Raw genomic sequence first — 121,896 nt, forward strand, 5'->3', positions numbered from 1 at the left:
GGCCACAAGACAAAAAGGACTATCCCTACGCCCAGGGCCTACAGCTCAAGATCTTCTGGCACCAAAGTCAGATTACTTATTAGTAATCTTATTAGATTACTCTGACTTCTTGGTGAATGATGGCAAATGCTGGGGCAAGGGAAGTAGGAGAGGTAATGAAAGGAAAAAATGAGGCTGTGCAACATAGAGAGAGGGTTTGGAAAAATGTACTCCAGTGTGTGGAATGTGATATCCACAGAAACAACTATCGCATGCACAGGTTTTATTCAACTTTAAAAAGCTATTCCAAGAGAGACCCTGATTGAGATAGGTTGAGGTTGGGTGAGATATATATTCTGAAATGAATGTGATGTTAGAAAAAGTATACACGAAAAAAGTTGGTTTTTGTTGTTGTTATTGTTTTTTAATGAGGGTTTGAGAAGGCAAGCTGCTAGGTCATAAAGCAAATCTGTAGCAAATGAGACTAAGAATGAAATGAAAGAATGGAAAATAGCGGAGGGAATAAGAGTCAAGAGACTTAGGCTCAAATCCAAGCTCTATTACAAACTTGCTAGAACCTTGACCTCTTAAACTTTTAATTTTCTCATTTGAAAAAGGGAGACTGAATCCTGTAAATTCCTTCCTTTAGCACTTAGGACAAGTAATGCATAGATATGGCTGATGCGGATATAATCAAAGTACTAAAAAGAAAACCAATTTAATCAATGTAACCACATGAGCTCAGTATGTAAAAACAATAAGACTAAGTTGGCTAAGAGGGCTGAGTATGATGATAAAAGCCTAATATCAGGACTGAGGGAGATGTTAGTAATACTGCATCTGACTTGGTCAGATTCCAATAATATTTCTAGTTCCATATAACATTAATAAGAATGGTTTCAGAGCAGACTGACTAGGATGATATAAGGTCTCAGAACCATGTCATATAAGAATTTACCGAAGAAACTAGATATGTTTTTCCTAAAAATGAAAAGTCATTAGGAGTAAGATTGTGTCTTTCAGTGTTTTCAGAAGAAAAACAACATGCATTATGGCTCTAGAAGACAGACCTTGCCCAAATGGGGGAAGTTACAAGGAGATTTCAGAACCACAAAGATTTTCTATCCCAAATGAGAATATATTGCCAAACAAGAGTATAAGTTCCAATTTGGAACTAAGCTCAAAGGACTATAAAATTGGGCATACCCTTTGATCAGCAGTGTCTTTATTGGGTCCATATCCCAACGAGATCATTTAAAAAAGGCAAAATGACCCATATGTACAAAAATGTTTGTAGCAACTCTTTTTGAAACCGCAAGTACCTGGAAATTGAGTGGATGCCCACCAGTTGGAGAATGGCTAAATAAGCTAATGGTATATGAATATAATGGATTACTGTTCTATAAGAAATAATGAGCAGGCTGATTTCAGAAAAGCCTAGAAAGACTTACATGAACTAATGAAGTAAGCAGAACCAAGAGAACATTGTACACTGTAACAAGAAGATTATGATGATCATCTGTAATGGAATTATCTCTTTTCAACAATGCAGTGATTCAAGGCAATTCCAGCAGACTTGAAAAGTGTCATCCACATCCAGACAGAAAACAGTGAAGACTGAATGTGAATCAAAGCATAGTATTTTACCCTTCTGTTGTTGCTGCTTTTTTTTTCCTTATCCTGTTTCCCCTCCACTTTTGATCTGATTTTTCTTGTGCAGCATGATGAATATAGAAAATTGTTAGAAGAATTAAAATTTGTAACCTATATGGGAAACTTAACCCAGCACCTTTGCTGCTCCTGCTATTTGTTTAACCTATAGCTGATTGCTTACTATCTAAGGAAGAGAGAAAGGGGAAGGGAAAGAGAAAAATTTGAAACACCAGGTTTTACAAAGGTGAATGTTAAAACTATCTCTGCATGTATTTGGAAAATGCATGTATATTTTAAAAAGAGTGTAAGTGGAGAAAAACAAATACTGTAGAGGGGACTTCTGAATCAAGGGGGAGGCTGTATTAGATAATTTCTGAGATTCTGTCAACTTGAAGACTCTATTCTGCATATCACAACTGAGTCAGCCAACTAAAAACTACACAATTTCTAAAATTCCTAAAGTGCTGATAACCTCTCCTTTTTAGTTCTTAAGACATATAGCAATAATTCAAATTTATACAGTGCTTTGCATTTTACAAAGCACTTTCCTCAAAATTATGAGGGCAATAATAAAAATATTAAACTAAAAAAATTGAGATAAAGAAATTAAAATACTTAGAGAAGATCAAGAAAACTTTGTCTAGATCACACAGTAAATAAGTGGGAGTGGATGGATTCCCAGGTTTTTGTGACTCCAAAACTAATGGTCTTTTCAATTCATCACAAAGCCTCTTCATACAGAAGTAAATGTTTCCATAACTAAGATACCAATTTCCCTTAAAGTTAGTATCCACCCACACTACCTGTGTATTCAAACTAGACAGTATATAAGGGGAAAGAACTATTTTTCTAGCTACAGTTCCAGAGAGAAAACACACCCCTTGCAACCCCCTTAGCCCCCGCAACCTTTCAAATGATGATTACATATAAGGCTACCCAAGAAATTAAGGGAATAAGTGAGAAATATGGTGGGATCCCATTTATCTGGCCAGATTCCTCTGACCTTCCATACCTGCTGCTGCCTAGCCAACGATTTCCGACCTGAGACCTCCGTTCTTAGTCCACCTGGCAGCCCAGTGGCTCCCTCTTTGCCACTACTGCTCATAACCAACTTCTTTAGCTCCTGGTTCTCTTCCCTGGACCACAGGCAAATAAAGAAATAAATTTTGTGAGGAAACCTTGCCATGACTCATTGTGGAAGGCTATTTGTAGTAGTGTTACTAACCTCTGCATTTAAAATTTGTAACCTATATGAGAAACAACCCAGCACCTCTGCTGCTCCCACTTGTCAAGGCAAATAAATGGCATACTTCTCCATGAATCTTTTGTCCCCAGAAAAGGCAATGCTATTAACTACTTAAGTGACTTTGGAAAGTCTCCTCTTCTTTATCACAATAATATTTATGTAATTTGTTACTTTTTCTTATTTATGTTTAATTTATATAATGTTGACATACTTTAACTTGATCCTCACAACATCCCTATGAGGTAGTTGTTAGAGGTATATGTATCTCCATTTATGGAAAAAGAAGGTTTAAAGAGGTTTCCCAAAAAACAGCTAGTGAGTGGCAGATTCAATTTTGAATTTCAAGTCTTCTGCCTTCAAATCCAAAGTTCCTATTACCACTACTTCTCTCTAAGGAAACATATGGTATCTCAGACTCCAAATTCTCCTAACTTAGAATGGATGATAAGGGGAAAGGGCTTTATTCTAAAATTGCAATTACAGAGAGTAAACTTCAGGGGATAGCAGCATCTAAGACTAATAATAACATAAGCAACGAGGATTTATAGACAGCTTTATTAAGATTTACAAAGCACTTCTATATATATCAAATCTTTTTCGTCTGCTTATCTGTAAAGTGTGTGAGGTTTGAACTAAATGTACTTTAAAGTTCTTTCAATTCTAAATTCCATGATACTAAATCATTTTCCAAAAATACAGAACTCAAATTCAAACTAATATCTCGCAATTCCTATACATTCCATAAGATCTATACATTTCACTTATCAAGTCCACAATCCATTTTACATCCTTCCTTCTGCAAAAAACAGCACTGTGGTCAGGACAAATGACCACTAGCCAAAGCCATATTGTATCTTACTCCCTATTCTGGCTTCTTAACATAGATTCTAACTAGAAGCAGAAAAATATGAGAGCAGATGGATTAGCAGCACTACTTGCCTATAATCCCTGATACTGGGGAAGCTACAATTGGTAAACTGTTTGAGTTCAGGAGATCTGAGATATCCTAGGGATAAAGTCTTATCAGGTGTCCCCATTACGTTCAGGTTCAATATGGGACCCCCGAGGGTTAGAAGAACATAAAGCTGCCTGAAGAGGAATAAACTGACCCAAGTTAGACATGGGGATTGTCTGTATCAATCAGCAATGGAATCATAGGTCTCAAGAGAGGGAGACTGAGTCTCGGAAAAAAAGAAAGAAGGAGGAAAGGAGGAAAAGAAAGGGGGAAGAGGGTGAAAGGAGGAGAAAAGGAGAAAAGAAGGAAGGAAGAAGAAAAGGAGGGAAGAAAGGGAAAGAGAGAAAGTAGATTACTATCATAATAAGGCTTTATATTTTATGGATTTGGAGACACAGTAGATACTCAATAAAATATTCCTTAGTTGAATTATTTGGGATTTTTTAGTGTCTAATAATTCTCAAAGTATCCAACCTGCCACACACAATACAATAGTGCCTGGATATAATACTGTTGGCTCTTCCTGACAGTATCATTTGGAAGGAACCTCTATATTTTAAAATGTTACTTGCATTGTAAGTCAATTTCTCATTTCACCAGAAGTCTTTGGCACCACAATACTTGGGGAAGTACTGCTTTTAACCTAGCTTCCTATTTCTGCAATACTATTTTTTTTTTCACTGAAGTCCTTTTACAGAAGATGAAGGGGTCTCTAAGTACTTAAAACCTATTCCAGGAAGATAGAACTTGTGGCAGGTTCTAACAAGTTGGAAAGCTCAAATATGAATTCATTGAGAAACTATGAGTTTGACAAAAAAGACCAGTTCGTTCACTAGAAGAATGGCCATCAAGAAATGATACTTTTGGGCATAGCAACACATAAAATCATCTAAAGAGTACAAAGGTTATGAGATTATTCAGCAGAAAGAATATTTCTATTGATGAAATGGCAAAGTATTTTAAAATAGGGCATTTTTATTATTAATGACATATGAATTATCATAAAATATGGAAAAAAATTTTTAAAGACAAAAACTTTAAAATTACTTAGTCTCTTTTTTTAAGTTCATGGCTAATGGATCCCACTATGGTCTCTATACAAGTCCCTTGTCCTACAACAAACAATAAATCCACTAACAGGCATTTTCCTAGGATGGAACCCTTGGACTTCAGAAAGCCTTCCCTAGAGGAACAAAGGGAAAAAAGAAAGGAAAAACTCAGTAGCTGTACAAAGGTCAGAAGCAAGAGACATATAGTCTCCTAGATCTATGATGTCAAACTCAAATAGAAAGGGATCCTTTGGCCACATATTGATATTTTCTATGTGACACTGTTTTTATTTTGTTAAACATTTGCCAATTCCCATTTTAATCTGATTCTGGCCAGCAATCCAAAGTTCTCACGGTCACCTGTGGCCCAAGCTATGAGTTTGACAGCTCTAAACTAGATAACCACTAAAGGCACTTCTAACTTGAACAGTTCAGGATTGTTTCCCCTTTGCATGGAAGCTGCCCAAGTAAAGCTGGAAAACAGGGAGCAGCAGGGGGCAGCAGAGCTCTGAGAATACTATATCCCCAGTGTCAGGGGAGTCAGTTCTAGACAAAACTGATCAATGACAACCATAATGTTTAGTTTTCTTACCTCCAAAAGGAAGCCAAAAGACTTTGGACTGGATTACCAAGAAGCGTCACATGTATTTTTCAGAATGTTTCTGATTATTATCAAACCTTAATCTGAGGAACTCTGGATATTTTAAAGATGGCTTTGCCATCTTTAATTTCAGAACATAAATTTACCCAACCTGCAGAAAGGGAAACTCAGAGATCCAAACTGGGAGATCCAGAAGGAAGAATCTGAAGGGTTCAGACATGAAGAGCCTCTATTATCTTCTGCGAATATGAAGCCTATAATGATTCCAGATATCTAGGTACCTCTGTCCCAAATCAAACCCTTTCCCCTTCTTCCTCCAAGACTTGGATTCTTACCGAAGCTTCTCTGTGGCTTGGTCTCTCTGCTCTAGGTCCTTTTCCAATTTGGCTTTTAGGGCCTCATTCTCATTCCGGAGTTGCTCACACAGTGTCTATGAGGTAGAGACAGGCAACAACACTGTTAACAGATGAGTAAAGAAGTGAAAAAAGAAGCCAGAGAGGCAAAGGAGGTTGTAACTCCATCAGCCCCAGACTCACTCTTAAATAAACCCATCCCAATAATACCCCATGCTTAAGAACCCTCTAGTCCCTGAAAAAAAAAATTTTTAAATCTCAAAAATGCAAGTTATCTTTACAGACTGTAAACTCCCTGAAGATAGGAATTGCTTCACCTTTGCATACTCAGCAGCTAGCCACTTAATAAATGCTGGTCCAAGTGAATGGATGATTCAAAACAGATCACCTAATTCAACTTCTATCTTCCACTCTAAAATATACTCAAAAAGTAGAAGACAAAAATAAAGTTCTTTCAGAAGGGCTCATTACTTCCTAAACTAGATCATTCTTTTTTTAATAGCTCTAAGTGTTTCCTTTTAATTAAGTGAAATCCAACCTGAAAGCCAAGAACAGTACAATCCCTCTACATGACAGTCCTTCAAATCCTGTAGCCAGATGCTGCTTCTCTGCCCCCATGCAAGTCTTTTTCTTCTTCTTTTCAGGTAAAGATTTTAACACTTGCCACAAAGTATTAAATGATGAACAGAAAGGAGCAAAGGGTGAAGAGAGCTTCTCTTGATCTTCAAATTTTGAAGATTTTCCTCTATTCTAGAAATCAGGAAGAAGCTAGTGGCAGCATACTGAGGCTACCCAATCTCTAATACAGATTTGGGATGTGAGAAGCACATGTGTGTTGTGTTAAGAATACTTTGACTTGGAATTAGTTCTGGATTCCTATCTTGGTTCTGACATTTACCAGAGGCAAGACCCTTCACTCCTTAGAGTTTCGATTATCTTACCATGTAAAATATAATGAACTCATTAGTTAGTAACTAGTAGTTACTAGTAGTTACAATGAAAAGCCAAGGGTCAAGAGCCACCTCTAAGACCCATTAATCACAGATCCAAACAAAAAAGAGTAAAAAGTATTATTTTGCCATTATTTGATATTTAAATATTATAAAATTTTAAAGTAACTTGAATACTACATAAAATCACTCAAATTTTTAAATATTACCTCAAATTTTTAAATTACTTTAAATTCTAGAGTCTAGGAATTTACAAGTGGCATTTTTCTCTTCTGCTGAGTGGGACTGCTGACTCCTTTACCTAACTTAGAACATCACAGATATAAGATGCTGTTGGGGATTGGTCAATGAGACAAGTCAGTGTCTACAAATCATTAAGCTGTCAAGTACATTTCAACCACTAAGTTTGCATGGATCTCATATTTGCTAATTTCCTTCCTTCTTCCTCTTCCTCTACTTCCCCTGTTCCTTGTATGGGAAGAACTCAAATTTCTGTCTGAAAGCACACATTCAGATTCCTAGCAAAACCACTCAGAAAAGTTAAGAATGAACTATATCTGATGGCAATTCTTTCTCATATAGGCTCACAATTCATCTTCTTTTAGACTCTCCACTGTCCAATTTCACTAAAAATAAGTAAGATTTTTTAACTCTGAAGAGACCTCCCAGATCATCTTCCCTAAAGTCTCTCATTTCAAAGAGAAGGAAACTAAGATCCATAAAAGTTAAACTCAGTCAATGTAACACAGAAGTAGCAAATAGCACAGCTGGAATTTTTTTTTTTTCTGAGCTCAAATTTGAACTCAGGTTCTCAGACTAATCTTCCCCCCCAAAAAAACAAACTTTCAAACAAGATCAATACATGCAACAAAAACAAGGCTTATTCTTTTGTATGAAATGAGTGTATGTAAAATATACTGGTATTGTACTGGTCTAAATACAGATTATATCCCAAAAATGATATCACTTTGACTAAGGGGGAAAAAAATCTCTCTACACTTTAAAACAATGCTAACTATAGGCTCTTTAGCTCCTATTAGGTCCACTGCCAAATTCCCTGTGTATCCACACTTACCACCCCAGCAGCCGAGCTGCTCCTCACCTGAAGAATGGAAGTTCTCTGCTCATTCTTGTGCACCTTAGAGGCTAGTCGGTTGAATTCTAAGGCCATGCGGCCCAGGTGGGAAAAGACCTGGGTATGATCAGGTTCCTCTGCACAGACACTTAAGGTGCTTTCTAACCGCTGCAAATGTAGCATCAGGTTGCTATCCTCTTTGGGCAAGGGGGCCAGATCCTAAAAAGAGAAGAAAGGCAGTTATTTACTTTGATTGGAGAGAGGATAGTAAATGGACACACTAAGGAACTAAGTGAGACCCCGAATAATAGGTAATATGGAACCTCCAGTATCTCCTCTCTAACCAGACTATGTCATGTGCCCTCTTCACTTTCCCAACAGTCACAATGGAGCAGCCTTCCTAGCAATGACAAATCACTCCAGGAAGCCAGCTTTTCCTTTCTTCCTTGTCTCAGTTTCCCACTTTGGCCCCCATTCAAAATTGGGGAAATTCCATGGTTGCATTAATTTCCTGTGAGCTACTGAGTCATGGGGCAGGAAGTTATAAGGAGAATATCTGCCTTAGCAGCAACCAAGGTAGCTAGCTACCTTTACTCTTTCCTTCCTGGACCATGAAATTTGAAGCCTAGAACTGGAAGAGACCTCTGAAGCCATCTAATCCAGTTTATTCCCTCTTCAGACAAGGAAACCTTGAGACCCAAGAGTTTTGAATGATAAGACCACACAACTAGTCAGCACCAGAAGAGGGTTCTTTCCCTGCTCCTTCACTGCTCCCAGTTGCTTCCTGGGCTACCAGGAAGAATGGTGAAAGTCAAAGAAGATGACATAGATATCACCAAAGAGCCTAATGATCAGTGCACATATTGTGATAATTTTATCTTACATTTATTTGTCACTTTTCTTCCTGAATTCAAAGCACTTTTCAGTCTTCTTATGCCAAAAGAAAGCAAAGAATAAATATTATTTAAAGTGGAGAAAATCATTTTGCAATCTTTCTTTTTGTAATCCAGGAGTTAACTTTCCTTTTCTAAACCCCAAGAGGATTTTCTTACAGTTGTTCCATAACACTTAACACACTTTTTTTTTGCATTATGGTTATTTGTGACCATCTTATCTTCCCAAAAGAATTCCTTGAGGGTCAGAACTAGGTCTTATAAATATTTGTTTCTTTTCCAACATCTTGCACACAGCAGGCTTCAATAAATGTTTAATGAGTAAAGGAAAACTATCACCCCCCTTCACCCACATACCAGGTTCAAGAACCCATGAGGTTCTCTAATGCTGATTATGTGAAGTCCAAAACACTTTTTCCTGGCTTTCCTTCCACAATCTGATCCCACCCTAAGCTCATTTCCTACACAGGCCAATTAGGCCCATCTCCTTACAATCCCACATACATAGAGCATATTTTTAGATACATACATATCATAGATACATATTCTATGTATTTCCTCATTCTTATCCCATCCCCCATAACCACTTCTTTAAATTCTAATTCTAAATGCTTCAAAGCATTCCTCAAAGTCTCCATTCCTCCAAGAAATCTTTCTTGTTGACTCCAGTCAACAGTGAACCACAAAATTTAGCACTTAATCCTATCAGGCCTGTATGCTAATATAACATCTCCAAGTAAAACTTTTTTACACACTGATTTTTTCCAGCATTGTTTTGTAAACTTCCTGAGCTAAGAAATCATCATCTAGATCACCCACAGTGTCTAGCATATGGCTTAGCAGAAAGCCATGTGCTTAATAAAGACTTGATCAATAATTACACAAACATAATTACATAAAGACTGCCAGCAGCTTCTCAGAGCATACAATAGTCAATCCCCCCTGCTTTAAACTCAGGGACTTCAAGCCACCCAGAAGGCTCTTAACTGGAATGACAGCCTAAAGCCAGTAGATGCATGATGGTGAACATGTATTAATGAGTAAGAGGGGGACAAAGCAACAGAGTTTAAATGAATGCCTGCCTACCCATTTGCTGTCTGACCTACAGGCAAGTTGTTGCCTACTTGGGAGGGCCAGGATGTAAGCATAAAAGGGTTAATCATAGGCTTTCATCATCCAGGACTTTCAGTGTCTTTTTTGCTAAAGCTGGGTGCGGAGACTTGGTGTCCCAAAGGGCTGACTCATGTGGCTTTTGGAGATACTCTGGTACCTTAGCAGCCCCACTGGCAGGATGCCGAGGCTTGCAAAATCACAATGCCCATAAAGCTAAAATAGGGAAGTCAATGAACTTTTTGCATATATGCCCATAGAACCTCATCTCTTCCCAAAGAGATAATTCTGATTCTCTCTGGGGTCCCTGAAAGGGTATAATACTTTTTACATTTCTCATAGGCCAGTGACTGAAATGGAAAAGGGAGAATAGCAGGGAAGGGAGAAAGCAACTGACCAGTCTCCCCACCCTATAGATCTTCTGGTCACCCTAGGGTTTTACCTCTTTAAACAACTTACCAACATGCAACTGTTACCACTGCCATCTGAAGGTGATTTCCGTTCCTCTGGGGAGACCACTTCAAACTCAGATGAGGTACCCTGGACAAAGAGAAAGGTCAAGGTTATGCTCAGGAAAGACCAAACAAGGAAAATCTCAAATAAGGAGGAAAAAAGTTCCAAGGGGAAAACTCTTTACTTGGGAGTCCATGAACACTCCAAGGAGTCTTATGGAAAGATTTCAGAGCAGGAATGTTAACTTGGGCCGGAAAAAAATTACATTATCTTCATCAACCTTTAGCTGACATTTAACATTTTCTTCAGTTATTTAAAAAACACTATTCTGAGAATGAGCCAGACAGCTAATAGGATAAAGGATACAAAAAAGCACAAGAATGCTAGATCTAAGGCCTCTATAAAGAGGTAGTAGTCTAAGTTCAGTACACACTATATGACTTGGAAAGCTCACAAAGACAACAGATATATTTCAAATAGTTTGCAAAACATTTTTTTAAAATATATAATTAATGAACTTCACAAAAGCTTAACACTTTCTATGGATACAATTAACTGTATAATTTTTTTTATTTAATGCCATGTTTTCCCACAAATAATTTTTTTATTCACAATAGCTTTTTATTTTAAAAACACAAAGACAGTTTTCAATATTCAAATCAAATCCTTGTGTTCCAAATTTTTCTCTCTCCTTTTCCCCCACTCCACTCTCCTAGACAGCAAATAATCCAATATATGTTAAACATGTGCAATTCTTCCATATGTATCTCTATATTTATAATGCTCTGCAACATGAAAAATCAGATAAAAAAAGCAAGCAAACAACAACAACAACAACAAAGGTAAAAATACTATGTTGTGAGCCACATTAAGTCCCATAGTCCTCTTTCTGGATGTAGATGGGTCTTTCCATCACAAGACTATTGGAATTTACCTGAATCACCTCATTAAAACTTTTTAATTAAAAAAAAAAAACAAAACCCTGCCTTTTCTACTCCCATCTTGCCTCCTCATCCCCAACACAGCTTTCCCTATTCCTACCCCCTCCACTTCTCATTAAAAAAGAAAAACACTACAAACACGTATAGTCAAACAACACAAATTCCTACATTGGTTATGTCCAAAACAAATTTTTCTCAATTTGCGCTCTCAGTTGATGTCCTCTCTATCAGAAGGTGAGTAATATGGTTCATAATGAGTACTCTACAATTGGTTACTGTGTTGATCCATTTTCCTGTCTTTCAAAGTTGTTTGTTTTAACAATAATGTTATCATAAAAAATTGTCCTCCTGGTTCTGCTCACTTCACTCTACATCAGTTCATACAAGTCTTTCCAGGTTATCTTCTTTATCATTTCTAACATCACAATATATAGCCTATCATATTCATGGAACAACTTATTCCCCAAATGATAAAGGCACCTCCTCAGTTTCCAATTCTTTGCCACTGCAAAAGAGCTATTATAAATATTTTTGCATATATGGATGTTTTTCTCTTTCTTTTATACTGCTGAGTCAAAAGGTATATTAAGTTTAATAGCTATTTATGTAGCATTTCAAATTATTTTTTTCCAGAATGGCTAGACCATTTCACAGCTCAGCCAATTGTATATATTTTTTTGGTCAACTTTGTCAATCTATTAAATATGAGATAGAACTTCAAAGTTGTTTTTAATTTGCATCTTTCCAATATTAGTGAATTAGAGCATTTTTTTTAATATGGCTATTCATAGTGTGGACTTCTTCCTATGAAAACTTCCTGTTCATATCCCTTGACTATCAATTGGAGAATGGCTCTTATTCTTATTCATTTGAATCATTTCCTTATATATTTTAGAAATGAGACTTTTATCAAAGAAACTTGCTGCAAAGTTTTCCCCCTATTTACTTCTATTCTATTCTTCTTTGGTAATGAATTTTTGTTCTATCCAAATTTCTGAAGACTTATTCATTTGTTCATGATGTTATCCTTGTGTCTAAATTATGGAGTAATTTAAAATCTAGTAAAATCTAGTACTTTCCCCTCACTCATAATAAATTAAGGATATGCTATGTCTATATATCCTGTTTCACATGGAACTCTTTAATGAACGTTATTACTACTCATTTACTAACTAGATGTATAACCTCAGATGGGCCTCCATATCTCCTTATCTGCAAAATAAAAGGGCTGAACAAAGGGTCTATTCAATATTTATATTTTGAGTAGTAGGCATTATTCCTCAGAAATTTTTCCTATATGTAGAAACTGAGAGGAATATTATTTTTACATGGTGACTTTTTTACATTAAACTTTTCTAAAAATGTATGACAATATGTTTTAGTTTTTATCATTTTCCTGTATTTTAGAGTTAACAGTCTGTTTCAATGATAGATCAGGAAGGAGCCACTGAAATTATAGACAGTGTCTCTCTTGGTGTTGGTTTAGCTTTAACTAGCTAATAATCTGATAATAAGTGCATATAGACATCTAATTTGGAAGTGATTAATATGATTATTAAGCATGAGGCTCAAGGAGGTCAAGAACAGAAAGCATCTACATATATATTTTTAGTAGTACCTTTTGTTTTATCAAAGAACTGAAAATAAAATAGATGTTCATTAATTAGGGAATAGCTAAACAAAGTGTGGTATATGAATATAATGGAATTTTATTGCAGGGTAAGAAATGAAAATGACAGATTAGGAGAATGTATAAAGATCTGTATGAACTAAAACAGAATTGAATGAACAGAATTAGAAGAACAAACCTATGATTAATAAGAGCATCAAAAAATCAATGATGAAATATACCTCCTACCTCTTGGCAGAAAGATGATGGTGTAGAGAGAAAATGAGGCACACATTCTCATACATGGCCAATGTGTTCATTTGTTTTTCTAGACTTTACATATTTGAATTGAGCATTTCTATTTGGAAGAGGAAGAGTAGTTTAGGGAGTAGTGATAGATATAAAAAAACAGAATCAAGAAATAATTTTTTCATGAATAGAAGAAAACAAAAAGAGCAAAAGAGCACCAGAAATGCTTTGTTAAACTTAATCTATATATATGTGTGTATATGTGTATCTATATGTACATATATACACACACATATATGGTATGTATACCTATATATTTTTTATTAAACTGTACAATGAAGTTCATTGTCGTATATAACTTTTTTGCTCTTTGTATCTTTGAAATATTGGTGTTTATTGATGCTTAAGTACACAAAAAGAAAATTTAAAAAACAAAAATAAAATTATTTTCATGGTAGGAATAAGTCATTTTCTGTTGAGATAAGATAGAGATAGATTTAGAGACAGAATTACCTATGATAAAGATTCTTTTTTTCTGATAGTTCAGGGCTCACTAATTCAAATGTCTTACAACTTTCTTTCTGAAAGTCTTCATAAAATACAAGTTACATGTAGTGGAAAATATGACCACAAAATTACATGAGATGAGTATTATGAATTTACCCTCAACCTGAGTCTCAATTTCCTCATGTGTAAAAGAAAGAGGCTGGACTACTTGACTTCCCAATATATGGAACTACCTGACCTCCTAATATATGATACTAAGTAGAGTCCAAATAGAAGAGAAATTCTCTGTAGGTTGCCCTGGGGAAGCTTTCTAAGTGCTCAACCACACATGATTTTGTAATGATAACTGCATCAAACCCCAAAATACTACAAGTCAATGATATTCGTGGCTAATCAGATACGATTAGCAATTAGCAATTAAAAAGGAAAACTATGAAAAATAGATACTTTCCAGAGTACTACATATATTTCAATGAATATGTTGGTCACCACTGTAAATGGACTTGGAAAACCACAAATTAAAATAAACTGTGTTATACTGTGTTAAAGATTTTGTTGAAAATTTCCTACATGTATTTTAATCAGGTCCCCTTTGATTTTAACATCTCTAATGTATACGACTAAAGAGGCAATGCCACACAGAGGACATAAGTAAGCTCTAGAGTATTATCAATAATAACATGCCAGCAAACGTGACCAAGGATATGTATGAATGGAAAAGGAGATCCAGTTGACCACAAAACAAGAGCAAACTGTAATGTAATAGATAAAACTGCCCTAGTGCTGCACTAGTAAACATGAAATATGAAAAAATACTAGAGGAAGGCTTTCAGTATAATGTAATTCCTTTATGAAGATTTGTGGAAAAATGTGGAGGTACACAATGAAATTATAGATCCATTAGATTCCCAAGAAATAAAATTACTTGCCCAAGATGACATAATAAATCAATGGCAAATAAGAATTGATTATATAAACAAGCAGGGTCTTCTGTCTTTGGATTGGCTACTTCTACAATCTGGGGGGTAGCTAATGTAAACAGCTTAAATATGGCTTTATTTATTTGTAGTGCTCTGTAATTCTGGAGATTGCACATGGACTCAGAAAACCACAAATTAAAATAATCTAAATTGTACTGCATATTTATTTACTTTTGTAAACATTTCCCAATTACATTTTAATCTAATTCAAGCCGACTTGGAAGTTTTGCTGCAGCTTTTGAGTCTGCCTCAAAGACTTAGACTAGACCTTAAGTTACTTATCACTCTATCCTCATTCCAAAATACCCAAAGACTAATGTTTAAAATAACTTGAGACTTAGAATCACAGTTGTCTGAGCTGGAGGAAACTTTAGAGAGCAAATCCATACCCTCATTTTACAGAAAAGGAAAAAGACACTTAGAAGTGATTTTTCTAAGATCACCAGGTCTTAGTTTACAGAGCTGAGATCACAACACTGGTCTCTGGATTTGCAGTCTTGGGGCCTTTCCACTATTCCATACAGCCAATTCTTGTTTCTAATGTGTCCAATTCTCATATCCATGAGGCTTATAGCTTAAAGAACCCTGGAATGTTTATTTTATTTATATTCCTCTTTTAAGAAATGTGACACACACACACACACACACACACACACACACACACACACACACACACACACAGTCAGGCACAGGGCTATATTCTAGTTATAAAAAGACAAAAACAAAATTGTCCCTCCCCTTTAGGAAATTACATTCTACTGGGTAGAAGCAACAACAAGTGCACAGAGAAATAAATACAAAGTAATTTCAGGATGGAAGAGGCACTAAAAATGAGGAGTTAGGAAAGATGTACTGAAGGTGATAGCATCTGAGCTAAACACTGAAAGAAACTAGAATTCTAAGAATTAGAAATGAAGAGAGAGTGTTTTCCAGGAACAAACTCAGAGATAAGAGATAATATATTTGGCTGGATCATAAATTGTACAAAAAGGAATAATATGAAATAAGTTTAGAGAAATAGTGGTGAACCAGAACATAAACAGCATATGAAACCATTTATTAATATGATCCCAATAACAAATATTGGTTGAATTTTTTGAATCTGCCCTTCTAATAATGGGATAGGATTCTTTGCTCTAAGATTCATTTGAAAATGGGAATATACTGTCCCAAAGAAAATATTCATAACAATACTTTAGGTGGTGCTAAAGAACTGGAAATAAACAGGTTCCAAATGATTGGGGAATGACTAAACGTGTTGGAATATTACAAGAAATAGTGTATTCAGAAAAGCATTATGAGCTGAGAGTGAAATAAGCAAAATCATGAAAAAAATATACAAAATTAAAGTATAAATGGAAAGAATTTTTTTAACTAACTGTTGTGACTGCACGTAAATAATCTATATCAAATCACTTATCTCAGAGGGAGGCAGAAAAAGAAAATCTGGAATTCAAAATTTTTTAAAAGTGAGTTTAAAATTATCTCTATATGTAATTATGAAAAAAGAAAATATTTTAAAAATAAAGAATGAAATCTGCACATGAAGGGTTTTCAAATGCATTTATTAAAAAGTGTAGAGGTTCTTTAAGCATTAAACTATAGCTGACATCATTAATTTATTTTCTATGTCAAAGAATCAACTCTTATGTGGAACTAAAATCTATTATAAATAATATATTTGAGTTTATTCACATTAGAAGCTTCCAGATGAATTGTATTCTGAAATATGAAAAACTGCTACAGATCCTATATTTAGCAGGCATGCAAAAAATGTAAACAGTATTTATAACAGAAGAGTGCATACTTGTCTCATTAAAAATACTGTAATAACTTGTACACATTTTTAAAGCTACAAGATCTACAAGTATATTTAAATATTATATAATGTAACATCAAATTTATATAAGCTGATGCATGAAAACTCAGAATTTTATATTACATAAGTACTGATTTATTATAGCTGTATAATCTTAATATAATAGCATAATCTTAACATAATCATCTATAATCTTATTTTATTGTAAGTCTAAAATGTTAATAAATTTCCAAAGAACAACAACAAAAAAATGAATACAGTTTTTAAAAATAAACCAAATCCTGTTTAATTAAAATGATCAAATTTGGTCCTGGATTAGATTTAGGAAAATATCTTTTTTTCCGTTTTGAAGAGGTATGGGTATACTTTGGGTATGGAATACTGCATAAACTTTAAGACATAGCTGATGTGTTAGTTTTGCTGAACCGGTATTTTCTTCTTTTTAAATCTATGCTTCAAGGGATGGTTCTTTCCTCTGGAGAGCACATATGAATTTGAAAATGAAGGTGATATAAAATTTAAAATATCAATATTTTATTTTAATTTAAAAGAAGTAAAATGAGGAAAGCCCATAAAAAATAAGTGTCTTGACCAAAGTTTTACAATAAATGAGTTAATAGGTTTCCTGAGTCACAATCCAACTTTCTTTTCATTAGACCAGGTGTTATCAGATTTTTTTTTTAAACCTAGAGAATCTGTACAAAATTAATCACAGATACTGACAGAACTTACACTGGATGGAGTCTTCTGCACTGTAGGTGCCTGCTCATGCCTGGAGCCAGTTGGATTGACTGGAGTCAACTCAAGGTTTGTATTATCTCCTAGAAAACAGAGAGAAAAGGAAGCCAAGTGAATAGACAGATTTCTGAATTTTTTTTTTTTTTCCTTCTACAGTAAGGGCCTTTCTTTATAAGCAGTACTCCCAGCAGGTTGATTGTAGTATTTTGTTTAAGGAAAAGGGTGGCTAGTTAAACCTCCTTAGGATTTCTTAGATAAAACCATTATCTTCTTTCCTTCCTGACTATGGGAAGCAAACATCTGGAAAGGATAGCATAAAACACCATCTCCCCAGAAAACTAGGAAAAATTCTTAGAAGCCAGGCTACTGTTCTTGCCTGATTTCTTCAAAATGCAAACTATGTAGATTATTCCAGCAATTATCATTAAAAAAAAAAAAAAACTCCACAAATGAGCAAGTCCCCTACAGTTCCTAAGCCTAGAACTGCCAAAAGCTAAACAGAATTGCTCCAAACTGTTCTAAATTATTTCTCCAGGATTTAATCAATCATCATGGAAATTCAGGCAAGCAGCCAGTGAGAGTTTCTAGATCAGAACTAACAAAGGAAAGAAGTCAAGACCAGATTATGTTAAGTAGAAAAATGAATTCCCTGTCATGGAGCCTCAGCTCTGTCACTTTCTACCTGTGTGACCTTAATACTTACCTCCTCTAAGTTTCAGAGTCCCCAGCTGTAAAGGAAAATATTTGGGTTCTCTGGCCTCTGAGGTCCTAATTCAGCTCTAGAGCTTATAACTCTGTGATTCTACTCAGGGTTATGGCAAGTATTCAATGTGAATTTTAGAGTTCTTTAAGAAGGGATGGTCAGCAATTTTAGAAAAATTTCTGAATTTTGACTTCCTTATATAATCTAAAAATAAATTGATCTCCTGGGGCTATGCTCATTCTATTTACCATTCACAGTTGTTTTGCACCTTGGCTTTCTCATTTGTGAAGTGGTGAATAACAACAGTCTTTCATAATACAACATCTTTCTGAGCTGCTGCAGGGTTAATTCACTAAGAAGATTTAGGTGAAAATTTATTATGATTGCCACTGAACTGCAGTAAACAAGACAAATTAAATATAAGGAAAATGCCAAAAGCTTTTGGCAATGATAGGCATAGAGACTGCAATGGATTTGCCCATCTGTGAAGATCCAATGCCCAACACTGGAACAGAGCACTAACAAAAATGGCCAGTTCTCATGAAAAGCAGTTATCTTGGAACATTTTAAACCAAAATTAGAATAGAGGCATATAGACAAGTGCAATGGCCTCTACCTCTAGTAATCACTGTATAAATCGCAAATGCTGAAGTGAACTGAAACTGAAGAAGGGGTTCACTAAAGAAATTAACAGTATCAAAATATTTGCAAGGACTTGTTCTTGTTCTTGTTCAGCTGTCTGAACAGCATGTCTAAGTCTGCATGACTAAAGTGATTTGCCATTTTCTTCTCCAACTCATTTTTATAGATGAGGGAATTGAGACAAACAGGATTAAGTGACTTGCCCAGGGTCACAAAGCTAGTAAGATTCTGACTCCAGGGCTGGTGTTCCATCCACCTGGCTACCCTTATCAAAGATGTTTTTAACTAATTAGAAAGCTCACTTTAAGGAACTTTAGCATTTTTATGCTAAAGTTGTTAGACAAATTAAATCTATTACATCTGGTAAGTAATATATGGATATTGCTTTAGGCAATTATAAGATACAAAGGGAAACTTTTTTCAGCAGCCATTTTCATCCGCTATTGAGAGTAACACTTGTGTGAATTTTTCTGAAGCAAACACAGAAGTGACATAACCTCCTAGGCATCATGGAAGCAAAGTAGGGTTAAAAAAAGGATTTCTTGACTCCTTTTTGAAGTAGAAGAGGAGGAAGTAGGAAATGAGAGGAACTAAAACTATAAATGTTTGCATTTTGCTATTTTGTACATAAAATTATTATGTAAAATATTAATTCTTAAAGATTATCCAATGCAGGATAAATGAATTTATAATTTTGTATTTTTTTCTTCCACAAAAATGGTAAAATATGAGGACTAGTCCATCTCCCTGCATTTAGATGTCAACACACACAAGTTCTATGATTTTGTCAATGAAGGATAAGGTGGTATGCAATTTCCTGAGTTTCAAGATAAATGATTCACCCATTGTCATATAGTACTAGGTGCCAGAGGCAGGATCTGAACCTGTGCCTTTCACACCAAATCTAGCAACCTCTCCATTATGCCACATTGTGATTCATGCCTTTGGATAACTGTAAATGCCTAAATGATTCTAGAAAGAGGATATGAAGCATGCTTAGATCATATAACATCAGAAACGGGTTCTGAGAGCACAGATCATTAAATATCAGAATTGAAAGGGACCTGAGAAAACAAAATGTTAAAGCTCAAAGGAGACTTAAAGATTATCTAATCCAAAACTAATGCACTGACCCCAAGAAAGCTAAGCATTCTTTTTTTTCTGCTAAACAATAGCAGAAAAGATTTTCCCCCCCTAAAAGGTGAAGAAACCATTCTCAAGATATCGCAAGATGGAACAGGCTTCTTCAGAGAGTGGCAGATTCCTCATCACTCATCATTGGAGGCATTTAAGAAAAGACTGGAAAAACATTTGTGAGAAATAAAAGAGAAAGGCTTTTATTTCATTATAGGTGGACTAGATGCTTTCCAGTCCTTTCTCTATTTTTTCCAGCTCAGAATTTCTATGACGCTTAATCTCTTCACTTTATAAAGGTTGAAAGTGAAACCCAAATTGTAGAAGTGTTAAAATCAGAAGTTGAGCAGGGTATGGTGGCCCACATCTGTAGCCCCTGCAACCTAGATGAAGCTGACAGGTCAGAAATGGAGAAAAATCAAAGCTCCCATGTCAATAGTGGGATCAGGCTCATGAGCAGCCCTTGCATTTTCAACCTGAATGAGATGGGGAGACTCAATTTTTATTTAAAAAAAGAGAACATAATTTGGATGAGAGTATGGACAAATATGCATGGATACAGTGGACTTTTAGATGATAAGTTCATTTTTTAGTACACATGGGGACTTCCACCCTAGAATAACACACTGCCATCATACCTGTGAGCTCAGCTAGGTGATCAAAGGAAGATGAGGGAGGAGATGGCTGGAGAAGCTCATTGTCCTTGGCCAGTTCCTCTACCTTTTGGCGCAGCTTAGATGCCTCCATCTGGGACTCTTCCAACAGTTCCCCTGGGGCCAGAGGGGGGAAAAAGTGCAGCAAGAAGGTTCAGTTTCCTTAGTATTTCTTTACCATAACTGACCCTGATTTATTGCTTTCCATGGACTTATAACTAAAAAAACTCCACCAAACTGACTAAATCCCAAGTTTGGATATTTCAGTTCAATTCCTGGATTTCCCCCACTCTTTCCATGGTTAGATTTCATCACAGCCTAACTGGAAAGAGTAGGTGGAGGAAACAAAGTCTAAACCAAGCCACCTTGGTTATTTGTTGACAGCATGGGCTGTGTAGATGGGGAAAATACTTATTTAAAATGAAAGCTCTGGATTTGGGTGATAATTTTTCATTATCTTGGGACATGGATTGGTTGGGAATATAACTAACCCTCCCTAAACCCATGGGGACATTAGAGCAAACTCCAAAGATGCCCATCTGTCCCAACGTCTTTCTGCCCTCCAAGTATATGCCCAGTTTTCTGCAAAAGCAGGGAGCTTTTCTACATCCACCACTAAAATTCTTGACTTAAAAGCCAGCCCAAGTTCCTACCACGTTAGATCCTGTAAGAAAGACAGAGCTTGAATAACATAAAATTCAAAGATTTTCTGTGAAAAGAAAGAAGATGAGAATGTATAAGAGAGATTCAGTGTTATGGTACATGAAATGGGAATGAGGCACTGAAGAAGCATAGGAGGGCAGGAGAGGCATCTTCCATAGCATGTGAAAGATTACTCAGGGATAGTCCCATGGCCCCAGGGCTATAAGGAGTGAAATAAAAGCTAAAGAAAGAACCCTTTTATCAGGCTATAATGACACCAGTGTACTTTGAGTAAGATCAGTTGGAATATGACAGTGAACAGAGCTTGTGGGGAAAATGCCATGAGATTATGTGAAGCAATCAGATTCTCAAGCTCTTTTAAAAGCATGGTTATTTGTGGCTTCTTCAGCAGTAAGGTCAGAGTCTCTTCGTCCTAATACAGTAATAAATGGGGATAGTCACAAGTGACTCTATTGGGTTAGGCCCAAAAATCATAGTACTCTACATTCAACCCCGAGCAGATACTAGAAATGGAAGACTAAGTGATTATAGAGCTGTGTGTTTCAAATATAACCTAAAACTGCTGCTCTGAATTAGCTGAGATTATTTCCCATTCTCCATCCTTAGATAAGGATATGAAGAAACAGTCATTGGCACAGAACCTCACTTTTCTTCAGCTGGAGGATGGGTTCTCTGTCCCCTCCCTGATACCCAGAAAAGAAAGGAGCATGTTAGTATGGATTTTCTCATGTACATCAGGATCTGAAAAATATCATACATAATGGGCAGTGTTTCCATGATAGCACAATAACTTTTTTTGAAGGGGAAGGGCCAGCAGGAGAAGTAATCAGGGTTAAGTGATTTGCCCAGGGTCACACAGCTAGTAAGCATCTGAGGCTGGATTTGAACTCAGGACATTCTGACCTCAGGGCTGGTGTTCCATTTACTATGCCATCCAGCTGTCCCTACGATGACCCTTCTTGAACTGTCTTTCTAAATTAAAATTACACACACCCCCATTTCTAACTTTCTCCACTATTCCTATAGATAATTTGTTATGATAGCCCTTAAATAGGAGGAGGTACTTGATAAGAGAAGTAACAAGAAAAAAAGAGCATTTGAGAGAGCAGGAAAAGCTCACTTCAAAAGTCCCCTATACATCATGCCAACCTGTGATTCTTAAGTCACAAAACAAGTCATAGCAGTGTTTCCTGGAGTGACTATAGCATGAGACAAACTAGAATGTCAAATTTTCCAGGTGACACCCATTGTGATGGAATGGAATTCTAATCCTAAAAAAAATATCTCTTACAATTTGGCAGCTTCCTCAGGGTCCTTGGAAACATGAGGCCAAAAGAAGGAAGCATTCCCAACAGCCACAAGGTCAAGGCTAATATAATAGATATTATGACATGGAAAAGGAATGAGCTATCTTTATTCCCCTGAATCCCCAAACCAGAAGAAGATGGCCATAAGACATACGTATGAGAAATCTAGCTATTCCAAAATCACAGCATGCTTTAGTGAAGATCCTGAATCCTAAGAATATACTGCACATTCCTAAAAGATGTTTATCTTTAATATCTCCGCAGGACAAGGTTTGGGACATTGTATAAAGTAAACAACTAATGGATACCTATTGGATGAATGAATGAACAGGTCGGAGAGCAGAGATCTTGTCTAACTATGAACAAGAGGCAGCCAGGAGCACAAACACAAAATGTCAGGCAGAACATTGTGTGTTCTACATGTGCTGATAGTTCTTGTGTCCGTTCTGTGCTCAGGCCACAGGCAATACCTCTTCCCTTATCACTTATTCCTAGAATAAAGGCAAACACAACGGTTCCCTTATTCTGCACCCCCTTTTCCATCTTGTCCATTTGGAGACAGTTGGGGAAATGACTTCTCCTGAGCAGCAAGGAAAGCATTATTGACTTAGGGAGAGACTTGGGTAGGGCTGGGATCCATGAAGTAGCAATAACTCAACTCCAAGGAGTCAGGAGTACACACTAGAGTAAGTCACAATATCAAACTATTCCCTGGCTAGCTTCCACTTGGGAGTTAGTCAGCAAGCTAAAAGCAGAGGTCCTTGGATGGTAAGACCATGGAGCAGGAGAATTTTGGAATATCCTGGGATGAAGGGGAAAAGTGGGGAGATGGATGTCTGCATTACCTAACATCTTTATCCCTTGCATTTTTTCCTTCAGTCGGGAATTCTCTTCCACTAGATGCTCAAAAGCAGCAGAGGCCTCTCCTTGCTTGCCCTCACCACCAGGGTCGTAGATCCGGTATGGTCCTCGCCCTTCCATGGAGGTAGCGTGCCCACCTGACTGTAAAGACAACAGCAGGATATCAGAGCCACTTGGCTCAGCACTCTGTCCATTTCCTAGCACCAAGGAACTTCTTCCACCAGCCAAGCCCATGCTAGGGCACGACATACACCCAAGTTCAAAAGACTTGGGGACCAAAAAAGTTCTAAGAGGCTTAGCAGGTATGGAAAAAAAATCAAAAGAACAGAGAGCTGGGAGAAGGTATTGGCAACAGTTTCCAGCTAATGGAGAACCATGATCAGAAACAATCATTTATATTCCCTAAAAAATAATAATAATCTCATCCTCAAGATTGTAAATTAAAGAATAATTGAATCTTACAAGTAGAAGAGTCCTCAAACAGGCTAGAGTCCTCAAATAAGTTAGAGTCTCTGGAATTCATTTATTCATTCCTTTAATTCCAAAAGTCAAAGAAACAAGTAATATGCACAAGGTAATAGTGATTTGTACAAGGTAATGTCTTTTTAGGAGATATACAACTTAGATCTTCCAATCTACTGCTTTTTCAACCATTCCATGCTGTTATGTAAGTCATCTTAACTCCACCTTTACGATCTCAATGAGGAATGTCTGTAATACTCTTTAAACATGTGGCCAGCCCCAACTCAACATCTATCTGGGATTATTTCCTTTAAACTAAAAAAAAAAAAAAAAAAAAAAAAAAAAAAAACCCACACAATTTTACACTCAAAATCTCTACCATCCCCCTATCAGATATCTTATTTGAAAGAGAAACACCCCAAAGGTGAGACAAGACAGTTACTTTTCTCCAAAACAAGACTGAAACTCCCCTCCTGCCTTCTTCCCCCACCCCCTCACACAGTACTTCCCAGGGTAGGGTAGAGAACCGCACACAGAATAAAAAAGGCTAGGTATGGGGGTTGCTTATAACCCAGACAGACAAGTGGGTAGGCCCAGAAATAACCACAAAGAGTTATAGCAGAGATTATGTTGCTAAAACAAAGTACAAGGGGGTTGGAAGGAGGAGTGACAGTAGCAGCAATGGGATATTTGAGTCTGTACTTCAAACCCACAGCCCCAGATATTAAAAAAGGACAGAAGACAGCACACGTTTTAACCTAAACATCTTGACAAAAAAAGGGCCAGCCTCCCCCCAAATATCTTCATTGTGTAGTTTGTGGAATTTGCAAACAATTAATCCCTATGATCATAGAATGAGTTGGGCAGTAGCTGCTGAGCTTCCCTAAGCATAGGCTAGAGTCTCTGGAATTCACTTACTCTGGGCCCACTATGTGCTACTGCCAAGGAAGTACTAATCAGGAAAAAGTAGAAGAGATTTCTTTAAGAGACTTATTGGTCACCAGAAGTGACTAATTTCTTGGACATTTACTATGATCCTCAATCAAAGGAATCTTCCAGGGCACCAAAGCAATAAAGGCTAGAAATAGGTGTAAGAGAGAAGGTTGCTCTATATAAAAGCTGGAATCCAAGAGAAATTATAGACTTTAAGAGTTCTAGTCTTACTTCAACCAAAGAGTATACAGAAAACTGTGGAATTAAGTTTTATTAAGCTAAAAGAGAAAAAAGCACCTGAAAGATGAAGATCACTCCACATGAGATTAGAACAAGGGATGCCAAATATATTTCAGTGTTTAAGTCTTGAAGGTCCAGGCCAGACTGGTTTCTCTGCCTCAAATATGGAGAATAAGGTTGAAGATATGAGCCTCACCACACATTCTAGTTGTGCCCATTTGCATAAGACCATAGTTCACTTACACTTAGGTTTCAAATTGTCCTTTCACCATTCTACCAAGGCTTGGACTCCCCATCAGTTTGCTAATATTGTTTCCAAAATGAGGCACTAAGATCTAAAAATTATATTCTTAAATGATCTGAATAGTGGGAATTTAATTTCCTTAATTTTGTACATATTGTTCTTCTTTTAACAGTCTAAAATCACATGAGATTTTGAGGTTAATAGTTTATGCTATTGATCCATGTTGAATTTACAATCCCATAAAAACGACAGGATTTTTTTTCAGATACTTTTAGATCAGCAAAAAGATTGCAATAAGAAAGCTGCCAGACGAGGTGGGGTTTTTTGTGTTTTTTTTTTCCCCTTTCTCTAACTCTTTTTAGGACATCAAGAAGGAAATAGGAATGGCTGATCAATCTTTCAAAATCCCTACCATTCTTGCTCAGGTCAGCATCCTTTTTCAAAAGCAAAGCTTAAGTTATTCTGGCTTTGTTAGGTTATAGACTACTTAAGGGCTTGTGGTCTTTGCCAGTGATACAATGGCTATAAAAGAATCCTTCAGATAAGCTATCTTATGCCACAGGACTTCTGGAAGGAATGAGTAGTTGTATATAAAAAGCTTAGCAACTCAAGATAACTAGAAAATTACTCTAAATAAACTAAAATAATCAAAAGAAGAAAAGGAAGGTAATTCTCAAAAGGATGACTTCACAAGAAGGGACAAAGAAAGATTTAAGAAATAAGCAAACAAAGAGAAGCTTAAAATATATGACTAACATATATAATGGAGAAAGAGACTCAGGCTAAAACCAGAGGAGAATAATTCTATAACTATTCCTTAGATACAAAAAAGGAGAACTGAATGGACATAAGAACAGTCAGCACAAGGTTGAAGGCCTTATTTTAAAAATGAAGAAAAAAAAGTAAAGGGTGAAAGATAAACAAGTTTAGAAGTTAAGTTTAGAAAAGTATTGGACTTTTTAAAGAAATAAAAAACTTAAACAAAAGTATATTCAGTGCTCATTTTGGGGTCATTACAACATAAAAATAACCAACTGATTAAAAGTAACCATATTCCCCCCAAGTTAATTTTAGGGGGGAAATTATCAAGAGATGTTTTAGAGAAATCAATAAAATAACAATTCATTTGAAAAATAAAATAAGTAGAATGCATTGCTTAAAGCAATTTATGGGGAAATTATGAAGGAAAAAAAAATGGTGGGAATGAGGGGGGAATAGTACTTCCAGATTTCAAACTATATTTTATGGTTGATAACAGAAGACATCTAAATCATTTAGTATTAGGTAAAAAATAAAAGAGATAAATCAATGGAACAGACTAGATGAGGGATAATCATAAACAATGGATTTCAATAACCCACTGTTCAATAAACCAGAAAACATAAATTAATTGGGAAACAACTCTTTATTTGATAAAAACTGAAGGTTAAAAATGGAAAACAATCCATAGAAATTAGGCTTAGACCAACACCTTAAACTATATTCCACAACAAAAGCTTCTATACAAACTAAATAAATGGCCAAGGATAAGAAGTGAAGCATTGAAATGTTAAAAAGTCTTTGTATCAAAACTCTCTGATAAGGATTTGTTTGCAAGACATAAACAACTCAGCTCTAATAGCTTAAAATTGCACTAAGACTTTTGGGACAGCTAGTATATGTGATCAAAAGACATTCCCTATAGATAGAGAGTGGTCCAACGATATGAACAAAAAGTTCTCAAAAGAATTGCAAATGATTAAGAACCTTTTGAAAGTTTGTGCCAATCTGGAATTATGCACAAAAAGTTATCAAACTGTGCATACCCTTTGACCCAGCAGCGCTACTACTGGGATTATATCCCAAAGAAATACTAAAGAGCGGAAAGAGACATATATGTGCCAAAATGTTTGTGGCAGCTCTTTTTGTTGTAGCTAGAAACTGGAGGATGAATGGATGTCCATCAGTTGGAGAATGGTTGGGTAAATTGTGGTATATGAAGGTTATGGAATATTATTGCTCGGTAAGAAATGACCAGCAGGAGGAATATAGAGAGGCCTGGAGAGACTTAAATCAACTGATGCTGAGTGAAATGAGCAGAACCAGAAGATCACTGTACACTTCAACAACAATGCTGTATGAGGATGTATTCTGATGGAAGTGGAAATCTTCAACATAAAGAAGATCCAACTCACTTCCAGTTGATCAATGATGGACAGAGGTAGCTGCACCCAGAGAAGAAACACTGGGAGGGGAATGAAAATTGTTAGCACTAATATCTGTCTGCCCAGGTTGCATGTACCTTCGGATTCTAATGTTTATTGTGCAACAAGAAAGTGATATTCGCACACATGTATTGTACCTAGACTATATTGTAACACATGTAAAATGTATGGTATTGCCTGTCGTCGGGGGGAGGGAATAGAGGGAGGGGGGGTAAATTGGAAAAATGAATACAAGGGATAATATTATAAAATATATATATATATATATATATATAATAAAAAAAAAAAAAAAAAAAAAAAAAAGTTTGTGCCAAATCATTAATAAATGAAATGCAAATCAAAATAACATTGAGGTTTCATCTTACATCCTGTAAACTTGCAAGAATGGCAAAAAATGGGATTAGTCAATGTTAGAGAGCTTGAGAGAAGATCATGTGTTATGAGTAGAGATGTGAATTCATACAATCATTTTTGGAAACAAATGGGATTATAGAAATAAAATTATTAAAATGTCCATTTTAATTCAAAGAATACATTATTAGGCTTAAACACTATGAAGGTAATTGATAATAAGAATGTTCTCATATACACAAACATATTTTAATAACATTTTATGTGATAGCTAAGAATGGAAAGTAAAGTAGAAGCCCATCAACTGGAGAATAGCTAAACAAATTGTGGTAGAATGTAATAGATCATTACTGTGCCATTAGAAATAATGAATATGATGAAAGCATAGAAGCATGAAAAGACACACAGGCATGTGCATGTAAAATGATATATAAAATTATTTCAACAATGTAAATAGAAAGAAATGCCATGAAAAAAACGAAACAAGTGCTGCAAATTTATAAAAAATAAGCATGGCTCAAAAAATGAAATATGAAAAGATACTACTGCCCCATCTTTTACAAAAGTAGGAGGTCCACAAGTGGTGTACATTATATATGAAAGAGTTGGGTGATAAGTAGAGATTTTGGTTGCATGTCTCAGCATGCCCTCATACCAGAAGGGCTAGTCCTCCCTAACCACCAGGAATCAAAGAATAGCCTTTTCATAGGCCATTTTGGTATACACATTAAGGATATAAAGGGAAAACATGTAATAAGCCTGGAAAGGCAATTTAAATCAGACTATGAATTTCTCTGGGTCCCAATTTCCTCATCTATAAAACAAGAAGGCTGAATATGAATCAAGGATCCTTAATCTTTTTTGGATCATAGACCTTACGGTTGATTGGTGAAGCTTATGAACCTCTTTTTAGGATACATAAGTGAAGAAAATATCAACTATCAATTAGAGATTAGTGATAATAGAGATGCAATTTTCCCATCCAACTTCATGGAGTTTCTAGAATCTATTCTGGGACCCCTGGGGGAGAGGAGAAGAGGGTTGGTGGATCCCAGGTTAACAACCCCTTAAGTAGATGATTCCTAAGATCCCTTCCAGCTCCAATTCTATTACCTTATGACCTCAGAAATATGACTGTCAAACACTAAAAACTCCCAGGTTAGAGCAATATGAATGAGAAAGAGATCATGTACCAAGAACCTCAAATCAGCATCATAAATGCCTATTAATTAACAACAAGAAAGTTAAACACTACTATATAGTAAAATACAAAGGTAAATGGCTTGTATCTAAAAATAACTTATCCTGCAAAGCTGAGCATTTTCCTAACAGGATATATATGCTATTTACATATATATATATATATATATATATATATATATATATATATATACACACATATAAATGCAGTGGATAGAGCATTTTTATATATTGAAGAATTATATATATATATGTATATATATATATATATAAATGCAGTGGATAGAGCATTTTATATATTGAAGAATGCTATATATATATGTATATATGTGTGTATATATATATATATATAAATGCAGTGGATAGAGCATTTTATATATTGAAGAATGCTATATATATATGTATATATATATATAATGTGTGTGTGTATATATATAAAAATATAAATGCAGTGGATAGAGCATTTTATATATTGAAGAATGCTAGGTAGTGCAGTGGATAGAGCATTTAAATCCAGCCTTGGATATTTACTTGCTGTGCAACTTTAGACAAGTAATTCAATTCTGTCTGCCTCAGTTTCCTTATCTGTAAAATGAGCTGGAGAAGAAAATGTCAAACCATTCTAGTATCTCTACCAAGAAAATTCCAAATGGGATGATGAAGAGTTGGATATAACTGAACAAAAACTTTTCTTTACATCAGACTTTGTCGATCTGGTAAAGATTATGGATTCTCTATCTCAAAATTGGAAGGAAGGATCTATTAAGCACTATATAGCAGATATTTTGCTCTAAATGCATTATATATTATGTAATTTGATTTTCACAGCAACACTACAAAGTAGGTGCTATAATTTTAAAATAATTTAAGCAAGGACAGCTAGGTAGCACAGTGGATAGAACACCAGTCCTGGAGTCAGGAGGACCTGAGTTCAAATCTACTACTCAGACACTTAACACTTCTTAGTTGTGTGACCCTGGGCAAGTCACAACCCCAATTGCCTCAGCAAAAAAAAATAATAATAATAATAATTTAAGCAAATGCTACATTTCAATTAGTTAGGTTAATGAAAATAAAGGCATACTTTCCCCCAGTTCACAGGCCCCCTGAAATCTATTATAAGTGAAGAACTCTACTAAAAGAGGGGAAACTTCTCTCAAGCTGTAAATGGTACTAAAGAGCAAGCCAGGCAAGACCAGTCAGTCCTTCAAAACAGAGAAGATTTTTTCTCCCTATAGGCTCTCAGCATTAGTACTGTCCTCTAATCAGCTATTAACAAAGCCTGTCTCTCTTTTGCCTCCCTCCTTCCTCCCAAGGCTCAGCTTTCAGCTCTGTTGTCCACCTCCTCTTTTAGCTTCTGTGTCTAGCGATTATCTTGTCTTCTATTCTGCTTCTGTTCACTGGCTTTGCTGGTTTGGAAGTGTCTTGAGGTATTAAACAATTCACCTTGACCTTAAGATAAGAAACTCAAACTATTTCTACCAAGTATACTAAAATAGTTATTATACAATGGTCCCATGGTACTAAAAACAGTTTTTTGAAGAAAGTTTCCCCAGCAATGCTTGAAAAGTATATTCAAATGAACTGTTTCTTCCTTAGTCAATGCTCTTGCTTCTAAAACTTCACTTAATATTGTGGATTCTTTTTCCAGATTATCCTTTATTTTTGTATATTTTCATTTCTATTCAGTTCTTTTGCTCTCTTGCTTCTTTAGTGAGGTTTGCTGGATCTATTCAACCCTTTTTTTCCTTTTACAGAACCAGCACCCTAATTCAATATCTTAATCACCTCTTAACTGTAATACTGTAGTATTCAAATAAAATCTTTCCCTGCCTCCAGTCTACTATTCATAAGGTATATATCTATTAAACTGATATTCCCATGCTCATGTAGCTTGTGACTCCCTATTATCTCATAAATTTAAAAAAAAAAAAAAAAACTTTTGGCATTTAAAGTCCTTCACAAGTTTGTTCCAATATATTTTGTGCAGTGATTTCACATTTTTATACTTCAGACAGTCTTCATTTAACTGTTCATGGTACATCATATTTTATTTCTGGCTTATTTTGCCTTTGCAAAGTTTGTTTCTACCTTAAAATGCTTTCCTCAGTAACTCTATTACTTGGAATCCCCAGCTCAAGTACCACCTCCTATAAAGATCTTACCTGATTCATCAAGTTAGTAGTGTTTCGCCTACAGATAGAATACTCAAATAAATATGTAGATATAAAGAGAAAGAAATAAAAATATTGCATTCATTTATGTATACATGTTGCTTGCCTCCAACAGAAAAAAAAGATTTTTTTAAAACTCCTTGAAAACAAGAACTATTCAGAATTTTTTTGTATTTGCATTTCTAGGGCTTTACACAAGGTCCATAACATAACAAGCTTACTAAAATTGAATTGAGACTAAGCTGCGAAAAGTAGAAAGGAGGGAAGAGAAGGGAGTGCCACTAAGTAAAACGGATTAAAAGTTTGATTACCTCCCCAAAAAAGATGGAAAAAGCAAGACCCATTAATTTAATGCTAGACTGAGAAAGAAAAGGGAAGAGACAAAATTGGGTTGTTTTAGCAATGCCAATAGCAGATAAGTAGTGCTAAGTTTTTTTAAAGTAAGAAAAGGGAAAACAAGCTTAACTGTAAATATCAATAGGATAAACTGAACCATAAAATGAAAGAGAGTAGCAGAAAGGATAAGAAAGTAAAACCCAACCATTTGTTACATAAGGGAAATATATTTAAAATGTAAAATGAATTAAGGCAAATTATTATGTCTCAAATGAAATTTTTAAATACAAGCAGAAAACATAATAAAAATAAAAACATTGAGAGATAAGCTAGGAAAATATATTTTGAATATATCATATATATATATATATATATATATATATATATATCACTATCAAAAATACATGTTCTGATAGCCTATCATTTAAATACTTAAAAGAAAAGCCAAATGAATTCTAAAATCTAGATTTTATATATTTTACATACACATACACACATATGCACATACAACCATCTATTTACTAATTCTTCAATTCTCAAGGGCTCAAATTATAATCCTTATACAAATGACTCCCAAAACTATGTAACTAACAAGTTCTAATATTTATCTTGAATTTCAAGCCTGCATCACCAACTGCCGCTGGACATCTCCACTAAAGCTGTCCATTAGCTATTTCAAACTCAATATGTCCAAAAAGGAACTTAAAATCTTTGCCACTAAATTCATCTCTTCCTCAAACTTCCCTATTTATCTTGAAAAAAAACCATCCTTATAGTCAGTCACTCCATACACAATTTGGTACACCTTTCATCTGGTTACTACAATTGCTTCCTAATTGGATTGTAGATTTAGAGAGGGAAGGGACCAAAGGAGGCTATCTAGTCCAATCTTCACAGTTGAGGGAAGTGAAACCCAAGGTTAAGTAACTTTACTAGAGTTATATGGGTAGCAAGAAGGTCAAAATGGGATTTGAACCCAGGTCCTCCAAAATTAGTCTATTTCCCAATAAACCACATTTCTTCTCTCTCCATCCTAGACTATACAATAACTTTAAAAAAAAAAAAAAAATTTACATAAAGCCTTTGCAGTCTCACCTACTTTTCCTACATTACTGTATTACACATTATTATTCTTATACACCCTTAGTATATATACTACCTTGCATAGAGCAGGCACTTAATAAAAAGCCTATTGAATTGAACTGAACTTAGTTGTTGACTTCAATGTGCTTCTTTTGGATTTAGATAAATCTACCACTGAGACCCAAGAAGACACAGTCTCAGCAAACAAAAAGAGCAGATGTTTTCCTAAGAATTCCAAGGGCACGATCACCAGGGTTATATATTTCAATCTGACCTCTTTCCTTCTGAACAGGATGGACACGATAGATTACGACAGAGCATCTCTAGTGCCATTGTCTTACTTTTCCATGTTCAATAACCTGTTTATCTTATCTCACCACCACCTTCCCAAACTTCTCTTACTCAAATACTCCTCAGCCTCTACACTATTTAATCTAAATCTAATAACATCCCATCCCCAAGTGGAGAAATAGGAACGTATATATAGGCTAAAGGCACAGTTTAGAAACAGTCAATATCCTGAATAGTGAAAGCTTCTAGGACTGGTTTGTAAAGAATAAACTTGTCCATCTCAGTGACACAATTTCGATTCTTGAGAGTTCCCACAAACTGAAAGAAACTCAGAGAAGAGAAAGGAGAAAATAAAGGAAATCAGAGAGACAACTGACTTCTAACCTCCCTACCTTCTCTCAGGATTAAGGCAGAGCAAAAGAACAGGGACACAGGGCAGTCCATAACTGATACCTCAGAGTATAAGGGATTTAGAAGGACAGAGGTAAAGTACCTGACCTTGAGGCTGGTGAGTAACAAGAAAGAACATGCCTTAGGTGGGTGGGAAAACAAATGTTCCCTGATTAATGGATTGGCTCCCTCTTCCATTAGTTCTATAAAAATACCAACCTCAGGCTCCTGAGGATGACTTTCCAGTGACACAATTCCCATCTCCCCAACTCTGGTTTCCTTATGTGTGAACAACCCATAAATGGAACAGACTCGTCTACAGCCTTCCTGCCTCAAGTAACAGTCTGGTTGTTGATCTTCAAACTTAGGTGTCCCTCAGATTGAGCTCTTCAGACCCCATCAGCTTCCTAAACAAGGTTCACAATTCCTTTTGGAGGAGTTAATGACAGTCTTCGAACCAACATGGTAAAGGGAAAAAGCAAATGAACTTCCTAATATAAGAGAACCAGCTGCTCAGGCCAACACTGAAACTGGGGGTGAGGGGAGTATAACCAAGAGTTTTTTTAAGTACTCAAAGAGGTATAGCTGGGTACTGAAAAATGAGATGGTCTGCCCAATATTTCATCACAAGGATGCTATAATATCTGCCCTGATACACATATCCAATGCCTTGGCACTATTCTCCTTTCAACATAGAAAATACAAAAATAAAGGAGACTGTAGAGAGGTCTCCATTATCCTGTGACTCTCCATCCCCCACCCCAAACACACACAAACACATTTGCAGAAATACATAAGAACAATCTAGAGGAAGTAGTGGTAAGAATGAGTCCCCAAAGGGCATGGAGGTGGGGTGGGAGAAACAGAGGTTTTCATCAAATATACTATACTCTATTTTATCAAAGAGAAGAACACACACAGTGGAGTTTAAAACTGAAAAGACAGCAGAAATCAGTTGAAAAAGGCCATAATTTAGGAAGAAAATTTGAATGTGCAAAAAGTAATAAGGGAAAAAAGAAATATACAGAGAAACAACACATCACTGGGAATATTTAAAGTGGGATGGCTATCCAAAGAGAGAAGAAATCACGCCTTTTCATTATGTCCCTTTCCTAGTCAAAAAACCTGTGCTGACTCCCCACTGCCTCTAGAACAAAGTTCTGAAATTTATGAGAACCATGATCTTGTTTTAACTCATCTTTCCAGTTGGATCTGCAATAATCCTCTTCAATCTAGCCCAAACTTCAATAACATGTCTTCTTGCTATGCCAAGAAAGGACCATAAGTTTGTCTCTTCAACTCTACCTGTTACATTTCTATTTTTCAAGGTCTACCTCATTCAAGAAGGATTTTTCTGAAAACTACAATCCAAAGTAATCTCTCCAACCTCTGAATACTAATGAAAAGGCAATGCTATTATCCTACCTTTTATTATTTATTATCTTTTCTCAAGCCTCTCACACTAAAATGTAAACTCCTTGAAGAAACATACTAACAATATAATAGAAACCAGCATTTTAAAAATGTTTTAATGTTTTATTAATATTTTCATGGTATTTTTTCTGATTGTCCCTCATGCTTGGAATTCTCTCCCTCCTTCACTCCACCTACAGATAGATGTCCTTGATTTCCTTTAAATCTCAACTAAAAATCCCTTCTTTTACTGGAAAGTTTTGCCCAATTCCTCTTTATTCTAGTGATAAAAAGGAAATTTTAATAGGAGGATTGTACAAGAATGTGTGTGTGTGTTTGTGTGTTGTTTCCCCCACTAGATTGTAAACTTATTAAGGGCAGGGATTGTCTTTACTTATTTCTGTCTCCCAGCACTTAGTACATACAGTGCCTAGCACACAGTAGGTGTTTAAGGAATGTTTACTGATCTTATTTTACCCTCACAACAACTATGTGAGGTAGATATGATCTCATTTTACATACAAGGAAACGGAACCAGGAGCAATTAAGTGATTTGTCCAGGACCACAAATTAGCAAGGCCAAACATCCAGTGCTCTATCCAATGCTCCATCTAACTGCTTCTCACCTTGTATCCCCAAGGCTCAGAATGAGGAATAGATCTTTATTCATTCAATTAGCATTTATAGAATGAACTTGGTGATATAAAAGCAAAAATATTGCTAACTTCAAGCAGATTATATTTTACTAGGGGGGAAATAACACATTCAAAAAATAAATAAATATAAAACATGGACAAAGTGGCCCAAGTAACTTCTGTAGGGAAGGCCATGGCATTTAAGAGGATCAGGCCAGGCTTCTTACACAGGAGGAGGAATCTGAAGTGAGCCTTGAAGAGAGCCTGGAATGCCAAGAGTCAGAACTGAGAAGGAAAAGCATTCCAGGAAAATGAGGGCAGCATAGAGTATAAAGACATAAATATGGGAGACAATTGTAAGTGAGCCAGTGTGTCAGGTACATGGAGTACTTGAATAAGAAGAATGTGCAATAAAGACTGGGATAGATAAGGGCTTTAAAAGTCAGAGGACTCTGCTTTTTATTATAAAGGTCAAAAGAATTTATAAAAGGTTGTTGAGCAAGAGAATGGCACGGTCAGATTCGTACTTTAGGAGTAACACTTTGGCAGATGTCTAAAGGATGAATTAGAAAGATTAAGAGACTAGTTCAGGAGAGAGGTGATGAGGGCCAGAAGTAGGGGTGCAGGGATTTGTCCCTGTGGGTGTGGAGAGAAGGGGACATATGTCCAGATGTCTGAGAAGCAGAATCAATAAAACTTAGCCAATAATATATTGTATTTAAGGGGGTGAAGGAAAGAGAAGGGTCAAGGATGAGACTCTGAATAAGGGTGAATAAGGAATAGTGAGAAATTTAATAGAAATGGGGAAATCAAGAAGAGGAAGGTTTAATAGGAAAAATAAAGATTTCTATTTGGACCTGTGTTTCTATACCTCTGGGACATCCAGTTAAAGACAGAGATTCTGGACTGTAATTCAAAATGCAGCTGGATATTTTTGCATATATATGACAGAACTCACAGGAGCTGATGATATCACTAAGTACAGAAAGAGATGAGAAGAGGGTCTGGACAGAGTCTATCAGACAAATCTAATACTGCCTCAGTCAGTCACTAGCTGTGTGACTCCTAGCACAGGTCCCTTTACCTGTCTGCTTTAGTTCCTAATCTGCAAAATGGGAATAGCATCACTTCCCTGTTAGAGTTGTGAGGATTAGATGAAAGCACTATAAAGGCAAGCTATTACAATTGTTAAATCTAGTCTAATATCACCATTCTAAGCACTTGACAATAAATTCTGTGTGGGCAATTTAGGCATGAGCACCAGCTTCCAACGTGGGCTCAATCTCCAGGGGACAAGCCAAAGAAGGGGAAAAAGCAGCAGTTAGAAGATAAGAGACAGAGACACCCCTCTACCTACGGCTCATCACCACAAGACACTTCTCCCAAGGGAGCTGCCAGCTTCCCCAGCCTCCTTAACTCCTGTACTCTCCAGCAGAGGGAGAAGCCAGGAATGATTAAGAACTGAATCCCCATCTATTCTTCTCCCTATCTATCCATATCTAGTTATCCATACATTTGTAGTACACATATATAGTTATTGTAAATGAGAGAATATATTGCAGTGCTTTGAAAACCTTAAGGTACTATATAAATGTTAGATAGAAATGTCAGATAGGTGATAAGTAGATAGACAGATAGATAGATGATAGATAGGTAGATGATAGAGAGAAACACACATATATACAAATGTAAGGAAACTGATCTCCCCTCCTCTGTACATATAGTTACACACACATACCCATGAATTTTATACTATATATCCAAAAAACATGCAACATTACATAATCATGTCCATACAATTCTGTATACAGTTAACCATAAATGGGCACTCAAAATCCTCTACACAGTATGACTCCCACCTACAGAACTGTCTATGTACATTCACAAAGTAGTGTCTCCCTCCATAAATACATGCCTGGACACATGTAGCTTTTTTTTCCACACTCTAAATCCCTTATGTGCAATTTCTGTACTTCATTCTATTCTTTCTCCCATAAACATACTCCTATCTATCCTATAAAGTAAACAAGTATCCTCATATAATAGTTACCTCACACCTATCAGGACATCTACTCACCTGTGTACCTGCACACACACACATATACACTCCCATGACTGTAAACATGTAATCTTTTAGGTAATGCAGAATGTTGGAGGGGATGTGGGAAAACTGGGACATTGATACATTGTTGGTGGAATTGTGAATACATCCAGCCATTCTGGAGAGCAATCTGGAACTGTGCTCAAAGAGTTATCACACTGTGCCTACCCTTTGATCCAGCTTTGCTGCTATTGAGCTTATATCCCAAAGAAATACTGAGGAGGGGAAAGGGGCCTGTTTATGCCAAAATGTTTGTGGCAGCTCTTTTTGTAGTGGCTAGAAATTGGAAAATGAATGGATGTCCATCAATTGGAGAATGGTTGGGTAAATTATGCTATATGAATATTATGGAATATTATTGTTCTGTAAGAAATGACCAGCAGGATGAATACAGAGAGGCTTGGAGAGACTTGCATCAATTGATGCTGAGTGAAACGAGCAGAACCAGAAGATCACAATATACTTCAGCAACAATACTGTATGAGAATGTATTCTGATGGACCAAATTATTCCAACAGAGCAGTAATGAGCTGAACCAACTACACCCAGTGAAAGAACTCTGGGAGATGACTATGAACCACTACATAGAATTCCCAATCCCTCTATTTTTGTCCGCCTGCATTTTGGATTTCCTTCACAGGCTAATTGCACACTATTTCAAAGTCCGATTCTTTTTGTACAGCAAAACAATTGTTTGGACAAGTACACATATATTGTATTTAACTTATACTTTAACATATTTAATATGTATTGGTCAGCCTGCCATCTGGGGGAAGGGCAGGAGGAGGGGAAAAGTTGGGGAAAAAAAAGTTTTGGCAATTGTCAATGCTGAAAAATTACCCATGCAAATACTGGTAAATAAAACTATTATTATTTAAAAAGTAATCTTTTATTCAATAGATAAATATAATAAAGTTACCTCACCCCATATCAGGACACCCACTCACCCACGCACATGTAAAACACATATATGTATGGTTTACACGTAATATTATTTTGCAAGACACATAGTAAACAGTGACATTAAGCGTATCAGTATGTGTGCATCCATGCATATACACATGATACACACTTACGTAGGTTTAAAAAGTACACTAGATTCACATAATCTATGGACACAAACAACTTATGCATAAACGTACTTGGGATACAGATTTCTCTACAGTGCAGGTCCGTACACTTGTACATGTTACTGCGCCATTCCCATAAACACACTGTGTACATGCAGTTTGGTATCATCTGGACAATTACTCGCATGTACATGTACACAGTTATTCCCCCTTTCTCCTGCAAACCCCTACTGCTAGTAGCGTGTGCACACGCACACTTCCATGCACACACTGTGAGTGTAGCCGGGCAGACAGACATGAATCATCCGTACATCCTACATATACTCTACACATGACGTACGGTGGCTGCTGAAAGCTGTAGCTGCTCGGTTACGTTTCTATGAAATCTTGTCACCGCTCTAAGGCTTTTGGGACAGAGCACATCCACATCTGGGGATTACATACAAGGGGTCTGTGTAGCCCTATGCTACACATGTATGGCTTGAAGCTTTGATACATTTGGCTGGACTAAGCCTTCTGGAACACCCCGTGTATATTTTTATATACATGCCCATGTAAACAGTGCCCTCCCCTTTAACACACACACCGGCTCGAGCACACTCGTACACACGGGCATAGAAAAATATACAGCTCTCCTCCCCTCCCCCTCCCAGCCCACCCTCCGGAGCTAGGCCGCCTCCCTTCACCTTCCCGGCCCGGCCAGTCAGAGGTGTCCCGTCAGAGTGACAGGACAGGCCCGGGAAATGCCGCCAGCTTCCCTCTTACCCGAGCCAAACCCACCCTGTGGGGGTCCGCCGTCTCAGGGTCTCCGCTCCACTTGGGGTTCTAGGGTTCCGGCTTCACTTCCTCTGGAGATGGGGGGCGGAGGAAGGCGGGGCAGGACGCCGAAAGGGGCGGGAGAGGGAGGAAGTGAAGAGACCGGCTCCACAGCTCCGCCCCCGGGAAAGTCCCTGGTGATTGACGGGAGGCCCGTCCTATGGGACTGCCAGCTCGGGGGCGGGCCGGGGAGGCTCTGACAAAGATGATAAACAGCGGACTGGGGGAGGGGTGGGGAGCCGTCGCCTCGGCGAGCCTCGCTCCTCGGAGAAGTTCGGGATCCGACCGAGGCCGGGCGGCGGGCTGGCGTGTGTCCCTCCCAGACCGCTCCGTGTGAGGGCGCGCTCCGCGTCTTGTCACGCGCACACGTACACACGACAGAGCACAGGTAACCCACGCCTCAGAGGACTGACTGAGACTCAGCTGTGAACTGGCGTCTGAGCTGTCCCAGGGATAACGCGAGAGCGGACCTTGGAGTCCAGAAGATCCTGACCGAGTCTTACCGCTAACTGGGCTCGTTGCGATTTTCCTCATCTGTAAAATGGGAATAACAACACCTCCTTGGTCTTTTTTTTTTTTTGAGCTGAAAGATGTCAGGTTTCTTGTAAACCTTAAAATGTTAAATAAATGGTGATCATTAGCGATCGCGGACTTGTCATTCTGTTCATCAATACTCATTAAATGTGAGGAATTCTATGTAGGGCAGAAACGTCCGACAGCGCCGAGAGTCCGACTAGGAGGCTGCCGGGGACAGAGCTACGAGACGGAGCGGGGGTGCTGACAGAGGGAGGCGGGCCAGTCGAGTGCGGGACGCGGAGCGCCGGAGATGTGCGCTCAGACGGCGGGTCTCAGTTACGCGGGGACCGCCTTTCTCATTCCTGTCTTTAATCCTTCCGTTTTTCCTTTTAGTCCTTCCTTCCTTTTTTTTCTTCCTTCCCGCTGGCGCGCAGTTATTAAAAATGTAATCCATGTTTATCTGACGCACAAGCACACTCGGAGGTGGGCGAGCGTACGGGACACATGCAGAGGAGACCACGACGTGGCCCCCGGACGTGCGCAGAGCCCCTCGGGCACTACAGCGCACACGTCCGGGCTCTCCCAGGGAGCGCCGAATCCCCATTCTCAGCCTTCCCTCCAGAGAGACCCAAAAAGTGGCCAGAATCCCAACACAGCTCCAATGCTCGTTTATGTAAGTGCTTAAAATTAAAATAACAAAATACGATTACCGCGATCTTTAAAAGGAGATAAATAGAGGGGAGGTGGCAGAGCCGTCACCGAAATTCTGAGGGTAGTTAGGCCGGGCTTTCACACACACACCTGCGCACGCGGCTGTAACCTGGACGTAGCTTCAAACACGGGAGAAAGTGTTCACAAAGAAACGCTTTCAAACTCGCTTCCCAACCCCAGGCTCACACGCACCCACACAGATGAAGCCCTGTTGTAGTTTTCTCTCCTAGCTAAAAGAAGTTAGCTCTTCTTGGAACTAACTTTACAGGGCAGCCTTCCGCCCAGGGGACAGAGCCCCAGCCCCAGAGTCGGAAGGAGCTGAGTTCTAATCCAGCCTCAGACATTTAACCCTTCCTGGCTGTGTGACCCTGGGCAAGTCACTTAACCCCTTTGCTCCACACACGCACAAAAAAACCCAAAAAACTAACTTTACTCATCTCCAGACACCTGAAACTCAAATTCTATCCAGAAAAAAGCGCTTTGTTTTTGTTATGTACTTATCTGTGTTTTGTCTCTGTGTGACTTCAGGACAAGGAGCAGGGTCAGCCTGAAAATTCCGGCCCCCAAACCGCGAAACCCTCAGGCTTTTGGAGCCTGTGACTCTCACCATCAATCAGGGAGCTCGCACTTTAATCTTCTGATACTAAAACCACGTCCCATTGAAATGTAAGACCCTAGAGGGAGGGGACGGCTTTTTGTTTTGTTTTTACTTCCTTTGGGGTCCGCCAGGTTTGGCTCACAGAAAGCATTTGAGTAGATACTCGTTGACCTACGGATGGCTTTAAAAAAAATAACCCTGTGTGGCTTGGAGGCACGTTTTTAGCTAGAAGGAATAGACTACCTTTTCCTACATAAAATGAGATAATTGGCTCAGATGGCCTCAGGAGTCCCCTAAAGGTCTATGAGATTATCATGCTTCTTAGCCAGTCCTACACCAGCTCCAAAAGGGAAAGAGGAGAGGGATTACTGCATCGGCCCAGCCTTTCACCTACTTCCGGCCATTATTCCCCTCCCTAACTTCAGAATCTGAGAGCCCAAAGTTACTGGGAATACAAAGACAAAAACCATCTGATGAGAAGGGGCTGGTGATTTGGCAAGAACCCATTCTTTTAAATTGAGAAGAAAATAGAAAATCACCTCAGTATCTTTGCCAAGAAAATCCCAAATGGGGTCACAAAGTCAGACCCAACTGACAAACAACTCCCCCACTTCAACAGATATTCCCTTAAATGGTGAGTTTGCGATTCTCATAGTCTGACTATCCCTCGCAGTGGTTCTCAAACTTTTTAAATAGGGGCCGGTTCACTGTCCCTCAGACTGTGGGGGGGCCGGACTACAGTAAAAACAAAAGCTCACTCTCTGTCTCCGCCCCTCAGCCCATTTGCCATTACCCCGAGGCCGCATAAACGTCCTCAGCGACTCATCTGGCTCCAGGGCCTTAGTTAGAGAACCCCTGCAGAGTTAGGACTTAGCCTCCTACCAGCCAATAACTTTTCTCTCTCTCTTTTTTTTTTTTTTTTTTTTTCCTGAGGCTGGGGTTAAGTGACTTGCCCAGGGTCCCACAGCTAGGAAGTGTTAAGTGTCTGAGACCAGATTTGAACTCGGGTCCTCCTGAATTCAGGGCTGGTGCTCTGTCCACTGCGCCACCTAGCTGCCCCCAGAATCATATTTTTAAAAGAAAGAATAAATGATAATTTTTCTGTATATAATTTCCTGAAATTATATTGCTATACAGTGAAATTATTCTGGACTAAAGCTCAAGTACTGAGCCACATTTCTAAAAGAGGAATGCTGAAAATACACTGCACCCTTTTGCAACTAAAAACAAAAGGCTTTCAATGTACTCCCTTGATTGGATAGGACCGATATTGATAGTATTATAATGAGTAACAAATTGGAAGTATTATTTTTTAAAGGTTCCAAGTGCACAGGATTTAAAGTGCACGTACAATTTCTATTTTTAAATCATGGTATTGCCAAGATGTTTGCTGTACAATAAAATAAATGTTTGGAGGTTTTTAAAATATAAAGTTTTCTTTTTAAAGGTAGGTTCTGTATTCAATTTTGCATTTGTGACCCTAGCACTTAGCACAGAATTTGTAAGGCACGTAATAGCACTCAATAAATGTTTTTTCATTCACTTTTCATGCATCGATAGGTGTATATATTCTCAAAAGTCTTCCTTTTTATCATTCATTCCCAATAAGGTATGGGTAGGCAATGTACCCAAGCCTGGATACTCCCTACATTCAAACCATGGTTAATGATTTCATCGTAGAATCAGTGGGGGTGGGGGAGAAGGTAGGGATGAGAGGGGAGAAGAGGCCCTGTTCTTTAACTTCACAGCCTAACCAAATTCCTCCAGGTCATGTCCTCTACAACGGAGCAGCAAAAGCATAATAAAAGTGAAGACTCACCCCTCGTCGAGGACTTTTTCTGAGATACCACAGTACCTCTGCAAATCCACTGTTAAACCCACAAATGCAAAATTATCAAATTCCCACCAGCCAGCCAGCAAGCCTTTGTCCACCCACTTACAACCACATGTGTCAGTATCTCTTTCCTCAGTTTTATCTTTTCAGATTTCCTTCAGGAACTCCAAATAGGTGCTCCCTTTGGGAAAGGAGGAATGGGGAACAGGAGGAGCTCCCCCTTACCCCAGACACCTGCTAGAAAGGGGATTTCCAGGTTAGAAAATTAACCCCCAAAGCCTGGGACTGGGGAGTACAACCTCCAGCTACTTATCTCTGGATCAAATGAGATAATGTTTGTAAAGCATTTTGCAAACTTCTTTAAATGTGAGTTGTCATTATTAATTTCAACAAAGTGGGGAAACTACTCTTTCAAAATTCCTACAAGGACTATCGCAGCTTCCTCCGGGGTGTTTGCCAGGACGGACAACATAACTGATCCGCAAGCTCGCCAGACCCACCTTCTGAGACTGGATCCCAGATTGTAAAATGTTAAGAACTGGGAAGCCCCTTTGAGATTTTCCTTCCCTGTACATCTTGGCTTTTAGTAAGCTTCCCCCACCCCATTCTATGCCCCCTATTCAATATCAAAGTTAACAAAATCTTGAGTCTACTATGCATATGTACATGAGGATAATATGTTATTTGCTAAATATTCTTGCTAAGCTTCAAATGGCAGGGACCGGAAGGTGGGGAAAGATATGTGTATCAGTTTGGGAACTTCTGATCCAACCCATCTCATTCATTTCATTAACAGATTAGGGCACCGAGGTCCAGAGATCAGGACGTTACTTGTCCAAGATCACACAGGTAGTGAGTAGCAGAGATTGGAATATGACCCTTTGGGTAGCTTACTTCTACATCTAGTACTTAACTGCACTGTTGAGCCTGGGTTGGAATCCGTCTCCAAGTTCTAAGCCCTATTTCCTCTCTCCCATTCTTCATTTCTGTCTCGTTCTGAACCAGAGACACTTCCAGTGCTTGTTATCCCTGACACTCTCGGAGGAAGGAGAATGCAGGTCGTCTGTCACCAGCTTCTCTCTCGGGAGCCGTGGAGGGCCAAGTCCAGGGATAGAAGAGACCAGCAGAAAGCAGAAGGAGCTGGGCGATTCAGTTCTGGCCCTTAATGCCCATAGAAAGCTGTTTCACGTTTTCAGGCCCTTCTCTGTCTGGTTTGTTTTCCCACCTTACCCCTAGCCTGTCCTCTTGCATGCCTTCTTTTCATTGGAGGGTTGATGGGGAGCCCAACAACAGGAAAAGGCAAAGAAACACTGGGGGAAATTCCCTGTTTTTTTCCCCCACGGGACCCAGCCCAGCTGAGCCCAGCCCAGGTCTTCCAACAAGGAAAGCCCAACACTACCCTTCTTTTCTCGCTCTGACAGCTGCTGGAGAGAACCTTGGCTCTCCTCCGGCTGAGGCAGCAGAAATAGGGGGAGCAAAGTCAGGGGCAAGGACAGGAGCAAGGGCAGCTTAAAAGCCTGGGAGCCACATATGGTGTCTGATTTCTAGTCTGGCAGAATGAGAACAGAGGCAAATGGCCTTTGGGGAGCCATGATCAGAGACACTAATAAGGCGGATTGATTTCCTAATTCTGGAAAGTTTTGACCTAATTCTTTAGACTAAGTCCTCTCTCTGTCCAGTCCTACTTCTTGTCCGCCTTTCTCCTTTATTTGGCTTCCATCCCACTCTTCCCCTCCTCACTTCCCAAGCTGGCTCCCTCAATTCATCTTCTTCACTCCTTCCCTTTCTTTTCCATTCTACTCAGTCTATTCCTATCTTACAAGATTTAAAACTGGACAGGACTTTAGAAATGGAGAACTCATTTTATTGATGAAGAAATTTTGAATTTACCCCAAGGTACATTTAGTAAGGGATGGGGTCACATCAGAATCCAGATCCTCTCCACAGGCAATGCCCACAGACTTCATTTGATGTTCCTGCCTCAATTTTCTCCTCCTGTCCTTATACAACAAAATATACCCAGCCCAAAGACAGCCTGGCTCTCAGAAAAAAATTATTCTTAGTGACTGAAATACTAAAAAACGCCTTCTCATCCTCCTGTGGCTACCACCACCTTAGCTTTATCATTTGTAACTAGCTACGGATCCAGTACTAAAGTGGATCTCGTTAGAACGGTGAGGAAAATTTATACTCTAACATATTTAGCCTGTATTGGTCAACCTGCCATCTGGGGAGGGGGGGGAAGGAGGGGAAAAATTAGAACAAAAGGTTTGGCAATTGTCAATGTTGTAAAATTACATTTATCTGCTAAATAAAAGCTATTAAAATAAAAAGAATGGTGAGGAATTCCCTTCTTTCATTTTGATATTATGCTTAATAAAGCACAAGGCAGCATTTTAAAAATCCTGAACAACAGCTCTAAATATCCCATATGCCTTTTCCTATCCAGGATCCAAAGCTCCCAGAGACACCCTTCCTATCCCAGCTTCTTCCAGAAGAAACCAAAGAGTAAAACAGAACCTTCCCAACCTGTGTTTTCCCAAATCCAGGAGCCATGGGAAACATAGGAGAAGAAAGAGTGACAGGAAAAGAAGCATCTAAGAGAGGGGGCATAGGAAAAGGAGGGGAAAGAAGAAAACCGAAGAAGGGAGGAATAGGACAGATGACCAGTTCACCAGGCTGAGAAGGGTCAGCTGGGAAATGAGGGGTCAGAGGGAGCCTTTGTTTCTTGTTTCAAACCTAGAAATAACCAGGATATGGACATTTAGAAAGAAGAGCTCCTAGTTTTGGGCCCGGCTGACTTCTTTGCCCTCTCCCCCAGTCCTGTAAATGTCTGTTACTTACCAGTTTCAAAGGGCCAGGAAGGGGAAGGGTCCCAGGGTGGGGGTTACAATCCGAATCTTCCTCAGCTGGCTGAGAGACTGCAGGAAGGAGCACAAGGCTGACGACTTCTAGTCAGGAGGGGAATTCCCCGAGATAGAGGGAGACAAGCAGCCAGCCCAGCTGAGTCCAGATTCAGCTCTGTCTTCTCTCTGTCTTTCCTCTCCTCCCTTATCTCTTTTCTCTGTCTGTCTGTCTCTCTTTCTGTCTCTGTCTCTCTCCCTCCCTTCCTCTCTCTGTCTCTTTGTCTCTGTGCCTGTGTCTCTGTCTCTCTCTCCCTTCCTTCTCTTTCTGTCTCTCTCTGTGTCTCTATCTCTGTCTCTGTCTCTTTCTGTCTCTATCTCTGTCTCTCTCCCTCCCTTCCTCTCTCTGTCTCTTTGTCTCTGTCTCTCTCTATGTCTCTCTCTCTCTGTCTCTGTGTCTGTTTCTTTCTGTCTCTGTCTCTCTCCAACACACACACACATACACACTCCCTTTTATTAAATAACCATTGTTGGTCAATTCCCAGATTGGAGGTCATTCCTTTTGGAGGGGGATTATTGAGGGAAGGTGGAAAGACGATGATTCAGAGGTTGGATCACAAACTAAAAGTGGGGGGAGAGAGGGAGGAGACTGGCAGAAGTTTCCAGTCCAGCTTCTCCATTGGGTTATTCCCAGCAGGCTCTAGTTTTGCCTCAGTATGCTGCAAGTGGGGGATTCCAGACTCATCTGCTCTGGTAAGGAAATCTCTCCAGATGCTCGGCTCACATTTTCCTCTTGTTCATTCCCATTCCTTCTGTTTCCACTTATTCTCTAAAACGTTTCTTGGGTGGTGAGGGGAGCTTGATGTAAGACGGGGATTCCAGAAGGATACAGGACGGAGTGGAATCCAGCTTTTACTCCCTTGTTTCAGGGAAAATGGGGAATCCCCAATTAATAAGGATGCTTTGGAGAAGCTAATGAAAAACGCTTTGCTGAATTTTTATTCTGGATTTAATGTTTCTCATCAAATACAGGATTTAACCCCTCCAAAGAACTTCTCTCTCTATAGATGGGGGATGAAGGGGAATGGATTGAATTATGATTTCTATGTTTTTTTCCAGCTTAAACAGAACACGAGTCTGTGTTTCCACTGATTCTACAGTATGCAATTTGCCATAAGGTAATCAATCAATCAGCTTACTGTATTTCTTAGAGGTGGGATATCATAGTGGATAGAAGGCTGGTCTGAAAAAGCCCTTAGAACTCTAGGCAACTTTCTAAGACCTGAAGTTAAAAAGAAGGTGCTGATGTGTACTGGTAGAAGGAGTTTCCTCCTCTGGGCGTTCCCCATGGCAAGGAAATCACAGGTTCAGTCCTTGGCCCTATCCCACTACGCTCTAGATACTCAAAATGAAACAGGTCCTGCCCACAAGTAGTTTACATTTTACAGAAGAATTAACATATATACTTATTAGTAAATGTAACACATGCACAAAGTAAATACAAAATGATTTCAGGAAGAAAGACACTAGCAATTCGGGAGATCAGGACAATTCCTAGGAGGAGGTCATACTGGAACTGAGCTTTAAAACAAATCAGGTTTTCTCAGAGGCACAGGTGAGGAGAAAGAATATTTCATGCATGAAGCCTATAAAGAGGCACAAGGAAGAACTAGTAGAACCATTTGGCTGTCATTTCATATGTAGGAAGGATAATAAAGCATGATAAAGTAGAAAGGCAGGCTTAAAAAAAAAACTTCCAAAGAGAACTTTTTCTAGTATTTTATCCTAGAAACAAGAAAGGAATGATATTTAATGCCATCTTCTGTTTCAGTGGCTCTAATCTTTCCACCTCTATTTTCTCATTAAACTTTTCTCATTCTCTATTTCCTCACAACAATCCTATAAAGCACAAAGGCAGATAATGCGCCCAGTTTAGAGGTAAGAATCATGAAGCTGGAAAAAATTAAATAATTTACTAAAGATTATATGGATGAGTTAGAGATAGAGCAGGAGCTAGAATCTCCATTTGCAAATTATAATTTATAGAAGGTCAGAGATAGGGGGGAAATCCAAGTTCATTTTTTATGTGGAAAATTGAAGCCCAAAATGGGGATGAAGCTTTCTAAAAATCACATGTCAAGTAGGAAGAGAGCAAAGATTAGAATCCAGATCAGGCCCTTTTTAATTATTTCAGGAAATGTTCAAGATTTTATGTAAATGTGGCATAACTCATTGAGTTAAGTCTTAGGAAATATACTAAAGAGATTTCATTAGGAAATATATTTAGAAACCCCCACTTCCCAGCAGAAAGGACAAATACACTCCCCCACATACAATAAATAGTCTCTTCACACTGAGAACATAGAAACAGATTATCTCCTCAGATGTCCAGTCCTTGAACCTGAGCTGTTGCAAATTTCCCAAACTTTCACAATTACCAGTGGTAAAGTAGAAAGAATTCAGATGAACACTAGACTTTCCTTTTCCTGATTCAGATAAATGACTCTTTTTGATGCCAAAGAATGTGACATCCCCATCTAGGACCTCAGCTAGTGGCCTGGGAAAAGCTAGCTTAAGTGCGTATCTCCCAATTATCATTAAGGTTTTTTCTCTCTTTATGCTCAAAGAGTTGACTTTCAGAAAAATTTCTGAACAATCTTAGCTGTCTGAAGGAAATGGGCTGTTTGAGGAGGTTCTTAAAATATAATATAATATAGCATATATTGTCAGATCCAGAAAGGACTTTAGAACATAGACTACTTGAACTAGAAAGGAACTTAGTGGTCATCTAGGATAACTGTCCTACCCCCAGCTTTGCTGATTTTTTTTTAAAGTTATCCTACTTGGGTCTGTAAAGTACTTAAATTACTACTATTACCCTAAATGTTATATATAAGCTTTCCTGTTTAGGTGTGGATTAGACAAGTTGTTCTCTGAGAGTGCTGTCACCAAAAAAGCTATCCTTCTGTAGTTCCTGGTCCTAGGGTTAGGTGCCCAGAAAAAGAAGATGAACTGTTTTAAGGCAAAATTTGGCAATAATCAGATCTCGTCCAAGCATAAAGCATTATCAGAGCTAGAAAGGATGCCAGAGCTATAAGTGATCTTAGACCACAGGACATTCAAGATGATGAATACCCTAGAATTTAAAATCTTAAAGCTGAAAAGGATGTTAAATCTCACCCGTTTTATAAATAAATAAACTAAGGCCTGGGAGAAAGGAAGAAACTTTGTCACAGTCTCTATAAGTGATCTTTAACAGGTCTTGAATGCAAATCTTCAAACTTTAGGCCCCTTTCTGTTTCCACTATAATACACTGTAAGGTTATTTGGGTCACTATTCTGAGCCTTTTTCTGTGTCTTTAAGCCCCAGATCCTCTTCCCTTCCTCCATATTTTCTAAGCCATATTTCAGGGGAAATGATTGTCTTGTTGGGCTCCCTTTTCATTTCAAGTAGCAGGCTGCTCTTTAAGCCCCAGATCCTCTTGGCCCCCATACTTTCTAAGCCATCTTCCAGGGGGGAATGATCGTCTCATTGGGCTTCCTTTCAATTACCAGGCTGTAACTTTGGCCTCGGCCTCCACAGGCTGCCCAGACTGACTTCCTGGCTTCTTCACAGCAGAAGGAGAGGGGAAGGAGCTTTCTGTTGACGTACCCTGACCTCAGAGAGGAAGCGCTGGTCACCCAGGGGGATTTCCAGAATGCTGAGATCCCAGGACTATGCAAATTCTACACTCTAATTACCCCAGCCTGAAAGACCTCTTTCTGATTCTAATCCGGATCCTGATCCTGAGAGAGGTAGAAAAAGATTGGGGGAAGAGATGTCTAAAGCCAAAGCTGGGGGAAAAGGAAAGAGTGAGAAATAGGATGAAATAAATGAAGCTAGAGGGGAAACTCCTCAAGGGGAGGGATGGATTCTCCTCTCATCCGTAGAGTGCCTTACAGCCGGCCAATGGCAAGAAAAAAGGAAATGAGTTGCACTGAGCGATAGATAATGTGGTATAGTTGGAAGAACATTGAGTTAGGATTTAGAAAACCTGGGTTCAAATACGGGATCTCCCCCACAACCAGTAATCTTCAGCAAGTCACTTTTTTCTTACCTGTAAAATGAAAACCCTGGGATCTTCCGAATCTAACTTCTTGGGATTTTCAGAGTCTCTTACAGAGACACAGGTTGCTCTGGTCTGGGAAATATTTTACCTGGTTTCACTTTAGGGTTCATTCCCTCAGTTGGAATGTCCAGAAGGGGAATTTTCAAAGGTCTATGAACTTCCTCCCCTCTCCCCAAAAAAGTAAAACAGGTTGTTAACTCTTTCTTAGCATGGAGTGGTAGAAAGTACTTTAGACTAAAGGTCAAGCAGGAGTCTGAAATCAGCTCTAACCAATTTGCATATGCAAATTGTTAAATTTGTTAAAATTGTTAAATTTTCAGCATGATCAGTTTACCTCAATAAGTCAGCAAATGTTTAATTTTTTTGTTGTTGATTGCCTAGACTTAAAAAAGCATGAATAATGCAGATTAAGTTTTAAAATGTGTGCATATATTTCTCCCCAATTTTTCCTCCCTCTGGTCTCTCCCCTGCCATACTGACTGTCCATCTCTAGGGAGAAGAGGCAGTTTGGGTTATATAGGGAAAGGGGTTTGGAAATTATTGGTTCAGCTTGGGTTTGGGGGTACTTTGTATGATTCAACCACCCAGTTCTTAGTCACTTCACTTCCCCTCCTAATCTTGATTCACTGATCAGTCTTCATATCTATAGATATGCTGAATCTAGCTCCCCGAAAACTGGTCAGAGGAGATAGGGATTAAACTGCAGTTAGCAGTATGGAGACTAAGTTGTTGGAGTGGTGAGAAGAGAAATCAAGTTTGGCCATAGGAGAAGAATCACCCCAAAGAAAAGTGTTTACCATAATTATTTTTGGCAAATCAAACTATGGACTTTAGTTTGCTAAATTAGACAAGAGATGATAATCTTTGACTAGCTAACTCCATAGGGAGTTATTTTGACCAAATAAAAGATATAACATATTTTGTAATCCCCAATACAACTTTGAACAAAGTTTATTCCCATGCTCTCATTCAGCTTGAACACTCCATGGCATCTTCCACCTTTGGCATTCTACGGTGCCTTGGGCTCTCTTTCCAGCTCTGAGAGCTGGTACCTGTGTTATATTTGTGGTTGCCTAAGTGATAGCCAGATCTCACCTTCCAGCACTCTATAAACAATTGGCTTTGTCTTAAACTCTTCTCCATAATTAATTGCTTTAGTGCTGGACTTGAATCTCCTCCACCTACCACCCCAGCACATATTTTCATCTGGGGGTAGAGGATAGGACTGGGGTGTAAAGAAGATTTCTAAATTGAGGGGGTGGGCTTGACCCTTGAGATCTAAAAAAGAGATTGCCCTTTATGAAGGGTGGTTTTCACTACGTGTTTTGGGGGTAGGGTTTGGGGGAATGGGGAGATTATCAAAAACCACAGGGTGACTCAGAAGTGAAGGAAAACACAATTAGTTGGCTTGGGGGTTGTTGGGGGAAGATGTTTGGGAGAGAAGCCGCAAAGGCTAAATTAATGTGCAAAACCTTTCCCTCCTACTCAAACTCCAAGGGTTTAAAGGGAGGATGGTAAGTTAAGGAAATAAAGAAATTAATTGTACAGAGGAAACAATCCTGGTTCTAGTCTTTTGTTTCTAACTAGTTGAGTAACCATGAGCAAAATGCTTGTCATTTGGCCTTAATTTCTCTTGACCTTAGTTTCCTTAGTTCTCTTGACTTAGAACAAATTGAACCCAATATTCTTATATTTCCCTTTTTAGCACTGGTAGTAGTGAGGGATTTATTGGGGAAACAAGAAGTTGGATCATTTCATTTTGGGTAAAAGGGAGGAAGTGAAGAGGAGTACTAGAATTTAGTACTGATTTTGACCAATAAGAAGGAAGGAATGAGTTAGTAAACTTGAGATGAAAGTATACTTGATTTTCTTTAAGACTACTATCTTAAAGGAACTACTAAAGAAGGGACAGGGACCTGTATGTGCCAAAATGTTTGTGGCAGCCCTTTTCATAGTGGCTAGAAGCTGGAAGATGAATGGATGTCCATCAATTGGAGAATGGTTGGGTAAACTATGGTATATGAATGTTATGGAATATTATTGTTCTATAAGAAATGACCAACAGGAGAAATACAGAGAAGCTTGGAGAGACTTACATCAACTGATGCTGAGTGAAACGAGCAGAACCAGAAGATCATTATACACTTCAACAATGATACTGTACGAGGATGTATGCTGATGGAAGTGGATTTCTTCAACATAGAGAAGAGCTAATCCAATTCCAATTGATTAATGATGGACAGAACCAGCTACATCCAGAAAAGGAACACTGGGAAATGAGTGTAAACTGTTATTTTTACCTTCTGAATCCAATTCTTCCTGTGCAACAAAAAATTCGGTTCTACACACATATATTGTATCTAGAATATACTGTAATATATTTAACATATATAACTGCTTGCCATCTGGGGGAGGGTGTTGGGGGAGGAAGGGAAAAAAATCTGAAAAATAGAAGTAAGTGCAAGGGATAATATTGTAAAAAGTTACCCATGCATATGTACTGTCAAAAAAAATGTTATAATTATAAAATAAAATTAAAATTAAAAAAAAATAAGATTACTATCTTAAAAGTACATTATAAAGAAAAAAAGGAAACTATTTAGACTTGTGTATGTATGTGTGGGTGTGGGTGTGTTATTTGGGCCCTTGGAATCAGGAAGATTCATCAAATCTGTCCTCAGACATTTGTTCACTATGTGACACTGGGCAAATCAATTCATCTTATTCGCCTCAGTTTCCTCATCTATAAAAAGAGCTGGAGGAGGAAATGACAAAGCATTGCAGCACTTTGCCAAGAAAACTCCAAATGGGATCACAAAATGAAAAATGCAAGCATTGGGGTCAGAGGCTCTACCTCTGAATCCTGGCTTTGCAAGTCACTGGCTGTGTACTTTTGGGCAAATCTCTTTGGGCCTTTGTTTCTTCCTCTACAGTATAAGGAGATTAAACCGGTAAACTCTAAGATCATTTCCAGTTCTAAACTCTATGACTCTATCATTTGCTCAAAAGAGATGGGATGCTCTGGAGCAAAAAGTTCTGTCATTACAATAGCTATGATTTTGATGAAGGAGGGAAGGAAGACAAGTTTGAAAAGATCAGTGTGCTATCTGGGGAACTATTAATGAGATCTGATTTTAAAACTGGAGTGATCTTAGAAGAAAAGTGTTAGGAAGAACTTTGTTGACTAAATTAAGTTGAAGGAGGATGTAAGATCCATGACAACCAACAAGGGAAGGAAGGTAATCCTACTCAACTATTACATTACTTCCGTTTACCAAGGAGAACTGTCCTCAGGAGGGGAAGTATAGAAGAAAAATGCTTCACATGGAATTGAGACTTAAGGTAAGAGATGGTAAAAAGAGCAAGCATAAAGCTGCCCTCACCAAATTCAAGTCAAGATAACCTGCGTGATCTTGAGAGAGTTCTGGTTCCTCTCATTAAAATACAAGTGTTTGATTAGATAGTTTCTGGAGTTTCTTCCAGCTCTAAATTTGATGACCTTCTGAATTATATTCCAAGGCTCTGAAAAACTGGATATATCAATAAGATATCTAAGCTATTTGGAAATCAGAGGGGACGCTAAAGCTGATGCAAGAGTAGAGACAATCAAGTTTTCTGTTTTTCAAGAGGGAGGAAGATCTTCATACTATAGCCTAATGAGCTTGATGACAGTTCTTGGGAAATTCCAGAAAGGTTTGAACCCAAATAGCTTGTAAGGACGTAGAAAGGCTATAAGGTAAAATGGGTTCAAATAAGAACAGGTAATTCCAGACTAACCTCATTTCCTTTTTGGACAAAGTTACTAGACTGGTAGATCCGGGAAATGCCAGATATATGATATGCTTAGATTTCAGCAAGGCATTTGACAAAGTCTCACTGTAGCTATGTGAACAAGACTGACAGATGCAGTCTGTATGACAATGGACCGTGGTTGGAGTCTTGGTTACAGGTTCTTATCACATAATTCCATCTTCTATCATCTCCATGTCAGTTGTTTAGGTTGTTCCCCTTGGCTATGATACATTCCCTCCTGACCTGAGCTTCTTTCCAAATTCAGCTCCACCATCAGTATCTTCCTCCTACATTATCTTTTATTTGGTAAACACTTATATGGTACATGTCCTTCCATTTGAATGTAAGATCCTTGAAGATTGTTTTGTGTGTCTGTGTTCTTAGAATCTGACATTGTTAACCCTTAAAAAAAGTTTGTTGGTAGGTTCAAAACTGAATAACAAATCCTGAGGTAACAAATAAAGAAACTTATGGGATTTCAGATGAAATAGAAGCGTCTTACAGAACAAGGAAGGTGATAGTCCTGCTGAATTCTGTTCTGAATAGACTACATTTGTTATTAAGAGCTAAAGAGCATCTACAGGACAGGATGCTGAAGTGACTCTAAATATGAAGATCATTTGAGGGAAAGAAGGATGTTTAGTCTGAAGAAGAGATTTGGGGGATATGTGATAATTAATTTAAAATTTAATTTTAATTAAATGTTTAATTAAACTTGTTCTGCTATCCTCAAAAACCAGAACTAGGAGCAAAGGTAGAAATTAAGAGATTTATTTCAATATAAGGATCACTTAAACTAAGTCTTATTCCAATTCTTTATCATTTTGTATAAGTGATTTCAGATTCAATTGCAGTTATTGTTTTTACTTTAATATTTTGGTAAATATTTTTGCTAAAAGCGGAATCTATTAGAAGCTTGTTAATGGGAAGCAAACTGGTAGGGGCTCATCTAAATAAAAATCTAAATAAAAATTTTAAGAGAGTCAGCTTTTCAACAATGAGATGATTCAACCCAAAACTTGTGATGGAGAGAGCCATCTGAATCCAAAAAAAGAACTGTGGAGACTGAATGTGGATCACAACATAGTATTTTCATCTTCTTGTTGTTGTTTGCTTGCTTTTTGTTTTTTCTCATTTTTTTCCCTTTTTGATCTGATTTTTCTTGTGTAGCTTGATAAATGTGGAAATATATATAGAATGTTTAACATATATTGGCTTACTTGCTGTCTAGAGGAGGGGGAAAGAGGGGAGGGAAGGAGAAAAATTGGAATACAAGGTTTTGAAAACTATCTTTGCATATATTTTGAAAATAAAAAGCTATTTAAATTTTTTTTAAATAATGAAAAAGAGTCAACTACATTAACATCAAGGACATCCTTGATGAGAGTTTTAGTAGGAAAGATGCAAGTTTTTTCCAAGTGCTATTATAAAAAATAGCCTACCATGTCTTTGCCATCAGATAACTAACTGGTAGGTTAAAAAAAAATTGCAAGACTCCACTGGGCTTTTTTATTTAATTGTTTTTGATTTGATTATTTACAGACTTTTCCAACAAGGAGTCTTTTATCCAAGTGTGAATATTAAAAATTCCTAAAAAAACAAAACAAAACAAAACCCTAAGAGATAATTTAATTCAACGACTCTCTGACCACAAAGATCAAATAAGGTATAAGACAAGGATATAACTTGCCAATGGTATTAACCACTGTCATGGAGGAGGTATAACTCAAAGTCCAAGTTGAAAAGCAACTCCCTGTGGAAATGGGGAAGAAATTGTATGCTGATTGCATCAAGGTGTTCCAGAACATTGTAAAACCTTCTGCAAGAGACCTGCAAACGCTCATAAAAGTTTATCTAATCATCTAAAGGGGAAAAAGGAGCTATTGTATATATTGTTGAAAGGCAATACAAGAATCCAAAAGAGGTGTTCAAGTCTAATATATATAAAACACATCTATTGGTATATATTTCTTGGACAGACAGTATAAATAGACAATGAGTTGAGCCTAAAGTTAAATGAGAGTGGGCTGGATTACTTTTGGGAAATGAGGAAAATCCTTTAAACACATCTTTTTAAAACCAGATTTGAAGTGGTGTTCTATGGCTACAAGTCATGGTTCCTTCAACCTTCAAAGCATTAAAAATGAGAGCAGCAGAAAGGCTCACAGTGAGTCTGTACATGTTTCCACTTATAACAAACAAGAAATCTTGAAGAACCAGGATAAAGAGTGACAACCAAGGAATGTATGACCAAAAAACAAAAAAAAAAGAGCTGGTACATATCAAGAGGGAGGGGCAGCTCATGAGTTCCACTATTATTGCCATCACATTGAGAGAAAACAGGAGCTCTGGCAAACTAATAAAGAGACAAACAGAAAGAGCAGGTATGTGGATGAGTGGAAATCTGCTTCCCTGGAAAAAGATCAATACTTTAAAATCACTGAGCCATTTAAGTATGAGGAGCAACTTTCCAACAATGAAAGTTATCTAAAAATGGTTTGGATAGCCTTGAGAAGCTGTATTTCCTTTCACTAGACATCTTCAAATAGAGAATAAATGACATTTGTTCTTGTCCTAGGAGTTCTTCAAGTGGGAATTGGACCCGATTTCTAAGCTTCCTTCCAACTCTAGGAATATTAAGAATCTATAACTTCCTCACAAAAGGATGAGGATGTCCAAGAGGATAGGAGCTGAGAGAAGAGGGGGGGAGAATATATTTTCTAGAGGAAAATTAGGCTACTATCTGTTTTCTATCTCCTAGATTGCACCTTCTCCTTGAATCTTTTCTTTACTGAGATTCATTCAGTACTATAAGATCATGGGAAGATAAGAGTTTGGAGGAAAGAAAGAAAAAAGCATGTTTAATGAGAGTGTCTCTCCTTCGGGGAGATGGGTCTATTAAAAATCCACCTTTCTTTCAATGCCTACAATAAATCCCTTTTAATTCAGGGAGCTTCCTCAACTCCTCTCTCATACTCCCTGTCATGTATCTGATTAGATGCCAAGCTCCAATTTTACCTGTTCCATTCTTTCTACTCATGCAACTACCATACTATTTCAGGCCCTCACCCCCTTCCTCCCAGACTGTTGCAATGTTTTCCTAATTAGTTTCTCTGCATCCAGTTTCTCTCCTCTCCAATCCATCCTGCATCCAGCTTGCCAACGGGATTTTCCCACAGCACAGGTCCGACCATGTCACTTGCTCTGCTCAGGTTTTAATAGATCCCCTAATAAAATAAAAGACAAACTCCTTTGTTTAGCATTGGAAACCTTTCACAATAAGTTCCAGCTTGTCTTTTCAGGGTGATGACACGATGATTTTCCTCACGTATTCTACATACCGATCCAAGTAGCCTATTTGCTGTTCTCTGCACACAACATTCCATCTCTATGCATGCTTCTCTTGTGTCTGGAATGCTTTTCTCACTCACAGAGCTTGAAATCCTTTAGCTCCTGTCAAGGTTCTGCTCAGTGTAGATTCTTTTTCGTGAGGTCTTTGTTCTTTACCTTAGTAGTTGGTGCCCTCCCCCTATCAATCACTTAAAAAAAGATACTTATCGGGTACTGAGATATCCACAATTGGAGTCTAATAGAATGCTCTTTCATTTCTAAAACTGATATATGAAGATGAGTTATTTTTGCTTTTCTTTATATCCCCCGTCACTTAGTGGAGTGTTTGATATTAGGTAAGAGCTTAATAAATGCTTGCTGACTATCCTTTGTTTGGAGTACCCAGTAATTAATATTATATATGAGACTGCTGATTCTGAAGTCAGGAGGCTGGGTTTAATCCTAACTTTGAGGTTAAATAGCCTTGTGACCAAAGACAAGAAGATTAGCTTCCCATAACCTGTTCCTTGGCTTACGAGAATGTTACCAGTTGCCCTAGATAACTCACTTTTTGATAAAAGTATCATATGTCCCTAAGCCGGAGAAATCCTATAGAAATGGGAGTTATTGCCAGACTAGTGTACACAGATTTCACCGATTTGTGGTCCTTATTACGCACTTTGGTCCTTTGTGAACTGTACCTAGTACAGGCTACTTTATTACCCAACTCACTCATTTCTTAACATAAGTGGTCCCCCCAGGGTAGAAGTCATGCCTTGAACTTCTTGTTCTCTCCCCAGGGCTGGGAATACAGAACTTATTCAGTTCATGTTTGTTGAACTGACTCATCCCTTTGTGTCACCGTGAGGTTTATTTAGATTTCCAATGAAAAAAGCTAAAAATACAGAATGCAAGGTTCTCTCTGCCAATTTTGGGCTGAAACCACCCAGGAAATCCTGCCTGGTTTATTCTGCTCCCTTCCTTTGTGCCCTCCCTTCTCCATATCAGGATTTCTTTAGCATTTGTCCAGGTAACAGCAGAAGCAGTATATGCAAGAGGAAGGAGCTAGATGGATACACGCCTATGGTATTCTATTTACTAGTCAAACATCCACTTCTCTTTTTATTCCTAGGGTCTCACACAGAACCTGACCCATAGTAAGCGTTTAACAAATGATAAAGCAATGTGATATCTTAAAGAACTGTTGCAGTATCAAGGTTCTGATTTATAAGTTGGAATCACCAACTTATATAAGAGAATGTAAGCCTCTTAAAAATAGGGACTGTATTCTATGTATTCATACACCTCATTCCCCAGCACAATGCCTGGCAGGAGTAAGACTTAATAAATGCTTAGTGCTGGGTCAAATGCCCGGGAACCAATTGATTCATAACTATATAAGGTTGAATGTTCGTGTTAGATCAGTAAGAAGACACTAGATTAGAGTCAATTTTCCGTCTACTTTGGGAGAAATAAGAGGAAGCAGAGAGCAGCATTATAGGAAATATAATTTCCTTTCTGGAACTTGTTTAGTTGTACCCAAAACTAACAGAACATACTTCAGAGACCCTATACATCAGTCAGCCAACAAGCATTTTTTTTGAGTGCCGGGCACTGTGCTAAAGTGCCTTCAGGAAAGCCCATGGAGGGGAGCACTTTAAAGGAGCATCAGGTAGGGAGAGGCTATGGTGTGGAAGGCAAAAACAAGAGAATTAAATGGGAGGTAGAATCTGTGGGCACTGGTAGAGCTGGGAAGGGAAGCTTGTCTTTGGTCTCTGTCTGATTTTATCTCCTATATCGTGAATATTCTGGGTTACTAGAATGGAATTGAGAGGAATCAGGGGAAGCAATTTTTGACCCAATAAATAAAGGGACTTTATAACAATTAAAACTGCCCCAAAGAAGAATGGGCTCCCTTAAAAAAAAAAAAAATCAGTGAGTTCCTCAATTCTGAAGTCTTAAAGCAAAAATTGTGTACAGATCGTGTAGAAGGAGCGCCCGTTCCATTCTGGGTGAGATGTCTTTTGGAGATACCTTGTAACTCAGATTCTAGAATCGGCGTACATTTTATTCATTTTAGAGTACATGGACAGGAGTAACTTCACTGGGTAAAGTACCTCTCTGGAGGTGTCACCCTTTCCTCCTACAGCATTCACAGAAGACAAGTCCCAAGTCCCTTCCCTCCCCAACCCTTGTGCACCACCCTTCCCCTTCCCACTTGTCACGGCTGCGCAGGGATCGGTGCTGGCTGTGGTCTCCTCGAGTGTGAGGCTGGATAGCAAAGGAAGTTGCTCCTGAAGCCATGGTGCAACCTCTACAACCCACAGGGCAGCTTTCAACTGGGGACCAGCTCTCCCCTTTCCAGCTAGTCCTCTCCTCCACAGAGGGCCAGCAAAGCCTTGAGGTAGTCCCCGGAGTTGTCACTCTAAGAAAAGAAAGAAAGGATATGTTCCTAGTGAAAAACCTTCCCAGGTACCTCCCAGGGTGGCAGCCACCATCCCCTTAACAAGGCCCCCATCAGCCCCTGGAATACAAATTCTTTTATGTTTCGATGCAGGGGATACCTCCCCAAGAGCAAAAATATGATGAGCTATGGAGAGAGAGGATAAAAAAAAGTCATTGGGGCTGTGATTCAAGACAATTTCAATAGACTTGGGATGGAAAATGCCACCTGCAGCCAGAGACAATTATATGGAGCCTGAATATAAATCAAAACATTGTATTTCTACCTTTTTTGTTTGTTTTTCTTTCTCATGCTTTTTCTACTCTTGCTCTCATGAGCACATATGTTTAAAAGAACTGCACACTTTTAATCTATTATCAGATTACTTGCTGTCTTGAAGGGAGAAAAAATTAGAACACAAAGTCTTAGAAAAATGAACATTGAAAAAATATCTTTATGTATATTTGGAAAAATAAAATCCTATTGAAATTTTTTTTAAAAAGTCATTGGAACTCAACTCAAATCACACTCCCTTCCCTTAAGGTCTAATGCTGGTCAAGTCCTTGGTAAGGGACACCTGGATTGCAGGTCCTTCCTCCTTACCTCAATGACATGGTGAAGTGATTTGTCATATTTCTCAATGAACTCCCGCCTAATGTTGAGCAGGTCAATCTCACTCCTGGAGACCATGATTCTTGTGAGAGTTTTCTCATCTGTGCCTGCTCCCTGATAAAGAGTAAATATGGATGCAAATTTACAGAGAGGATGGGAGGGAGGGACCCACACTCACATACACATATCCCCCCATCAGCCAAGCCCATGGGAGAAAATCATGTCTCAATCTCCCAATACTTCCCAAGATGGGACAGATTAATTGGCTTCCATGAGCACTTGGGACTGTTTGGAACTGGAACATTAGATACAGCTGGGGAAACAGAGAACAGACTTGGACCTTTTTCTTCAAGGATTTTAGTATTTTGGACTTTAAAGTTCATCTAGTACAATCTCCATTTTTAATAGATTGGACACTTTGTCCAAGAAGTTCATGCACTTGGACCTAGCCTTATTACTAGTGAAGACCCAGAAGCTACAGAAAACTTGTAGAGTAAATGAGGTTATTTGTGGTTATCGATAGCTCTAGACCTGGGTGTGCAGTTCTACAAAAAGGATCAAACATCAGAAACAGAATGAGTAGGGGAGGACAGATAATAGCAGAACCAGACCTGGGCCTGCCCTAGGTACTGCCCCAGAAAAACACCGGCTACAGGTATTAGAAGTTGGTAGCTTCTCCTTGAGGTTATTCCCTATGCTATCTCTGAGCTCACTACCTGTCTCTAAAATTTTCCAGGAAATGTTCTCATACCGGCTTTAGAAAAACACTTTGAGTTTGTAATCCCTCTGGAAGGAGACTTGACATGTTTTTTCCTTCTTACATAGGACACCTCCCAGTGTTTTTAGCATCTTTATGAACAGGAGACTATTAACCTTAGAGTGTGGGAGAGCAGGGAATGAAAAAGATCTGGGCTGTCTTTTGGTGGCTGGCTCTAGACTATCCCAAAGGGAGGAAAGGTTTACCTTCATGGACTTGTACAGCTTATCAGCAAAGAAGAGGGGCTTGTTCTTGACACTCTGGACTAAGGAGAAAAAAGGAAATGTAGTTAGAAGATAGCTTCTCTTATTATCTCCACACAAACCTGGGGCTATTATCCAGTGCCAGCCCGAACAATGACTGAGTGCCAGCAAAATTGGTTTCTGGCACTGACATCATCCCTCACAGTGATTCTTTCCACTCAGGCATCTGCCCTGTGCCTGCCCCTCCCATTCACAGGGACTTTGATCTCAGCTGACTGTCAACTTATCTTTTCTAAGTAGTTAGCTGATAATTAAAGTGGCTTGAGTCTAGGGATATCTGCTTTCTAGTGGGGGGCAGGAATACCCTATATCCCTTAAGATGCAAAAGGATTAAGTTCTAGCGGTAAAAACTTTGGCACTCTGATTCACAGTAGGGAAGATATTTTGATGCAGGGTGGGGAGGGCATTTGATTCTCCTCAAAGTCTGATACATAAATGACCCCCTGCTTCACTTATAGGGACAGCTGGTCCATGGGGGTGGGAGCAGTAGAGTCTACAAATATGAACAGGATTTCATTGGTGCTCACAATGGCTTGGCTAGAAATAGCATCAAAATATTTCCCCAAAGACGGCTTAAAAGGAAGAACGGACTAAGTATCAGGAAGCAGAGTATAAAAGGAGCTCAGAAAGCAGCCCTGTGCCCCATCCCAGCTTCCTTGAGTCTTGGGATTACTAGCTCTGGCCCAGAGTAGGCCCCAAATTGGGCAGCTCAATGCCCTGTGCAATACACAGGAAAACCCTAAAGGTATGTATATCCAAATACAAATCTTGCCTGGCACATAGTAGGTGTTTAATAACAGCAGATAAGGGAATGAAAAAAAGAAAGAGAAAGGGAGATTGGAAGGGACAGCTGGAGTTTCATCTTGACTCTTCTTGTCCTAGTATTCATTAACAATTATTCTCATCACTGTCTTCCCCACTCACTAAAATATAATGATGCTCAAGTAATTCAAGAACTAGTTGGATTGGGGGGCGGGGGAGGTTGGGAGGAAGGGAATGTAGAGTAGAATTGGGTATTTGTAAGTAACATTTCCATTCTCCTTTATTTCTCCTTCTAATTCACTACAGACAAGTAGATAAGCACCAACTTTTCCCCTCAAGTTCCCATAGATTAAGAAGAAAATCCTCATTAACTTTCAGACCAAGTGGGCAGAGTTTCAAATGGACTGGAATTTCTGCTACTACAAGCTCCCTCCTGGGCAACGGTACTGGTCCCCTATCCCACAATTCCCTCCCACCTCCAGCCACTGACCAATAGTCACCAAGGCATCCCGCACGTCACCAGACATCTCTTTCTTAATGGTATGCTCCACATCGTGGTTAGTCATCTTGATGAATTCCTGGAAAACTAGAAGCCAGGAAAGCCCAGGAGAGGGAGTGAACTCCAAGATCAATAGAGAGGGGAACTTCCCACCCTTTAATTCCCTGATCCCCCCTTCCCAAGCCCTTTAAACATCCCAAATGACCCCCCAGGACTATGATTAAGGCACCACCAAGAGACATGAGTTCCTAAGATGATTTTTTTTAGTTCCTAAGAGTTTTGACCAGGAAAACATATTATTAAATGAAAAAAAAAACCCACAACTTATCAATGTTCCTCCTAAAATTCTCAGTATGTGGTATGAACAGGGCAGTGAGAATAGAATTATTTCCTCCCTTGTCCTGGATGCTAATAAATCTATTAATGTGACCTAAAATCAGTGGGGGGTTTGGGGCTACATGACAATGTAACCAAAGGTGAAAACATGTCTTTTTCTCTCCTCTCTTCCCATGTGTGCTTCTTTTCTCACAGTGGAACACTAACCTCTCCGCAGGTGCTGGTAACTTCGAGAACATAAAATACTCATGAAACGTGTCTCCAGAGAAGGTTTGTCCCCACTGCTTGTTGTATCTGCTATTTCCTATAAAGTTGGGATAAGGGAAAACAGGTAGGATTGGGATAACAGAAGGAAAACAGGGAGAAATTGTTACTGTTTAAGTTCAATACTCAAATCTTGTCCAAGGGCTATGTCTCTATGGGTGTAATGGGTAGGGCCTGCTTGGGAGGGATGGCCTGTTCTTTCCCAACTTGTGGCGATGCTCTGCCCTTTGGAAAACTTGGGAAAACTTGGTATCCACTTTCCATTCCCATTCAGGAACCAAAGTTTCCTGGGGAGAGGTTCTGAGCTGGCCCAAACAGGAGCATCAAACAGGCAGCTTCAGCCATGAGTCCCAATGACCTGTGTTTAAAGGTGGCTTTTCTGCCCACTGTTTTCCCCTCTGTTTATCCCCAGACAAATACACTTCAAGAGGTATTTGGGATGGGGTAGGGGGCACAGGTGATGGGGAGAATGACTAATGAGAGACAGACCGAGAGAGAAGGAGAGAGAACACCTTAGGGAAGCCTCAAACCCCAAATAACACTCCCCAGTTGGTTCAGCACACGCAAGCAATCTAAGCCAGAAATCATTCATATGGAGTATTAAAAATCATAATAAAATTCAAAACTCACCAAGATTTCTGCAATCACCTGAGAGCCGGGAGAAGGGAAAGAGGGGAAGGCAAAGTAAGAGTAAGGTCTGAAAAGACCCAATTTGGGATGAAGGGGTGGGGTAGGAGGTACTGTAATGTTTGGGAAGAGGGTCTTACAAGGACAATGTAATCACATAAATGAAGAAGAGAGCCCAGTACCCTCTGATCTTTTGGCTCAAACTCAAAAAATGTCAAAACGAGAAAGGACCTGAGAGATCATCTTAAAATACAGGGGAAATCAGTAGGTGTAGTTTCTAGTCCTAGCTCTGCCACTAACTCACTCGATTATTTTGGGCAAATCACATTTGTTTAAGGACCCCAGTTAAATGGAAAGAAACGCCAAGGTAGATCTGCTTTCTTGTGAAAAGCAATAGTGCAATTATTAATGCTCTCGTTTAACACATCAAGAAGCTGAAAGATCACAGAAAATATAAAAGCTAGAGCTGGGATTTGAATTTGTCTCCTGATTCCAAGTCCAGTGCCTTTTTCAGATTCATTCTAAGGATAAAATGTGACAAAATAAAAATACAAAATAAATACAAAGTTTCTCCGCTGATGCCAGATGTTACAGAGGATAAGTTTACAAGGTTAATCACTGTTAGAATATATAAAAGTATGTTTGATATATACAATAAGTTACAACTAGTCTCATCCCTACAATTATCAGACATACCGGAAATATAATCAATAAAAATAAATTTGAATACATATAGACATATATTTAAATGTATATATATATATCATGTATATATATATCATGTGTTGCATTTGTGTATATGTATGCATATACATATATGTATGAATTGTAAATATAAAAATAATAAAAATTTAAATATATAGATACACATATTTAAATGTATATATATATATACATGCCAGACACACCTATATTATAAAAATATAATAACTAAAAATAAATTTAAATATATACATACTTAAATGTATGTATATGCACATAATATAACGTATATATACATCTACCACACATATGCATATATAAATATTACATATGTATGCAAATATATGCAATATATAATATATACACATTTAAATATATATCAATCTCTCTATTTAAATTTATTTTTATTGTTTTTCAGATGCGTATGGCAACCATACCAATGAGACTAATTGTAACTTTTTGTTATAGATGATTGTTTTGTTAGAACCTTCTCCCTCCCCAGAATTTTTATCCCCACTTTGAGACATTTCAAGTTGAAAGCATCTCTTTTCCATAAACTTCAGAAATGCTGTCGAGGAATTTCTGCATTCAGAAATATTTTTCCACCTTTAAAGACTCAGGTTTCCAATCCCACCCCCTCTGACACTAACTCCCTGTTTGACTGTGGACAAAGTCACTTTCTCTAGGTCTCCACTGAAAAATGAGGGAGTGGATTAGATGTTCCCTAAAGTCCTTTCCAGTTCTGACATTCTTTGTTTCCTGGCTCTACCTAGGGCCCAGGGATCTCCCTTCAAAGATGGGCGAGTCTGGAGGTCCACACGAGCCCTCCGCTCCCAAAACAGCTGTGTGAGACGGACTGGGCAAGACTTGGATTAGGAGCCGACCCCAGTCAAACCTCCCTTCAGTGACACCCCGGTTTCTCTCTCTTTCTCTCTAAAAAGCCACCGCAGTGAGCTGGAAAATCTGTCCATTGCGCTCCCTCTGCTGACAAAAGCAGGAATTGCAAACTGTATTTAGGACAGGGAGAGACTCATTGGAATGGAAGTGGGAAGATCCAGCCAGGATTCAAAAGCCTAATTAGGAAACCTGCAGGAGGAATGGGATGGGGGAGGTGCCAAAGAACACCTAGATCCAGCTAGAAGACAATCACAACCTTTTTTTTTTTTTTTTTAATGGGCTAATTAATTGCTGGAGTTTATTGTTAAATTTTTAGCATCAACACACACACTTTGGAAATTGGCAATTAAATTTAATAATGTGCTATATAGCATCTTTTTCTACTAGAGAGCCACCTGTTAAACATTTACTAGCACATCCTTGGTTCACAGGACATATGTTAAAGCCTTGTCAAAAATGCACAATTTTGCATTACCAGGAATCGGTGATGCAGTGGATGTCAAGAAATGCTGGAGTCAAGAAAACTGAGGTCACGTACTATATGTGTGACTCTGGGCAGCTTCCATCGGCTCCCTTTCCTCCACTGTAAAATGGGGATAATCATAGCACCTACCACCGGGGGTTGTTTTGAGGATCAAAACTGATATTGGTAAAGCACTTTACAAACTTAAAAGTGCATTACACACGCCAGCTATTAGTATGATTTACCAACCTTCACCCTTTCTACAGGACCAGCCCTGGACAAAACGAGTTTTCTAGGACTCCCGGGTGCCATTTCCCCCTTCCCAACTGTCACTTCAGATTGTCCAACTCTCCAGATACAGAGGAAAAGGTAAATCACCACATTCAGTTTGGTAACTGTTATCAAAAGAATCCTCGCCTGAGAGTCGGTACCTGGCTCTGGTCCGAGTTCCACCCCTAACGCCCTGTGTGGCTTTGGGTAAATTCTTTCTCCTTTTCAGACTGCAGTTTCACAATTGGTGAAATAGGGGATTGGACTGTTTGTTAATTTTCAGTTCTGACATTCCACTGACGTCTTTCCCTCTTTCCAGGAGCATTTGAATTTAAAAAGAGCTTGTGAGGTTAATTATTAACCTCCGATGGAATCTAACAGAAAATTAAGGGACAGGTGGTGGCTTAAAAAAAAATCCCACTCTGGCTCTAAGGAGAGAAAAATCAAAACAGAGCTAACTTCCCATTTTCTTAAATTCAGTTTTGCCACATACTCTTTAGCACTTCTCCATTTGAAAAACTGCCAGTTAGGTGAATAGGGAACAAGAAGATACAGATTGAGATCTCTGAGATAGCAGAGGAAAAAGGAGATGATCCATTTCTCTGCTTTTGGTCTTTAAAAATAAAATATTTTAGTGCTTTAAGGCAAACGTGTGCAATACTCCCAAGTGTTGCCTGAATCAGATTAAAATGTAACTGGGGAAACATTTAACAAGATAAATAAAAACATTATAGAACATATGTCATGCTAATATGAGGTTTTCTAAGTCAGTATTTGACTTGCAGGGATCCTTACATATGATTCAGTGGCTCTTTATGTATGGGGGACTACAGGGGAGAGAAAATCAGAGCAGGTCTTGAGTCCTCAGGAGATGGAATGTCAGAGCTGGAAAACCCCTTAGAACATACCAAATTATCCCTCTTTTCTCCTAAAAGGTGCAGAAAGGGGAAATAAACTTACCAAGATCACACAACTAGTTTTGTGCAGTAATTATAGTCTGAACTGGACCTGATCTGATTCCAGTTTTCTTTCCATTCTGTGCTTATAGATGACAGTATTGTTTATAGTTCTGGAAATTTTATCATATAATTTGACTGCACTCTGCACTTCGAGAGGTATTTGGGGTGATGTAGGGGGACGTGAGTGATGAGAGAATTCTCCATTAATTAGGTGAGAATCTCCAATTCTCATTCCCCTCTTGTTTTGTGGGTTTTAGGATGTGGGAGATAATTGGTACTTAGTTTCACAAGTATCTGCAAGATATGCAGGTGTGTGTGTGAGAGAGAGAGTGTGGGAAGGAGAACCAAAGTACCCTGTTAAGATAGCAGTTATGACACGGCAGGCTCTCTTTAGCATAAGCAGGCTGGCCTGAATCTCACTGGGATCTCCCACTGGTTCTAAAAGTAGCAAAAAAGAGCTCTTGAACAAAGAACAGATGGTTCTAGCTTTGGGAAGGAAGCACCTCAGCCCCAGAGACAGCCAAACCAAGCAATGCCATCCCAGCAAAGCAGCCAGGAGACCCCAGTGTGCCCCCAAGTCCACCTCTGTCTAAGGGAGGGCAGCCACCTCCCTATTTGCCTGTTCACTGCTTCTAATTTGCAACTGAGGAAACTCAAGACCACCCAGGACACCACCTGGCTAACAGCCCATACCACACCACAGGGGTATCCAGACCTCCCCTTTCTTCCTTTCTCTAAAATGGACTTGTTTCTCTGGATAGGGTTTTTTCCCTAAGGAGGAAATGCTAGTTCCCTGGGACTAGGATGGCCACTTCCCAGGGAGAGAATTTTAAATCAGACCAGCAGCCCCCTAAAATATACCAGAAGAATTTCAAGCAGTCTCACCTGGGCATCCTCTCGAGCCTGATCTGAATTTTCAGGTCCCTCATCACGATTCCCCTGTAGTGGACATAGCAAAGAATTTTGATTAATTACCATAAATGTACTGAGTGAAGAGTGATAAACCCTTTGTTAAACAAGAGGAAGGAGAGATATGAGAGTCTCTGATCCTACCCCAGCTCACAGTTTATTATAAGGACATGAAACTGGACAAAATAATTTTTAAATCAAGGCCCATCTCTGATTCTCTCTCTTCCAGAAAGTTTTCTTTGCTAACTTCAAGTGAATACTGATAGAGAGTTAGGAAGGGGAAATATCTTGAGAGTGTGTGGTCATACTTGAATCTGAGTTCAGTTCTTGCCTGAATTACTCAAAGTCCCCCAGGTAGCAATTAGCTCATAATCATTCTGGACCTCAGTTTCCTCCTCTGTAAATGGTTCACTTCACAATCATTAGGCTAGCAAAACTGTTAAAGAACAGGAGATGTCATTGTTGTAAGGGCTAAGTAAGGAGACAAGAATGAATGCTGGTGGAACTATAAATTGATTTGACAGTTCGGGAAAAAATCATTTGGCATTTTGCAAGAAAAACTAACTTATAGGGCAGCCAGGTGACATGGTAGACAAGACCACTGGCTCTGGAGTCTGAAGAACTTGAATTCAAATTCAGCCTCAAACACTTGCTAACTATGACCCGAGGCAAGTCACTTTACCCTGATGGCAAAAAGAAAAGGTAACTTGTTTATGCACTAACTCAGATCTTATTCCTGGGAATATAAACTCACAAAAGCAGAAGACAGCAAAAGACTCATCAATATAAAAATATTCATAAAACATCCAGTTTGGTCAACACCATTTGATTAAACCTTCACTTTGTGCCTGGCATTTAAATGAGTTTAAGGCAAACTTCCTTCAAGGAGTTCAGTCTTTTGAGGGAGATAATATATGTAAAATAACTTGGTCCATACAAACTAGAGATAGAGGAGATGAAAGATTACTTAGAGTGGACTGTACTAACAGCTTGGGGGCACCGAAAAGGACCACTGAGAGATCTAGTATGGCTGGATCAAAGGGGACTGAAGGATAAGACAGGAAGGAGAGGAAGGGGCTGGGTTACAATGAGCTTTAAATGACAAGCATTTTTCATTTGATCCTGAAGGTGATAGAAAGTGACAGGAGCTTAGTGAATGTTTTTTAGTTGCATCCAACTCTTTGCGGCAACATTCGTGGTTTTCTTGGCAAAGATACTGGAGTTTGCCCTTTCCTTCTCCAATTCATTTTACAGATAAGGAAACTGAGGCAAGAAGATGAGTCTTCTTGATTCTGAGTCCTTTATTCATTGTACCACTTATTCTCCCATGAAGCTGTACAGACAGTTCTAAGGGACAACAAAAAATTTAGGCCAAATACAACAGTCGTGGAAGTGACAGCAACAGGGATGTGGAAGGGAAACTGAGATATGAACTCCCCTCCTTTTTTTATTTTTATTTATTTATTTATTTATTTATTTGGGCAGAAAATGGATACTCTTGAGTGTACAACATTGCAAATTCAGTACTGTCACACTTAATTGATGTGTGATTGAGAGGTACAGGATTTGAAATAATTTACCCTTCTCTATTCTATGACCTGACTTTAACCTTCTCTATTTCTTAATTTGACTTCTGCTCTTCTTTTAGATACAACCTTCTATTTGATGTTCCAAAATAGGCCAGTTGTTTGGGTGGCAGTCTATGAGTGCCCAGGTTTTCGTCATATTTGAGTGATTGTTGGGTTAGTTTTGTTGAACTGCTTTTCCTCCCTCTTCCTTCGTTATTTTATGTTAAAGTAATGTCCTAATGAGTAGGAAGAGGGCTAGAGAAGGAATATATAAGGAAATAAAAGGGCCTTGAAAACAAAAATACCAATAAATAAAAAAAAAAAAAACCAGCAGTCAAGGTTGTGTCCAAAGCCAAAGTTAAAGGGTGTACTCCTTTCTGTTAATAATTAATAAATTCTCTTCTCAGGAATATATTTTGTAAAGGGGCTTATCAGTATTTGTGGAGAAGTATCTTTTGGGGCATTTTTAAAAAGGAGAAATCCATAGCCATATGAAAAATGTTCTAAATCACAGACAACTAGAGAAACACAAATTAAATAAAGTCCTTCATACCCATTAGTTCAGCAAAGCTGACAAAAAAGAAAAATGATAAATGTTGGTGGAATTAAAGGAAAACAGATATGTTGATGCACAGTTGGAGGAGCTGTGAATTTGTACAACAATTTTAGAGAATGATGTGAACTATGTCCCCAAAGCCACTGACCTGTGCTTTGACTATAAATTCCATTACTAGGCTCACACCTCCAAAGAGAACAAAGAAGAAGGGACCAATAGGTACAAACATTTTTATAGATGCTCTTTTTGTAGTGGCAAAGAACTAGACACTAAGCATTTACCCATCTCCTGAGGGAATAAATTATGGAATGTAAGTGTGATAGACTACTATTGTGCTCTAAGAAATATGTAGGGGATGGTTTCATAGAAGCCTGGGAAGACTTGTTTGAATTGATCCAGAATGAAGTGAGTAGAATCAAGAGAATAAGTTATACAATGTTGTTCTTCAATCATTTTTCAGTTGTGTTCGCTCTTCATGATCTCACTTGGGATTTTCAGGGCAGATATATTGGAATGGTGTGCTATTTCCTTCTCCAGCTCATTTTTTACAGATAAGGAAACTGAGACAAAGAGGGATAAGGGCCATCCTCTTTGTTTTCTCCCTCCCTCCCTTCCTTCCTTTCCTTTCTTCATTCCTTCCTTCCTTAAATTTGAACTAAGGTCCTGGGGCCATCACTATCCATTGTGTAACTTAGCTGCCTCTTTGTCTTCCTTTCAACAGAAATCAAACTCCTGTCTCTGCCATCCTGGGTTCTGGGACCTGGAATCAGGCTGTTCATTTGCCTTCTTTACCCTTGCTCTTTATTCTAGCTCTCCTTTTATGTCCTATAAGAAAGGACTTTCTGGCTTGATTTTATTTGTATTCCCAGCACTTAGCACAGTGCTTGGCACATAACAGATACTTAATAAATGATTATCATTTATCAATTTATGCACATAGGAACACCTGGCACTACCACCTGCTCTTACCGTTGCCAGGGAGACCAGGATCCTCTTCAGGTGGCCAGATGTGTCAGAAGTCAAGTCATCCTCCAGAGATTTATGGTAGTCTGAGAAGAGAGAAATGTGAAGCACATGGGGGTGAGCACTGCTAGGCAAACTAAGTTGGACATAAAGAGAAGCCTAGGCCAGTTCCAATGATATGATGAAGAGAGCCATCTACATCTAGAGAGAGGTCTGTGGGAACTGAGTCTGGATCATCACATAACATTTTCACTTCTTTTGTGGTTGTTTGCTTGAATTCTATTTTCTTCCTCATTTTTTCTTTTTGATCTGTTTTTTCTTATGCAGCAAGATTATTGTATAAATACACATGCCTATATTGGATTTGGATATATTTTTTACCATGTTTAACACATAGTGGATTACTAGCCATCTAGGGAAGAGGGAAGGGGGCGAAAACTGGAAGAAGGTTTAGCAAGGGTTAATGTTGAAAAATTATCCATGCATATGTTTGGGGGAAAAAAAGAAAAAGCTTCAGTTAAAAAAGAGAGAGAGAAAGACAGAGAGAGAGAGACAGACAGACAGAAAGACAGAGAGAGAGAGAGAGACAGAGACAGAGAGAGAGAGAGAGAGAGAGAGAGAGCCAGAGAGAGAGACAGAGAGACAGAGATAGAGAGAGAGACACAGAGACAGAGACAGAGAGAAAGAGAGAGACAGAGACAGAGAGACAGAGAGAGACAGAGAGATAGAGATAGAGAGACAGAAAGAGAGAGACAGAGAGACAGAGATGTAAAACTCAGAGGAAGGCGATCAGAGTGCCCTGGCATCTTCCCAAAGGCTCTCTCACACTAGCTCTCCCCTCCTTCCACTGTTCCCACCCTCAGCCCAGAACCGCCATGGCTCTCTCTCTTTAATCCCTTGTCCTCTTACCTTCTTGGTAAGCTTCATTGATGGCCTGAATTTCTTGGTTGTTCCGAGTGGCCAGGATTTCAATCAGAGCCTGTTCATCAGTGCCAGCTCCCTGGAAGCCCATGGGGAAAGGCGGGGCTCAGCCATAACTTTGTTCCCATTACTAGGAAGACCTACTCTCCACCTCAAGACCAAATGGAGCTTCCCCAGGCTAGGGGTTCAGGGCCAGGTCAGTCATCACTTCATTCCTCCTACATTTCTTTCTAGGCCTCCTTCTACCTCCTGTTTCTCTTGCTCACCTATCTATGGTCTCCTGGCATGAAACACTGGGGTACTGGCCCAGGTGGGCCAGATAGGGTGAGGAAGGTTGCTCTCTGTCTGCACCACCCCCTGCACCCAGGGCTGCCCAAGCTTCCCCTCCCCTTCCCCGGCGCGGCACCTCCATGGCCTTCTTCAGTTGCTTGGCATCATAGTGAGCGGGAGGCATCATGAGGCCCAAGATCAGCTTCGCCAGGTTTCCTGAGATCTCAGATTTCAAATCAGCCATCAGGTCCTTTTAAAAGAAGAGAGTGGATAGGGGGAAAAGAGGAACAAACAGCCTTCTCCCTACCCAACCAAAGGAGAAGAGTATCACCTGGGCCATGGAATAGGACTAAAGAGAAGGGGTCCAGGGGCAGGGCAGGGCTGCTGTATTTTAAGATGGAGCAGCTGAGGGAGTCTGAGTAAGATAATCGACACTGAGAATAATGCTGGAGGTTTAAGCATAAGGTCCACTCGTGTAGCTATGTTCTCTGGATGGTTCTCCTAACTAACCCTAGACACAAAGTGGCCCCTGATCAACCACCCCCAACACATACCACTGGTCACAAGGGGGAAATGGGGGCAGGTGGGTGGTGCAGTGGACAGAGCACCAGCCCTGAAGTCAGGAGGACCCGAGTTTAAATCACATTTTCTAGCTGTATGACCCTGGGCAAGTCACTTAAGCCCCATTGCCTCAGCAAAAACAAACAAAAAAAAAAGGGGGGGGGGAGTGAGCAGAGCATGAATGGCTCACTACAGCTTCTGAGGTGAAGGAACAAATATGTCCCTGTCACATTAAAGAAAGGACACTAGAGGCTACTAGACTCTGGGATGAGTAGTTAAATTAATAAAGCTGAGCCAAAAAGGCCCAGGAAAAGGAGGAAGCTGGCCAAACTTGTGAATGAGTCCCAGAGTCAGGTACAACCAAAGGTACAAGCATCCTCACCCGGCCATAGTGGGACTTGAAGGTCTGCCGAATCTGCTGCCGCTGGTCATTGCTGCGGTGTGTGACGATATCTATGATGGTGTCCTCATCTGTGCCTGAAATGGCCAAAGAGGATTCAGAAGGACTTCTAACTATTAAAATTATTCAAAACTGGAATAGGCTACATGAGAAAGATAGTGAGTTCCCTATCACTAAATAATAGCATTTGTATAATGCTTTAAATTTTGCTAAGAGTGTTATATACATTATTTTATTTGAGCTTCAAACCTACTCTATTTATATTATCTACATTTCACAAGTGAGGAAACTGAGGTCCAGAGAAATTAAAAACTTGACACACTTCCAGGAATCATCAGACTCAGAGCACAAATCTATATTTTCTAGAAAATCCCTATACCATGCTGTCCCTCTTGAAGCAGGGGTGGGAAGCAAAATAGAGAACATATTGATTTAAAAAGAAAGGATAGGTAAAAACAAGTGATATTGGTATGGGAATAACTAGAGATTATATAAAAGAAGAAAAAAATTCTGGAAACAGATCTGGCATAGCAACATGATTGAGAAGAGATGGGAGACTTCAAATATCCAGATATCTGCTAAAGGTTTCTCTTCAAAAAGAGAACAGCTAAAACGTTCTTGATCACCTTAATGATAAGGTAATCATTCAAAGGTAAAGATACAATTGTTATAATAGATCTGGTCCTGACAAGGATGAAATGGTTGGTGAAGTAGAAATAGAGGACCTGGAGGCAGGGGTAGGGATAACAAGTCCCTCTTAGAATCATGATGCAGGAAAAGAAAGTAGGGCAAAGTCTGATATACATAGTAGATTTTAGGAAAATAGCTTTCAGAGGATTCAAAGAAAGAATGGGTCAGATCACCAGCCTAAAATTCTACATGTGAGATCAGTCCAAAAAGGAGGAGAAGATTTGGAGAATGAAAATTTGGAAGACAAAAATAGTTAACTATTCCAATGAAGAGGAAAATGAGAATCTGCCTAATGAGATTCATGTGAAGTGAACAATTTTAGATTTGTAAAAGATGGAAGCAACAGCAGACAATAAATGATGAATAAAGACCTATGTCATGCTTAAGTGAAAATCATGGTAGGAGAGCTAAAACTCAGAATGAGCTGAGATTGGGGAAGTACATTAAGGATGTTAAAAAGGACTTTACCACTTTATTGGGGGACCAGAAAATCAAAGAAGAGATAGGATCATTATCAGGATAGATGAAATCATGATAGAGTGAAGACAGAATTGTTTTGCTCTTTGGTTTCTTTAAGGCAAATAATCACTAGACTGAAAAGGAAGGAAAAAAAATAATAATCTGAAATCCCAAATAAGTAGAGATGAAAGCACTTGACTGTCCCTAAAGAGTTCATCCATGTTATCAGGTCTAGGTGAATTACATGCCTAGGATCTGAAAGAATTGTAACTGATTGGCCACTATTCTTATGTTTTTCTAATCATAAAGAATAAAAAAGTGTCACAGGACTGGAGATAATTTTAATGGTTTCCCAATAAAAGAATGCAGTAGAACTAGGAGACTGTAGGTTATTGAATTTGCCTTTAATTTCTGCAAAATGCTAAAATACATTGTTGAAGGGACAAGAAAACAGTGATCATAAAGTATTAATGTGACTTTATCAAGAATGATGAAGAAATATTTAATTGCAAACTTTTCATGATGGCTTAATCCTTGAAAACATGCTTGTGTTCACTCTAGCTTTTTGATCTTTAGTAGGTTGAGTAAGTTTAAGTGGTCACATGAAATGTATTAATAGATTAACACAATTAATAATTAATAATATAAAAGTAATGTATGATTAACTTTATCATGTACATTTTTATCAACTTTTCCTTGATATTTCAACATGTTTTATATTCAGTGTTTTTATATATCTTTATAACCTATATCAGAACAAAGTAAAAATTTATAAATGCAAAGTGAGAAACAAACTAAGTCCTGTGAACATTTAAGTAAAAATACTTCCTAGGGGAGTAGGAACTGAAAATTATCCATGTATATGTTTTGTAAATAAAATGCTTTAATTAAAAAAATATATAAAACTGTTTTGCCAAAGCAATCTAATTACCAAGATTATTAGATTGGTAAATCATATGACCCACAGATTTAGAGAGCTGGAAGGAATCACTGAGTCTCTCATTTTATAGATGAGGAACTCAGGTCACAAGAAATTAGTGACTCAGCCAGGGTCACAATAAAATACCTGAGATAATATTTGTTTTCAGTGTTTTCGGACCTAACGTCCAGTATTCTACACAAAATGTTACTTTATCTAGATACTCAATGGTAGTTGGATAGATGCCTCAATGGAAAGCGTTAGATTTTAAGTCAGAGTTCAAATTCTATCTTAGAACCTTAACAAGTGTGTGATCATGGACAAGTGACTGAATGTCTCTCAGCCTCGGTTTCTTCATCTATAAAATGGGGATAATGATAAATATTAATTACCTGTCAGAGATGAGGGAAGATTAAATGCGTTCAATATATCTAAATGGTTTGCAAACCTTAAAGCATTACATAAATGCCAGCAGTGTCTCTCATACTGTCTTTGTGAATCAGTCTCATGTTCTGGACACTATTTCGTATGATCTTGTGACACAGCTTTATCACAGTTCTCCTCCTACCTGTCTGACTTGTCTTCTGATCTTCTAAGATCATCTATGTCTAACCCACTGTGGGTGGGTCTGTTTCAGAGCAGCTTCCTGAGCTATCATCTCTCTTAGTGATCTCATCAGTTTTCATAGGTTCAACTATAATCTCTAAGGGGATGATCCTCAAGTCTCTGTATTATCCCTCATCTCTCCCCTGAGATCGGGTTCCACAATCCCAGCTCCCTGATGGTTATCTCCACAGAGATATCCTATAGACAGTTCCACCTCAACACATTGAAAACAAAACTCATTAACATCTTTTCTTCTAAATTCACTCTGCTTTCTAATGACCTTATTTCAATATAAGGCAACACCCTTCTTCTTGTCACCCAGGTTCACAACCTAGGAGTTACCCTCACCCCTTCACTCTCCCTCATCCCACATCCCCTAGATTGCCACCCCATCTTATTGGTCCTTCCTCTCTAAGAACTTGCACATCTGTCCCATTCTTCTCTCACTTGAACTCAGGCCCTTATCCCCTCTCACCTGAACTACTTCCTAATGAATCGCTCTCTAATTTGTTTCCCACAGATTTGCCAAGTGGTCTAATCAAGTCAAGTCCTTACTCAAGAGTCCTCAGTGTCTGCAGTGGTCTTCAAACTTCTCTGTCTGGCATTTAAAGCTCTTTGTAGCCTGTGGCAGCCTATCTTTTTGGTCTGATTACATGTATCTCCCTCTAATGCATTCTACATTCTACATAACCTGATATAATCAGTATTCTCCATATATAGTGTTCTGTCTTCAAGCTCCCTTGTGCAGATCCCTCCTACCTCCACCCCCAACTATGAACTGATACTCTCTCCCTTCCTATCTCTTTCTTGATTCCCTCAAAGCTCAGTTCAAGAGACATTTCCTGCTTTCTCAGATTAGTTTATTAGATTAGACTATTATGTGTCTGATATATGCATATATTTAATACCTAAATCTGCATAGATACATAGCTGTGAATATATATGCATCTGTTCACATTACATGTATATTATGTGTGGTGTATATTTAGTATTTACTTATCTACATATGTATAAATAGAACATAAGTTCCTTCACTGGGAAATGAGTGTAAACTGTGAGCATTTTTTTTCTTCCCAGATTATTTTTATCTTCCAAATACAATTCTTCCTTTGCAACAACAACAACAAAAAAAAACTCGGTTCTGCACATATATATTTTACCAGGATAGACTATAAGATATTTAATATGTATGGGAATGCCTGCCATTTAGGGGAGGGAGTGGAGAGAAGGAAGGGAAAAATTCGGAACAAAAAGGAGTACAAGGGATAATGTAAAAAAAAAAATTACATATGCATATGTCCTGTCAAAAAATGTTATAATTATGAAATTAATAAAAAAAAGAAAACTCCAAACAAATACCAAATTGGAAATTGTAAAAAATAAAAAAAAGATAAATAAAAAAAAAAAAAAAAAAAAAAGAAAAGAAGTTCCTTGAGGACAGGGAATCAATCCATTTTTGTCTTTGGATCCTCTGGAATACAGTAAGCACTTAATAAATGCTTGCTGACTTGCAGATGAAGAAAGATAGAGGTGAGGAGACACTTAGCAAGATTTGGAATTGACTAATCAGACCCAAAGAACAGTAATTACTAGATTAACCTCGGTGTAGAGAAGTGTGTGAAATATCTCAGGGATCTCTTCCTGGTCTTGTGCCTTGTAACATTTTTTTTTTTTAATCAGCAACTTAGATGAAGCTAAGCTTATCAGATTCCCAAGATGATGTAATGCTCAGTAACTAAGTTAAATGACAGAATCAGAATCCAAATATATCTTGACAGGTAAGACCAGTGAATGGGATCTTAGGAGATAAGAGATAACTAAAACCTTACACTTGATTCAAAGAATCAGCTCCAAAGGCCATAGCGGTCCAGTCATTCACATGAAAAGTGAAGGTTTAACAGGAGTCCTGGGTAGCAGACAAAAGAGCTAACTAACTAGTCTTTCACTGCTCTGGAAGTTGGTGTCCAAAATAAGAGAGGTGATTGACCCAACCAGGTCACATCGGGACTCCTATGTTCGGTTATAGCAGCTACATCTCAGGGAGCGCACTGAAAAGGGCAGTTCTGAGGAAGGTGGCCAGGATCAATGGTCTTGGGATGATGCTGTGCAAAAAGTAACCGGTGGAAGGAACTCTGTAACCTATAGATGATCTTGAGGGCACAGGAATGCCATCTCTGAGTATTTGGAGAGAAAAAAGGTCTTGGCCTTAGTCTTGGTCTGCTTGCCTCCAGGAGGCAAAATAAGGTACGAAGTGTGGAAATGGTAGAACAACATTTCAATGTAGATATAGGGAAAACAAAGTGGCCAAAGATGGAAGGGGAAGAAGTAGATTCTCTGCTTCTCTAGAAGTCTTCAGGCAAAGGTGAAATGGTTAGATTAAATGGCTTTGGGGGGAAAAAGGCTGATTTTTGCTAATTGAAAAAATATGTAAGTTTTTTTTAATGGTTTTGCAAGAATGTGAGCTTTCTAGCTCAGAGATTCTGTGATCCCATGATCATCTAAATCACATCAGGGAGCCCAAACCTTTCTTTCTTCCTCTGCTAGACGACTAAGTAAATTCTCTAGCCAGAGGAGCAGATGGACACCAGGTGGCAGCAGGTGCACTTAATTCATTAGCTCCTCAATGGACACAGCTATTTACTGGGATAATATCTGACATTTGCAAGGTCTATTTTTTTTCCCCCAAGCACTGCCACATGTCTTACATTACCCCATGATTTCAGCACATTTGTTCCACTTTAAGAGAAAGAAAGAACCTGAGCTGTTGAAGGTCACAGAGCTGGGAGCGTATTGGGAAGTACTGGACCCCATATCTCTGCTGACTTCAAGTCTCTTTCTAACACTCCACACTGAGTCTTCAACTCAAATAATTCCAGGATCAGAAGAAGGTTTTGCTAGCTTAAAAAGCCTCTAGTTCTAGAACCTGCCCTTGTTACATCCACTTTTCCTTATTAATCGCCCCCCAACAAGTCTTTCCAGCATTCCCCTTACCTAGGCCTTTCATGGCTTTCCTCAGGGCCTTGGCATCTGCTTCTGGGTCAAAATCTGGCGTTGGACGCACGGTTCCCTTGAGCTAGAAGAAGCAAGAGAGAGCTGAGAGGGATGTTGAGATGCTCCCCCGGAGCCCTAGAGTAGGAGAAGGGGGATTTCCCAGCAAGTGCTGGGCCAAGCAACTGGCAGGAGGGAGGGAGTGGGGAGGAGGAGCACAGCACACAGACCCTGCACTCCTGGCAGGCAGACAGAGAGAGACCCTCATGGCCAGGGCAGCAGTGCACATCCAGTGCTGTTCTTGAGAAGCAGAGAATTCCAGGTGATAGAGGCTGTCTGAAGCTTTGGATGACATGGAGCCAGAGAATGCGCTACAAGGGGCCTGGCAGAGAGTGAGTTCTAATCCCTCACTGTCTGGGTGAGGTGACTTGCCCAGGGCTCACACAGCCCATCACCGGACTGGGTCTCCTGACAATGCATAAGGAAAGTCTGTCTTTGTTGGGCGTTATACAATACCCGCCAATGGAGAGCTCGTGGAGATCCACACATGAGGCTATGTATACGAAGGGCAGGGTACCGCTAGCTCCTCTGAGGTGGGCCTTTTAACTTTCTCTCCCTGGTCTCCCGAGTCCTGTCCCTGCCCAATTTACCTTTTCCCTTTCAGAGGCAGCTCCAGACCCCACCCCATCGGATGGGGAAGGAAGGGAGGCAGCCCTGGAGCAATAGCTTATTCCCAATAATCCTGAGCCTTTTCACACCTGCTTAAATAGGTATATTAAGGCTCCTGGGAGCCTCACTGCAGGGCCACAGATTCTGGGGACCCGTGACAGCTGTGCCCAAGCCAGTCTGATCTCTGCTGTCATGCATCAAAGCCCCAGCCATCAGCAGGAGGCTGAGAAAGACGTTTTAGAGGGGTTAGTCCATCTTGCTGCAGCAATTCCTGTTAGTGGTTAATTGCTCCCCCCAAACCTTCCAGCCCATTCGGTTAGGGGGGCTGATGGAATTTCAGCGCCACCATCACTTGGAAGAAAAGGAAGCCTTAGTGTTTGTCCCAGCACCTCCCATTGGTTGTCCGGGGGAGCCCGGAGCCAGAGAAGGAGAAGGTGGGAGCCAGCTGTCAGAGAGGAAAAGCCATGTGGTCCAGGGTGCAAGCAGGATGGGGAGGGGGGGCACGGATCTGACCTCCACTCGGGCCACTGCACTAAGCTCCCACATCTGATAGGCCACCTTCGCTGCCTCTGGGAAGAACTGGCCTGCAGCACTGCAACGAGGGGATGGGGAAGGAAGAGGACAGGTCTGGTGAGGAAGGCCTGGGACCCATCCATCCAAGGTACGCCAGCCCCTCCCCCAACACATACACACACACACACACACACACACACACACACACACACACACACACACACACACACACACACACACAGGATGCTGAGCCCCCTCTTGCTTTATTTTGGAGCATGGGGGAGAACAACTTTAGCCTCTCTCCCCGAAGGCTGTTTAAGCAGTCTTGAAATCCCCTACTTCATCTTCCAAAAGATTTAGAGAAACTTCATTTTGTGCAAACTGAATAGAGAAAAATTTAGATTAAACCCACAGAGAAATTTAGGTTTATCCCTTGCAGGGACACTTTAGACAATAACCTTCCACTATGTTTAAATTTGGACTTGATTGTAAAACAGTCAGCTTAGGAACTAAATGACTGCATTAAAGGGAGGTCAGCTACCCGTACTGTTTCATTCCATGAGGGGTACATTTCTACTCACCCTGCGGAAGGAGGCAGGAGGCTATTTCCAGCACTGTGAGAGAAGGAAGGCCCCCCCATTCCCACAGCACCCCCTCCCCATATCACGGCCGTCTTTTTCCTGTGCTCTGGCCAGGATGTTTAAGGACATCCTCACTGGGAAAGTCCCTCCTGCTTTGCTAGATGAAGGCTGAATTCCTCATCCCCTGGCAAGTCCCCCCAGAGCCAGCATGGCGGGTGATTCCTTGGCTCTGAGGGACCTTACCTGTCTCCGTGTACACCTCAGGGGGTAGCACAGGACTCTAATCAGTCCCTCTCCTCAGGGAAGGTCCATGCCTGACTCTTAGGGAAGTGGAGAGTTAATACATAGCTGAGTCTCCATAGTCATACTCAGTACGGTGTCACACAAGTCTCATCTCAGACACTGGCACCTGTCTACGTGTGCGTGTGTCTCTTTTACATATGACTTGCAAATAATTTGACTACCTATCATTTAATCAGCTGAGAACTGTGCGGAGCAACTCCCTGCACGAAAGAGGGCAATCTAGTAAGTCACAGATGGGTAAATTGTCGGGAGCTGACCAAGGCCCACGGAGAGTGACGTGTTCAGAGTCACAAGAATGGGATGTGAATTCCGGTCTTCCTGACTCCAAGCCCAGCACTGTTTACTCTCAGAGACCTCCCTTCCCTTTCTCTCCTCCCCACACACAGTGAACCCTTAGGTATCTATCTAAGTGAGCTGTATATACAGCCATATAGAGATAAGAGCCTTGATTCCTGCCCTGGCCGTTCTCCAAATAGCTGGCCGGGTCCTCCCACATATGCTGGAGGCTTCTCCCTTGCACTCAGGACTCTTCTTTCACTGGCCTACAGAACACTATGATACATTCTGGATTCGTCCCTCACTGCTCGGGTCTCCAGGGACCAAGATATCCAAAAATGCGGGCTGGGGGTCTGCAGGGGAAGAGGGCTCGGCTTAGCCCTGGCCAAAAGTCTGAGCCGTTAAGGGTCCTGGTCTCAGGAACTATATACATGTGCACAAAAGTCATACATGATGGAGAGATAGCTCCTCCCTCCCCCAATGTCCCACTGGGCCTGGAAGCTTCTTCTCTGTCTCCCCACTTGGGGTGTGAGATAATAGTAGAGAAACCAGGGGCTTTTCCCTCCCCACTCTCACAATCTGCTGTGACCTCTCTCCTGATCTACAACGGGGGACCATTCGACGTCCCTCCAGAAGAAGGGTGCCGAAGGTGACTTACTCATCATCCCCACCACACAACTTCAGCAGGGCTTTTTTGTACTCTCCAGATGTGTCATTCTAGGAAGAGAGAAAGAGGGGGGGAAATTAGCCTTCAGCTTTATCTGACATCACTTTTCCAAACAATGGGTGTCTAGGCTCAGTCATGGGTCCCTTCTCAGCTGGTGTGGAGAGGCCCCCAAACACCAGAGGATTGCAGGAAATGGCAAGAATGCCCTTGTTCAGCATTGGGGACCAAGCTCTCTTCCAGTGGAGAGTGGGAACGGGGAGAAACAGGGACCACATAAACCAGCAGAATCACTCCATCTTTTCACAAATCATTTTCCAATATTCCTGCTTTCACCCTAACCTTCATGTCCAACTCCCCCTCACTTTTCAGCCATAATGCTCTTTGGCAATCAATGCTAAACATACCCAAGGTCATGTAGTACTTCCCCTTTCTGGGGCGTGGTTTCCTTTTCTGTAGGATGAAACTTAGATTAATTGGTCTGTAAAGTTTGTTCTTAATGCTACTATCCTCTCTCTGTTAATAATATCCAAATTATCCTGCATCTACCTTGTTTGTACATAACTGCAAGTTGCCTCTCTAATTAGATGACAAGTTCTTTGAGGGTAAAGGCTGGTTTTGGTTTTTTTACCTTTTTTATATCCTCAGTACTTAGCATAGTGCCAAGCACATAGTAGGTACTTAGCATAGTGCCAAGCACATAGTAGGTGCTTAAAAATTCTTGTTGGATGACATCTAGCTCTAAGGTTCTACGGCTGACTAATCCTTGGTAGAGGATGGGATGATCTGAGGGATACAAGCTTTTTTATATTTTTTAAATTTTTTTTTTCCTTTTGGGGGCATACAAGCTTCTTTAGCAACCTGATAGGACCCTATCATGTTACCAAAATGCCAAAATGTCCAAAAGGACATGTCTAATGTAAATCAGATAGCCCAAACAGAAATGTAGTGAGCTAGGGGCTTCCTTCCTGCTCTTCCTTCCTGATCTTCAAGTCCCCTGATCTGATTCACTTTAGATCCCCAAGAGGCTTGTTGCTCTGGGTACTTTTAAGATGTCTCTCACAAATGCAATGTCATGGGACTTCTTGTGGCTAGGCTTGGGCCTGACCTCTATCGCCAGTCCTTCCATCCCCTCCATCCCAGGTCTTTGCTCACCTTAATCATGCTGTAGAGAGACTTTTCATATTTGGTCCGGAACACCTCTCTTATATCAAGCATGTCCAGTTCACTTCTGGAGACCATGATGCGGATTAAGGTGTTGTCCCGAGTTCCCAAGCCCTGGAAGAGACAGGGATGTGGGTGAGAAGGAAGACCCTGAAATCACTCCTTTTGGGGGCAGCCTTTACAGAAGAGACTTGTTGACCGACCATTTGGCCAAGGTCTACTGAGAGGAGATGCCCTAGGCAGCCCTTTACTCCCAGGGGCAAAGAACAGCACGATCTGATTTAATTCATCATTTTTTGGGTGCCTACAATATACAAAGTACTAGTTCCAGCAGTAGGATCCTGCCCTCGGTTACCACTCTTCAATCCCACCTCTGGATCCATACTCACCTTCATGGCTTTAAAGAGCCTTTCTGCAAAATACTCTGGAGTGCTCCGGATACACTTTACTGGGAAAAGAGAAAAGAGAGAGAGTAATGTGGTAATACAGCCACTGAACTCACTCATTAGACCTAAACTTGGAAATTGTAGCATGAAAGAATCGGGAGGGATCCTGAGCAAATCTCTTCATTTTACTGAAGAGGAGACTGAGGCACAAATAAACAGTCTAGCTGGGGAAGGCGGAGCCAAGATGGTGGAGTAAAGGCAGGGACTCACCCAACCTCCCCCGCAAACTGCTCCAAATTCCTTTAAATAATGACTAAAGAGTAGAGCTGCCAGGTCTTCTGAGTCCCAGGCTAGGGTTTTCAATCACATCTGCAACTTTCCTTCAGTCACCCCCTTCAAGAATTTTGTTGTTGTTCAATCGGATCAGTAATGTCCTACTCTGTGACTCCATTTGGAATTTTTTGGCAGAGATATTGGAGCGGTTTGCCATTTCTTTCTCCAGTTCACTATATACAGATGAGGAGACTGAGGCAAATAGAATTAAGTGACTTACCCAGGTGTCTGAATCTTAGGTGACTCTTCCTGACTCCAGGGTCAGAGCACTCTCCACTGCCCTAGCTAACTACCCCAAACTCCAGAAATGCAAGTCCCAAACACCCTCTTTCTCTCGGCAAACCCTTCCCAATTCTGAAAACAACACTGTCCTCTCCCCACAAAATCATGTACAGAACCTAAAAAGCAAAAGGACATGCCTAAGGTAAATCAGATAACCCAAACAGAAATGTAGTGAGCTGGGGGCTTCCTTCCTGATCCCTTCCGGTTTTCAGGACAAGAAGACTGCTATGGATACTAAAATTTCCTAAATCGATGCTGTGGACACTAGGTCCCTAGTGTCCACATGAGACATGAAAATTCTCTGAAAGTTGGCAGGGAACAAGGAGTTCTCTGAACTCAGTCTCACAGGCACTGAGAAGAGAAAGGATGGACCGGTAGAAGGAAGGAGAGATATTGAGAGAAATGGGAACAAGAGCAATGTCTTAGAAGACTTATTTTTTGAAAGCCACTGATGCAAGAGCTCAAGGAGCTTAATCCCTACCACCGTTCACTGGCGCACCGAGTTAGCTAACAATCAGCGCTCCAGCTCTCCAACAATCCATGGAAGATGGTGGGAAAGTATGGGACCTACCAACAGACAACATTAGCTTCTCAAAGTCCCCAGACAGTTCTCCTCGGATGCTGGCCTCTATAGGAATCCCGGTGGTCTTCAGATATTCATCAAACACTGAAAATAGGAGACAGGACTGTCAGCAGGGACACACGGTGAGGCTGATAGACAATGCAGACAGGGAAAGTCAGGGCTCTGGAGAGAGGATGAGAGGGCCATACGAGGCTAGCTGGTATTTTGGTGGGGAATATATAGTTATCTACACATATTACGAGTGTAACAAATTATTATATTAATGTAACATGTATTAGTCAACTTGCCATCTGGGGGAGGTGGTGGGAGGAAGGAGGAGAAAAATTAGAACAAAAGGTTTGGCAATTGTCAATGCTGTAAAATTACCCATGCATATATCTGGTAAATAAAAAGCTATAATTAAAAAAAATCATTCTATTAACTCTATGTATATGTAAACTATTATAAAGCAACAAAACAAAGTTCTAACTAAAAAGGTGCTATTCCCAAAGGAATGTGAGAGGAAAAAAAAGACAAAGAAGGATATTCCTCAGGACAACTGGATCCTCGCTCTGGGCCCCTGGTGAGTCCCGGGCTCACCTAGCCTCAGATGCTGTTTACTTCGGTTTCCCAAGATGTAGATGAACTGGGCTTCATCGGTTCCCCATTTCAGTTCCCCAGCTTCATACAGGTCCTGTGGGGCAGGGAAAACTCCAGCATGTCAGGAGGTGCTCGGCCTTCCCCTCATGGAGGGTATGTGTCCTATCGCTCAGTACCCGAGAAAGGCCGGGGAAGGGGACACGTGGAGGGGGGAGCCCCAACACTGGCGCTGCTCCCCTGCCAGCGGGTCAGGAAATCCTTTTAGCCACTCTGCTCCATCTCCCTCCACCCCTCCACAATAGCCAGGTCAGCTGAGGGCTTCAAGGCTTGATTCTTTGGTCTAACCCTTCCCAAATAAAGTGGGTCCCAGTCTCTCCAAATCACACAGAAGTGTCTGTCCAGCTCTGCCACAGGCTTTCCTTTACCTTGACATCTTGGGCAACTAGGTCTTCGCTCACCACATCATCTTCCTCCCGGGTCCCCTGGGGCACAGAGAGACACAAGAGACAGCTTCTTCAGAAACCTGCTGCTCACCCCCCAGGGCACATGAACCACAAGGGAAGCTGGGAACGTCACGGGGCTTGGACAGTGGGGGGAGTAACCATGATCCTTCTAGGCAAAACTTAACTTGCTACCTTCCTTCACTCCTCCTACTCGGACAGTTTAGTCCCTGAGTGAAATGACTCTAACTTCCAGCCCTCAGCCGTGGAACCCAGGCAATCCAGGGCCACTGTCTAAGTGGTATCTCAGGGAACCTTCTGCAGGCAGCATCTTCGGACCCTTCCCTAGCCGTCATCATCAATACACCCATGGGTGCCGACGGGCATTACCTCTCCTTGGACAAGGATCTACATTTTGTCAATGATCTTACCAGTAGTAAGGCAGTAAGTGATTTCTGAGAGGGAATCAAGGATCCATGTGACTCTCTGCTGTTCCTACTAAGAGCCCACATTTTACTCTGCTCTCTTTGCCTTTTCCTCATAGTGCCTGTAGGGTTTTTGTCTCCATTTTATAGATGATAAAATTGAAATTCAAAAACAGCAAGTGATTTTCCCATCACGTAAGCTATTAAATGTTAGAACTAGTATTCACTATATATAATTATATATACAGTGTATATATAACACACAGAAGGAAGCACTGGCTTTGTTATCTTAGCCTTCCAGATTCTTATCCTCCCTTATCAAGAGGAAGCAACTCAAGACAGAACAGCAGCACCAGGGGCTCAGATTGGAGAGAACGTCCAACCAGCTAACTTATCTTAACTGCTGGTAATGAATGAAGAAGAAGAAAAGTGGGGAAAACTTTCTCCCTGAGGGGAGAAAAGGGGGGAGGGGTCAAGCCGGAGGAGAGCAGGTCCCAAGCAAGGACTTGTACTCAAGAGTATGTGAATATGTGTGCAAAGGTATGAATGTGTGTATGATGTATATGTCTGAATGTGTCTGGGGATGTGATTTGTTTGTGAATGTGAATATGTTTAAGTGTGCATAAATGTGTGTGATGTGCATGTATTTGAATATGCACTAGTGTGTGTAAATGTGTTATGGTGTTTGGGAATAAGTTTGAATGTGTATGTATGAGTGAGTGTAAATATATACAAATGTGTGCAAATGTTTTGTGAATGCATCTGTGTTAACATAGGGGTGTGTGTGTGTGTGTGTGTGTGTGTGTGTGTGTGTGTGTGCACCATTGAGAGGTCCCATTGGAGCCATAAAGAGAGAACAGGCAGCAGGAAATGGGAGCATGACAAAATTCATGTGGTCACATCTCCAAAGTACAGGAAGCACGAGGCAAAGCTGAGAAGGAACTAAAGATTGTGCTTTCCAATAAACCCGAGGGAAAGACTTTCCTTGGAGAGCATCGACAGAGCGCTTTGGAATTGCAAAGTCTTTTATAGATGCTAGCTCATTTTGATCCTCACAAACCCCATTTTACAGTTGAGAAAACACGGGCCAAGCAAAGGGGAAGTGCCTTGCTCATGGCCACACAAATGTCTAAGCCAAGATTTGTACTTGGGAGTTCCTAACTCCATTCACTGCACCACCTCCTGGGCTCTGTGGAAAACAAGAAAGCCCAAATCCAAGGAACCAGTGTCTCCCCAACTGGAGGCAGGGGATGAGCCCAGAAATGCGCACCCATCGCCAACCTGCCATTACCTGGAGCAAGACCACAAGCATTTTCTTGAAGTGGCCAGAGGTGTCAGCAATCACATCTTCCTCCAGATTTCTTTCATATGCTGGAAGGAAAGACCACAGCTTTAGCTTTCCCAGCCTTGGGGGAATTCCCCTAAGGAAGCCCCCGTGGGAACCCATCTCTCCCCACCAGCTAGCAGGTGCCTCTAAGTGTACTTTATCCTTTTACTTGCTTACCCACCACTCCCTCAAAGCACCCGCTGCACCAATTGGCTTGGTTTTCTTAGTGTCCCCTAGAACGGACTTGGCTCACGCCAGTCTCTGTCTCTTCACTCACATTGTTTCCCGATCTGTCCCTTTCTCGGGTCCCATTAAACCCCACCCATACTGCATCAAAACTCAATTCAAGTCCCCCCTCCTTGCAAGAAGAACTATTCTAGCCCACATGTTCTCCATGAGCTATGGCTCTTATTCTCTGTGGTCACAGTAGCAGCTCATCTTTATGAAGGAAAATAACTTTCTTCACAAAAACCCTTTGGAGGAGTAGTATGAGTAATATTATACCCATTTTTTACAAAAGAGGTAACTTAGCTCAGAAAAGGAAAGTCATTTCTCCAAGAACACTGGATAGTAAATAGTAGGACCAAGTCTGAAATCATATTTTTGGACTCCAAATCCAATATTCCTTCCATCACTACATTGCTACTGCTGAGCAATAGAAAATACAATGATAAACATGATATCTTCCTTCAGATCCATGCATATTAAAACCATTTAATATCATGTTTATCATTGTATTTTCTATTGAGAGATAATAAATCAATTTCTCTCATGGGCAATTAAGTCACTATAGCATATATGTCTACATACGTTTACATATATACATATATATAACACATGTGGTATATATTTATTTTTCAAAGAAGGAAATATTAATTCTCATCTTTTAAAAATAAGATTAGATAACATTAAGCTTTAATATTCCTATTTTAGCACTTCAAGAATATGCCATTTCTTTGGATTCTTGAAATCTGATTTACCCTCCAATGTACTAGCATGTCTAACTATGCTTTGACTGAAGATCTCATTACCATTCTCCCTCTCTCAGTCCCACCCAAAAAGTCTCAGACACCCCCACAAAGACACACACACACATTCTCCTTTCCCTTTAACTAGCTTGACCAATAATAGGTCAGTCTATGATGTGTTAGGAACTGTGCTAGATACCAGGAATATGAAGACAAAAGTGAAGCAGTCTTTGCCGTCCTGAGGGCTTACTCTCTCTTATGGATGTAACTTGTATGTGGACGAGTATATACAAAAATAAATGAAAGGTAATTTGAGGGGGAGGGCACAGAAGGTGCACTTGAAGTGAGTTTGGAAAGAAGTATGGGATTTGACGAAGCAGAGGTGAGGAAAGAGAACATTCGGGATGGGGTGAGAGCAGCATGAAGACAGAAGATAATGTCACAGGACCACAGGGCAGGTGAAGGCTAGAAAGGCTGGGTTGGGACCACACCATAAAGGGACTTTAAAGACTTAACAGAGGAGCTTATACTTGATCTTAGTAACAAAAGGGAAACAGTTTTATTGCCTGAGTAAAGTGACAGGATCAGACCTGTACTTTAGAAAAATCACTTCAGCAGCTGTGTAAAGGATGGCCTGAAGAAGGGAGGGACTTGAGGCAAGGGGAACAATTAGGGGCTAAAGCAACAGTCCAGGGCCTGAGTTCCTGAGTTCAGGTCGTGCTGGCTGTGTGGTCTAGACAGGTCTCTTAAGCCTTTCAGAAGAATAGGCAACTCTTCTAACAAAGGAAAGATGGTGACCTGCACCAGAAAAGGGATTTCTCTCATCCAGAAGTTCCCTAATCAATAAAATCACAGGTCCAATTTCTGTCTCCTGGGTAATAAATGTACTTCAGTTGGCTGTTAAAGATAATGAGAGAGACAGGCAGAGGCAGGAGGAAGATGGGGACCCCTGAGAAGTGGGAACATCTGCATGCACAGGGGATCTACTGTACTATGGACTCATGGTCATTGCCCACCCACTCCTCAAAAAGACTTTGCTTCCCAGCAGCCCTTCTCACCATCCTTATAGGCTTCCGCTAGCTGGTGGATCTGCTTGTTGGTTCGGGAGGCCAGGATCTCAATGAGGCACTTCTCATCTGTACCAATGCCCTAGATGAAAAGACAACGGGGCTGTGGAAGATGTCGTCATCCAGGAGTGCCATCTTTCAACCCAAGGAGAAGAGCCAGAGCTGGTCCCAGATCAGTGGTGGGAAAGGATCACCCTCTGGCCACAGACTTCCCTAGCTCTCCCTACTTCACAACTTAGGCTTCCCATGTCAGTTTGACTCCCTCCTTTCACTCAGCAAAGTCCAGTGGATCCCCATGACTTTTAGGATCAAATGCAAAATCTTCTATTACCTTTGAAAGTCCTTCATCACCTGACCTCTCAGGAGTTTCCAGTCTTCCTCCACCTTCCCATATATATTCTTTAATCTGGTGACTCTGGCTTCCTTCATGATTCTCTCACAAAACCTCATCTCCTGACTCTGCAAATTTTCCAATGTCATGGGTTGCCCCCCATGCCTGGAATTCTCATTCTCATCTCCTCCTCATAATTTTCCTGGCTTCTTTCAAAACAACTAAAATCCCACCTTCTACAAGAAACTTCTCCCTATCCCCTTCTGCGTTAATAGTAACTTTTCCTTTATAATCTTGTTTGTATAAAGTTCTTTACATATTATCTCTCCCATTAGATTATAAGCAAATGGATAAACAGGTCCTGTCTTTGCCTTTCTTTGTATTCTTACAATGTCTGTGGTAAAGGCAGACAGTAGGTGCTTAATAAATGCTTGTTAACTAACCTTTTTAATTTTTAAGCAGAATTTGATGGAAGTGTCTCCTACTATTTTGCTCCAACCAGACTGATCTCCTCACCATCATATAATGATGGAGGTAAGAGAAAGGATATTAGAGACAGCTAATACAAATCCTTTAATTTATAGATGGGGAAAACTGAGGTCCAGCAAAGAGATGTAAGACAGCTAATTAGTAGAAAGAAGAGAGTAGAATACAGGTCTCCTAATTTTATCATTCTATTTACTTTTCTACACTGCTTCTCATTTGATAGATGAGAAAACTGAAGCTGACAGACACTCAGGGATTCTAGTTTCGAGACCTTTTCTTCTGACACTTCCTCTGCCTAGAATGTACTTCAACCTTCTCACTTTCCCCTTCTCCCCTTCCCCCACAGTCTCTGAAAAATTCTGCTTCCTTTCTTCATCTATCTTTTTTTTTCTCCCAATGCCCTTACTTGGCAATTCCCTTTCCTGTAGTCTACACCACTCCCTTGCTATTTTGCATTTCCTTCTTCAGATGTCTTTTCCCCCAGATCTCCACATCTTCTCAAGCTATCCTGTGAGCCCCCAAGGACCAGGGCTCAGCACCCTGTGGAGAGTGCTTGGCAAATGCCCACTCATTAACCACATGGTTACCCGTACCCCAACCTCTTACCGAGATGGCATCTTTGATTTCCTTGGCATCAAAGTAGGCAAGGGGCCTCATCAGACCCACAATCAGCCGCTCAAACTTTCCTGTCAGCTCGTACTTCAGGTCATCAATGAGGTCCTGTGGGCACAGCAGGGAGACTCAGAGGTGCGCCAGCTCTGGGGCTGGCGCTGGCGCGAGGGAGGGAAGGACAAGCTCCCTGGGGAGGGGAAGCCGGCTTTTTCGGGACTGAGGCAGTGGGGGACCTCACACCCCCTTCATCCTGTGAGTTGGGGTACCTTGCCATACAGGGATTTGTAGCTCTGACAGATCTCCTGCCTCTGCTTGTTGCTCCGGGAAGTGATCAGCTCCAAAATGGCTTCTTTGTCACTGCCTGCAGGGGCAACAGCCTGTCACTTTGGTCCCATTCTACATCCATCCTTTCCTCCAAACACCCCTTACAGAAGTGCCCCAGATGCTCCTTCCCCAGTCCACTACGGTCCCAAACCATAAAAATATCAACCGATCTACAGAACCTGCCACAGAAATACACACACACATACAAATCATCCTATCACAGAACAACAGAACTAGATAAAAGTCTAGATTTAACCTCTTCTCATTTTATGGAGCAGAACCAAGATGGGAATCCAGGGTCTACTTCCACTTTATCAGCTGGAACCCTCCTCCCCTCCCCATTCCCAGCCCCGATCTGAGGGTCCCCCTTCCATCTTCCACGACACTTTAGCAGCTCCCTCTCCTCCCCTGACCCAGTACTGACCAAAGCCCTTCATGGCCGTGTACAGGGCTTCTGCATCCTGGTTGGCGTCAAAGCCAGCATAGTCTGTGATGGAGCCTCGGTACCGATTGCCCTGCCAAGACAAGAACAAAGAGAGCAAATTACAGAGGAAAGGACTTAGCAGGGATGCTCCCTGTTCCAGGATGCGATCCTCTTCCCTGAGCATGTGGGAAGGTTAGCATCCTGGCTGTAAGGCTGAAATCCATGTTCCAGCCAACCCCATACAAGAGAGCTCCACCCATAATCAGTTCTAGTTTGATAATTAGTGCAAGGAATTCAGCTCAGTGTGAGCCAATCCTGAGTCAGAATTCACAAATATCTGACACAGCCACCTGCTGACCACTCTCCTGCCCAGCTCTGGCCTTCCTCCATTTTACCCTCCGCATCAACTTCTCAAAAACAAGAGTAACTGTTTGTGCAGGGGACTAAGCCGGCATGGAGATGACTTGAGATACATCCATTTCTCTTGCTAAAGACCCAATTACAAAAACAGATGAGTGATACCTGGGGCAAGTCCAAAAAACTATCCCCGCCTAGATTTACATCCTCTATACAGAGTGCACATGAACCAAGGAAAGGGTAAGGAAAAGAGTTCTGACCGAGGTTGGGAATATGGAGGAGTTGTTTCTGTCTTTTGTTATCTGACCAAGGAAGGCTGCTCCCCCAAGGGCCTAATTAGGATCTGAAGTCATTTCTGTCTCCTAGATCCCTCACAGGGGATGCCATCAATTGAGAAATAGCTGACAAAAAAAAAAAAAAGAGAAATAGCTGACCAAGTTGTGGTATATGATTGTAGTGAAATAATACTATTATGCTATAAGAAATGATGAGAAGTATGGCTTTTCCCCTTTTTGGGCTGTTTTTTTTTTTCTTATACAACATGATAAATATGGAAATATGTTTAAAAGTATTATTCATGCATAATCTATATCAGATTGCTTGCTATCTTAAGGATAGGGGGAGGGAGGGGAGGAGGGAGAAAAATCTGGACCACAAATCTTACAAAAATAAATGCTGCAAACTAACTTTACATATATTTGGAAAAATAATTATTATTGAGGGGGAAAAAAGATAAGCAAGATGTTCTCAGAAAAATCTGAACAGACATTAACTGATGTAAAGTGAAATGAGAACCAGAAGAACATTATAAGCAGTAACAGTAATATTGGGCAATGATTAACTAAGATAGACATGACGATCAAAGATAATTTCAAAAGACTCTTGATAGAAAATACAGCTCACATCCAGAGAAAGAACTTGATGGGATATGGATGCAGATCAAAGCATATTTTTTTAAACTTCAATTTTCTTGAGTTTTTTGTCTGTTTTGTTCTACAACAGGATTAATATGGAAATGTTTTGCATGATTGTACATGTACAATCTACATCATATCGTTTGCCTTCTAAAGGAGTAAGGGAATAAGGAAGGATTAGAATTTGGAACTCAAAATTTAACAAAAAACAATCAAATGTTAAAAATTGTTTTTACATGTAATTGGGATAAAAATTAAAATTTAAAAACTTTGTTTCATAACCTGGACTCAAACAGAGTCTACTCTCCTAGAGCATGAGCAGTAAGTATGCTACAGTCTCTCTCCCTTCATTTCAGAGGGAAGATATTCCTTATCAGAGACCATTGCTTAGACTCCATTCTAGGCCATGAAGCCTCACAGGTTTGCTGTAAAGAAAACAATCTGGTAATATGAATTATCATTCAGCCTTCTCTGGCCATTTTATAAGGAAGGAAATTAAGGCCCAAATGTTTCCTATAGGAGGGGATCTTAACCTGGGGTCAATAAACTTCTTTAAAAGAGTAATGCATTAAATGCATCTCATAATAATTAGCTTTCATTGCAATTCTATGCATTTTATGCATTTAAGAACATAATTCTGAGAGTCTATAAGTTTCACCACACCACCAGAAGGGTCTAAGACATATACCCACACAAAGGCTAAGAGTTCTTGCCATAATTACATGTATTTAACTTTTAACAGATTGCTTGCTGTCTCGGGGAGAGAGAAGGTAAGGGACAAATGGAGGAAAATTTAGAACATAAAAGTTTTACAAAAATATGTTGAATATATTTCTACTATGTTTAACATGTATTAAACTACTTGCCATCAAGGAGAGGGCATGGGAGAAGGGAGTGAAAGTTGTAACACAGGGTTTTGCAAGAGCTAATGTTGAGCATATATTTTTAAAAATAAAAAGTTTTAATTAAACAAATACATGCTGAAAACTATCTTTACATGAATTTGGAAGAACAAAATACTGTTGGGGGAAAAAACACAAAAAAACTCCTGCCATGGATTCTAAGGTCTAAGCTTTGTAGGTTTTGGACACTACTCATCTTTTATTCCTCATCTATAAAAAGGAGATAATGCATTGTCTCGCCTATCTTGCATTAATTAAAAATATTAATCAAATATTTTAGGCTGCTTAAGATTAACCAGTAAACATTTACTAAGCACCTACCACAAGCAAAGCACTGTGCTAAGTGCTGAGATACAAAGACAGGCAAAAAAAAAAAAATTCCTACTCTCAAGGAGCTCACAGTCTAGTATGCAAACAACCATGCACTAACAATATAAATACAGGATAAATAGTAAGTAATCACAAAGAGAAGGTACCAGAACTAAAACTGACTGAGGAAAGGCTTGTGGAAGGTGTGATTTTTAGCTGAAATTTGGGAAGGTAGAAAAGGAAGATGAGGAAGTAGAGCATTCTAAGTTGAGAGATGGAGTGTTTTGTTCAAGAACTCAAAGAGTCCATGAGAGATTGATATAAGTGTTATAAGGTGTAAAAATGGAGAAGGGGGAGAAGGTATGAAGGGCTCTGACTTCCAAATAGAGAAATTTTATGTGACTCAGGACATGATAGAGAGCTTTAAGAGGCCTAAGTCCAGGATGAGGGAATTCACAGTCCTGATCCCATCTACAGGGAAGCCAGTACTTCATCCCTGTTCCCATATTAGAAAGGGCATTGACTAACTAGAGGCATTGTGATAGGTATAAAGTATAAAAGGCAGGCTTCAGAGCCAGGAGGATCTGAGTTTAAATCCTTCCTGTGGCACATGCCAGCTGCATGATTTTAATCAAGTTATTTAACCTAGTGCTTTAGTCAATCTTCTAAGAATATAAGTTAAAAGTTACTAATCTATATTAGTGGAAGGACTTTTCTATTCCAAGAAGTGCCTATATCAGTGAAAACACACATCTACACTCTGTCCCTATTGATAAGCTGAAGAGCATTTGAAGGACAAACAGGAAAATAAAGGGGTCCGGACACCATGTTATATATGTCACTTGCAGGAATTAGGGATGTGAGCCTAGAGCAATGCTTTCTAAACTTCTTCCACTTACAACCCCCTTTTTTTACCCTAAGAAATTTTTACATGACCCCAAGTATATATATTTATAAAATAGGTATACAAATAAAAAATTTACTGATAATAAATCATTATCTTGCAACTTCATTCAGTAACAAGATCCCATATGGCAGCATGACCCAGAGTTTAGGAAGCTGGAGCCTGGAGGAGACAAAACTTACAGAAGGCATGATTACTGGCTTCTAGTATTTGAAGAGGCCTCCCATGGAAGAGGGATTAAATTCGTTCTGTGTATGCTCAGAGGACAGAGCAAGAGATGGGAGATACTGCCAGAAGGTAGAGTTTGGAACAACGGAAAGAAAATCTCCAGAGAGAGCCGTCCAAAAGTAAGATGAGCTACCCTCGCCAGGCAGCAAATCTCCAGTCACTAGAAATGGAGACTGGGTAACCAACTGTTTGGAATGTTGCAGAAGGGATTCCTGCTTAGGTACTGGCTGAACGAGATACCCTATGAGACCCCTTCTTGTTCGAACAGTCTGTGACCCTGGGAGTCATCAGTATTAGGTTATCATTTGGAATCCTTGGACCTCATATTCTCTCCACTCATAGAATGGCCAGAGGAAGACAAGGAATGACTGGTAACTGTCTCAGACAGACTGTTGAGCAAAAGGGTGCTGTTCACTTTGGGACATTTGGGGACAGGCTGGCTAATTCCACAAGGGGAGGGAAGCAAAGAAATTTAGCTGAGATGGTCCAGGTCTGAAGGCACAATGGTCTGGTTCAATAAGAAACTGGACATGGACCAGCTTGACACCGCAGATAAGGATCAGGGCTTAAGAAAGTAATGGGCAGTGAGGAATGCCAGAGAGCAGATAAGGGTGTGGGAGTAGGGCAAGGAAGGCCAAAGGTACCATATCTAGGTTTGGAGCAGGGGAATGGAGAGAGGGAAATGGCCATCCTGGACGTCCCCAGCAAAATCCCAGCAGGAGGGTCTCTTCCCCTCTCTCTATCTGACCTCTTGAGGCAGCAGTCCCTTGAGCCTTGGCCTGGGTCATAGAGGGTAAGGAGGAAAACTGGAGAGGTGAGTGATTGTGAGGTAAAAGTGGGAAAAACAAATTGTTTGAGAAAAAAGGTGAGAAAACTCCTTGAGGTAGAGCTCCCTTCTACAGAAAGGCTGTACAGGGGCATTATTGAAGAAAGGGGGAAGAGGACAAAATTAATTCTGCAACATTCATACAAAATTTTCAGTTTTATAATTTATTATTAAATTTGATCCTCCCAACAACCCTAGGAAACTCTATTATTATCCCCACTTTATACAGGAAGAAACTGAAACCAAGAGAGCTCAGGTGATTGATCTGGGATTACACAATGTCTGAAGAAGAGTTCAAACACATTTTTGCAATTTCCTCAAAATCCTCCTTTCTGACTATCCACCTGGGCAGAATATTCACTTTCCATCCTTCTCTCCTTAGTCAAAATCCTCATCTTTTAAGGGCACCTCCTCCAGAAAGCCTTCCCCTGAGTTAATTTCCCAGTCCACAAGATAATCTGAGCAACAAAGCTCACTTATCTCTGTTCAGGCCTCAACTGACAAAGAAATCCTTCTATCTGTCAGAGAAGGACAAGAAACCAGCCGTATGCTGAAAGAGCATTACTGGAACAGTTTCTGCATTGGGTCTACAAGCTGTTCAGCTTCCTCATCCCACTCTTTCTCATTTGACATCAGCATTTTTACAAGAAGCAAATATCTAGGGCATTTGGGGGAGGCTTTTTCTTTTTTTGTTGTTGGCTGTTTTTCTTTTATTTTATTTTTAATGTTTTATTATTGCCTGTTTTATTTGTACTATGTTTTCCCTTTAATTCAATTCCCTGCTTGTTTCATCCCAGCAACACTGAAAGTCAATTCACACAAGTCCTGGCTGACAGTATATGCAGCATTCTACATAGAGAATTACCACCTCTTTATGGAAAGTATTTCCTTCTAGATCCTCAATAACTGAAGTTATTCATTACAATTCATCAATCTTCTACCAGCTTTAATGATCCTATTTATAAGATTAATATGGTAGTATATAATGTTCTTTTTAAATTTAATTTTATTTTCACTTAGATTCCCATTTTTTCCCTACTACATCTCTCCATAAACACACACATGCATACACACATGCACATACACACGTCCCAGTCAGTACTCTGAGTCTAAAACCTCTCTGTCTGAAGGCAGGTAGAATTGCTTCATAATGAAGTTGCTAATTATTTAAACTAGTTTTTAAATTGATTCTCCAGAATTCTTTAAGTATACCATCATATTATCTGCAAAGAGTGACAGTTTTGTTTTCTCATTGCTTATTCTAATTCCTCAATTTCATTTTCTTATTGATATAACTAGCATTTCTTGTATAATGTTAAATAATAAGTGATAATGGGTATAACTTGCTTCACACTTAATCTTACTGGAAAGGCTTCTAAATTATCCCCACTAGAGAAAATGATTGCTAATGATTTTGGATGGATACTATTTATTCATTTATTCCTATGCTTTCCATTTTAACAGGAATGAGTGTTGTATTTTGTCAAAAGCTTTTTTTGCATCTATGCAAAAATCTATGATTCGTATTATTTTGTTGTTTGCTTTATTTTGGCATTTGTTACTAATGTAGTCACTAATGCTGATAGTTTTCATAATATTAAACCAGTCTTGCATTCTTGGTATAAATCTTAGTATATGTGCTGCCGAAGCGAGCACATTCTTGGTATAAATCCCACTTGATCATACAATTGATGATTGTATATGATCCTTGCAATATATTCCTGTAATCTCCTTGTTAGTATTTTATTTAAAATTTTTGTATTAATATTCACTAAGGAAATTGATTTACAGTTTTCTTTCTGATTGTAATCAGATCTTCAGCTCTCCTGAAGCTACAAGAACTTCTTTCTGCCTTGCAACTGAGACCAAGATCTTAGTTTTCAATAATATTGATTTAGGAATATTTGCATTATAAAAGGAATTTGTCTATTTTTTCTAAACAACTTATATAGTATTGGTATTGTCTTTAAATGTTTGGTAGAATTCACTTGTGAATCCTTCTCATCCTGAAAATTTTTTCTTAGGCCATTTATATCCATGTATATATCTTGTAAATTTTTTTAAAAAGACCATTTATGACGTGTTTAATTTCTTCTTTTAAGATAGGGCTATTTAAGTACTCTATTTCAGCTTCTGTTAATCTGGCAATTTATATTTTTGAAAAAAATGCATATATTTCATATAGATTATTAGGTTTATTGGCATATAATTGGGCAAAATAGCTCCTAATAATGGCTTTCATCTTTTTTTTTTTATCCTGGTAATTGGGTTTTATTCTTTTTTAAATCAAATTAACCAGTAGTTTATTCTGTTCTTCCTCCCTCCCTCACCCCCCCCCCCACATACACAACCAGCTTCTACCTTCATAACTTCAATGATTTTCTTACTTTCAATTTTACTAATCTCTCCTTGGATTTTCAGGACTTCCAGTTTGGTATATGATTGGGGATTCTAAATTTGTTCTTTTTCTAGTTTTCTTAGTTACATGCCCAATTCAGTGGTCTGCTCTTTTTCTATTTTATTGATATAAACATTTAAAAATATAAATTTTGCTCTAAGTACTGCTTTGGTGTCATTCTCATTAATTAAATTACTGTTTTTACAATTTGTTCTTTTACCCACTCATTCTTTTAGGATTATATTATTTAGTTTTCAATTAATTTTCTATGTTTCTATAACTCTTTATCGAATGTAATTTTTATTGCATTATGATCTAAAAAAGATGAATTTAATACTTCTGCTTTTCTACATCTGGTTGTGAGGTTTTTATGCCTAAATACATGGTCAATTTTTGTGCAGATGCTATGTACAGCTAAGAAAAAATACATACTTTTTTATTTCTATCCAATTTTCTCCAGAAAAACCTCTTATCATATCTAACTTTTTTAAAATTCTTAATTTTTTTTCTTATTTTATGGCCAGATCTATCTAGTTTTGAGAGGGCCCTCATGAACATAGCTCTGCTATTTTTTCCTATAACTCCTTTAACTTTTCTTTTAGGAATTTTGAGGATATGCCATTTGATGCATATGTTAGTATTGATATTACTTCATTAGCTATGGAACCTTTTAGCAAAATGTAATTTCTCTGCTTATCTCTTCTAATTAGATCTAATTTTGTTTTTGGTTTATCTGAGATCATAATTGCTACTCTTGCTTTTTTTTTTTCACTCAGCTGAAGCACAATCAATTCTGCTCCAATTCCTTATTTTTACTGTGCACATCCCTATTTCAAGTGTATTTCTTATAATCTATTACACTATCTACTTTCATTTTATTTGTGAGTTCATTTCCTTCACAGTTATGGTGATTAACAACACATTTCCCTCTGTCTTTTCTCCGTAGTGGGGAGCAAGTTTTAGGTTTTTTGTGCTACTATTTTTAGAGCTAGTTCTTGGCATCTGTAAACTTTTAGTATTTCCAAGGTGGTTTGATCTAATGAGAGGTATGGTCACTGCTCTCCTGCTCTGTGCACTGGTCTTTACCAGGCAGGGACTCTTTTTCTCTTGTAACTACAAGTGCTGGTACTCCTAGTGACCCTGGAATTATAATTAGATCTTCAGCTCTCCTGCAGCTACATGGGCTCCTTTCTGCTTTAAAACTGAGACCAGGATCCTAGTCCCTTATAAGTGACCACCACAAGCACTCTGTCTGCCCTAAACTGTGACCAGGGCTCCTCCTCCCTTGTAAGTAATTACACTCTTCTTTGCCTTGTAACTGTGACCAGGGTGTGTTCCCCTGCAGCCACAAGTTCTAGTGCTTCCCTTTGCCCTGGACTGAGACCTGCAACTGCATACGGGCAATGGAACAGGGTCTTCAATAATTTCTCTGAACAGTTGTCTAACCCATTCCCTGACTGTGGGCTGAGAGCTCTTGAAACTGCCACAGACACCTCCAAGGCTTGCTGCTGGTATTGTCAGGGTGTGGTCTGTACTGCACTCCAGGTTTGACTACCTCAGTGTAACAGATCTTTTCCTGCTGACATCCTATGTTAACTTGGAGTAGGAAAAAAAAAAAAAAAAGTTTCACCCTGTCCTTTTGTTGGTTCTGCCATTCCAGAAACTAATTTGAGGCGTAATTTTAAAATTGTTTGGAAGGGAATTTAGAAGAGTCCAGATGAGTTCTTGCCTGTATCAGAGTACTCTGCCTCTTAAGATAACATATATATTTATACAATAGTATAGCATCACATTCATATACTGTAACTTTTTTGGCCATTTGTGGTGAAGATTTCTCCCAGTCACTGCCGGTAGTAGCTGTGGTGGAAGAAACAATGATGGGAAGTAATTTTTCCCCTCTTTAATGATCCTTTTCGTCTCTCTTTCCAAGGTTCTTACACACCATCACCACAGCAAGGTCACTGATAAAAACCCATTGTCCCATTTTTATGGGATTAGAGTCTAGACAGCAAGCAATATTAGAAAAAACACTGAAGCATGTGTCAGGAAACTTGGCTTCTGGTCTTAGCTTTCTCTGTAACTACCTCACTATGCAAGAGCAGGAAAACAACTCTTTTCTGTGGGCCTGAGTTTCTTTAAACGATGATTGGACTAGATTTTATCTAAAGATTCCATCTACTTCTAAATCTCTTGCTTCCAGGAAAGAAGCTGGTGTGTTTTTAAAAATCTACTTTGTATGTCTGACCCTAATTTCAGTCGTATCTCATGCTGAAAACTTCAGCACAGGAATAGCCAGTTCTGATTCAACCCTGTTCTGTATCTATAGTCTGGCTGCTGCTCTGATAGTGTCGTATGAAAGCCAATTTGCAGCTGGTATGTTTGAAGAAGAAATATTTCAGAGAAAATATTGATGATGATGATGATGATGATGATGTTGAGGACGGTGATAATAAATAATAGGTGGCACAGTAGATAGTTTTAGGCCTGGATTCAGAAGACCCAAGTTTAAATCCTGTCTCAGATAATAATTGTATGATCCTGAGCAAGTCACTTCTATATGTCTCAATTGCCTCAAGTGTAAAATGGGGATAATAATAGCATCTCCCTTCCAGGATTATAGTGAGGATAAAAAGAGGAATATTTGTAAAGTGCCTCATAAATCTTAAAGTATTATGTAATTGCTAGCTATTATTATTATAATTGTAATAATAAACTCATATTTAAAAATATTTTTAGATTAATAAAGCTTTTTCACACCAACTCCATATTATCGCTAGGGTCAAATGCAAACTCTGGGCTTTAAAACCCTTCAAAAACTCTGGATCTTTTTGAGCCTTATTAAACATTATCCTCCTTCACATACCCTAAAGTCTTGCCATACCAGCCTTCCTGCTTGCTCTTCCTCACACATCTGTTCCCCCACCCTCCATTGCTACCTCCTTAAATTTGTCTCCTAGAGGCAGTTGGTGTACACTAAACCTCCAGAACTCCAAAAGGAGGTACAGTGAATAAAGCTCAGGGTTTCTAGTCAGGAAGATCTAAATTAAAATCTGAACTTAAGACACTTACCATATGTGTCACCCTGGGCAAGCTACTTAATCTGTCTGCCTCAGTTGCCTTAACTGCAAAATGCGGGTAGTAAGAGCACTTATCTTGTAAGGTTGTAGTGGAATTTCTCAAAAGATATTAAGTAATAGGCATTGTGCTAAGCCTGGAGGATAGAAAAAGGCAAAAGGAGTTTACAATTTAGTGATATTTGTAATATTTGTAAAATAAAATGATAATAAAGTATCTAGCCAAGTGCCTGGCACTTAAATATTCATTTCCTTCCTTCGTAGGTTAGAGGTACTATTCTCCCTAATAGTCCTAAAAAACCATTTCTAAGCAGAAGGTTTTGGGCTTCAAAACCATTCTTGTGAGGCGTGGTCAGCAAGAAGCTTCCACATCTAGTATAATGCAATGCAGAGCACAATGATCAGGAGGAAGTGCACCAGCATTGGCAGAATCAGTGTCAGGCAAAAGGATGCCTTTTGAGCAACTTGAAAAGTAGCCTGACAATTGGTATGTGCCTTCCCATTCAGGGAAGGTTGCCCTGAGGGATAATCAAGTTATAGGTCATTCAACAGTGGAAGGAAGATGATTTCTTCTTCTTTATGGTACTACTTCCCTTTCTGGAATCTCTAACACTCAATAAAACCCTCACCCCCATGTTTTTGCAAAGCCTGTTTCCTGGTGGGAGCTTTGGAACTATCTTTGTAATTCCAATCTGTCTCTGCTATGGACTGACCTGAATCTTCATTGGCCATCAAAGTTCCTAGAATTAAATCTTCTTTTTTAAAATACTATTTTATTTTTCCAAATACATGCAAGGTTAATTTTCAACATTCATGTTTGGTAAATGTGTTCCAATTTTTTTCCTCCTTCTCCTCCTCCTCTCAACAGCAAGCAATCCCATATATGCAATTCTTCTGATTTATGTACAAAATAAAATATTCTACCTTCTGTGTCCCTATGAGCACCCAGGATAGAAAAATAGGATCAGCATTAGCTGATCAAAAGGCCATTATGGAGTCTGTATCCAAAGTATAAAAGAGGAAAAAGTACCCACATAGGCAGAAATTTTGTCACAACCCTTTTTGTAGTGTCAAGGATGCCCATCAGTTGGGGAATAGCTGCATAAGTTAATGGTATATGAATGTAATGGAATATTACTGTTCTATAAAAAAATGATAAACAGATTGATTTCAGAAAAGTCTGGAAAGACTCACATGAACTGATACTAAGTGAAGTAAGCACAACCAAGAAAACATTGTACACAACGACAAGATTATGCAATAATCAACTATGATGGATTTGGCTCTTTTCAACATGAGAGGATGCAAAGCAATTCCAATAAACGGGCTGGAAAGGGCCAACCCCGTATCCAGAGAGAAAACTGTGGAGACAGAATATGTATAGAAACATAGTATTTTCACCTTTTGTTTGTCTATTTTTTTTTTTGTCTCATGGTTTTTTTCCTTTTATTCTGAGCTTTCTTGCACCAAAATGACACATATGGAAATATGTTCAAAAGAATTGCATATATTTGATCTATATCAGATTTCTTGCTGTCTTGTGGAGGAAGGGAAGAAAAAATTTTAAAAACATTTTAATTTTTCCAAATGCATGCAAAGACAGCTTTCAACATTTCCCTTGGCAAAACTTATGTTCCAAATTTTTGTCCCTCTTTTGTCCCTCTTTTCCCCCTCTTTCCTCCCCAAATAGCAAGGAATCTGATATAGGGAAACATGGGAACACAAAATCTTACAAAAATGAATGTTGGAAACTATATTTACATGTATGTGGAAAAACCAAATACGATTGAACAATTTTTTAAATAACATTAAAAAAGGCACTAATGCTAGGTTTTTAGTCCATGGACATGTGCAGACTTAACTGCACACAGATTAAGATGACAACCATCTTTGACACTTGCACAAGGCTCCAGTACTACTTTTCCCAGCTCAGCTTGGGACTAGAGTCAGATTTTTTTTGACTAGTTGATACTCTTCCCACTGTGCCAGACTGCTTCAGGTTCCCAGATCAGGATGGCGCAAATACACAGCCAGCACTCTATACTCCTCTTAATGAGTGTTTGTCCTCATCTCAATTCACTAAAGTCGAAGGGAATCCACCCCCACCTCCTCAAACTTGCCATTCAATTTATAGCACAGCTTTCAGCTCCCGAGGAAAGAAACTAGGGTTCCCTTCTATTTTTTCACTCCCTTCAAACAGGACACAACTTATTTTAAGACCTTCTAGGCAAGGTGCTTTCCCTCTCTGAGTCACTTTGACCACAGCACTGGTTGAAATATAAATAGGCAAATTCCCAGCATGTCTCTCCTCTGGCCTACATCCCCGAGTCTCTTGTTTTCCTTAAATGCCCCCTCATGATGAATGCTGGGCCACAATCTTAAGTCTGTCTCAAAGGTATCTTCTACTCTTGAAAGATTTGTTCCCGTCTGATGGTCAGTGAGTCCCAAGCTGCCACTCCCCTGGCCTTTCTTTCTTCATTCTCTTTTTAGCCTTCCTTGTTTTTAAAAATAGATTGTTATTGACATCTTTGGTTTCTCCTTGTAGCCTTCCTCCATCCTGAAAGCTATCTCATTTTTAAAAATTTAAAAAGAAAAGAAATTCAGCAACATCAAAATCAATCAACATATCAAAAAAAAAAAAAAAATCTGACACTATATACAATGTTCCACACTCATGGACCCCTACCACTGCCAAGTGGGGTGGAGAGAGAAGGAAGCATCTTCTCACATCTATCCTTTGAAATCAAATTGTTTTTCATTTTGCAGTTCAGTTTTGATTATTTTGTAGTGGTTCTTTCCATTTTCTTTGTTCTTGTCCTTGCATATGTTGTTTTCTCATCTGTATTTACTTCATTTTACATCATTTCATATAATTCTTTTCATACTTTTCTCTAATCAGCATGCTTATTTTTAACAGCATAGTTATATTCTGCTCTATTTACATATCGCAATTTATTTAAATATTCCCCAACCTTGCTTTGACTTTCCTTGTACAGCCTACATCTATGAATCTATTGAGTTAGTCCGTGACTTCCAGACCAGGGCTGGAGGTGATGTTAAAGGAAGGATTTCTGGATGATGATAAACAGACAATTTCCTTAAGCTACTTAAGAGATGGAACTGTTTATTATGTTTGCCAAAAGGGTTCATGGAAACACTGACTGACTACTTATCATCTCTGACTCTGGTAGAAGTCTGGGGTAGATAGAGGAACCAGGAACTCAATTACAATGAGCATAGCTTTAAAAAAAAAAAAAAAAAAGGAAGGAAGGAAGGAAGGAAGGAAGGAAGGAAGGAAGGAAGGAAGGAAGGAAGGAAGGGAGGGAGGAAGGAAGGGAGGGAGGGAGGGAGGGAGGGAGGGAGGGAGGAAGGGAGGGAGGGAGGAAGGGAGGAAGGGAGGAAGGGAGGAAGGGAGGGAGGGAGGGAGGGAGGGAGGAAGGGAGGGAGGGAGGGAGGAAGGGAGAAAGGGAGAAAGGGAGGAAGGGAGGAAGGGAGGAAGGGAGGAAGGGAGGAAGGGAGGAAGGGAGGAAAAAGAAAAGAAAAGAAAAATAGCAGGGCCTAAGGCAGATGCTGCCTTAAGGCACAGACAGTCTAATAAAGTAAATGACAGATGCTTACTAACACTTAATACTCACTCAGCCTTGTGCTGGGAGAGATTCAGATAAGCACAAGTAAGAAACTCTTTATCTTCACGGGAGTTCACACTGGAGGATCACAGAATCTTAAGAATTGGAAATGGCTCAGAGGTCATAGGTCATAGGATTTAGAGCTACAAGGTTCCCTAGAGATCATCCAGTCCAACCAGTTTTATAGATAAAGGACCAGTTTCAATGACCAGTCTGAGGTATGTTAAGGACTTCAGGTGATACAGGTAGTAAATGACAGTGCTCATATTCCAGTCCTACTAAATATAAGTTGCTTCATCAGTGACTTTGAAATCCGAGGACCTAAATTTAAAATCTCACTCGGCTCTGTTACTTTCTACCTGTGCAATTTATTTTTCCTCCCCAGGCCTCAGTTTTATTATCTATAAATTGAAGGAATTAGAAGAGATCAGGAATTCCTGACCTGGGCTCCAGAGCCCAAGCATAGAATACGTGAAATTTGATGGAGGGAAACTTACATCTGCATTTTTATTAATTTCTAACAGTAATTTAGTATTTCACTCATTTTTTTATTTTTAAATTTTATTTTATTCTGAACTTGAGTAATAAAACAAATGTTTCTATAACACAGTAGAATGGAAAACAAGAAAGATTACACATAAACGTAGGTAACAAACATTATTCTGTTCATCAGAACACTGAAGGAACCCACAACATAAAGATCAAAATCTTCTGGATTAGAAAAATTCATAAAGGCCCTTTTAATTCTAGTGCCTAGCACAATGCCTTACATATAGCCCATTCTGAATACATATGGAATAGAATAAGTCATAAAGCACCTACTACGTGCGAGGCATCATGCTAAAAACTAAAACAATTGTTTCATTTTATGTTTCTCGAATTAATACATATGATTATATCTTTCATAGTATTTCATATTAAATACCAGATGAAGGGCAAATATTAGGGAGTCAAAGAAGAGACTTAAAAAAAAAAAACTTTTAAAAAAATTTTCCTTAAGACTGAACTTCCCTCTCTTGCCTAGTTTGATGATACAGCTACTGGGGCCTAATCCCACTACTCATCTTCACTAGAGCTTTAACTTACTGTATTTCCAACTTCAGCCTGTTCACTCATCCCTTCTTAAGCAACCTCGGGTATCAATCCCTTACTTCTGGAGGCTCACTATATCAATGCTGAATATTGTGTGAACACCTGATCTGCAGAAGCCATTGTAGATAAAACTCCTAGAAATTCACCAGTTTCAGCCTATGCAGTATTATACATTTGCTCCACCTTGCCCAGATGAAGAGCTGACTTCTAGGGTAAGAGAAGAAGAGGCAGGACAGTCCATTAGAGAAGCCTTGGCAACTTCCTTGATTTGACCCAGTCCCACTTGAGGGCAAGAAGCTGAGAATCTGAGGCCATCAGTAGGGAGAAGAAAGAAGTAAGAAAAGGTATACAGTGGAACTATCATCATTATCTTACATTTAGAATCATTTAATTCCACCATCTTGTTTTAGTGCTGAGTCCCCTGAATGGTAAATGGTTGAATTGGAACCCAGAGTCTCTGGGTTCTCTCCTCTGTACTAGATAGCATCTCTACCACTTTTAAACTTTGGAAGGCTCTTTCCTTTCAATAACTCTTATTAGGTAGACAATTCAAATATTTTACAGATGAAAAATTTTAAGACTCAAACTAAAGGGACTTTTCCATAACTATCACACAACTGGGATTTGAATTTCACTATTCTGACTCTTAAGCCTCAAATTTTTTTCTTGGGTATTGAGGAATGTCCCCTAACCAAACTCTTCCCAAGTGGTGAGAAATGTTAGTGTAACAGAGGTAACTAAGACTCTAACCAGAGGCTTTGATGTACTCACTGCAGCTGGGAGAATGGCCAGATTGGATCAGGGGATTCATGACAAGCTGGAAATATTAGGAATCATGAATTCTAATCTCACTTTTCTACTTATATACTGAATGAGCCTGGACAAGTAACTTGACATCTCCAAGCTTGTAATCACCCTAGTGAAGATACTCTAACCAAAGTAACCTGGAACTCCAGAGAGAATTTTACTTTAGGATTGAAGCATTTCTAGAATAAGGGATCTCAATTTGGGGTCCATGAACTTAACTTTTTTTTTTTGACAGCTGTATTTTAACATAATTAGTTTCCTTTGCTTTCCTATTTTTTTGATAAGTTTAAAAATATTATTCTGTGATTTTGCCATTCTCAGTAGTATAATCATCCATGACTACTCTGAAGGACTTATGATGAAAAATCCTATCTATATCCAGAAAAGGAACTGATTGTGTCTGAATACAGATTGAATCACTCTCTCTCTCTCTTTCTGTCTGTCTCTCTTTAATTTTTCTTGAGGGTTTTTATTTTCATTAGAGTGGGAGATCAATATTTTTGTTCACAGTTTGATTTTCATGGAAATATTTTGCATAACTTTACATATGATTTCTTAATTGTGAGTGGGGATAAGGGAGAGAATGTAGAACTCAAAAATCTTAAAAACAAATGTAAAAAAATTATTTAGAATGTAATTGGGGAAAAAATTAAATTAATAAAAATATTCTGAAAAGGCTTCACCAGATTGCCAAAGAAGTCTGTGATACAAAAAAGGTTAAGAATTTCTGTTGTACTATGAGGTAATTCAATGCAATTTCAATAGACTTGTAATAGAAAGTCATCTGCATTCAGAGAAAGAATTATGGAGACTGAATGTGGACCAAAGCATAATATTTTCATCATTTTGTTGTTTGCTTGCTTTGTTTTTTTTCTTTCTTATGTTTCTTTTTTTCCTTTTGATTTGGTTTTTCTTGAGCAGCATGATAAATACAGAAATATGTTTAGAAAAATTGTACATATTTAACCTATATCAGATTATTTGCTATTTTGGGGAGAGAAGGGAAGTAAGGTAGAAAAATTTGGAACACAAGGTTTTACAAAGGTGAATATTGAAAACTACCTTTGCATATAATCGGAAAACTAAAATACTATTAAAGGTTAAAAAAAATCTCTGTTGTTGGGTTTTCTGTGGTCCCTATATGGCCATCAGCTCAATTTGCTGGGGGGAGGGGGGGCCGCTATATAATGACTATACAATACTTTCTTCAGAAAGGCCTCCTCCAACACATCTTGGCTAATTGTGGGCAAATCACTTAACTTCTTAATAAATTCCACATGTACCCTTTCCCCCAAACTTAGGATAAGAATATTTCAAAACTGTTAAATATCTGCACTGGGAGAGGGAGTTCCCTCTATTAACAAAATAACAAGACTGAATTGAAACAAATAAGCAAGCTACTTAGTGATGTTCTTTTTCTCTCTTTCCTTCCAAACCTGGACTTTTCTGTAGCAGCTGGACTCATGCTAGCCAGAGGCAATGGGATAAGGAGAAAAGAAACCAATTTTCCACCCTAAAATATTCAACAGGTCCTATAGCCAGATGGTAAGTGGTACTTGTGCCCAGGAGGATGAAGGCTTAGGCTGTGCCTAGGCTACTGTTGGCAGATGAAGTTCATTATGATAGAAGCCAGGCAGGCAGCTTCAGGAGATGCTTGTCTGCCTTCCTTGTGTCCCCAACTAAAAGACAGGACCAAGAGGATACTGTGTGAGAATGTTTAGAACACAGGGCTAATGAAGATGACAATGTTGGCTTCGGTCACCTAAGAGTTCTCATCTCTGTTTTGTTTCAAAGTCCCATCATCATATTCTGATCTATTTCTCCAGTACTGTCCCAAATCAATCTCGACCACTTAGCCCCAGCCACAGGAAGAGTCCAAAAGCTACCACAGCAATGTATGCTCTTGCTTATTCATGGAGACCAGATTGCAAAATAATCCTGTATCCCCTATCCTGATGGGGATACAGATTAAAATGCATATCTCAATATTCTGCAAAGAGGAGATCTCTGACCCCAGGGCTGACATAGTAATCAGCTCTAAATATGAAAGATGTCACACTGTACTCGTCAACATCTCCCAATACTAGAAAAAGCACCCACCTCCTCTATGAGATGGCAGCTAGGGAACACACTAGTCAAAAAGATCTAAGTTCAAATCTGCTAACTGTACGATCCTGGGCAAGTCATTTAATTTGTTTCTTTTTTGAAAAAATGTAGATAATAGCACCTATCATTGGAAGATAAAATAAAATATTTGCAAAGTCCTTTATGAATTTTAAATAACACTATGTGATGCTAATCAGTGATGTTGTTGTAGTGATGATGAAGAAAAAAGATAAAACTGGCCACCAAGCCCATAGTGACTTCTTCCCTCCTCTCATCTCTCATCACTCTTAATTTCTGTACAACTTGTTGTGTATTAAACTGTTACTGAAAGTTACTAAGTGATATGAGTGTTCTTATCTCTACAGCTAATCTTTGGGTTCAATGAGGGGACTGTGTCTTATGTATCTGCTCTCCCATAGCACTGTGCATATTTTATGTACTAAGGAAACATCCAAATGAGTAATATACAGGCAAGAACAGAGATGACCCCCAACCAAAACAAAATATAAAGGAGGAAAGTAGGAGCTAGAGAACTGAAATGACTTTGCCTTAAATCCACTCAGAAAATGAAGAATAGATCTGGAGGGAATCTCAGCTCCCTTAGATCTTCAGCCTCCCTCCTCCTATCCTGGCTGCCTTTTCTTTTTTCATTCTAAAGAAAAAAAGAGTGCTTATTATATCCCAGAGACCTGTTGGTCAGCAAACCTTCCACTTAGTATCTCAATTCAATTCTACTTACATTTATTAAGTGACTATGTGCCAGAAATCATGCCAGGCTTCTCGGATTCAAAAGCAAAATAGAAAACCTGAACATGATCTCAAGGATCTTACCTTCTCCTGAGCGATATAACGTTAGCACAGTTAAGTATGTACAAAGTGAAAATGAGAAAAGACTACTAAGGATTCTAGGACGTAGAGATGTATTCCAGGTCTTAGGAGCAGCTATGCAAAGCATGAGGAAATACATGGACATGCCAGACTGAAAGCATAGTAAATAGACTGATTTGGCAGGAAAATATAATGCATGATGACGAATATGGAAATATGTTTAGAAGAATTGCACATGTTTAACCTATAATAAATTGCTTGCTGCCCTTGGGAAGGGGGAAGGAGGAGAAGGAGGGAAAAAATTTGGAATCCAAGGTTTTACAAAGGTGAATGCTAAAAAACTATGTTTGCATGTATTTAGAAAAATAAAATACTAGTTAGAGAAAACAGAATGTATGCAGGGAACAAAGCAAAACAAGTCCAGAAAGACAGACTCTAATCATATAGTGAGAGGCTTCAAGTTACAGCCATGGGAGCTTGTACTTTATCCTGTGGGTAATAGGGAGCCACTGAAAGTTCAAGAGTCAGATGCATGCTTTAAGAAAATTACTTTGGCAGTTGTATGGAAAATGAGTTGGAAAAGATAGGGACCAATTAGGAGGCTCTTACAGTAGCTGAGATAAGTGGTAATGATAATATGATTTATGATGGTGGCCAGATGGAGAGGAGGCATGTCCCCAGTGATAAGACTGTCACATAAGGGCTATTGTTGAAGTTGAATGAACAGGGGATCTGTGTGAGTTCTTAATATGAGAACAGTGAGAGGACTAAAGTCTGGGATAGGTAGTGGGACATATGTGGAAAGAGGGAAGGAAAGGATGGTAGGAAAAACTTCTCAGATTACAGGAGGAAGCCTGGAGGGCTTCTCAAGAATTCCTGGGCAGAGACAAGCATTGGAACAAGAGGTTGAGTTCACCAGGAAGAAAGAAAGGAGCCTTACCGTATTGGCCATGGTTTCCGGTGGTGCACACAAGCTGTAAAGAAAGAATAAAGGAATTAAAACCCACTTTTCATCCATCATCTCTAGTCTCCTTCCACTGATAAGAGATAGACAGGAGAGGGGAAGTCAACAGCTCAGAGGCTGAGCTGTATGGTTAGCAAGATCTACCCCATAATGGTATGACCCTGAATTCTCCTCTGATAGTTTCTTTCTTTGGGATCGCAATCTCATTTCTGTCTTCGATTACCTGGCCATGAGTACACTGGAAACCCAACAATATTGAATGTCATACCCTAGAAGGGCCCTTTGAGCTCATTTTGTCTGACCTCTTCATTGTATAGAGATAGAATCTGAGTTACAAAAGGAAATGACTTGACCAAGATCATACATCAATGTTTTAAAAAGTGTTACCTTTTTCTTAAACAACTTTCCCTTACATAAGGCAATTAAGTAGCACAGTAAATTGAGCACTGAGACCTGCATTGAAATCCAGCCTCAGACACTAGCTAGATATTTAGACACTAGACAAGATATTTAACCTCAGTTTGCCTCAGTTTCCAACTATAAACTGGGATAAAAATGGCATCAAACTCAGTGTGTTGTTGTGAGGATTAAATGATATAATATTTAGAAAGTATTTAGCACAGTACCTGGAGCACTTGGTTCTTAATAAATGCTTAGTCTCTCCACTTTTGACATAGTAAATCAATCATTATAAAAATAAAGGGGAAGCTAGTATTAATTAAACTAGAAGCATCTAGGTAAATAGAAAATTAGTCCTGGAGGCAGGAGGACCAGAGTTCAAATCTGGTCTCAGACACTAGCTGTGTAACCCTAGTTAAGTCACTTAATCCTGATTGCCTCAAAAATAATAATAAATTAACCCATTATATGAGTAAAATATAATTGACCAGAGATTCCTAACCTGAGGTCCACAGATGCCCAAAGAGTATATAGATAGTTCTAGGGAAAAAAGATGGGGTATCCATGAATTTGGATAGGAAAAAAATTACACTCTTTATTTTCACTAACTTCTAACTGAAATAGAGCATTTTCTATCATTATGGTTTTTTTTTTTAATTCCAAGAAGGAATCTCTGGATTTCATCAGACTGCCTAACAAATCCATGACAAAGAAAAAGAAACCTTGGGATAAAAAACTAAAACTTTTAGTTCCCCATTTCTGCAAAGAAGAGAGAAAGGTGAGCTATCTCGTTTCTTCTCTAGGGTGAAGCTTGTTCATTACCATTATATATCATTCAGTATCAGAGATTTAGCAAATTGACAACAGAATTGGAACATAAGACCAAACTTTTTTATTTCTAGCCCAAAATTCTTTCCATAATTCCATTCTGCTGCATATTCAACTGCCTCAAGATGGATTTAATTCTGATCCTCCCTGAAACTAAGAGTAATTCTGTTTCAACTCTGGTGGTATAGAGTACAGAAAAGCTCTCTAACATTACACCCTCTTGTTGGTCCCCCCCCACGCTTGCCATAGACCTTATTTTCTGGGTTACCCCAATCAGGGGCCTCAACTCTGCTGAAACCAGAAATCAGAGGATGCTGGTTAAATGGAGGAGGGAGAACCTAAGCAGCCAAAGTCCCAGGAAACCTTGCTCTGTTGCCCCAGCAACAGCCAGGAGGAAATGAAAACGCTAGTGTTTTTAAGTTCTCAACTCCTCCCCCAGAGAGAGGCCCACGTTGGCAGGTAGGGGTGGGCATAAATTAGCTCTGGTACAGATGGGGAGGGAAGAGGAGGGGCAAGAATGAATTAGCCTTAGACATCATCTGATCCTCCATGAGACTGACTCTACCCACCCTGCCCAGACAGAATCGGCTTTCCCTTGGCCACGTAGCTGGAAAATTCAGCAATGGCCCTGGTCCAGAGTAAGTAAATGAAGCCATCTGGGTAAAAGCCCCTTTCTAGAGGAAAGAGGGCTCAGAGATAGGCTTTCTAATTTCTATGAGCTAAACTTATAAACTCTTAAGAGTTAGGCAGAGAGGACTTACTCCTCCAAAACGAGAAAGCCCAGACCCCTGAGGAAAAGCTGAAAGGCAGGACTGGCCCCCAGGCCCCATCTGGGGCAGAAAATTCTCTTCTCTGCAGACTCCTCAAGACTCCAACACAGTCCCATTTCTTCCATTTTATTTGGGGAACTCCTTTCCTTTTCCTTCTGTTCCCTTCTTCCTCAAAAAGAATTTATCTCCATACCATCATCCAAGGCAGTCACTAACTCCTGACTTTGAACACCTGTCTCTTCTAGACTTGTTGCCTAATGTGTAGAATAGGGCATCTTAGTGAACAAGATGATCTCTAAAGTTCCTATCAACATCTGAAATGCCATTATTTGTGCTCCTATTACTTTTTCTATGCTAGAGAAAGCCCAAGGCTGAGCAGATACCTTCCACAACTAATACCTTTCACAACTGCTGATGGCCTTGAATTGACATCCTTAGGTTGCTAAAACCCTAAACTCTTTGATTTTGTCGTCTTCCCACTTTGGCTCTCCACAGAGTGATTCTCTTTACCCACATGTTTAAGATAAATTTAGGAGGGCTGGGCTTCATGTCTAGATTTCCCATACACAATTTGCATGTCATCTCAATTCCTCTTCCACTAGATGCTGTTGTATTTTCTAAAAGACAAAGATGTGCATTTTACCCTGGTCCCTGCAGCCCATTCTTAAACTGACCAGGGATGTCCTGTAAATGGGTAAGAATGGATGGTGTGTGGTTAGACAAGGAGGAGGAGGAGAGATGAAGAGGCCTGAGGGGATTTTCTACCAAGAATTTTTCTGACCCAGAGAATACCAAGGGATAAAGGTGTAGGAGGAGGGAGAATCAGTGAGAACACTGACAAAGAAAACAAAAACTTTTCTCAACCCTAGAAAGGGACCAGTTACTATTTAAGGGAGCCTTCAAAGAACCTAAGACACTGAAAAAAACCTACTACCCAGAATATGTCAAAGGCAGGAAGAGATCTTAGAGATGATCTGGTTTAACTTCCTCATTTTATTGGGTGATACTGGTAAGCAATGGCCAGCCCTGCAATTAGGAGAAAGCGCAGGCAAATGACTTAACCTTTTTAAGCCTCAGTTTCCCCATCTGTAAAATAAATCAATACACTAAGAATTCATGATTGCCTCAATACAGATGAAACATAACTGTAGAGCAGTTCTCAAACTTTTTGGTTTCAAGGTTCTTTTATGATTACAAACTATTGAGGACTCTTCCCCTATAAAATATGCTTATGTATTTATTGTATTCAGAAATTAAAATCTTAATATTAGAAAAATGGTTTTATTGAAGAATCTCAGCAATTCCTGGCTGTCCCCAAACCACATTCTCAGAACTACTGAGTTAGCAGCATAAGTCTTAGAGATTAGTCTGTGGTTCAAAGACAACCCATGACTTGCTGGTTATCAGAGGTATTTTTCCTGGCTCTAAATCCATCTATCCCCATCTGTAAAATGATATCTATAATGATATTGATCCATATGATAATGATAATATCCATAAGCTCCCTGAGAACAGAAATTGCTTTGCTTTGATATCTATATTCCTACTAAAGTGTACATATTTAATAAATACTTATGAATTGATTGACTTCAGAAAGTGGCTGTAGGATTAAATGAGAATATACATAAAGCATTCTACAAATCTTAAAAGTGTTATGGAATACCACTTATTCTTTTTAAACAGAAAGGAACTTAGACCAGCTTGGCAAAGTGATTAAGAATCCATAACCAGTTTATTCTTCCCTCCCCCATCTCCTCCAGTACCTGAAAAACAAACAAGGCGCACAGTCTCTGAATCAAAAGAAAAAAAATTACTTAGGGAAGGTCTCACTTGAAAAGTCCAGATCGATGCTATTCTTGGCCCAGGGCCTCCAAGTGAAACCCCGAGAAGAGGCCTCACTCTGGTTTCTTAGAGAGCAGTGTTGGCTGCTTGTTGTCACAGAAAGTTGGAGCTAAATGGGGCCCTCAGTGTGGGCTAACCTTTCCTTTTCCTGGGCCTCAGTTTCTATAAACTATTAATATCTCCCTCAGGTTACAGTCAGGGGCAAATAAATGAGTTTAAAAGTGAGTTACAACCCTCACATGGGTCTGAAAAGTTGAGAGAAAAGGCCTCTACCTCTGCTCTGTAAGTTAGTATACTCATCGAGTCCTTAATTTACAGATAATGGGGAAGGGTAAGTGGCCAAATAATCCAAGTCAAACAGTGACCCCCTAGCCCAGAGTAGAGAAATCGGGATACAATTCATTCCTGATTAAGCTTTCCTTACCCAGACTCAAGACAGTGAATAGTTAGCTTTGGGGGAAATATTGGCAGCTAGGTATTTTAAACTTTCTTGGGGGAGGGAGGAGAGATGGGAGGGTAAAATCTATAATGTTTTGCCCACATATATCTCTCTCTCATCTATAGTGCATTGAAATCCAAAATAGGCATGTTTGGGGGTTTCCACTCCAAACTTAACCAAGGAATTAGGACACGTGGAAAAAACAATCATACCCAAGCCAGAAAGTCAATATAGTTCCACACTGTTAGGGTCTGCTTCCTTACCTGAACTCCCTAAAGATATAGAGAGGCCTTTTTTGGAAGATAAAAAAAATCTAACTCCTCTCCATCCTACACCATGACTATTCCTGAGTTCCTGGGGAATGGGAGAAGTCCCACAAGATTGGGAGAGGACTCCCAGAGTTCTATAGAAAACCCCAGATCTTTTAACACCAGCTCCTATTTTTCAATTGCTGCTAGCCATCTCCACCTGAAGATGCCCCAAGGACATCTCAAGTTCAATATGCCCCAAAAGGAATATTTACCGCATAACATGCCACTCCCAATTTTTGTAGCAGAACTATTTTTCCAGTTATTCAGGCTCTGAACATCATTTTTGAATCTTCCCATCTTCCTGCTCTTATATCCAATTGATATCTTCTACAGATTCTACAAGTGCATATTTCAAGTCCCTCCCATTTCCTTTCTACTTCAAGGGCAATCATACCAATACAGGCCATCCTTATCATTCCCTGAATGCCTCTTACAAGATCAATGATTTAGAAGGGACCTCAGGGGTTTAATCTTTTCTTACAGATGAGGAAACTGAGGCACAGAGTAGTGAAATGACTTGAGTAGCATCATGAGGCAGGATTTAAATTCAAGTTTTCCTGATTTTAAATCTAGTGCTCCATTCATTACACCACTTAACTACCTATTTCTTTGTTCATTGTATTCTCCATTAGAAGATAAGCTTCTTGATGGCAAGGACCATATTTTCCTTCCTTTGCCCCACCCAGAACATTCCAAGATGTCTAGTACACAGTAAAGATTTAATAAATGATTGGTGAATGACTGTATTATACTTTGTGGAGTAAGATATGGTGAAGAACTTACAGATTAAGCACATATTGATCAGAGACTGCTAGCTAAGGTAAACCAGACCTATAGGCCCAGTCACGTGAAGGCCTGGGCTGCATTCCATTGCCCAAAGAAGAAGCTGTAAATCACCTTGTCTGTTGCATTCCACTGACCAAATTGGGGGGTGGGGGTGCAGATTTGTATGACCAATCACAACCTATGAAGGGTGGGATTTTGGAGGTTCTTTGTCTGAAATGTGTAAAAGTCCTGAACATCTTCAAGGGAGTGGCTCTCTCCTGCTGTGAATTTTGCTCACAGACCAGGATGGGGTCTGCTTCTCGAGATTCTAATAATTCTATTTTTCTATGAGTGATCTCTGAGTAGTCATTTTTGGATAGAATTTTCTATCCCTCACGATACTTTTACTAAATTCCTAACTGGGCTTTGTCCTTCAAGGTTCTCCTCCAATGCATCCTTCACACAGCTGTCAAAACCATTTTCCTAAAGCATAGCTTTGACCAGTCATTCTATTGCCACTGCAGAGAAGGATAAAATACAAAGTTCAAGGTCTAGTCCTTAAGATCATTCATCATCTGGGTCCAATCCACCTTTCCAGGTTTATTTCACCTTACCCTTCTTATTGCACTCTATTCTCCAGCCTCTATATTCAGAGGCAAGCCCAAGTCACACTTCATGAAAAAAATCTGCCTTCAAGGTCCTCCATGCAGCATTCCCAGATAACTATGCCCCTCCTCTCAAATTTTTGTCTCAATGCCGTATCTCCCACTATATTCTATCTGAGGGTCTTTGAAGAGACTTAAAAATAAACCTCCCTTCTTTGCAGAGGTGGGGAGCTGAGCGTGAAATACTGTAATAAATGTCAAATTTGGCTGATGTCTTTTATTAGTTTTTCCTGAATTGCATTCTTCTCCCATTCCCTTTTTAAAAATTCTGTTACAAAGGCTGGTAAATAGATAGAAATTGGGAAAATAATGGTAATATTAAAACATTGTATCCATTTTTTAAAAAAGGAAGCTCCCTGAGAACAGAAATTAATTTTCAGTTCTGGTGTACCTTGTACTTAGGGGGTGAATAATAGGAACCTAATTGATTTTGCTTCCTTGATGTGAATTGAGGAAAGGGACTGGGCAAAAAAAGGTGCAAGTCACTTAAGACTGCAGCCACACCCAAGAAGTACCAATTTAGCAGGTTTCCTTTATATCTCCAGCATTTAACACAAAGCTTGGTACAAAGAAGACTTAATAGATGCTTGTTGACTTCTCCAGGGACATCCAATTCAAGTAATGTTAGTGCCTCCTTGTCCTAGAACCATAGATCTAGGAATTAGATGGGGGCATAGACTAATCCAACAATTTCATAGTTAGGAAGTAATAGCCTTTATCAAAGCAGGAGGCACCTTCTCTACAACTTAGGGAAGTGACATTGAGAGGTTAAGCATTTTGCTCAGGATCACATAACACTAAGTCAGAGGAAGGATTTGAACTCATTTCCTAGCTCCAAGGTCAATTCTTTGTTGTGCCAAGCTGCTCCTGAATGTTGGGGGATACAAAAGCAAAATAAAAAACAATCCCTGCCCTAAGGAGTTTTTGTTTTACTAACACCTGTCCTAGACTACGGAAGCCTGCCTCTGCAATATGTCCCACCCAAATTAGAGACTCAGGAATCAACCTGGAGAGAAAAGGCATGGGATTTCCTATCCTGCTTTCCTTCCCCCCCCCCCCCCCCACCACACAGCTGTTTCTTTTCCCCAGGAAACCACAAATATTTCCCATGTGTCTCCCAGCTGCCAAAGCGCCTGAGCACAAATGGAAGAAGTCAAATGAATTTTTACAGCGGGCCTGCAGGATGGGGGTAAGACAAAGACAGCTCAACTGTGTCCTCAGCTGCAAGGGGCATACAGACCCCCTACCAAGGCAAGGTCGAATTGGGAAAGATGATGTTTGAACAAATCAAGCTATAGGATATACTGAATTAATAGGAACTGAAGCAAGCCGCGGAAGGTTGGAGAGAGACTCTTCTAGATTAAACCAAGCCCCAGCCAATCTTCAGTTTTCATAAATCACCGAGACATATGCCCAAATTTGGAATTGGCCTTGAGGAAGCCCAGGGGATTTTAGATGCTAAGGTGGGAGGAAACAGTTGCTTCTAAAAAAAACTGAGGGCCTCTCTCTGCACTCCCCCAACTCCTGCCCTGTCCTTATAGATATCGTGTTTCTTTTCAGCAAAAGTGCCCTTAAGTCCGATCCCGGGAATTCCCTGACTCCCCCACCCGAAATGCCACCTAGTGCAAAATTCTGAACTCTCTTCTTCCCCACCACTAAGGTGGCCCCTTACTCCCAAGCACATAACAGGGCAGATGTGGGAAGTCTCCATAAGGACAATGGCCAAGGTGTCGTGGGCACAGAGGAAGATCCCTGAAGCTTCCGAGTTAGAGAAGGCTGTGGTCCTGCGCTTCTTACCGAGCCCAGAGAATCGGCGTCCCCATAATTCCGTCCCTCCTCCTCCCCTTAGAGCCCTCCTTCCCGCCCCTTTCCTCTTGCCCTTCACAGACGCTTCTTTATTGAGCGAAGGTTAATTTATCAGAGCAGATAATTCGGTGCCCTCCTACTGCAGATTAGCTGCGTGACCCTGGGCAAGTCACCTTAGCTCTAGCCTAACTTTCGGCTGTGAAATAGGGGATAAGGGCCTTATTGTGCTACTTACCTCGGAGAGATGAACACAATGTTCTCCGTTAAAAGAGCCTTCACAAAGTGCTTTGTAATTGTGAGATATTACACACGGGACGCACAGGGAGAAAAGCGATCTGCTCCCGAAGCCAATAACCGGGGTGGGGAGGGGACCCAAGTTTCCCGACTCCTGTTCCTGACTTTCTGACTCTCACTCTCTGCACCAAAGAACATCCCTCAGGGCCGATCTCCCCACCCCAGCGCCCCTCTTCAGCCCACCCCACCCCCCACCTCGGTAAGCCAGTTTCGCCTGCAGCAGAGGATTTGCGCCAATGCGCGGGTAGGGAGTTGGCGGGGCCACACCCAGTCCCGGCCCCTGTCCAGCTCCAGTTACTGCGGCCTCGGACTGCTCGGTCCTCCGGCCTCCGCCTGGGCACCCCCTCTCCCACAAAAGTCCGAGCCCTCAAAGCTCCGGAAAGCAGAGAAATGAGCAAGTCATTCGAGGGTGACCCATTCCGTGTCCCCGACCCCGCCGGCGGGCTGGGTTCTTCCAGCCTGGGTCTCCCGAGCCAGCTGTGGCTGAACTCCCTCTGGCTGCCCTTTCCTCTCCCCTCTCTTTTGTTCCCCCAGCCCAAGCTCCTCACCTGGAAGACTGGCCACCCCTTACTCACCGAGAACTGCCTGTCCTGCGGGCCAAAGGGAGCTCTCCAAGTGCGGCGGGATCCTGCTAGCTCGAATGGACACTTCCCAGCGCACAGCAAGCGGAGGAGGAGAGGCCACCCGGGACTGCGGCTCAGCTGTCCTGCTCGGGGCTCCCTGTCGCCTCCGCCTCCTCCCAACCCCCCTCCTCCCTAGCAGCCACGTGCTCCAGGATCAACCAATCCCAGCCAGGACCCTCGGCCCTTCCCCCAAAAAATCTCACTTTCGGAGGTCTAGCCCCTCTTTCCGGCACAAGGGACTGGAGGCCAAGGCTAACTTGTTCATATGCTCCGGTTACCGTTATTCTTTCTCTTCCCCTCTGGTAAACTGTATCATAAAACAAAGACACAGAGGTAGTTACTTACTCCCTAGCGTCATGAAGGTTCTCCCATAAAAAGCCCCAAACTGAAGGATTACCCGATTGTGGCAAGGTTTCCCAATTCTTCTAGTCAGGAGTTAGGAGGCTACTTGCAGCGAACTTCGGAAACTACAGTGCCTTCCAGGACACCCACACACGCTAGAAAACAAGGTGGATGAAAAAACATATTGTTCAGATTAAGACAGAAGTTTGACCAGAAAGTCTTTTGAGTTAGTCCATTAATAGGGTTTTTAAGACTGGAAGATAGATTAAATATTATTTATTCCACACTTTTCATTCCAAGAGTCAAGTTCAATCAACAGACACTTTAAAGCACCAACTATGTGCCAGACATTGTGACCAAGAAAGGAAAAACAAAACAAAACAAAACAAAAACACTCGGTCCCTGTCTTCAGGAGTAACATATTTGTAATAGAAGAAAAAACATGCAAATAAACTGTGTTTAAATATATATATATATATATATATATATATATATATATATATATATATATATATATATATATATATGAAAAAAGAGGAGACATTAGCTAGCATTATGAGGGGACTAAGAAAGGCTTTTTGCAGAAAGCAGAATTTTAATTGAGATGTGAAGGAAGCCAAGAAAGCTAAAAGATGGAGATAAGGAGGGAGAGAATTCCCTGAAGGAGTTGTAGATATGTTGGAATGTTTTGTGGAAGGCCAGTATCGTTGGGTCAGAGTATGTAAAAAGGAGTGAACTGTAAGAAGTCTGGAAAGGGAGAGATCACGAAGGGCTTTAAAAGCCAAACAGATGGTTTTACATTTGATCCTGGAGGTAACAGAGAGCCACTGAAGTTCATTGAATAGGGGATGACATGATCAGGCCTGAGCTTCAACAAGGTTCACTTGGATAGCTGAATGGAGGATGAGCTAGGTTTGGGAAAAATTTGAGGTAGGAAGATCATGCAAAAGGCTATGGCAAGAATGTCAAAGTGAAGGAATGAGGACTTGGCACCTGGGTGGGAACAATATCAGAGGAGGAAAGAGCTCATTTGTGAGGGATATCCCAAAGGTTGAATGGAAAGGACTTATCAATAAATCAGAAATTTTCAATTTTACCTCCCCAATAAGATTTTTAAGGTTCCTCCTCACCACAATGTCCAAAAAGGCAAGGACTCTCCATTATCCCCCTTCTCCGTCACATTCTGATTCTTTCTTTTGCTCTGTGCTTGCTCCAACCTCCTGAATCCGGACACTTAGAATCTCTTAATATATTTATGTACTTACATACTAAGGGTGGAAATAAATGATTACCTATTTTTCCACATTCCAATTAGGAATCATAGCATTTTAGAGATGGAACAGACTTCTCTTAGATCTCTCTTGCTTTTGAATGAGATGAGGTGAGATCTTTCAAGACAGTTGTGAAAATCGAGTAAGGCTTCATCTACTTCAGAGTTCGAGTAGGCCTGAAGGACTCTGAAGGGCATTGCCTTCCCCTCCTATGACATCTCCCTATTTCATCCAAATATGGGCAACTATGTACTTATTGGTCAAGTTCAATTTCATGGGTAGATCTCGCGTTTAGAATGTAAGACTCTCAGCCAATGAGGGTGAGGGTCAGTGGTGGGAGGGGGCGTTTTGCATTAGTGATTAAAGGTGCTGTCCTGCCCACAGGAGGCGCTTCCTCTCTTCGATAGTCTACTCGAAGAGTGGGACGCCCTTCTCGCGAGAATGTACAATAAACTTTGCTTTTCTCTAGAGCTCTCTCCAGCTTTTTTTATTAAATGGTGTTCCCTCACCATTTCTGTACCACACACTTTGATCCAAAAATCTAGTTCAGGATTTTCCAACTACCAGTATCCAATAAAGTTTTTAATACCTAAAGGTCCTTACTTAAAAAACGAACAAACTATAAACTTTTTTAATGACTTCCTTTTGCTCCTTTTCCCTTCATATTGTTGCTGCTAGTACCAGTTTCTTCATTCTATCTGATATTCGTTACTTACTCTCTTAATATGATCAGTTGGTTAAGAAGATAGCATTTGGCAATGGGATTTGAATTTCTGGAGCATGACAAATTATCAGAATGATGATCTCTTGGCTAGAAATGGAATGCAAATTTAACAAAGATTGGTAAAAATGTATTTGCACGGATTCTTGCTAATCTAAATCAAAAGAGAAGAATTCATGTAAAGAGATTCCTTTTAGATCCCAGCTAGTTTTACTGATAGGATACAAAAACTCTATTCCATAACATAAGCTCTTTCTCACTGCAAAACAGATATAAACCTGATTC

The 121,896-nt window shown here is 39.6% G+C and overlaps 2 protein-coding genes and 1 long non-coding RNA gene across 23 annotated transcripts in view; 1 reads left to right on the forward strand and 2 right to left on the reverse strand.

Moving 5' to 3' along the window:
- Positions 1-46,166, reverse strand: part of TNIP1 (TNFAIP3 interacting protein 1) — a 127,955-nt gene extending 81,789 nt beyond the window's left edge. For 4 of the 16 annotated variants that reach the window (XM_074291811.1, XM_074291808.1, XM_074291816.1 and 1 more), the window contains exons 1-8: positions 39,031-39,201; positions 23,108-23,264; positions 20,278-20,409; positions 17,155-17,243; positions 10,324-10,404; positions 7,889-8,080; positions 5,819-5,913; positions 2,645-2,768 (exon numbers count right to left, since the gene is read on the reverse strand). In XM_074291811.1, coding sequence (XP_074147912.1) covers positions 2,645-2,768; positions 5,819-5,913; positions 7,889-8,080; positions 10,324-10,404; positions 17,155-17,243; positions 20,278-20,409; positions 23,108-23,243 — 849 coding nt within the window. In that variant the 5' untranslated portion in view covers positions 23,244-23,264; positions 39,031-39,201. Of the gene's footprint in view, positions 1-2,644; positions 2,769-5,818; positions 5,914-7,888; positions 8,081-10,323; positions 10,405-17,154; positions 17,244-20,277; positions 20,410-23,107; positions 23,265-39,015; positions 39,202-45,569 lie in introns of those variants that run through there. The other 12 variants (XM_074291810.1, XM_074291807.1, XM_074291815.1 and 9 more) reach the window with 6 other exon arrangements.
- A 41-nt stretch (positions 46,167-46,207) lies between these two features.
- LOC141556898 (uncharacterized) lies at positions 46,208-49,236 on the forward strand. Its single transcript, XR_012486655.1, has 3 exons — positions 46,208-46,321; positions 46,688-46,746; positions 49,124-49,236. It is a non-coding gene; the product is annotated as an uncharacterized LOC141556898 (long non-coding RNA).
- A 9,613-nt stretch (positions 49,237-58,849) lies between these two features.
- ANXA6 (annexin A6) lies at positions 58,850-119,411 on the reverse strand. 6 transcript variants are annotated; one of them, XM_074291829.1, is made up of 26 exons: positions 119,230-119,411; positions 110,512-110,545; positions 91,201-91,291; positions 90,719-90,813; positions 90,447-90,560; positions 89,015-89,105; positions 86,953-87,032; positions 85,222-85,278; positions 84,797-84,890; positions 84,206-84,301; positions 83,023-83,081; positions 82,625-82,747; positions 81,464-81,522; positions 79,646-79,724; positions 78,467-78,548; positions 72,784-72,878; positions 71,977-72,090; positions 71,559-71,649; positions 70,656-70,735; positions 67,539-67,592; positions 63,366-63,383; positions 62,679-62,775; positions 62,127-62,222; positions 60,818-60,876; positions 59,846-59,968; positions 58,850-59,224 (listed from the first exon to the last, which is right to left on the reverse strand). In XM_074291829.1, the coding sequence occupies exons 2-26, from the start codon at positions 110,521-110,523 to the stop codon at positions 59,165-59,167; spliced, it is 2,019 nt and encodes a 672-aa protein (XP_074147930.1). In that variant the 5' UTR covers positions 110,524-110,545; positions 119,230-119,411; the 3' UTR covers positions 58,850-59,164. The 6 variants fall into 6 exon arrangements, with proteins under 6 accessions (XP_074147930.1, XP_074147931.1, XP_074147932.1 ...); XM_074291830.1 differs by lacking the exon at positions 119,230-119,411 and adding an exon at positions 118,596-118,892; XM_074291831.1 differs by lacking the exon at positions 63,366-63,383.
- Positions 119,412-121,896: the final 2,485 nt, after the last annotated feature.

This window comes from Sminthopsis crassicaudata, chromosome 2, assembly GCF_048593235.1.
Source record: "Sminthopsis crassicaudata isolate SCR6 chromosome 2, ASM4859323v1, whole genome shotgun sequence".
Taxonomy (NCBI): Eukaryota; Metazoa; Chordata; class Mammalia; order Dasyuromorphia; family Dasyuridae; genus Sminthopsis; species Sminthopsis crassicaudata.

What these genes read in the sequence shown, in the direction of transcription:
- ANXA6 (XM_074291826.1), bottom strand. An exon ending in TAGTTGCCCAAGATGTCAAG is followed by an intron (nt 84,891 to 85,221) that starts GTAAAGGAAAGC and finishes CCTGCCCCACAG; the next exon opens with GACCTGTATGAAGCTGGGGA. An exon ending in GGATGCCTTGGTGACTATTG is followed by an intron (nt 60,877 to 62,126) that starts GTCAGTGGCTGG and finishes TTTTCTCCTTAG; the next exon opens with TCCAGAGTGTCAAGAACAAG.